General features: G+C 32.2%; 4 protein-coding genes and 2 non-coding genes across 11 annotated transcripts; all 6 read right to left on the reverse strand.

Moving 5' to 3' along the window:
• Positions 1 to 8,781: 8,781 nt before the first annotated feature.
• Positions 8,782 to 14,871, reverse strand: LOC129887142 (peroxisome biogenesis protein 7-like). Of its 5 annotated transcripts, none has more exons than XM_055962107.1 (7): positions 14,198 to 14,871; positions 11,860 to 14,041; positions 11,291 to 11,345; positions 11,061 to 11,140; positions 9,892 to 9,929; positions 9,444 to 9,520; positions 8,782 to 9,339 (listed from the first exon to the last, which is right to left on the reverse strand). In XM_055962107.1, exons 1-2 carry the CDS (start codon positions 14,739 to 14,741, stop codon positions 13,635 to 13,637), a joined length of 951 nt encoding a protein of 316 aa, XP_055818082.1. In that variant the 5' UTR covers positions 14,742 to 14,871; the 3' UTR covers positions 8,782 to 9,339; positions 9,444 to 9,520; positions 9,892 to 9,929; positions 11,061 to 11,140; positions 11,291 to 11,345; positions 11,860 to 13,634. The 5 variants fall into 5 exon arrangements, with proteins under 5 accessions (XP_055818082.1, XP_055818081.1, XP_055818083.1 ...); XM_055962106.1 differs by having other exon boundaries at positions 11,828 to 14,041; XM_055962108.1 differs by having other exon boundaries at positions 9,892 to 9,961; positions 11,828 to 14,041.
• A 3,914-nt stretch (positions 14,872 to 18,785) lies between these two features.
• LOC129887141 (uncharacterized) lies at positions 18,786 to 31,553 on the reverse strand. Of its 2 annotated transcripts, XM_055962104.1 has the most exons (11): positions 31,252 to 31,553; positions 30,621 to 30,668; positions 30,226 to 30,402; positions 29,790 to 29,856; positions 28,365 to 28,429; positions 22,142 to 22,220; positions 21,477 to 21,595; positions 21,318 to 21,397; positions 19,992 to 20,061; positions 19,540 to 19,617; positions 18,786 to 19,421 (listed from the first exon to the last, which is right to left on the reverse strand). In XM_055962104.1, the coding sequence occupies exons 1-11, from the start codon at positions 31,492 to 31,494 to the stop codon at positions 19,356 to 19,358; spliced, it is 1,092 nt and encodes a 363-aa protein (XP_055818079.1). In that variant the 5' UTR covers positions 31,495 to 31,553; the 3' UTR covers positions 18,786 to 19,355. The 2 variants fall into 2 exon arrangements, with proteins under 2 accessions (XP_055818079.1, XP_055818080.1); XM_055962105.1 differs by lacking the exon at positions 30,621 to 30,668.
• LOC129888162 (small nucleolar RNA snoR101) lies at positions 28,777 to 28,838 on the reverse strand. The gene has a single exon (XR_008766585.1). It is a non-coding gene; the product is annotated as a small nucleolar RNA snoR101 (small nucleolar RNA).
• On the reverse strand, positions 29,063 to 29,123 carry LOC129888159 (small nucleolar RNA snoR101). The gene has a single exon (XR_008766584.1). It is a non-coding gene; the product is annotated as a small nucleolar RNA snoR101 (small nucleolar RNA).
• Positions 31,554 to 34,320: 2,767 nt separating the features above from the next.
• On the reverse strand, positions 34,321 to 54,278 carry LOC129887144 (protein phosphatase 2C 70). The gene is made up of 13 exons (XM_055962111.1): positions 53,858 to 54,278; positions 49,208 to 49,397; positions 48,936 to 49,133; positions 48,657 to 48,832; positions 48,375 to 48,533; positions 42,310 to 42,450; positions 42,170 to 42,231; positions 41,648 to 41,783; positions 41,228 to 41,322; positions 39,335 to 39,450; positions 39,125 to 39,254; positions 34,655 to 34,709; positions 34,321 to 34,571 (listed from the first exon to the last, which is right to left on the reverse strand). Exons 1-13 carry the CDS (start codon positions 54,080 to 54,082, stop codon positions 34,410 to 34,412), a joined length of 1,845 nt encoding a protein of 614 aa, XP_055818086.1. The 5' UTR covers positions 54,083 to 54,278; the 3' UTR covers positions 34,321 to 34,409.
• A 66,350-nt stretch (positions 54,279 to 120,628) lies between these two features.
• LOC129887145 (mitogen-activated protein kinase kinase kinase NPK1) lies at positions 120,629 to 129,735 on the reverse strand. The gene is made up of 17 exons (XM_055962112.1): positions 129,243 to 129,735; positions 129,065 to 129,106; positions 128,666 to 128,731; positions 128,480 to 128,590; positions 127,810 to 127,890; positions 127,634 to 127,711; positions 127,464 to 127,546; positions 126,185 to 126,266; positions 126,006 to 126,106; positions 125,786 to 125,825; positions 125,535 to 125,594; positions 125,407 to 125,453; positions 125,083 to 125,305; positions 124,762 to 124,995; positions 124,137 to 124,471; positions 123,988 to 124,049; positions 120,629 to 121,182 (listed from the first exon to the last, which is right to left on the reverse strand). The coding sequence occupies exons 1-17, from the start codon at positions 129,567 to 129,569 to the stop codon at positions 121,088 to 121,090; spliced, it is 2,067 nt and encodes a 688-aa protein (XP_055818087.1). The 5' UTR covers positions 129,570 to 129,735; the 3' UTR covers positions 120,629 to 121,087.
• Between the last annotated feature and the right edge of the window lie 6,800 nt (positions 129,736 to 136,535).

The following is a 136,535-nucleotide window of genomic DNA, read 5'->3' on the forward strand; positions in this document are numbered from 1 at the left end:
ATGTCATTGGCACCAATTAGATAGTAGTGATAGAGGCTTCATAGACTAGATAGTGATGAGTCGATTGAGTATTTCTATCCTTGAGTATTTCTTGTCAAACTATTTTTAAATGACAAATATTTTAGTTGATCTGTCGGCCCATGGCCTTTATTCTTTGAGTTGGATGAGTGATTTGAGTTGCCCGCTAAATTACTCTTTATTTTTAAACTTTCCGCTGAATGAATGAATGAACGGATGTGTGATCAGGCTATGTGGTTCGCTTGGGAGCCAGAAATGATTTCTGAGTGCCGGTTACGTCTAGGGTACCCTCCCGGGGCGTGACACGGTTGTTCTTATATTTTGTGATGGCCTCATCGACTCATATGTATCGTGTCTGTCGATACATTATAACATAAACAGGGGACAGGTTCACTTATAGTAGCAGGGGTATACGCGAGTGTTCAGTTCGGACACCCATCACGGCCTACGGGGTTGGATCGTGACATAAATATAATTTATAATCATCAATAATTCTTGAATATTCATGTCAACAGTCAAAATGATGTCAATAATACAAGGTTCGTATTTGGTCATATTGGTGGTGTACGAAAAACAAAAATTGGGTATAACCGAATAATGTTGTTTGAATTGTGATTTTAATTTTTCCAATTTCTAAACCTTTCAAATTTACTGCTCCATCGAATAATACCCTTCAACCAGAATATGTTTCGAAAATGTTTTCTCCCACAAACAATACTTTATCAGGTAAATATGTTCTAAGCGGTTTACACTGTTCATTAAATAATTAAATTAGAAACTTTTTAAGAAAATAAAAAATTTGAGGACGATAAATTAGTATTAAATCTGCATCCTTTGTTGTAATTGCGAAAACCTACCTAGTGATGGCCAAATAGGTCCTTTGTCCATCTATTTCATAAAGAGAAATGATATATTTTAGGTTGTGGTTGTTTAGATCCTACAATATTAAGAATAGATAGTGAGAAATAAAAGACTTATATTGGTTTTATATTATTATTGACATTATTGATTGGTATTTTAATTAGCTTATGTAACAGAATAATGTTACATAAATACTCTTGTTATATTTTTTCTTGTTCTAATTTCTTTTTTTCATAGAATTTTGTTGGAGTGACTGGCACTCCTACTTGTTGTTTTTAATGTAATATTATTAGATGACATAAAACCTTTACTAACCTCATATAACAATATAAAACTAAGAATTAATTCTAGTTAATAAGATGTTAGTCATGTGTTTGCAATATATTACATTGGATGTTGTTGTAAGAGTTTTATTTATTAATACGAAGATTTGAGTTACAACATTCAAAGTTCTAAAATATTTTGGTAAAAGGTAGATAGTTTTTCTTTCTTTTTATTTTTATATAAATGTTGAACCTTTATTTTTTACGATCTTCAATATTGTTTTAGTGAAAATAAAATCATAAAATTCACAATTAAAATTTTTGAATGTATAAAACAAACAATTTACTAATGTCATGATCCAGAATCGGGTGTGATGGCACTCGCCTAACCCACCAAGATGAGTCAACCTAAGAGTCTAAACAATTCAAAGAAATCGAAAATAAAAGTAGAAATGTAAAGTCTAACATGATATAAATAAAGATAAGCGGAAAGTAGATTCTAAATTACCCAAGACTTGGTGTCACATGTACAAGCTACTATTTCAACAGAAATGAATGAGATACAAGTATATATATGTCTCAGTTCCAAAATAGAACAAAACATAAGATAATGGACGACGAAATTTTGCCGAAGAGGACAAGCTGCTACCTCTCAAACGTCCAGAAGCTCGGACCAGTCAAAGAGTACTATGAGCAGGAGGTGTCGGGCTCAGATCCTACATAAATGTAAAAGCAAGGGGTGAGCACCATTAACACGGTACTCAACAAAATGGAAACTAAATCCTAAGTAAAGCAATGCGGAACACGGAGACTCCTGACATCCCAACCACAATCCTCCACAACTACACACCTGCACTCAGACAACCCAATCTATACAGTTTATATCACAATTGCACTAGAATACTAGATAGTCCACAATAGAAGGAACAAATACATTCTCACCACTATACTCAGGCAAATACATATAATCTCATATCTCAATCATAGGAATAACTGAATGCAAATGCAATGTCAAATATCGTGATGCATGTTTGTCCTACGATACACATCAGTTGATCACCTCAAACCGAAACTCATGAGGGCCTCACATAGACCATGTATCCATCGGAAATGACCTCGGCCAATAGCTGCCGAAAAAGACCTCAGCCGCCGAAAGAAACCTTGGCAAATCATCGCGACCAGTAGACACCTCGGTCCCAATATCCAGTACCTTACTCATATCATTTCTCAATAATCATAGATACAATATATGCACAATTAAAGAGTGAATCAATATAAATATTCACAATGATGTTATATAAACCACAATCACACAATATATCACTGTCCCAAAATCCACAATACTTAGACGATTAATTCCTATTCAAATCCACTATCACCCTTCAACTTATAATTCAATTCAATCCCCTCACAAAGGAAATACAAGGTTCAACATACTTAACAAAAGTTAGAATTCCACTTGTCTTAGCCAAAAAGTCACGAACAATTTAAAATCACCACCTTTCCTCTTCGATGATACTCCAAATCACCACAATCTAATAAAATATAGATTCACAATCACAATGGTGAAAATGATGAAAATATCTTAAACCTCGTCTAAACTCTTTTATGATATCGCTAAAGCGACATGGTATAGCTAAAGCGACATGGCATCACTAAAGTGGACCATCTTTTTGTGATCCGAGCCAACCCCTCTTAAATGGTTTGCCTCGGTAAAGCGACGAGGGTGTCGCTTAAGCGGGCGTCGCTAAAGCGATGGAATATCGCGTAAGCGATCGCCGCTAAAGCGATGGGATCTCGCTTAAGCAATCGCTGCTAAAACGACCCTCCCTCGCTAAAGCAATCGCACCAAAGATCAGCAACTCAAATTCTCAAAACTTCCGAAACAACCCTCGGAATTCGGTCGGAATCCCATATACACAAACCATATATGCAATTCTACTAAATTCGACGTTCCAGACTCAATGGAATTGTTGGAATTTGAATTTGAGGCCTCCTTGTGAGTATTTAAAAATAGTTATTTTTATTTTCAAATTAAAAATGATATTGAAAAAAGTTTTGTTTGGTCATGAATACAAATATAAGTTGTTTTTGAATTTTTAGAAGTCAATTGGAGTGAAAAATGAAAATAACTTTTTGCGATTTTTCAAATTCCAGAATTTTATGGTCAAAAAAAATTAAAAAAATTGTAACGAACCTCATGATCATTTTGAGTTTTATGCGTATTTTTTATATCTGTCCCTTTTCGTAGAGTTTGTATATCATTTATGATATGTAGGGATGAGTGGCATGATTTCTGAAGTAATTAGATGATTATTGAGTGAGTTTTTTAGTTTTGAAAGTTGTAAAGTTTGACCAAAGTCAACATTCTAGGTTAAAGAGCTTGAATTCAAATTTTGATAGTTTCATTAAGTTCAGAGGGTACTTTTTGACTTAGTTAGATAGTTGGTACGGATCCCGAAGTGTTCGGGGGTGATTTGAATTTGGTTGAATTTTTTGAGTTTTAAGGAAGTTAAGGTTGACCATAGTCAAGTTTCGATCAAGACGACTCTGGATTGATAATTTGATGATTTCAACGGGTCCAAAAATGTGATTTTTAATCAGTTTGCATATTTGATTTATTTTTTTGAGATTCCAAATAAATTTTGAAGTTCTATTCGACAATATTGTGAAGTCTGGCGACTGTTGGTTTTTGTTGTTTCTAGTGCATGTACCTTCCTTCTTCACGTTCACAATGTCTGCATTCACGAAGAGTAATTGAGTCGAGGGTCACGATTGCGAAGCGAGAGTTGCGATAGAGAAGAGGGAGAGAGGGTTTGGATCGCATCAGGTTGTTCATGCATTCATATGAGGGGTGTTGCGATCGCGAACGGTCAGGTCCACATCAAGTCTCGCGATCACGAGCTGTCTCTTGAAAGATTCGCGGGGAAGGAATTACCTTGGTAGATTCTAAATCTTCATAACTCGATTTTGGGAGCTTGGGATCATGATTTGGGACGATTCAAAAGGTTTCATTATCTAGATTTCCTCGTAAGGTATGATTCTAACCTTCGAATTACACATTCTACGCTAATCTACTATCACATTACTGATTTAATAAGCATTTTAAATTAAGAGATTTAGGGGGGGGGGGTTACCCCAAAGTGATATATATGTATTTCTTTAATTTGGGGATCGACTAATGATCCATTTTAATTTATTTTTGATGTGTGAGTTCTTTAAGCTATGTGTAAATCAATTTTGGTGCTTTGCTCTTGTTGCATTCCCCTTCACCATCAGTTTTTAGTTATATCTCCATGTCATTTATACTTATTCTGAAGTTCATCTTTGTTATGGACATTCTTATAATTGATGTGATCCTTTTTCATCGTAAATGGTTTCACCAATCATATATACGATCAATTTATATAACAGACTTTAACTAGTTCTTAACTAAAATATAATGTTATTGATATCTTAAAGTTCATACCTACTGTTTTGCCATTTTTATTGAGACAATGGAGTAAATGCCCGCTTACAAGATTTATTACAAAAGTAAAGAAACCTATTACTTTGTCACTATAAATATTTTGTCAGAAACCTATTACATTGTCACTATAAATATTTTGTCCATGAATTTTTGTCTAGTCAGAAACTTGCATTGAAAATTTAGAAAACTTTTAATATTAGAGAAACTAAAATTTTATAATATGAATAAGAAGAGTTTAAATAGAGCAACATGGTTAATAAAAGATTATTTGATTATAAGGCCAAAAGATCATAATCTCAAGATAAAAAGTGAACTAAAATTTTACGTTTTGCAGAATTTTTAATTTTTGAACTAATAATATTAGAATCGTTTATACCGCAATTATATATGACATTATTATTATTTTACGCTATGATAATCAGAGTCTCGGACTACTTATCTCGTATTATGCGACACACATTTGCTCAGGGGCGGAGCTATGATGTGTCGGACATCCTTCGTCGAAAAATTACAATATATATATATATATATATTTGTAAAATCTTATTTTATATTAGTCCGCATTTTTTTTAATTATTGTGACCTGCTTGAAATTAATAAGTAGATAAAAAATGCATAACTTTGACATAAATATGCAGTAGCTTGGTGGCAGATGATCGCAAATTCATGCATCCAAGTTCAAATTTCTGTAGGTACTTTTTTGTGATTTTCTTATTTTTATTTTTAATTAATCTTTAATTTCATTTGAAAAAAATATTTATTAAAAATAGTATAAAATACCATTAAATCGTCGATTTTGTTTACTATCTAAAATTTGAATACCCTTTATGAAATTTTCTGACTATATTAAAATTAAACATATTTTTTTCCAACTTTATCTAGTTTAAATCAAATACATATTTTCTTATTATACAGTGTATATCCTATGTTTAATCCAATGAACCCCAACATACCCATAAAAGTTCTGAAATTTTCATAAATGACATTTATAAGATATTTACTAGTTATAACATGATTTTTTATCTTTTAAGTACTAACAATAAAATACTAACATCTTACAATATTTTTTTAATATAATAAAATAATTTAAAAAAGGATTAGAAATAACAAAATAATAAATATATTAATTATTTATCTTCCTTAAATCACTCAAACCAATTATAAATGAAAAAGATAATTTATAGTAATTGACATCTATTCAGGAAACTATAACTGATTAGATATTTTTAATCCTTAAATCAGTTTACTCAATTTGTTAATTGCTTTTATGAAAGAATTTTTTTTCAATCGTCTTGTTGTCTTATCTCTCGATCATTTTTTCTGATTTTTATTCTTATTATTGGAAGAATTTTTTTTTGATATTGACATATTGACATGGAGAGTAAAGGATTATTGATACTTATACAATATGGTGGCAGATAAAATTGTACAGGTTAGTGCTATAATAATTTTCTTTATGATTATTGTGTTCATTGATAAAAATATATTTAAATAAACAAATCAGTTGTTTGAATTTATTTGTATTAAGAAATTTGATATTAATGTATAATAATGTTCAATTTTATTGATTATGAATATATTAATATTCTTGTATTTAATTTTAATTTTTTTAAAGAATGAATTACAGAATAAGGTAACATCTAGATTAGCGAATGTGATTTTTTTGAAAGAATCGTTCATTGAAATGTTATAATGAATTTGGTATGAAATTGGTACATAGTGTTTTTTTGTAGTTTGTTTACAATGTGTTTTAATTTGATATGAAATTGATATAAAAGTGGTATATTATGTTTATATATAATTTGTTTACAGTTTGTATTAATTTGATTTGAGATTGGTATAAATGTGGTATATTTTTTTATCTTTTTTTATAAGTACAAAAGTCTACACAATTGTATGCAATTGGTATCTAGTTAGAATTGTAGGTGTATTTTATGTGTATAAATTTGATATGTAACTGAATTTCAATTTTATAAAATTAATTGCTAAGCTTTATTCCAAATATTATACACAAATCAAATGACACTAAAACGTTTAGTATACTGCATAGTAACACTGATAAAATAAAAACATAATATATGTTATTTAATGTCAAAAACTAAAGCAAAAAATTTACAGCATTCTAAATCTCAAAAAAAAATTGAAGGAAGATATGAGCGAACCTCTATCTGGCATATGATTTCAAGGATTTTGGTGTAGGATAATTAGTGGTGTCTGGAACCTATTCTTTTGCTATGCGTGGTCCATCAAATTTTCTAGTAACAATACCGATTACTTTTCTCTCACTAATTACGCCCTCACTCAAAAAGTCTTTTTTGCCGGACGACTCGTAGGAGGTCATGAGAAGGACCCTTACTCCGTCCCCCACAGTGTATTACTATCGGCCCTACCAGGCAACATCTACCTACACAAGCTCAATCAGGAGATAGGGAGGATCCAGCCTATCCGAGTTCAACAGCATTGATGTCGTTGTTTATTCGTTTTTCAGGTGACCGTTCTGGAATGAGCAACGACCAATTCCCTATTCAATCGAACCAGAAAATTAGACACCTCACACTCTAAACTCTAACTCACTGATCTTGTATGTTCCATATTGCTAGAGGATTGTGTCGTACCTTGGTATTTTGCATCAATATCAATGTTATTCATGTCAATTTCATACCAAATGTTACATACATTATAACAGTATGCACAATATAAATCTTCAATTTCATATCAAAAAAAAATACACACATTATAATAATATACATCGTATGAAATTTATACCAACTTCATGCTAATTACAAACACAAAGTACACACCAATTTCATAATAAAAATTTTCGATACTGTTTCATACCGATCCATATCAATTTCATAACAAATAATACACACAAGTTTTAACAATTTCATACTAATTTCATATCAATTTCATACCAATTTCATACCAAGTAATACACATATTATAATAATTTCATACTAATTTCGTATCAAATAATACACACATTATAACAATTTCATACTTGCATCTTTTTGCATATTCACATAGTACACCAAAATAAAATTATTTTCATGTCAACACAAAAATCACAGTCAATAAATAAAGTCTATTAATTTCGAGTCAATTTCATATCATTGTATACATAAAAAAGAAATTATTTTTTATAAAAGATAATTTATTAAAAATACCTTAACAACATGTTCGACCTTTTTTGACTTGGGATTTTTTGAATCTTCTTTCAATGTTGAACTGGATCTTTTTTTTGAGGGTTTTGAAGGCTCTCACCTCAAAACACTCTTTGACTTTTTTTGTTTATTTTGATCTATAAAATCGAAATCAGAATCCTAATAATCAGACGAAGAAAATTGCGCCATAAGACTCTTCCGTTTTTTTCTTTTTTGGTTTGAAGAATTTGAGATTTTTTTTAGCATCGACACAATCTTCATGACAAGGATTTGAATTTTCTTTACTGGATTTTAATTCTTCTTTAAAGGAGAGAAATTTTTCTTTACTTGATAGACATTCTTCTTCATCGGTGTTTGAGTTAAAATGTGAAAATTTGGTGGCTCTATCTCCACTAATGTTTTATCCTCGACAACCCTAAGACTTTTTCTAGGTGTAAGAACAATTTTTTGATTCTTATGTTGAAGATTTTATTTTTAAGCGAGAAAGATGGAGTCAGTGTAGATGAAATTTTATTGAATATAGTGAAGATTATTATTAGTAATAGGGAAAGAGAAGAATTACTATTGGTTGTGAGATGTGTGGGGTGGGAGAAATCGTGTGCAATATAAAATCAAATTCCTTAAAGATAGTAATGGATTGTTACAAAAGAAAATCACAACTTTTTTGCTTTCGGCCATGCTTTTTTCTCTTTCTTATTTATTGTGCTAACATTTAATAATTTCTTAATAAATTAAAATTAATTTATTATAGTGATTTGTGATTATTACTCCTATTAATTATTTTCTAATTTAATATATTAAAAAGAAATTAATTTAAACTAATTTTTAAATTAATACAGATGTGTTAAGATTTGTAAATAAAATATTATAAGTAATAAATATTTAAAACTACATTTAAAAGATGTAATATTAACTCTTAAATACATATATGGTGTAATTTTTTCAAAAGAAACTAATACGCTTCAACCGGGACAAAAGGAATATTTATGACGGTTGATAATTTCCATTGAATGAAAACTTCCATCATTTTATAAATTACAAGAACTATAGAATGGAAGCCATCATGACGTTTATGATACTAGAGGTACAAAATAAGAAAGAGGTTGTCAATCAGTTCAACTGAACCTGAAGATCAACTGACACCCAGCCTACCAAACTCCAAAGGGTACTTCAAATCATGTTCCACCTCCCATTTGCTACTTTTATGTCAAAAATGGAGTACAGCAAAGGGAAACAGATGAAGAAATTATCAGTTAAATGTGAAGCATGGTCAGGACAAGTAACAGAACTTGAAGACTCTTCAACTTGATGTTCGTAAAAGGTTGGAAATTTGGGAGGAAGAATTTTTGATTCAGCTGCCACCGTCGGAATACTTGTAGCAGCACCGGCAGAAGAGTACACAGTCTGGTCAACTTGCCTTGACGCATTCAAAACCAACTCATAGTGCAATCACCTCGAGTTGAGGTGGTTGGTAACTTCCAAGGTACTAAATCTTCTGCAGAACACCGTTGACTGGCTCTTGTAAGTATTGCAGAGAAATGAAGATGGCTTCCTGTTTGCGGAACTGGTTTGAAGTACAATTAGTGGACACCTCACTGGTGGGAAAAGAGTTGCTCCGATGTAGAAACTTGAGACAACATACACATACAAAAAAGGCGGAGTAAGTACCTCTGTTAGAATTGTCCTGCTCCTTGATGTGGACATGTATTCAAATATAAATCAAATACTTCCCTCGCACTTTTCCCCTAAACAGTAGAAAATCAAGTCAGTAGCAGCAGCTCATCTGCTTCTATTCCCACTACACACTTATATTTTCTATTACTAGAACTCTAGCAGTTCATATCATGGGATATCAGAATGATTAAACATGGCCTCTTAACTCTATATACATGCTCCAAATTGATCCGAGAGTAAATAAGAGCAAGTGTGACTTAGGAGATAGTCACAGAAACTATGACTTGCCACAAAAAATGTTTCTATTTTCATGAAGAAGTTAAAAGGATATCATTTAGAAATATCTAAACAAAGTAACACCTATATACTTGGTTTCATGATACAGGTTCAAACACTTGAAGACTTGGCAGTCCACATCAAAGAAATTTGCATAAATTAGTACCTTAAAGTTATTGTCTTCTTCTATACACACTTCCAACCCTGCAAGTCCACCAAAAGCAATTAGCAGGTGCCTAAAGATTAAGACAAACCAGGACAAAAGCCAACTACATTAGTAGATGAAACACAAAATATAAGCCCAATGATAACATAAAGTGATAAGGCAGTTACATGAAAAGCATTCAGGAAAGGAAGTAAAGAAAAACATGGTGCAATTATCCATTTCTAGTTGATGTGTTGATATAACATGAGAGCAATATGAATGTTAAAGAAATGAAACATAGCACATAACATAAAGATATATATGAACTGTTAAAGAAATGAATATTGCGCTAACTCAATCCTCGAAGCTAGCTCATGAGATGAAGATATCCCAATGCATATAAGGAGACTACAAGCCGTACCCTCAAGTAATATTGGACACTCTAACACACACAACCCGCCCACCCATGACTGGACCATCTGGAATATGGACCACATAACATAAGATCCCAACATACATTGGGTAAACCGAGAATAGGGATGAATCAGACTCGGATACCATGTTAAAAATATAGACCTTGAACCAATCTCAAATCCAAAAGCTAGCTCATGAGGTGAGAGGAAACCACCACCTGTAACCCTCACACGATCTTGGACACTCTAACAATAACAATTAGCCAGGATTGAAGAAAAGGGTCCTGGTTGCAGAGCTCACTAGGTTTTAAGTTGTTGATTGGTAACCCCAAAAAAAGGGAACATATAAATAGAGAAATAGAAGAGGATAAATTTTAATACAAAAGATTTGGGTTATGACTTAATTTAAGAAACTCAATATGGCAGACCTGTTTGAGTGAGAAAAAAGCCCAAAACCTACATACTGTAGTACTAGATGTCCTCCAGAGAAAATTCAGCATAACGCAAATGGCATTTTAAGAAGTTTTCTCTGCTATCAAGTCCACAAAGTGGAGTTACAGGTTCTCACTTTCTTTCCCTGGAAGTCGTTGCTGTGAAATGGCTTGGCTTTCCACATGATCAAAATGCATTTAAATTAGCATTATTTGATAAAAGATGAAATGGAAGTGCTTTCCAAAATTCATCTTCAGTCTAGGAACATTCTGATTGAACATTGCAGAACAACAACAGGGTGACTACTTGCACACACAAATATCACCAACGACTATTGAAGCATACCTGAATGATGGGAGAATCAAATCTGAGGACTTCATTACAAGACCATGCTCGGAGGTACCAATCAAGTGATCATACCCTCCCTAATCAAACAAGAGATGTTACACATTAACTATTTATGCATTGCTTCTCAAAAAGGGGATGAACACAAAACCCAATTACCTTGTATGCGCAATTCTTGAATATAGAACTGATATTTGGATCATATCGTACTTTATAACCCCAATACGTACCTGCATCCAGCATCCTCCCTAGGTGTTGACGAAGAGACAACCTGATGTGGTATGCCTGAGAATTGAAATGTGGAATTGTGAAAGTTAACAGTCATGTTAAGTAAATAAAACAGTTCCTATGGCAGTATTTTGGGTATGAAACGGTTCTCCAGAAATATTACTATTTGCATTCTTGGTTGGTAACTAAAGTATAATGTAAGCGTGTTCAATAAATATGAGAACTCAAGGATTTTGTAACGCTACAGCACATTGTGTTCGGTTAACTACATACTATATTGAAGTCTACAAACATTGAGAAGTTTGAGAAGGTGCCCTTCCAAATATCACATATCCGTGTTGGAAAAAATGTCCCAATTAAAGAGAGTGAGGAGAAAACATGTCTATACAAAAAATATCAACTATGCAAAAACAGATTTCATTCAATCAGATGACTTAACCAATATCCTAGCCCTAGGTAGTCACAAAAGGGTTAAAATTGGATATTAAAGTAATAATTAATTAAGGCATAACTACTGCTGAGAGGAAAGCAAGACATACAGCTATAAAAGTCATATAATTCTGGTAAAAACCTGCATCCAAGTTTCTCTCTGCTCCCATGGATGCTGTCACCCTTATTCCTGGGTCAATGACTTGATCAACTGCAACAGGCTGCTCAGTACTAGCAATGAAACTGTAGGCCAACTCAAAAAAACCTATAATTATAATAAAATGTACCAGCAATATTTCAATTTCTTGTTTTATCTTTTTTAATACCAGATCAACTCTTGTTTATCAAGACTACCGACATCAGCAAAATGCTTTTGGGATGCAGCACTAGTAGTTTACTCGAAGAGGAAATAAAATTCCAACATGTTACTAATGACAAATAGAACATTTAGTTTTCAAGTGAGAGACCATCTTGTCAGCGAGTACGCAAATAGAGAGGCAGCAACAGCCTTTGAAAAACAAAGAGCAAAGGAAAGAGCAATGAACACTGCATGCAGAGGCCCCAATTCGATCATACAGTGTTCCAACTTCATGATTGAACATCTGGCCATGTGTTCCTTTAAGAATGATAAAGAATATTTACTGAGCTTCACATTCCTTAAAGAGTGATAAAAAATATACACTTAGCTTCACATTAAGCAGGTGACCAAACCACATTGGCGGTCCATGATCCTACTTTTCTAGCAAACTTTAAATTATGAAAAGAAAAAGAGCTTGGGCATGGTAAAATCCTACCTTTTCAAAGCAAATGAAAATCAATAAATGGAAAAATAATAACAATACCTAATTTCATTACAGGTTCTATCTGTTTTCTTTCTCATAACTCATATCTTAATACCGTTTTACCAGTATCTTCAAACTCCTTTCCAGGTCAAGTTGTTCTCCTTCACATCTAAGACCATCTTATCAATATTTCATTAACACAATGATAACAGAGGGAGCATCATGAATTCCCGAAAAACCAATCGCGTTCAAGGAAAAATCCACATACTATGTTTTTTTTTGTTTGTTTCTGGTAACTAACAGCCACATACTATCTTGTACAAGGGATTTCCAGCATCTTTTAGAAATGGTGTGCAATATAGAATTTGAAGAAGAGCATTTGACTTTCATTATTTTTGTTTATTTTTTTAAAATTATAGTCATTGCCAGTTACAGATTATTTCTTTAACACCCGATCTCGAGAATATGAAACAGAAAAATATGAGAGTAGCTCCAATTGTTTCACTGTTGCAAAGTCTGCAAAAGAGATTCTTATTTCATTTTCATACATATTCTTATTAACATGCAACGTGAATCAGGCGATTATTGACAGAAGAAATTACATGAGTCATGATAACAACAGCTACACTACAAGGAAAAAAGTAGCAACCACATGAGCGTTATACAAAGTAAGATAGCATGTTGAAAACTGAGAATGAAGTATATTGCCTTCTTTTCAGCCCCCGATCCACTGCCCCTCATACAATTCTGAATAATATTAAGGAAATTCAGGGAACTGACATTCCAAAAAGCAATACAGAACCCAAAGGGATTGAATATAGTGCATATTTTCTGAAACATCGAAGTTGTTTGGTGCAAATGTTATTTATCAAGGTTTTACCAAAATCTTAAATACAATGAAATTTCAAATTATTTTACAACTTCAACACAAGACATCATGAGAGACTAAAAAAGATATGTTTATAACTTCCTCTCTTAAAATAAAGTACAAAAGTAACTGAAGAAAAAGTTGACTTCCCTTTGTCAAGGATCTGTTGTGTCCATTCCATGTTGCCAAACATAAACAGTTTATCACTTCCTCTCTTAGCATAAAGTACATAAAAGTAATAAGAAGAAAAAGTTTGACTTCCGTTTATCAAGGAGCTCTAGGGTCCATTCCATGTTGCCAAACATAAACAAGTTCATCCCATCCTGTACTAGCCAATAGACCTTCAATGAGAACGCTCATATCAACTCCTACAGCAAACTCTGTGTGATGATCATACCTCCCAATTAGTGCATCTTCCACCATGTAATCCCACATGCAAACTGTCATGTCATATGAACAAGAAACCATTGCACTCGCTCTATGTGGTGAAAACCTCACTTTCCTCACTGCATATCCATGTCCATTAAGCACTGCTATTGGCACTCTAGAATTCCTAACATCCCAAACCTTGATTGACTTATCCACTGACGCAGTTGCAATGATACAATCGTCATACTTATTCCAATCACATGTGAGGATTTCAAACTCGTGTGCAGGCAGAATCATGGTAGAACCTTCACAAATCATGAATTATATGAATTGAAATTACAATGATTCAAATGAATACTCATCCACACAGAAACACAAATTAATCATTTGAATCAAAAACTTAAGTCAAATTAATCATTTTTCTTAGGTATGATCAGCCAAATACATCTATTGAAGCTAACCTGGTTCCCGGACATCCCAGATGCGAGTGGTACAATCCCCAGAAGCAGATGCAAAGATATCAGCATGTCTTGGATTCCAAGCAGCGGAATAGACACAATAAGCATGCTCCTTAAAAGTCCTTACACTAGCATTTCTATCCACTGTCCATAGCTTCACAGTATCATCCCAAGACGCTGATAAGAACGAATCTTTTCTCACCGTATTATAGTCTACCGAGTGAACTTCCCGTGTATGTTCCTTAAAAGAACGGATCGGGTTATTGGTAGGAGGCAAAGAAAGGTCATAGAGTTTCACAGAACCATCGCCGCTTGCCGCGATCACAAGTGAATCGTGAGCTTCCGACCAGCAAACGTCGTAAACTCCATCAGCTGTGTCAAACGCGGCAAGTTCAGATATGGGTCCGTTTGGACTGAGCTGAAGAATGTGAACTCTGCCGTTACCAAGGATGCCGAAATTCTGCGCGGTGGCGACAGCCAATTGGTTTTCGTAAAAGGGACTGAATTTTACTGAGTAACCGTTAAACGGAGTTTTGAATACCGGCATCGTCTTTAGACGGCGGTTGCCGGTGATGTGGTTATTGGGGATTATAACCTTTTCTGATCTCGAATACGATATTATCCCCAAAAGGTCCCTTATGTGTGATAAAATTGGTTCAAAATAGTCTCTTAAATATCAATTGAACATTTTAATTCCTATTTCTACATAATCGAGTCTTTGACCGGCTTTGATCGAGCAACCGCTACACTTCTCGAACGTCATATATATATTAGTGTTTATGAACGTGCTTTACACGTAATTCTCCAACAATTATGATACAAAAAAAAAACATGATGACTAATTCAGAATTTTATCTCCACACCCGACTTGGGACTCTACCTTCAACATTCGACCTCGATGCCTGATACTTGATTTGGGACTTAACTTTTGAACGAAAACTTGACCCCGACTCCCGGTCCAGGATCCAATCCAAAGTCGTCCTAGGACTCGATCCGAGACCCGCTTCTGACCTGAAATTTGATCCCGATATTTGATTCTGACCTGACTCGAAATTTGACCCTGACATCCGACCTCGACACTAATCCGAGACTCGACTTTCGACACCAACTCCCGATCTAGGACCCAATTCAATTTTTGGATCAGGACCCGACTTCCGACTTGAGATTCGACCCTACACCAGACATCCAAACCGATATTTGACCCCACCCGACCCTGACATCCGTCACGAGACCCAAACTCGACTTCCAACTCCTAATCTGGCTCGACTTTCAATCGAGACTCGACCTCGACATCAGACTTTAGACTTGACTTGCGAATCAAGATCCAACCCCGACATTCGATTTCGACTTTCGACCTCGCTAGGATCTGACTCCAACTCTCGATTCAGGACCCAACCATGAGATCCGACTTTCTAACCTGTATCAGAACCCAACACTCGATCTCAACGATTGATTAAGGACCCACTTCGATACTTGACCTGGGACCCGACCTCGACTCCAATACCAAACAAGAAATCTCACCTTGACATCTAACTCGGAAACCAACCTTGACACCCTACCCGGGATCTTACCTCAATTTCTAACTCGAAATTCGACACTCAAATTGAAACCAGACCCTGATTTCATTCGGGATTCAGGAGTTGGGTCTCATTGAATTGTTGATTGAACATGTTTTCCTTTATTGAAAGACCCTATAATAGATAAAATTATCATTTGCTATTTTTCTACAATAGATAAAATTGTCATTTACTATTTTTCTACTAAAGTCACTTTTGGACTTTACCCTTTTTGTACATATTTCTAATCTTGGTCTTTTTTGTTAATAAAAGGGTCACTGGCCCAAGTATAATTTTTTTTAAGAAAAAAGGAAAAAGAAGTCATTTATTATTTACTTTAAATAATTATTATGCAAATATATAGGACTTTGAAAATAATTAAAGTTATAACTATTAAATATTTACTCATTAAAGATATAAAAATCATTTAATATTTAATGAATATTTTGGTCAACCAATATTATAAAATGTGCCGAAATTCTCAAGTTAGAGAGAGAGAGAGAGTGTGTATGATTTTTGAAAATACAGATACTTCATCAATTTTGTGAGCTATTGTAGCTATTATTTACATTTTTTGTGGAGGACTTGAGAGGGGGATAAAGAGGAATGGCAGGAAAACTTGAATTTTCCCCCCTTAAAAACAAAAGAAAAAAATGAGGTAAAATAAGTTTTGAAATTAAGTGGCGTTTGACCAAGAAATTATGAGTATTTTAAAAAGGTAGTTTTTGTTTTCAAACATAAGATGATATTGAAAATTGGAGTTGTTTTTGAATTTTTGTTAGTAAATCATAGTGAAAAGTGAGAACAATTTTTGGTATTTTTCTAATTCTAGAATTTTATGACCAAATCAACTTTGAAAAAAGTAAAAATAAAAAATTATAACGACCCTCATGATCGTTTTGAGTTTTCTGTGATTGTTTTATGTTTGTCATTTTCCATAGCTTTTGTATATCATTTATGATTTGTTGGGATGAGTGACACAATTGTCGAGGTAATCACACGGTTATTGAATGCGTTTTTCAATGTTGAAAGTTGAAAAGTTTGACCAAAGTCAACATACTAAGTTAAGAGCTCAAATTCAAATTTAATAATTTTGTTGGGTCTGTAGAATGATTTTTGACTTAGTTGGATGAATGGTATGAATCCTAATGTGTTTCAGAGTGATTTAAGTCATAGATTGGATGTTTGAGTTTTAATGATGTTAAGGTTGATCACAATCAACTTTCGATCAAGACGACTTTGGATCGGTAATTTGATTATTTCAATAGATATGAAATGTGATTTTTAGTTAGTCTGTATATTTGGTTTGTTGTCATGGGATTCCAAACACATCCTCAAGGTTCATTCGAAAAAATTGTGAAGTTTGGCGACTGTTGGTTTTTGTAGTTCTGGTGCAGGTCTTTCTTTCTTTGGATTCGTGATATACCTTTCGCGTTCAGAAATAGTAACTAAGTCAAGGGTCGAGATCACGGAGTGAGTTGCGATAGAGAAGAGGGAGAGAAGGTTCGGATTGCAGCGAGTTGTTCATCATGTTCACGTGAGGGGTGTTCAATCGCAATTGGTTAGGCTTGCATCAGGTCTCTATCGTGAGTTGTCTCCCGTGTTTGTGAAGAAGGAATTACCTTGGCAAAATGTAAATTCTCATTTTCGATCTTAGACTCATAACTCAATTTTTTTAGCTTGTAGTCACAATTTGGGGTGATTCAAAAGATTTTTTTCAAGTTTTTCTCATAAGGTATGATTCTAACCTTCCAATTACACATTCCCCACTAATCTACTATCAAATTAATGATTTAATAAGTGTTTTGAATTTGGAGATTTTGGGGTAGGAGGTTGCCCCAAAGTAAGATGTATGTATTCTTTGATTTGGAGATCGACTAAAGATTTATTTTAGTTCATTTTTGACGTGTGAGATCTCAATTTGGGTGCTTTGCTCTTGGTGCATTCTCTACCACTATCTGTTGTTGGTCATATCTCTCTCTCATTTTTACTCATTCTGAAATTCTTCTTTGTTAAGGACATACTTATAATTGGCACGGTCCCTTTTCATCCCAAATGGTTTCACCAACCATGTATACGATCAATTTATATAATCGACTTCAACTAGTTCGAAATTAAAATATCATTCGATTACAAGGCCAAGAGATCACAATCTCGAGATAAAAAGTGAGTTAAAATTTTACATTTGCAGAATTTTTAATTTTTGATCTAATAATATTGGAATTGTTTATACCACAATTATGACATTATTTTTATGTTACCCTGTTTGTGGATTTAGCCCCGGACTACTAATTCTGGGATTATGCAACACACATTTGCCATTCTCTAAGGCTTTTCTCCCATAAGTCTTCAAAATGTGAAGATTAAAATTAAAAGTAATTTTTTCCAACTTTATCTAATTTAAATCACGTACATATTTCTTACCATACACTATATCCTATTTTTAATCCAATGAACCCCAACATACCCACAAAAGTTTCCTCTATCTCAATTTAAGTTTTTTAGTTTGAATAAAAAAATAATGATAAAACTTTTGAATCTTGTAATCTCAATTAGTCATGTAAAATTGAGATACTTAGATGCACTATTTTTTGGGACAAACAAAAAACGGAAGGACGACACTTAAATTCAGATAAAAGGAGTTCTTAAGACTAGAGGTGGCAAAATCAGATTCAACCCGCCCAACTCATTTAAGTTTGAATGGATTATTGACCCACCCATTTCAAAAAATTGGATTGACATGTAACTCAACTTGATAGATGAAAATACTGGAAAAAAAATTCTAATTTTGTTACGTTATTTGGGCATAATAAAGAAAGAAAATAAATTTATTAGATAATAAAATATTTTAAAAGAACAAATGAAAAAATTAAAACTTAATAAAAATTTAGTTGAATTGAATCTTGCCCCATTATCTAACCCATTTTGCCCAAATAAATTCAAATTGAGTTAAGTCTTGATCACTTTGTTGTCTAGATCCAGTATGACCCACCCAAATTTAGCCCACCCCTATTTATGACACTTGATAATTCCAGTTGAATCAAAATTCGCATCATTTTATAACTTACAGGAAACTATAGCATGGAACCCACCATGAAGTTTATAATACTAGAGGTACAAAATAAAAAGAGTTATCTAACACCCAGCCTAACAAACTTCAAATCATGTTCCACCTACCACTTGTTACTTGTATGTCAAAAATGCACAGAAAAGGGAAACAGAAGAAGAAACTATCAGTTAAATGTGAAATATGGTCAGGACAAGTAACAGAACTTGAAGACTCTTCAACTTGATGTTCGCAGAAGGTTGGAAATTTGGGAAGGAAGAATTTTTATTCAGCTGCCACTGTCAGAATACTTGTAGCAGCACCGGCAGAAGAGTACATTACAGTCTGGTCAATTTGCCTTGACGCATTCAAAACCAACTCATAGTGCAATCACCTCGAGTCCCCCCCCCCCCCCCAAACCAGGAGGAGCCACCACCAACTGCAATAACTCGTGATTTCCTTGCTTTGAAATATCTTCAATATCTGAGCGTAGAAGACGTCATACAGAAGACTTATCAAGTATCCTGGGTTCTTGAGGTGGTTGGTAACTTCCAAGGTACTAAATCATCTGCAGAACACCGTTGACTGGCTCTTGTAAGTATTGCAGAGAAATGAAGATGGCTTCCTGTTTGGCGGAAAAGGTTTCAAGTACAATTAGACGACACCTCACTGGTGGCAAAAGAGTTGCTCTGATGGAGAAACTTCAGACAACATACACATACAAAAAAAGGAGGAATAAGTACCTCTGTTCGAATTGTCCTGCTTCCTTGATGTGGACATGTATTCAAATATAAATCAAATACCTCCTTCGCACTTTTCCCCTAATCAGTAGAAGGTCAAGTCAGAAGCAGCAGCTCATCTACTTCTACCCCCACTAGACACTTATAATTCTATAACTAGAATTCTAGCAGTTCATGTCATGGAATATCAGAATGGTTAAATATGGCCCCTTAACTGTACATACATGCTACAAGTTGATCCGAGAGTAAATAAGAGGAAGCTTCACTTATGAGATAGTCACAGAAACTACCACTTACCACAGAAAAAATGTTTCTATTTTCACAAAGAAGTTAAAAGGATATCATTTAGAAAAATCTAAACAACGTAACACCTATATACTTGGTTTCATGATACAGGTTCAAACACTTGGAAAGTTGGCGAGTCCACATTAAAGAAATATACATAAATATAGTACCTTTAAGTCATTATCTTCTTCTATACACTCTTCCAACCCCGCAAGTCCACCAAAAGCAATTAGCAGGTGCCTAAAGATTAAGATAAACCAAGACAAAATCCAACTACATTAGTAGATGAAATACAAAATTTAAGCCCAATGATAACATTAAGTGATAAGCCAGAAAAGAATTCAGGAAAGAAAGTAAGAAAACATGGGGCAATTCTGCATTTCTATTTAATGTGTTGATATAACGAGAAAGCAATATGAATGTTAAAGAAATGAAATTGCACATAACACAGATATATATGAACTGTTAAAGAAATGAATATTGTGCCTGACTCAATCCTAAAAGTTATAGCCCATGAGGTGAAGATTGCCCAATGCATACAAGGAGACGACAACAACCCATACCCTCAAGCAACATTAGACACTCTTAACAAAAAACCCGCCCGCCCAAGGCTGGACATCTGGAATATGGACCAACTAAGAACAGGGATCAAATATCATGTTAAAAATATAGACCCTGAACCTATCTCAACTCCAAAAGCTAGCTCATGAGGCGAAAGAAGAAAACATGTAACCCTCACACGATCTTGGACACTCTAACAAGCAACAAGAACAATCAGCCAGGATTGAAGAAAAGGGTCCTGGTTGCAGAGCTCACCAGGTTTTAAGTTGTGAAGAAAACAATCCTTTGTGTACTTGAAAAAATTCTTTTCTTTGTGCAGTTCAAATTTTTTTTTCTTTCCCGAATTATATAGACACGTTTATAAAGAAATTATTTCATGATTTAGTGGTACAACTATCGTATTATTAGCCTCTTGATAAATGACTTTCAATTTTCTTCCATAGAAACTTCAGGTTGCCATCTTCTACTTTACCCTAATCCTTTCTGTTATTGTTAATTTGTTACAAGTAGTTGTGTTATATTATTATGCTCGTATATAATGTATTATTTCTTTAGCTTATTGTTTAGAATGTGTTTTCATGTATCAATATCAACATAATTTTGACTTTTGATATCAATGGCGAAATTTTGTTGCTACATTTAATTTTGCTCCATGATGGTGAGTTATCATGTTCCTCTTTAAGTACACTTTTTATCTTAAAAAATTTACGCTTGTTTTTAAAGTTATATACTTGAATAATATGACATACACACAACAATTTGTTCTTTTTATATACATTTATTATTAATTAATGCAATACACGCGTGCAAAGAACGTACACTTAACTAGTTCGATAAAAGGTGAGATGGAAGTGCTTTCCAAAAATCATCTTCGGTCTAGGAACATTTTGATTATCCATTGAAGAAAATATACACCAACGACTATTGAAGCATACCTGAAGGATGGGAGAGTCAAATCCGAGGACTTCATTACAAGACCATGCTCGGAGGTACCAATCAAGTGATCATACCCTCCCTAATCAAACAAGAGATGTTACGCATGAACTATTTGAGCATTGTTTCTCAAAAAGGGGTTGAACACAAAATCCAAATACCTTGTATGGGCAATTCTTGAATACAGAACTGATATTTGGAGCATATCGCACTTTATAACCCCAATACATCCCTGCATCCTCCTTAGGTGTTGAAGAAGAGACAACCTGATGTGGTATGTCTGAGAATTGAAATGTGGAATTGTGAACTTAAACAGCTAACAGTCATGTCAAGTAAATAAAAACAGTTCCTGTGGCAGTATTTTGGGTATGAGATGGTTCTCTGGAAATATTTTTAATTGCATTCTTGGTTCTAAAGTATCATGTAAGCGAGTTCAATAAATATGACTCAAGGATTTTGAACATTACAACACATTGTGTTGGGGTTAACTACAAACTATATTGAAGTCTACAAACAGAAGGTTTGTGAAGGTGCCCTTTCAAACATCACATATCCATGTTGGAAAAAATATGTCCAAATTAAAGAGAGTGAGGAGAAACCATGTCTGCACAAAAAAAATACCAACAACGCAAAAACAGATTTCATTCAATCAGAGGACTTCATCAATACCTCCTAGCAGTAGGTAGTCACAATAAGGTTAAAATTGAAAACTAAAGTAAAATAAAAAAAAATTTGAGAAGGTTGGTAAAATAATTAATTAAAGCATAACTACTGCTAAAAGGGAAAGCAAGATATACAGATGTACAAGTATAATTCTGGTAAAAACCTGCATCCAAGTTTCTCTCTGCTCCCATAGATACTGTCACCCTTATTCCTGGGTCAATCACTTGATCAACTGTGACAGGCTGCACAGTACTAGCAATGTTAACTGTTGGCCAACACAAACAAATTTATAATTACAATAAAATATACCAGCAATATTTCAATTTCTTGTTCATCTTGTTTTTTAAACAAGATCAATTCTTGTTTATCAAGACTACCGACATCAGCAAAATGCTTTTGGGATGCAGCACTAGTAGTTTACTCAAAGAGGAAATAAAATTCCAATGTGTTATTAATGAAAAATAGAACATTTGGTTTTCAAGTAAGACACCATCTTGTCAGCGAGTACGCCAAATAAGAGGCGGCAACAGCCTTAGTAAAACAAAGGGCAAAGGAAAGAGCAATGAACACAGCATGCAGAGGGCCCAATTCGATCATACAGTATTCCAACCTCATGATTGAACATCTGGTCAAGTGTTCCTCAAAGAGTGATAAAGAATATATACTGAGCTTCACATTCCTTAAAGAGTGATAAAAAATCTACACTTAGCTTCACATTAAGCAGGTGACCAAACCACATTGGCGGTTCATGATCCTACTTTTCTAGCAAACTTTATATTTTGAAAAGAAAAAGAGCTTGGAAAATGATGAAGTTCTACCTTTTGAAAGCAAATGAAATCAACAAATGGAAAAAAGAATAACAATAGCTAATTTCATCACAGGTTCTATCTGTTTTCTTTCTCATAAATCCATATCTTAATACCGTTTTACATGTTCTTCAAACTCCATTCCAGATCAAGTTGTTCTCCTTCATATCGAAGCCCATCTTACCAATATTACATTACACAATGATAACAGAGGGAGCATTATAAATTTCCCGACAAACCAATCGCGTTCGGGAAAAAATCCACATACTATGTTGTATAAGGGATTCCCAGCATCTCGTAGAAATAGCATGTAAAGTAGAATTTGAAGAGAGTATTTGACTTTCATTATTTTTGCTTCCTTTTTTTTTTAATTAGAGTCATTGTCATATATGTTAACACCCAATTTTGGCTCTCTATATTTAATTAATTAAAGCTTCCATATAATAATTCAGAAAATATGAAAATATTTTATTTTTTTTGATAAACTTTCTCATTTCATTCGGCAAATCTATTTCATAAATATTATTTCTTATATAAAAAATAATAATAATAATAAATATGTAAATATTTACTACCTGTTTTATCATTTTGAGAAAACTTATACCAAGTAAATATCATTCTTTAGGGTAAATCATTTTTTTTATTAAATACTTTTTTATATTGTTAAATAAATATTTTTCGTATATTATTCAAAATTAGGAAGCTTAATTAATTAATTAACTAGTTATTAATTCAAACCAATTCTATTTTTTTTAAGAATGACCGATTTGGTCAAATAAGTTAGTCTTGCAAAATATTTAGTTAATTTTGATTATTTAATAAAGAAGTGGTTTATAATTTAAATAGGCTAATTTGAGCAAAAAATTGGCAATCCAAGTCCCCTAAAATTAACCAATCCCTGTATGCTACGGAGAATGCACATGAACTGTGTGTTTCTTCAGTTTAATCATCCCTTCAATTTGATCTAATGACCCTCATAATTTAGCCGTTTTAACTTTTATTTTTGCCTTTATATATGTATATATATATATATATATATATATATATATATATATATTATAATCTATTTATTTATTTATTTTTCTCAACTACGCTCCTCTTTTTCTTTCTTTTTCGCACACCTACACACTCCATTCTTCATCTCCCAGACCCCACGCTCCCTCCTCTTCTCCTCTCCCATCGCCCTTTTTCTCAGAAAAGATGAAGATCTCCCCTTCCCCACCTCTTTCTTCTTTATTCAATTTTCAGAAAATCCACTGAAATTTTCACAAACTTTCGGGTCAAATCAAGCAAAGGTGAGATTAGTGCAATTTTTTCCCCACCTCCTCCCTGTTTTGCCTCAAAAAGGGCTTTGATTTTTTGTTAAAATCTGAATTTTCAAGTCCGGATTTGCCTATAAATAACAAGGTTTTCACCTCAAAAGGACCAGAACAGACAGATCCCAGAGAAAAAATTGACATCTAAGAATCCATTTGAAACATCAAAAATCACTGTCTTTTATTTTTTGCTTTGAATTCAAGTTCGGAAAGGAGTTCGAAGTGAAATTCTTGGCAAAAAGACCCCTAGTTGGCTGCTCAACACAAGGTAAAAATTCTTTTATCGTCTTATTTTCGTCCTCTTTTATTTCGTCTACTATGGTTCTGTGAAAGAATGTATGAATATGGTCGTTTCCATTCTCAAAGTATAAGTGAGTAATCACCTTTGCTTTATTTTACTTCAGTTTCTGGAATTAATTTTAGCAATTTGATTTTTTTTTATTTATCAGTCATCGTATATTAGGATCTATTAAATCAAATGGTAGAAAATTACTTTGTCTTGCTTAAAATCTAGCTATAGTGTTGCTTTGATTCAACCTGAAGTTATTCTTATTTTCTCAGTTGTTAAAGATAACCTCATAACTTGATATCTCCTGTGAGTTCTCACTGATTTAAATCCTGTAATTTGAGCATGCTATATATTTTTTTAGTTTGGTTCCTTTGGCTACATGAAATGTAGTCAAGTACTTCATTTCAAAATTTGCTTGGTTCAATAGCTAATTGTATTTGTCATGTCTACGCCATGTTCTGTTTTCAGCATTAGGTCCTTCATTTATCTTGCCACTGTAGGTTCAGGAGTCTCAAAAATTTGATCGGTATGATTTGGTATAATTATATGTAATGTTATCTCACCTATTCGGAATACAACTTGTCCTCTCTGATCTTGGCTTTCGTTGTTTTATGTTGAATGGTTTGCTGGTTCCTTCTTTATTCGGAATCCCATGAGTCAGTTCTCGTTTTTTTTTCTTGCGATTACTCGAAGCTGTCCAGTTAACTCATGTTATGTTTTAGCTAGTTTTCCCTTAAAGGGGGTTAACATCCTCTCATTACTTAGGTTCTATATTCACCACGAATGCAATTGTTGGTATAGTGGTTTAGACTTTAAAAATCTATCTTATTTAAATCTTAGATAATTTGTCTCAAATAGTTTGTGTTTTTGTATCCTAGTTTTAATCAAGTTGTATTGTTCAGTGACAAGAGTCTTTTGACTCTCTATATGTAATTGAAGGAAATCATGTTCTTTCCGGTCACTGATGCATTTTCTTACATATATAATTGATGATTCCCTGCATCACTCTTATATGTGATCATTTACTGCCTTGTATGTCCTGTGTATGCTATTCCATATTCTCCTAGGCTTACCCGCTTTATTATCGTTTGAATTTATCTAAAGAGCCAATCCCACTAAGTTTTTTTTTACTCCTACTATGATGCGTTGCTATCATTTATGTGTGCCTTCAGCTAGGCGTGTCATCTATTTGCCTTTAAATTGGTCCAATCTCCACCTGTTCATCTTTAAAGTTTAAAATTGCAATAAGATAAGGTATGGTGTTAAGCTCCTCTCTGCTCCTGGTGTGTTTTGCTAAATAATAAGATTTGACATGAATTTCTACACTGTTAAAATAAACTAAGTTCTAAACTTCTTGTGATGCTCATGTTATTATCTTAGTCATGGGTTTACTTGTTTGTTGTCGCTACACTATAAGTTCTGATTTTCGGGTGCGAGCATATGTAATAACTTGAATACGACTATAGCTACTGGTTTTCCTTCTCCTTTGCTGAATGTTGTCAATGAGCTCGCCATAAACTGTCATTTTTAACTCATGACTCAGTGAATACTCCACTTATTTTTAATAGGGATCATTTGGTTATGCAGGGTCTTATCCCATTTATGAGTATATTATTTGATATGATGTTTCGGAATCTAGAATCTAAATGCTAGCCTTACGTATCATTGAGCTACTTTGGAGTTTGTTTAATCATGCCATACTTGTAAATATAGTCTGAGTTGAAAGAATAGTTAGGATGCATCTTGCGTACATTTAAACTCAAGATTGTGCTTTTATTTCAATTCTTATCTTGTTTTTTTTCCGCATGAACCTCTCCATTCTGAGTCCATTTTGGGACTCTTCCTCCTTGCATTCCTTGCTTAGTAATTTTATGAGAGAGTGAATGTGTTAAGTGAGCACAATCTCAGCCTTTGTTGCATTCATAAATTTCTGTTTCTTTCCCTTCGGATACTCACTGGTAGTTACTTTTGTTGTTATTTAATTTGCTGTTATCTAATTGATGGACATTTGCCCAACTTTATCTTAAATATTATGTTGTGATGTTTCACACTATAAATGATAGTATCTTATGTTTAAATTACAGTTAACTTTTAATAGTTATTAATTCTTTATCTCTTTCTTATGTTTCATGTACAACCTGAGGGCTGGAGTTTCCACTTTTAAACTCGTTTTTGGCCCAAAATATTGGGCCAAGAGATATTAGAATCATCACAAAGCTCGGAGTCTTGTAAATTAGGAGTCAACATTCCCTGGCCTTCCTCGTTACTCCTTTGATTATGCTTTCTCTTGATACATTAATTTATTTATATGTTTACATATATGTGAATATTAATACTACTCTCTCCTCTTTATTTGAGACCTTTTTGTATATGGGCCAATATCATTTGTTAATTATTTTTTAATGTGCTAGAAACTAGTTTAAAGGCTAAGAAAAATAGATTTTTTTTTCTTTTATCAAGAATAGATATGGCTTTACACCATATTTTTGCAAGACAACATAATTATAGAATGAATCTCAATAGTTAGGCCATCTTAGATTCTTTTAATAAATTTCCTTATAAAATAATTTGTTATTAACATTTTTGGCCATTTAGATTTTAAAAAATATAATTTATTATTATTTCTATTTTAAAGCCTTAGATGTCTTACTAGTTTCCCTAATATATTATTTCAAGATTTCATATTTATAACAGGTTCAAAATGCAAGGTATATACATATATATGTCATACATACGAGGTATTATTTTATTTTATTTTATTTTTACACTAATTTTTACTATACTTGATGTATTACTTTGTTACACATAACATATTTTTATATATCTACTATCCCTTTTACCAATGCTATTTTCATTTTTCTGTAAACTCTTACACTTTAATACACACATTATTTCACTACATATATATCTATTATCATTTTGTCCCTACACGTAAATATAATAATAAGATCTTATAAGCTTCAAACAACATATATATGCATATTCTATTTTATAGTAAATATATGTGAGACCATAAACTTTACATAATGTTTTAACACTTATATACTGTTTTTTATTTATGAAAACTCCATTTTATCAATTATTTGCTCAAATTATATTTACTATACAATACATATATGGCTATATTTGATGCCCATCTATTGTTTTTTATTTATTTATTTATTTTACATCTTAATTCTAGATAATAAAGGAACAAATTCTCATACCTTTTAAACTCAACTTCTACATATATAGAGTTACTATAAATTTTCACATATTTCAAATACATTTATTTTTAAAATTTTATTCATTTTGTTACAATAAATATTACTATTTAATTTTTCGTGGATATAGTAAACATATATATAACATGCCTTGTATTTCATCCTCTTTCGCAAATTAATAAAACTTTTCCTATCAATATTTTCTAAAGTAAATGAATAAAATATCCCTAATTATTTTTCTAAAACTAAATTTAAGGACTATCTTCGGATAGGCTCTGAGGAATGCTTGACACCTTCCCTCGAGTAACCAAAAACCTTACCTAGAATCTCACTGGTTTCGCAAATCAAAACAGAGTTTACATCTACATTTTTAAAAATGGTTTTCCTAATATTTTCCTTAAAATTAGGTGGCGAATCTAAAAAAAATTTAACATCAAAGGCATAAACGCTTTATGTAGTGAACTATTTCGACCAATTCGAAAATAGGGTGCGACAATATTCAGATTATTTCTTACAGCCAATCTCGAGGATATGAAAAGAAAAAAAGGAGAGTAGCTCCAATTGAAATTACTGTTGTAAAGTCTGCAAAAGAGATATTCTTATCTCATTTGCATACATATGCTTCTTAACATGCAATGTGAATCAAGAAATTATCAACAGAAGAAATTACTTGAGTCATGATAACAACAGCTACACTACAAGGAAAAATGTAGCAACCACATGAGTGTTATACAAAGTAAGACAGCATGTTGAAAAAATGAGAATAAAATACCTTGCTAAGCCCAACGTCAACAAGCGTCCCCCCAGATGTTACATTCCGATCCTTTAGTGTGACACCTAGAAACAGAAAAAGATGTCTCAAGGCGTCACCTACCCATCAAGAATATCAAACTGATATTTAGATCACCGCACAACATGATCAACAAAAGGGATATAACAAGATAACATAAGCATTTGAGCAATTTTGTGAAAAAAGGTTACAAGAAGGATAATTTAATTGACAATGTGAAAATCAGACACACTTGAACATGTAATGTGAGATTTGTATTGTCAAACAGGCCATTACATTTAATTAGCCATCTAGAATTTTGTGTCCATGTAACAGATAGATGCAAAGTCTTTTTAGATCAGGTAAAGATAGGTGCAAAGTTTTTTAGATCAAGTAAAGATAGGTGCAAAGTTATAGCATCACTAACATGAATTTTTCAACAGAACTTACCTGAAGTTCAGCGATCAAGTGTAAGCCATCGTTTGCAGCAAACTTTGCACCATAATCCATAAATTATCTTTTTGAAAACAAACCAGAAACATGTTTGGTTTTGTAAGATTTTGATAGACGAATTTTTGTATTTCAAATCTTATATTTAGGTAACTATAAAACCAAATACTATTATAACCTCAATCCCAAACCAGATAACTATTTTTTGGTCAAAATACATTAACTAATACAATATATAGGTGCAAAGTTATAGCATCAGTGAAGTAAATTCTCAACAGGACCTACCTGAAGTTCAGAGATCAAGTGTAAGCCATCATATGCAACAAACTTTGCACCATCACACCATTTATTGTATATAATAAATATAGATATTTTTGAAGTATAAACCAATGCCATAGAAGGATTTTTAAGTGGCAAGAATCCAAATCCACCAAAAACTCCATCAAATGCCATTGCAATAGACAGAGACAAGTACATGCACACAGACATGCAAACATCATTGTTTACATGTAGCCCAAAGGACAGGCCATCACTTTCATGTATGATCATTTGAATATTCATCTTCGTGTATGATCATACTCTTGCAAAGAGCAGCTAAAAAAAATGAAAAATATACCATCAGACACTTGCTGATTCAATGGTAAAAATTATGTGTGCCAGACCTCCACCATGGAGGATGCTGGGAAATGGAAATCAAGATACTGATATTCTGAGCTTTTATAAGGATAGAAACATTGACATATAAGCTTTATTTTGCAACTCTCTTTTAGAAATGAAGATTTTGAAGTAGTAGCAGGTCAAGGAAAATCGAGGTTGAGATTATAAGCATAATAGTGAAACAAGTTCACTACAGGAAAGTTTAGTAAAAAACAAATCAAATTACAAGTGATTGAGTGCAAGATCCTTTTAGTTTTTTTCCCTGAGTGAGCTAGTGTGCGCCTGGCATGCAAACGATAGGGGTATTCTTTAGGATGCTACCTTCTCGATAGGGAGCCCATTCATGCTTCCGCAAATGATGTGGGGCATCAAGTGGTGGCAATGAACCCTGAAGACAATAGTACATTTGAGATCAGAAATCATGAAATTGATTCAATTTAAGCCTGTTAAGTTCGGATAACTTCGCTGAACGAAATTGCTAACCACATCCATTGTTGGTTACAGTACGAAAATAAATCAAATAACCAAGTCTCTGAGCTAATAATTGAGCACCCGGCTTGTACTGAATTAAATAAATCCAACTACACAATAGCAACCTTTTTTGAGAAGGGTAAATATGTTATGCGGCACTAAAAAGTACCAGAATATGTACAAGTGAGCAAAACACCAGAAAAGAAATGGAATTAGTTTTCATATCCAAGTCAATCAAACTCTTAACAACTGGCATTTCATCATAATTTCAAACAGCTATCCTCACCACATATCTTAAGTTGTTGTGCATGGGGAAAAGACTCTTCCGAAGATATTGAGGTGTCTCCATATACTTCAAGATCCTTAGAAGAAATGCAGCACCACTTTCATCATCATGTGACCCATCCTCCATCATCGGATCTGAACTGTCCACTGAACTACCTATGTTGTCAAATACAACAACCTGTTCAAGAAAAAAAACCTTTAACTCATTTCATCACGCAAAATCCCAATTTATTGATCTCTTTTGACAACTGAAGCTGTTGGAGAGTTTGTATTGTATGCATGTGTTCAGGCATATAATATGATGTCCACATACTGAAAGCAACACCAATCTCAAACCAAAGGTTCACCCAACAAAATCAACACATGATCAAATAAATAACTTGGAAATATGAGCACCTCATCTATCCGAAAAATGGTGGAAGCACGAGCAATCTGTCCAGCCAACTGCCCAAATAATAAAATAAAGATAATATGTAATAAGAAGATGAGTAAGACAATAAAAAATGACCTGGATGATAAACACCTAATCTATGACCCACGGATATGGCCTAGTGGTCACTAAAGTAGGTTGAGAGCTACGAGGTCTCATGCTCAAATCGACAGAGAGATAAAAGCACTAGGTGATCTCTTTCCCATAGAATTAGTCTAGGTGTGCGCAAACTAGCAAACTAGCACCGACTAGTTATTTAAAAAAAAAAGTAATCTATGCATTTATCAGTTCTAACTAGCTGTTTCTTCTCAAACACTATTCCTTCTAATAGCATCTGTGTAACTTGGCATTGGCCAGTCTCAACCCCATATAAAGGAGGTGGGATGCAGCACTAGAACTAGTAAACTGAGCTGAAAATCAATGTGTAGGGACGTGATCATTTTGGCATACGCAACAAAGAGAAATGAAACGGGTCTAAATGAAGTGGAATAGCTAACAAATTAAGATAAATCCCCGTAATAGTAAATGTGTTGGGACAAATTGTACTAGATACAAGCTATATGGAGTGTAATGGATAACGATGATTCTGGAAGTTACCCGTGTTGCGAGTTCGAGTGACTGAGTATTGTCAATGATAGATCCAGGGAGTGCTATGGAAACTGTGGGTTTTTCCTTTAACACACTTTCTTCCTTCACCTCTTTGGATTTCTTCTTCTTCGTCTTCTTCTGCTTCTGCGAATCCCCGTTAGCAAGATGAACAATAGTTTTCTCTTTAATGCTCTCTGTATTCAGGGGTTCGGATTCTGCTTCCCATTCGGCTCTCTTCTTCTTCTTCCCCATTTCTGCACAGGGTTTAGGGTTTTAGCCGAATGGCTGCTATTTATGTATGTAAATTGATTTTTCTTTTTTATTGTTGGGAAAATTACTACTATTTTATTCCCTGAGTTATGACGTTATTCCAATTTTGATCCCTATGTTATTTAGTATATTTAATTAGTCTTAATTATTTGAATCTTAGTCATTAAAGTTAGGTTGTTTTCAAGATATGAATCTTATAATCATTAAGGGCCTGTTTGGAAAGGTACTCTGATAATTGAATTTGATATAATTGGGTGTAATTATATTATCTGGCATGTTTGGTTGGCCATATTTACATGGTCAATAGGTAATTGGGTGTAATTGATAGGGGTAATTACACTCTCCAATTCTCAATGGGAGGTTGTGTATTTGTGTAATTATAAGCTGATTACTTTTAATTTTTTTCCTTTTATTTCTATTTTTATTTTTTTGGTTTTAATTTATTTTTATTTCAATTTTAAATTCTTATTATTTTTATTATTCTAAAAAATGTTAAAATATATTTTTTATCTCAGTCGAGGCTCGTCCATACCCAATCATTTTTTATTATTTATATTTCATTTCATTCTCATTCTCAACATTTACTTCATGTGATTCAATGCAATTTTTCGTATTACCAATTTTTTAATTCTATGTTTATTTTTTTCAGTGGCATAATTTTGTTAATGTTCTAATTTTTAAATTAAAATAGAAGTTATTGTTGAATAAAATTATAGACTTACGTTTTTCTTTTCTCTTAAATCATATTTAGCTATGTTATGTTGAAATTTGACATAAGAGTAGGATTATGTTAAAAAAATATTTTGAATTTCAAACTTATGTTATATTTTCAGTTTCATTTATTTTAGTAGTATTGACTTGATATTTCACATTGCAATTCATTTATCTTTTAATTAGATTTGATAGATTATTTTTTTGTCAAATTAATAATTTTATGACTTATATTTATAACATTATTATTTTTGTCAAACATACATTTCATTATGCTCAAACAAATCTTGTATTTTTAGTTTTTATGACTAATTTAATAAAAATATACTAATTTAACAAATATAAATCAATTATTTTTTATAATATTAGTAAGAACATATGTTTATTAATTAATATATTTTCAAAAGACAATATATCGTAAATACTTAATTTAATATCATTTATTAAAAGCTCTTATTTGTCTAATATGAATTTTAAGTTTAAATAATTAACTTTTATTTTTAAAATTTAATATAACCTTGTAATTACACTTGTGCAACCAAACAATATACTTGTAATTACACTGTAATTATATATTGACAAACAAACAAGTCATTGTAATTACTAGGTTGTGTAATTACTAGTCTCGTAATTACCACCCTAATAATTACACCAATTCCAATTACCAGGTGACTTTCTAATCAGACCCTAAGTATGTTTGTTTTTCTTATTTTAGAATCACTTAATGGGTCCGAATAGGTTCAAATGATTAAAATCTATAACAAAATCTTAATACTATTAAAATGTCTATTTTAAGAATTTCTACAAAGATGACAGTTTACTGTTACTCCATGTACTTTCACCGACCACCCAAAATCACCATTTCAACCACAACTATCACCACCATCAATCACCACCACTTATCATCCTCAACCCAACCACAACCACCACTATTGTCAATCACCAAAATTTATCGTCATCAACACTAACCATCATTCGCAATCATCACCACCAGTCATTATTACATCCATTAATCATTATCGATAATTACCATCATTACTCAACATTATATGTAGCTAACCGCCATCATCATTGACCATCGCCATTAGTTATTACTATTATTTCACTAATAATTATCATCTCTCACCACCAATAACCACAATTAATCACTATTATCAATCACTATACCCTAAGATATTATTCATAACTATTATCATGAATCAATATCATTCAAAATAGATACACACAATCACCATCATTGGTCATTACAACCACCATATTTTATTGTTATAATGTTAGATCAATTGAGTTTTTTCTTTAAATTTTATATTTATTATTTTTCAATCAAAGACAAATTTTATACATTCAGATGTTGAGAAAACAAACAATCTTAGCTATTCAGTATTTAGATCTTAATGCAATATTTTAATATTCATATGTGTATTCAGATTCAGACATTCAAATCTTAATGCACATTTTAATATTCAGATGTGTATTCAAATTCGCATGTCAAAATCTTAACGAAAATAAATGAGACTTAAGGACCAAAACGACACATTTAAATTAATTAAAAATTAAATATACATAGCTGAAATACACACAGACCCAAATTGAAATAATGTCCTAACTCAAGGACCAAAATAGTCATTTTCCATTCAAAATTGTAGACATTGTGAATTATACTTTTCCTACATTAAAAAGTACTCCAATAGGTTTTAAAACACCTATCGAACTCTGTGTTGACGTTTGGCTATGTTTCACTGTGAAAAATAGAAAAATGTTATTTTTGTTTTCAAAGTGAAAATATATTTGAAAATTAAAGTTGTATTTGATTATGAATACAAATTGAACTTTTTTTTTTGACTTTGGAGTGAAAAAAAGTGCTTTTCGGAGTTTAATTCTGCAAAAAGTGAAAGCCAAACACCATACATTTGAACCCGAAACTACTCTTTCAAATTTTACAGAATCTGCAAACTGGCATTTGGATCCAACAATATGCATATTCATCTTTCTATCTGATTGAAATAAATAAGGATCATCCAGTTGATTGTTGAAGTTTAAGAATGTACAGAACTGAGAATTACTCGAATATTAACACAAGGTTAGATCGAAAAAAAATCAGGGAACTGATCTTCAATTTTTTTTCTTTTTTAAAAACCATAATATTATATTTATCACTGTAAAATACTAAAGATATGAAGTCAATCCTATGAATCAAGTTTACAAGAAATAATTCTATTGGTGTTGTCGAAATCTAAGAAAATTATTGACGTGTTGTCTTTTGTGCGCAATGTTCTGGCCTCGCTCAACAAAGAATTTGCTATTTTCTCTGCGGAAATTTCTTCATCTGTTGAGCTTCTCTCCTTTGCCTGCAATTTTGAACATTGGTTAAAAGAAGCTATAAACTTGAGAAGAATATTATATACAAGAACCACTAAAATGTTTTATATACCTGTTGGACTAGTTGGACTGCCTTCTTAACATTAATAACATCCCAGAAGCCATCACTGGAACAACAAAGTTAAAGCATGTTTTAAGCCAAAAGACGTCAAACATAGTACAGAACAGCAGATGACAAGAAAGTAACATATGCTCCTACTCCAATATGGTTTCTAACACTGGGTATACCCAATATTGGGCAAAACTGGATAAAACGGAAACCAAACATAACTGTAGTATCTACTGTAAATGCAAGACTACTACTTGGATTCTGCTATAGGTATCCAATAAGGGTGCAAGTATCTGATATAGGTACGTGTAGTTTCTTTTACTACTCTTTAGAGTGTTTTGAAGAATCTGGAAGAAACGTACTTATCAATGTCCTTTCCCGTTAGACACAAGCATGTCAAGGCAAACCATAAAGGAAAACCTACTTGACAGTTTATTTTTATCTTTAATTCTCAAAAAACAAATCTGATCATCATCCTGTTTTGCTATCATGTGGTGATATGAACTTCAAGAAATCTTATTTTAAAATTGAAAATTGGTGAATGGGGGTTGAGGATTTCAAGGAGAATGTGAAAGCATGGTGGACCTCTTTCAGCATTAATGGCAGGCCGGTTACATTCTGGCTGAAAAATTGAAACTGCTCAAGGGAAAATTGAAGGAGTGGAGTAAAGCTAATAAAAGCAATTGGAAAGAACAAAAGGAGGAACTCCTAAACCAACTTGCCAATTTGGAGGGTATCCAAGAACAAAGGAGTCTTACAGATGATGAATTGCCACTAAAAACCAACTTGGCAATGGATTTTGAGGTGGCGGCTAAAAGGGAAGAGATAGGTTGGAGACAAAGATCAAGAATACAATGGCTGAAGCATGGAGATAAAAATACCACGTATTTTCATAGGATTGCCACAACTCATAAGAGATATAATTTCATCGACAATTTGTCAGTGGATGGTAACAACACAACTGATCCGGCAGAGATCAAGGAGGCCATACATGGCTTTTACCAAAATCTATACAAGAAATTTGAAGAGTGGAGACCAGATTTGCAACTCGACAACCCACAAGGATAACTGAAGAGGAACAAAGTGGGTTACAAAGAGAATTTGAAGAGAAGGAGATACTAGACAGCATCAAGTTATGTGCAATGGAAAAGGCTCCTGGGCCTGATGGCTTCCCAATGTCTTTTTACCTTTCTGGGATTTGTTTACAGAGGATATTATGAATACTATACAGGATTTTCATGCTAATCAGAGGACTGAGAAAAGCTTCAATGCAACTTATGTGGCCCTCATCCCCAAGAAAGCAGGCTTTTGAACTGAAGGACATCAGATCAATAAGTTTGATCACTGGAATTTACAAGGTGATAGCAAAGCTACTTGCTGAAAGATTGAAAAAAGTGATAGACAAATTGGTTAAGAAGAACCAAATGGCATTCATAAAAGGGAGACAGATCATGGATGCTACACTCATTGCAAATGAGTGTATGGACTCTGGAATGAAAGGAGACGAGCCCAGAATTATGTGCAAATTAGACATTGAAAAGGCATATGACCATGTTAACTGGAATTTCTTGTTGAACATTCTTAGACAATTGGGTTTTGGGGAGAGATAGACGGGGTGGATTAATTTTTGCATCAGTACTGTCAGGTTTTCTGTTCTGGTGAATGGTGAACCAATTGTTTTTTTCCCATCTGGAAGGGGTCTCCGACAGGGAGATCCTCTATCTCCTTTTCTTTTTATTCTGGCATTGGAAGGTTTTGATAGTATGATGAGGAGGGCTATTCAAAACAACTGGATTAGAGGTTTCAAAATAGGAGGTGCTACAAGGCAAACTAAAGAGATATGCCACCTACTTTATGCTGATGATACAATTATCTTTTGTGAACCTACTGAAGAACAAATAATTTTCATCAGACTATTACTACTGTTTTTTGAGACCATTTCAGGTTTGAAGATAAATTGGGTGAAGAAGCAGTTTAATCCAATCAAGGAGGTGCCCAACATCCAAATTTTGGCTGACATACTTGGCTGCAACGTGGAACAATTGCTATAGTTTACTTGGGCATGCCACTTGGCAATAAACATAAAGAGGTTGTGATATGGGATGGGATACTAGAGAAGGCAGAAAAGAGATTGACAAGGAATTTTATGGCACCCTAGACCAATTTGAAGGATTGAAAGAGGGAGAAGACACTCTCAGGTGGATGCATCATAACAAAGGTGTTTTCACAGTTAGCTCTGCCTATAAGAATCTGAAGCAGATGGGGACTCAACTCAGATTTTTGCCTTGGAAGCTTATCTGGAAAGTCAAAATTCCATACAAGGTGGACTCAACTCAGATTTTTGCCTTGGAAGCTTGTCTAGAAAGTCAAAATTCCATACAAGGTGGCAGTCTTTAACTGGTTGATAGTAAAAGAGGCAGAACTAATTCAGGAGAATCTTATGAAGAGGGGAATACATGTGTCCAAGATGTTTTTTTTTTGTGAGCAACAGGCACATACAATCAACCATCTGTTTCTTCACTTCAGGGTAGTCGGACAACTTTGGAACTTGTTTACCAGCTTCAGGGGCATAAGTTGGACCATGCCAGAGAGGGCAAGTCAGGCTATAGAAAGCTGGAACAATGAAGGTAGTGGCTGTACAGATAAAAGCAGATGGAGAATTGTCCCAGCAGTGATTTGGTGGACCATATTGAAGGAGAGAAATTTGAGATGTTTTGAGAGAATTAGCAGTCCTTCACATAAGATTAAATGAACTGCATTATCACTTTTTGCTATTGGTGCAGTTCTGAGTATGTAGATGATCTTGTAGCTATTATAGATATTCTAGGATCTTTGTAAGATGAAGTAGGACCTATTTTTTTTATATTTGTTGAGTCTACTCAACTGTATGTAGCTTCATGGTGTAAATTTGGGATCCCAGCCTTTAGTGCTGAAGATTTATATACAATCCTGTTACCTTTGTCACAAAAAAAAAGGGTGGAAGACCCAATATCTATCACTAGGAGGAAAACTCACCCTCATCAATTCAGTTTTAGATTCTCTTCCCACTTATGTTAATGAGGGTGAGTTTCCAGATATGCTTCCAAGGCAAAAATCGGAGTTGTGAAGAAGCTGGACAAAATCAGAAGGAATTTTCTTTGGCATGGTTGCAACGAGAATAAAGGATACAATCTGGTTAAATGGGAAGTCACAATGAAAAATAGGCACTTGGGAGGCTTGGGCATCAAAAATCTAACGAGACGGAATAATAGTCTCTTGATGAAATGGTTGTGGAGATACTGTGAAGAAGATCAGGCTTTATGGAAGGAGATCATCAAGAGTAAATATGGTGAGAGCAACCTATGGCGCAGCAACAATAGCTCTATGCCCTATGGGTGTGGGGCATGGAGAACAATCAGGGATCTTTGGCCAAAGCTAGAAGAAAACATGATCGTAAAAAGTGGATGATGGGGAAAAAACAAGTTTCTGGGGAGATGCTTGGAACAACCAGACACCTCTGAAGAACGATTTTCTTGACCTATTTAGCATATGCAACAACCCTGAGGCAACTGTCAAAGAATGTTGGACTGATCAGGGATGAGATCTATCCTTTAGAAGACTATTGAATGATTGGGAAGTGGAAAGGGTGGCCAATTTGCTACTTAGACTTGAGGATTTCACAGGCACTACCCCAAATCCAGATTCTATGAGATTGAAACACAATAAGGATGGGAATTTCTCTGTTAAGACGGCCTACGAAACAGGTAATGCACAACTAAACAGAAGACAACAATTTTTGTGGAACAATGTTTGGAAAAACATAGCACTAACTAAAGTTAAATGTTTTACTTGGTTGGTAGCAACAAAGGCTTGTCTGACACATGAGGTTTTGAGGAAAAAGGGGAAGATTATAGATTCCAGATGTCAACTCTGTGGTGAAACAAATGGAACAAACAATAACCTTTTTCTACATTGCAAATTCACTACACAATCATGGGCTCTTTTTCTTACACTCACAGAAACGAAATGGACTATGCCTGAGCAGACTACAGACCTACTAAGCTGTTGGATCAGAAGAGGAGGAAGCAAGAGCCAGAAGAGATGGTGGAGAATCATCCCACATTGCATTTGGTGGTCTTAATGGGAAGAGAGAAATAGTAGAAGTTTTGAAGGTAGGTCCAATTCCATTCACACAGTTATATGGAATTGTATTGTATCTTTCTATTTTTGGTGTAAAAAGATAGACATAGATGAGTTAGAACTAGTAGATCTGTTAGGGTCATTGTAAGTAGTTTCCCTCCTCTTTCTCCCCATTTATCTTTTGAAGGTTGCCAACATATCCTTAATGCTGAAGAATACAACATTACCAGTTTAAAAAAAATTAATAAATTTGGTAGAGGGTGGATGGGGAAATGAGAAGGAAAATCAGGATTAAAGGGAGAATGAAACAGCTCTGTAACAATACATGAGATGGCGTCAAATAAGTAGAATTACCTAGCTAACAGTGCAAATCCTTTGCTAGCTTGATGTATGTACACAACTTGACTAATATAAGGTTCTGAACTGAAGCGAACATCTTGCTGTTTAAGAAATTTGTCTCCAAGCATACGAGCAAGGTTTAAACCTAGTTAAGAGCAAGCAAATCAGTTGCTGGTTGAATATACAGGGGATACAAGCACAACAGAAACAAGCGATTCTACTCACCACATAGTCTCGTTTCCCCATCTTTTAAAGGCTCCCCTGTTCCTTGGATACGCAGCCTTTCAGAGTGACTAGTTATTCTGTGATCTTCAGTCATTTTTGTCTGCTTCCCGTCAATACTGACTCAAACAAAAACAGAAAAATGAGTTTAAGCCAAGTTACAATACATATGTCTCTAATTCCCCCCACCTTCCGTGGAATGAGTTGACAAGGTATGGCATCAAGAAAACTTGTAGCACATATAACATATCACTACAGCCTAGTACCTACAAATATGTACTATCAATACTAGTCGGATCATTCATATAATTTCTAGTCATCCGTGAGGTTTATTCGAACCTATTTATTCTAATACTAAATAATCTGTTTTATAAGGTAAAGTTGTGATGCTCTAAAAGTAAAGGTTCTCTAAATTGCACACTATTTCTAAACTAACAATTTCTTCAATAACAATGGTGCTCGCGCCAATTTATTTACATGTCTACTTATACCAATACAGAATTCAGGTAACTATACCCACCAAAACATAGGCAGATGGGGGGAAAAATCAACTAGTTTTATATTATTCTTTTTGACAAGGTAGTTTTATATATATTTCCTAAGTTAACATAAGTGTCATAACAGTAAAAATTCTCATGAGAAGCAGTGGACTCCATGCAAGAAACAACCATTAAATCTTAATCCTAATTAGCTGGTACTGTATGTATAGATTCTTTGGTTTAATTCTGTAGTGTTCTTAGAGTAAGTTCACATCAAGGATTAGTGTTGAACCTACTGAAAAAATGTAGTTTACTGTTCACATAGGGCATGGTGAAACCGTCCTCCCAAACTATTCCTATTTAATCCTATATGCATGTTGTATGCACCTTTTGTAGGATGAGATAATCTAATCTTGTATGATTGCACACCCATTTTCACATCTGCATTTTTGCAACAATCATTTGATGAATATGTCGAGCTTTAGAGGCCCAATATCTACACTGATATTTTGGTCTCACAACAATGAATGATGAAATTTTGCAAACCACATATCCCAATCATAAGGCCAAGTTAGAACTGCAACATATTAACAGATAAATGGTTTATGTTCTCGTAACATTGCAAAATATTAAAGCTCAATCTCAATAACAAAGATACATGTTAATCATACCAATAACATGCTGGGAGTTATTTGCTAGATAAAGAAAAGGTTAAATCCTACCAATTCAAGGCATAAATCTCGAAAATTGGATATCATAGTTTGAAGTTCTAGTCGTCTGAACAGAAGCAATTGAGGAGATAAAACTATGATAACTATAGAAAATAGTACAAATGACTTCCTTAGCATGTAACTAGTACATAGATGGACAATCCACACCTAAGACAGTATTTGCAGAGCTACTTTATCTGCGGACCAGTGTATCATTATTTTTAGTGACAGTGTTCAATTACATCCATCCTCTACTACTTGTGAGGCAACCAATTAGTAAATCTGCACACCAAAGATGGGGGCATGGAGCAGATGACCTCACACTCACATTGAATGTTGAGCTGGGATTCAAATATGCAATCTCCAGGTTGTATTCCTATATCTCAACCACTCAGATTCAGTCCCCCCAACCACACCCCGAGACTAACCAACCAATATATCTTAGCATTGGATTAAGATATCAATAAAAAATTATACTAACCATTAGAAGAACATTACACTATAGATGGATAAATCTGAGGAATTTTCCAACAGAAGGGGTATTTAAATAAAAAGGTTGGCAACAGACCATGCAAAGCAAATAAGATCATTATTAAATACAAGACAAGAATGCAGAAAATCAAAAGCAACCAAATGCCATATTGAAATGCAGCCATGCATTTAATAGTTAGCAAATGAAATTACTGATGGAAGTGTGATTGACGCACTTTACAACACAAGCTGAATCTCCAACGTTTGCACATTGCGCATAAAAATTTCCATCACCATCAGCCCAAACCAGAAGCACTGTTGCAGTACATCCCTGACAGATTTGTTGAAGCAATAAGGAAAATAACTAGAAAATATAACAGCTTTCACTCCTCCAAAGTAAGAGCATGTAACTCTAACAGTGATGTGCAGCATGAACTTAATAATCAAATAATTAAGGCAAGAAACATGAGAACAAGGGATATCTGCACCAGTGCATGGACCTAACAACAAAATCTGTCGCTCAACTCACAACGTTCATATAAATAACTTGATACACACAGAGACACAACTTACATACTTGCAACACACTGAGAGATAAAGCTTTAATCAGGTGAATAAGGCTTATAAGATTTACAAAATAAGTCTAGGTAAAAAACCTCATAATGGTGATCTATACTTGCTTCCGTTTGAGAGAACGCCTCTCTAAGAACATCTGAAGCATCAGATTGAGATAATACCCTCTCCCTTCTATATGAATCTGACAGGATGCTAGCAACCATCTGAGGCATTATTCTGTATAGGCGCAACAAAAAAACACGAAGATAAAATTAGCAAACAGGAGTGAGAAAGAATTTGCGAACTAGCAAAGACCAAACAGCAATGAATTCAGGAAATTCAACTAAAAATTTAATTTTTAAAGTTCATCCCTTAATTTCAATGACTAAAGAAGATGTTCTATCATCCAGAATATAGAATATTTCGCAGGACATTTTCTTCATAATCCAAGAAAATTACAGCCTATATCACTAGCAGAAAAACAAAATTGCTTTGTGACTGGTAAATGAAGAAAATATCATGTATGATCTGTGTCAAGATTAGCTTTTATTTTTAGTGGTGGAGTTTCCTAACATAGTGCCTTTTTTATATAAAGACTACATAACATGGCGATTATAACTTACTTGCTGACAGACACTGCAGCATCTGCTCCTCCGTGTCCGTCGCATATCCCAAACAATCCAAACTACAATGTCAAATATACAAATCTTTTGGTCATTATATTTTGGCCGGAAAAATAATATAAACCTTCCAATTGTAAAACCTTATCCGTCCCCAAAAGAGGCCAATGGTAATAGCAAACATCTTCCATAGGCAGCTTCTTTCCTCCTCGACGTACGGCCATGGCATCTGATGCAATACCAATCCCAAATGGAACCTGATCATTTTGGGATCTAATATGTACCTGGAATTAAAAAAAATCGCATGACAACGAGCACCTATATACACGCCTGCAATCAAACATTAGTTATTTGTCACATTTGTTAACATTTTTTAAGCTACTTACAACCAATTTTCTATTTTGGTTTGCCTGGGAGACATGTATACTTTTCCGAAATGGCATCCATTTAAACAGTTTAATGACTTGAATTAAGCATTTCATGATTAATTCACTACAATACACTAGTTTTTTTTTTAACAGGTAAACTCCAAATACACTAGGTTTCCATCCAAATATTAACAGTAGGTGGCTTGAAGTATCACGGTTGTTCACCAACCCTCTCAAGTCTATACAATAGTAAAAGCAAACTATACGAGAATATTATTCAGCTTCCTACTACTGCCTCCCCATCCAAAAGAACTAAAATGGATTACAAGGGCAAACCCTACCAACTTTGGTCCAGATTTAGGTATTGAATGATTTTTTAGTATTTTTGATAATTGGTATTGAACAAGTTACTTTTTTGATAATAAACAAGTAAATTTTGAGCTGTGTAAGAAGACATCCAAAAACAAAAGCTAGAATCTTAAAATATCAATTGAAGTCAAAAGAGGATGGGTTCACTCTCCAAAATGTCAATAGGTAAATCTTCCTGCAAGATAAAGCACCAGGGCTAGATGGTTTTAATATGGGTTTCTTTATCAAGTGTTGGGAGGTGGTGAAGCAGGACATCCTGGACACTTTTCAAAACTTCTATGATCAGGGAGTGTTTGAGAAGAGTTTTAATGCAACATTCATAGCACTTATTCCTAAGAAGAAAGGTGCCAAGGAGTTGAGGGACTTTAGACCTATAAGTCTGACTGGCAGTATTAACAAGTTGCTCTCTAAAATACTGACTGAGAGACTGAAAGGGGTCATTGGCAAGTTGGTAGATTCTCAGCAAATGTCATTCATTAAAGGGAGACAAATTATGGATGCAGTCTTGATTGCCAATGAAGCTGCCGATTCCAGAGTTAAGCAGAAGAAACCAGACATTCTCTGTAAGCTGGACATAGAGAAAGGTTATGACCATGTTAACTGGAGATACCTCATGAAGGTATTAGAAATGATGGGTTTTGGGCAGAAGTGGCTGAAATGGATGGAGCAATGCATATCAACAGTCATCTTCTCAGTTCTAGTCGATGGTTCTTCTGCAGGATTCTTCCAATCACATAGAGGACTAAGACAAGGTGATCTTCTGTCACCTTTTCTGTTCCTAATTGCTATGGAAGGACTGAATAACATGATCAAGACAGCCAAGTTAAAAGGTTGGATAAAGGGTTTTGAAGTGGCCAGAGAAGGGATTGACAGTTTGGAAGTGACACATCTACAATATGCAGATGAACACTTACCTTTTGTGATGCTGAGGAAGATCAACTGAAGCACTTAAGAGTGATTTTGGATCTGTTTGAAGGGGTCTCTGGTTTGCATATTAACTGGAGAAAGAGTCTAATGTACCCTATTAATGAAGTAGACAACATGAGCTGGTTAGCAACAATCCTTGTGGTGAAGTTGGCACTCTGCGCCAGCTACATACTTGGGATTACCTCTGGGAGCCAAATCTATGTCCATTAGATATATGGAACAGTGTGATTGAGAAGTGTGAAAAAAAAACTAGCCAGGTGGAAAACACAATACTTGTCTATGGGTGGAAGATTGACACTAATCAATTCAGTAATTGATGCTCTTCCAACTTACATGATGTCCATTTTCCTATCCCACCAGGAGTCACCAAGAGGTTGGACAGTATTAGAAGAAAATTTCTGTGGCAGGATGCTAAGGAAAAAAAAAAGGATTTCACTTGGTAAAGTGGAAATTAGTGATAATTGGAAAGAAGAATGGTGGTTTGGGGATTAAGAACCTAAACTTGCAAAGTAAAGCTCTTCGAATGAAATGGTTATGGAAGTATACAAATGCTAACCAACTGTTGTGGGAAAGGGTGATTGGGGCTAAATATATAGCAGAAGACAAATCGATGACCAAAGAGGTGACTACTCCTTATGGGGTCAGCCTTTGGAGGTCAATTAGGAATCTGTGGGATGAAGTGAAGAACTCAAAGGTGAAAGTATAATGGGAGAAAGACCATGTTTTGGAAGGATAACTGGCATGAGAAAGGCAACTTGGAAGAGTTATTTCCTGATGTTTACAGCTTAGTTACATTTCAGCAAGTGTTTATAGCAGATTTATGGACACTACAGGGGTGGAACTTCAACTTCAGAAGACAGCTCAATGACTGGGAGGTTCAGAGAGTAGCTGAATTTCTCAACACAGTGGAGACTTTCAATGGACTTTCAAACATGGGAGGATTTTCAATGGTGGACAGGAAACAATAGAGGAGTATACAAAGTCGATAGAACTTATAAGCTGATGGATCAGACAAACCAACAAATTACTAATTGGCCATGGAAACAAATATGGAAAAGCAGAATACCCATAAAATATCTTGCTTTGTCTAGACGATGTCCAAAGAAGCAGCTCTTACTCAGGACGATGTCATGAAGAGAGGGATAACCTTATGCTCTAGACGTTTTCTTTGTGGGGAGACTTTAGAGACTGTTAACCATTTGTTTCTACACTGCAAGTACACTCAACAATTATGAAGAATCTTTTTGAGTCTGAAAGGCATTTCCTGGACTATGCCTAGGAAAGTTTCTGAGGCTTTAAAGAGTAGGGAGGAAGCAGAGTACTAGCAAAAGACGGAGGCAGATGGAGAATTATCCATGCTGCAATATGGTGGGCAATATGGAAAGAGAGGAACTCTAGGTGTTTTGAGAGCATAGAGAACAACGTGCAGAAAGTGAAGCTCAATTGCATATTGCTATTATGTTTTAGGTGTAATCAATTATATTCAAATGATACTGTCTCTTTAATTGATGTTTTAGACTCAATTTAGCCATAGAGCAGTAAGAATTGGGCCCACCAGTATATAAGGTTTCAGTACAACCCATGTACTGTTTTGTGATATAATACAAAGTTACCTAGTTCAAAAAAAAAAATCTTCCTGCAAAGAAGTTAGTATAAACTTGTTAGGAATCACTCCTTCTCGCTCTATCTTTGACTCAATTGTTTCATTCAGTTGGGCTTTTATTCCCTCATAGGCCATACAATGCAATCAACTTTCTGGAAATACCAAATATTGCTTTTTATCAAAGAACATCTACATATTACAAAACATTTTTTTGGATAAACAGTGATATCCACGCCAGCAATTGCACACACCTCGAGTAACTCAATGGATATCTGCTACCTCTCAGCAATGATAACTATGCCAACCAAGACTTGAGCAAATACAAGAAATTCAACTAGTGTCGCCTCTGCTCGGATTAAAACCTTGGTTCCAAGGCTGTGATTGCACCTCTTTGACCACTAGGATAAGTAGGAGTAAGACATACACAGGCACTACAGGTTTACCAGCGAGATGAGTGAAATTGAGGTGAGACAGATATTGAGGTAACTAAATGTAGACATTTTAGTTTTCTAGGTTCAATGTTCCTAAAGAATGAAAGGATAGAAAAAGATGTTACACATAAGATCAAATTAGGATGCTCGATATGTGTCTCAGGAGTATTGGGTGATTGGAAGAGTACAAATATTGAGGTAACTAAATGTAGACCTTTTAGTTTTCTAGGTTCAATGTTCCTAAAGAATGAAACGAAAAAGATGTTACACATAAGATCAAATTAAGATGCTCGATATGTGTCTCAGGAGTGTTGGGGCTCTAAAGCTCATCATAACCACAGGATGAGTGCTGCAGAGATGCGAATACTCAGATGGATATGCGGTCATACAAGATTAGATAAGATCATAACTGATCACATACATATAAGCTGCAAGCAACACATATAAATGAGAAAATTCATGAGCTGGTTCGGCCACATGTTACGTAGGCCTCTAAATGCACACGTTTTCTTACATGTGAAATCGTGATGATTGAAGGTGTTAAAAGAGGAAGAGTTAGACTTAAAGTCAAATGGAAAGATCAACATATTTAGGTTAATTCTGAATACAGGCAGATCTAGCAAAATCTAGAAAACAATGGAAGTTGAAATCTGTATATGTGATAACTAGAAGACTAGTGCTTAGGAGAAGACTCTTAGGGTGTGTTTGGTACGGAAAATGTTTTCCAATTTTTCTATGTTTGGTTGGCCAAAATGTTTGAAAAACATTATCTATAGGAAAACAAGTTCCTTAAAAATGAGGAAAATGACTTCCCTGTAGGGAAAAACAAGTTGCATAAGTAGTATTCCAAGTTTATTGTCTCCTCTCTACACATCCAATCCCCCCAACCCACACCCATTGATCATACCACCCTCCCGCCACCCCCGAACCCCCACTCCTCATCTCTACCCGCCTCCATAACATTTTGTTAAACAACATATAAATGCTATCATAATATTTTCTTGCTTACTTACCTAACACTAGAAAATACGTAAAAAAGATAATAATAAATAAATAAAAACTCACTTATTTTTCAAGAAATCATTTTATGTGGAAAACATCTTCCTTCATACCAAACCCTAGTATATTAAGGGGCTGTTTCGATTAGCTTTTTAAAAGTGACTTATAAGCTAAAAGCCATAAGTTGGGGAAACTTTTGGCTTTTGGCTTTTTTCTTCTTCTTTTTTTCAGCCTAAAAGAAGTGCTTTTAAGCACTTTTTGTTGTTCCCAAACACTTCTAAAACTAAAAAGTAGCTTAAAAGCCAAAATCCACTTAAAATAAGCCAATCCAAACACCCACTAAATATATAAGCACTAGAGTATATTACAGAACTCCAGTGTTACATAATCTTTAAATACTTAGCATGATATATTTTGGACCCAAACGGAGCATTTATGATATCATTCAAACCGCCTACCCCAGCTAGCTTGGAATTGAGGGATAGTCGTTGTATAGATCAATTTTTTATATTGAAAACCCATTCTAGGACTCATATCTTGCATTTGTATCATGCTAAAAGATTACTTCAATCCCTTCTGAAATCCAACTTTCTTATTCACCTTGTCATGATTGGTATAACTCTCATTTAATCAGCAGAGATCATTTTATCCATGTTCAGTAGAATAAAGAGCAAACTATAATTTCCATGAACAATCTCTAGCTCAATCCTTATATAACCTATAGCAGTTCGAACATTCAACATTCTGTTCAAATGAAAAGAGCTAATTTGGTTTCTTCACGTGAAATAGAACTTAAAGGCTTCATCAACTTCTATCGCCCTCCATACCCTTTTTAGTTGCTCTTTGGGAACCCCGCACCCTACATCACACAAGTTTACCGTCCCCCCTCCCCCCTGAAAATGAACTTCTCAACCCAATACAAAAGCTGTTCGGATCACCATTAATTTGCAAGGAGTAGATTAAGAGCAAGGAGATAGAGGGACAGAGCATGATAGAAATGGTGGATGGATAGCATCAATGAGGGAAGCCATGGTGAGAGCACAAAAATGATGTTTCAAGGAGGCTATATATCTGGCATTTTCTTCTCCTTTCTTTGATAAGTAATTGCATCGACCATAGAATTCAAATGTTGTCATTAGGACACTTTTTTCTTTATGGGGGTCACAGGGAGGATGCTAGAGCACAGGGTGTTCATTAGAGCCATTGAGTTCCCCTTCTTGCTGGTGCTCCTTGACTGTAGGTATCTTTTGTTTTCATAGCAACTCCTTGGTCGTCAATTTTGCAACAAATAAATTCTAATAACTTTTCAAATAGCCAGCATTGAATATATAGTTATAAATTATTAGAAAGCAAATATACTGTCTCGATTAAAGTTGGTGCCTTTATTTAGTGGGGAGGATCACCAAGGAATTGATTGTCTGTTTATTCATTTATTTTGTGGGAGGGGATGAGTCCATCTTCAAATGAAGAACCTTAACATAGTGGTGGCAGCACAAAGCCCATTCACTTACAAATATTCTCGAAGTTGTGCCAAGTGTTATTATGTCTCCATTTGCAAGCTCAACTGGATCGCCCCACTGTCTGCTCCCAGAATGAGGATTATGCACAGCGTTAGAATTTACTAGTGTGCCATTCAAGCTACCCATGTCAACCAGCTCCCACCTCAATTTCTGAAACAATAGAAGTGAAATGTGTCTTCTATTTTATTTTCTTTTGCAAATTAATAACTAAGAAACAATATAACATGAATACCGCAAAGATCCATAAAAATCCATAATTTTCAATGGACATACATTTATATTCCAGTTTATCATTGCATGCTTGCCAGAAACCTCTGAATCAATCACCAAGATATCACTAGGTGTCACTCTTCCAAGAGTAAGTGGAAGCCTAGATGTATCTGTTGACTGCATGGAATGTTGAAGGCCTTGACAGGGTCCTGAGATAACCTCCAGCATGAGGATGCTTCCTGCACTTCTAAAAGAAAAATATGATGACACTATTTACACACGCTTCCAATCAAAAGAGTGTAAGAAACATCAAGCACTTGTCACAGTGATAGAAGAAATTACTTTGATCTTTTGTATCTTTTGGAGCATAATCTCCAAACATCTCATTCTGTATTGCCAAATTCGGTCTGTACTTCACATCTTCTGGTCTGATGTGTTTCTGTTCTTCTGCTAACTGATTAAACACAACTGGACGCTTAAGCGTCTGGCCAATAGAAATATCTTCTGAAGTATCACAAACATCCAGAACAAAACTGTCGCCTGGAAAAAGCAATTGAAGTTATGAAATATACGGAATAAAAAGCCAATGAACAAGAAAGGAAGGCATTATATACTATGTGTTAATTGAGGATTTATGGAGGTCAGCCTTTGTTTATGAACAAGTCCTTGTGTCCAGGGTGAACCATAAGCCCCTTGATTCTGGTGACCGCCTGTATCATGAGCATAACCTCTAGAATATTCATGACCCTGGCTTTCAACTAGATGCAAATCATCTGAAATAAGAGGCCTCTGGATATCTTCACCCTACATAAAATATAAAAAATAGCAATTTCAAAAGAATGAACCAGAAAAGGGGTGGGGAAGGAAGAGTCAGACTTATACTTCACAAACATGAATGATGAAACAACAACTAGGAAGACATTAAGGTAATCACAGAATACGCAGTAGCTCCAGTAGCATCCTTTGAAGGTTATTTCATATCAGACAGAGAGTCAAAAGTAACATACTCTTGCACAGGTACAAGATAGTCCACAACCTACATTGATGGTCCTTTTTGTTTGTTTGTTTGTTTGGGGGATTTAGCAGTTTTGAAAGTACATCCAAATCTTTTGTAAGGACTAAAAGAAATTTTACCGAGATACGGAGTGCCTAAAAAGACCAAAGCATGAGAAGGTTAAGAAAATTATCTATGGGCGTTTATATGTGACAGCAATTTCAAAAGAATGAACTAGAAAGTGGGGGGGGGGGGAGGAAGAGCCAAACTTATACTTTACAAACATTAATGATGAAACAACAACTAGGAAGACATTAAGGTAACCACAGAATACATAGTAGCTCCAGTAAGATCCTTTGAAAGTTATTTCATATCAGACAGAGAGTCAAAAGTAACATACTCTTGCATAGGAACAAGATAGTCCACAACCTACATTGATGCTCTTTGTTGTTTGTTTATTTGGTGGGGTTAGCACTTTAGTAAGTACATCCAAATCTTTTGTAAGGACTAAAAGAACTTTTACCTAGATACGGAGTGCCTAAAAAGACCAAAGCATGAGAAGGTTAAAAAGATTATCTATGCGCGTTTATATGTGACAGCTTTCAGATTCTAGCAAGCCAGGACACTGGAACAGGGCAAGTACTAAGAAGTTGGGCTGGCCAACTAGAATTTTAACAAATTCATAGACAAAAAAAAACAATGGATATATTTTAAAAACAAGAAAAGAACTTGGAAGAGATGGGCTTATTTATTGTTGTTTATTTGTATTAGGCCTAGGAATGGGCACTATTTGGTTAAATTGAAAAAAACGACAGAACCAAAGTCTTCGGTTTCGGTTTAGGTATAAAGAGTAGAAAACTTCAGTAACCAAAAAACCGAAGTTATTTGTTAGTTGTTCCTTAAATTTTAGGCTTAAGTCATTGAGAACCCCTAAAGTTGTCCGTATATTTCACTTAAGACACTTCAACTAGGACTAATACCTACTAAACACTACAATCTTAACAAATTTATACCTATTAAACACAAAATGACAATCAGTCTATCGAATGTAATTCATGTATCTCACATGTTGATGTTACAAAAAACCAACAAATAAAGCGATGAAATGTGTCATAAAGGCTCAAAATAATAATAAAAATAAAATTTTAATTTAATAAATAAAAAATAATTTAGCCGTTATCTAAAAGAATGATCAATCAAAAAAAAATTCATTTTCTAACCCCGCTCCTCCCCCCCCCCCCCCCCCCCGCCTCCACCCTCCCCAGCTAAACCACCTAACCCTTTTCCCCCTTTTTTTCTTCATACCCCCTCATCATCGTCCCCCACATTCCTATTTGGAACTCACTTTTTTACCTTCTTGTAACAATAAATCATAAAAAAAAAAATCGACAAGAGGGAATTGCTCGATGGTAAGCACCACTTCCAACCCTAAGGTTGTGAGTTCGAGTCACCAAGAGAGCAAAAAAGGTGGGAGCTCCTAGGGAGGGGTAAACAAAAAAAATCATAAAAAAAAAATCTTTCTTCCAGATTCAAGTGTTAAATAGAAATCATGAACAAAAAATATTATTTCTTTTAGTACCAAATCACATAAACGGAGGGGGCGCTGATAAGGTGGTCCGGTGCTGGAAGAAGAAGAAGAATGTTGATTCATGAATCTTTTTCTTTTGAAAGGAATGAAAATAACTAAAATAGCAAAGAACAAAAAAACGAGTGCAGGAGAAAAGATTTAGAGAGATTTTTGGAAGGTAAACATGGGGCCAAGAAGACGATGACCAGAGGGGGGTGAGGGTTGCTTGTTCTTTTTTAATTAAGAAATCATTCTTTTCAAAAAATGAATAAAAAATTATTTCAGTTATTTACTTAGTGCCAGGTGTCGATAAAAGAAAAAAAATTGCAAGCTTTTTCAAGCAAATAAATAATATTATTTGAGATTCTTTCACGCGCCCAACAGAAGTGAGAAATGCGTATTTTACCACATCAGCATTTTGTTTGTGATAGGTACTACTCCTAGTTGAGGTGTCTAAGTGAATTATGCAAATAACTTTAAGGGAGCGCCGATGAATTAAGCCTAAATTTTAAATCTGCATCGTTAGTCCATTAAATTAGCCTCCATTAGAGCACAGTCAGAAGCGCACCATCTCAATCAAGAACCAAAGATCTTCACGCTTCATTTGTCACATGACCCATTTTATGCAACAAGAATTCACCTCATCTCAGCTCGCAACTTGTTTGATAAAACTCCCCACCAAAGCATTTACTCCCTCCATTTCAATTTATTTACCTAATTTCCTTTTTAATCTGTTTCAAAAAAAATGACTTGTACCCTTTTTAGCAACTCTTTAATTTCAACTTTCCACGTGGTATTTTTAAAACCACATGATTAAAAAGTATTTTGGTACATTTTGACATGTCTTTAATTTAAGACGACAAGATTCAAAAGTCTCGTTTATTTTTCTTAAACTCCGTGTTAAGTCAAAATAGGCCAAACAAATTGAAACGGATGGAGTATAAATTTAATTTCAGTCAAGTTGGACTTGGGCGAATAGCAAGACTAGAAACATAAAAAGGTTTTACCTGTTTCAAGGTCTTCTTATTTTATTTTGAAAAACCCCAACTGGAAATGTTCAAACCGAGATAACCGATTAGAAAATCAAACCAAACCGAATTAATTTTAGTTCAATTTCCATTCAAAATTTTACAAACCGAAAATTGAACCGAACTATTCAAACTGAATCGACCGACCGAACGCCACCCCTAATTAGGCTTGTGTCATACAGAATCTTATTCTGGTTAGAGACAATCATGTCTATGGAAATATGAGCCTGAGGTTTAGAGAACTCCAAATTTGCCTTAGAAGGATAAATTATTTAGTAGATGAAATTGACATGAAGAAGTGAAATGGCTATAGAGGCTTCATTCAGCTGACCCCAACTAAACTGGAGTTGAGGCTTGATTAGTAATAAATATAGATAATACAATCAGTAGATGATATCTAGGTTGCCATCTAGATAGCAGATATCATCTGCACTTGGGTCTTACTCATTAAAAAAAATATAGTCCATCTGTTCCTTTTTAATCTATTCCAAAAAGATGGCATACTTTTCCTTTTGAAAAGAATGACACATTTCTATATTTGAAAACTGTTAAATGTAAACTTCTCATTTCACCCTAATGAACAATGCTCCTATAGTCAGAAAAACATCATAGCATGTCTACAACCACAAGTTCTACAGGTACTTTTGCTATGGGCCAAAAGTTTTCTTTCTACCTTAAAATCTGCACCATATCAAATCCTATTGTATAGAATGAAACCAAGGAAGTAGAGTACTAGATACCTAGATGACTAGCTAAATATATTATCACTCATGCTACACAGACCTGTTATTCCCTTCATATGCAATGACTGATGAAGTAGGAAATAGCTATTTGTAATAATTTTAGAAGTTCATATGGTTCCTCCAAAAGCCTCAACTGTACCTCAACAGATAAATACCATGTCAAATACCATATTACGGACCATAAAACAGAATTTTGAACTGGAAGTACTCGACTAAATACCAAGTGACATCTCATGGGGGGTTAAGCGAAAATCACCTCTTAGAACCTCCTAGATAACCAACCATATAACGTGACATGACAATGTAGATAGCTCTTCAAGAAAACCAAAGAAGTTCCACTCCCCTGGAACTTTAATTGCTCGGTCATTGTGGGATCACATTGACGTTCAGTTCCTAATAGGGCAAAATAAACTTTTCCAAGTCTCACAGTTTCTTCTAAGTCCAATCTTGCTCTCCTACACCATGTGAAAAATATAGTATCCCTAAATATGTATTGGAACCAGGCTGGGCTTTCCACATTCAATTCAGAAAATGCACTAAACTAGGCAACAATACCAGCTTCTGAAACCAAGAAAGTTTCAAATTTGCATCCCCAAATACAACCGCGCAGAACCAAACATCATGATCTATCAATAACACCTCATCATCTCATTAGAACTATAACCAATCACCCAACTATAGCTCAATTACATACAAAGACGGCTCAGTTATATTAATCCTCTGTAACTATTTGGCCCACAAGAACTATAAACCCTAGCAAATTAAATCCAAAGCAAGAAAAGTAGCAATCTTGTTTACATCTCACCATATTAGGAACCAAAAAGTAATTCGGGTCAGGCATAAACAAGAATCAAAAAAACACCTATAACCAAATTACATAATATAAACAAAAACCCCAACAACCCAATTGCAGAAACTGGAAAAAAACTGACCTTGATTGTGTTCTTATTTCGGAAGACAGAGTTGGAGGATACACGAGAAGAGTAAAAGAAACGCCATGGCTTATACTTGCAGGCGATTATGATTAAAAATAGGATCAAAAGGAGCATAACAATAATAATAAGGATGCCTTCTTTTGATAAGAGAATGTTGCTGCTGGTGGTAAGAGTTGTCATGGTGATGCTGCTATCATCAGCACCTGGCATCGCCTTCACCATCGGTGAACCGTGTGATGTATGATGATGAGAGAGAACACAATTCAACAATCTAATCTCACTCTATTTCTACCAAATCCAACAAACCCCTTTCTCTCTCTCTCTCTCTCTCGCGCGCGCGCCCAACCGAGAACCTCGCTTTGAAATGGTCGCATTTACTACACCCCTTTGTTTTCTCCATCCATCCAAGAACCCCGCACCCCCATTTTATTCCTAATATAAATAAAATACTTTATGAGTTTCTGTACTAACTATAGTACATAGGGGTGGGCATAAAATACCGAAAACCGAATTACCGAACCGAATCGATTATTTCGGTATTTCGGTATTCGGTATTCGGTATTTCGGTCCGGTATTCGGTACCTAAATGTTAAATTTCGGTATTTCGGTTTCGGTTTCGGTATTTTATAATTTTCCCGTTCGGTATTCGGTATTTACCGAATACCGAATTTATTTCTATTGGCAATTGGGCCTCCTATAATTATTTCTGTTGGGCCCATTCGTATAATTTAACTATATCTAACCTACCCTAAGTCCCAGCCCAACTATGTAACATACCCTAAGTCCCTAACAGCCCATTAGCCCAATTAACTTATCCATTTCAGCATTCAATATTATCTCTATACTGCCCAACGCCCCAACCCTAATCTTCACTCTTCACTCATCACTCTTCACTTCTGAGTTCACCATCACCACCGCCCTTTAGCTTCACGCACGCCGCCTTCAGCCCTTCACGCACGCCGCCTTCAGCCCTTCACGCCACCATCAGCTTCATGTTCTCCATCAAATATCAAATCTTTTGGAAAAATTTGTATGGAATTAGTGAAATAGAAGTTCCAGGTAAGAGATTCATGTTGATTGATGTCTCTTATTATCCTGAAAATCTGAAAATCTGAAGTGAGTGGAACTGTAGACAAGAACTGTATGGAGGGTTCGACATACAGCTGAGTCAACATGTTTAGTCTGCAGGTGTTGTAGTTTGTTGTTGCTGCTGGTTGTAGTGTGTGTAGTTTGTTGTTGCCTGTTGGTTGCTGCAGGTGTTGTTGCTGCTGGTTGTAGTGTAGGGAGCTGCTGCAGCCTGCAGGTGTTGTTGCTGCTGGTTGTAGTGTGTGTAGGGAGCTGCTTGAGTGTGTTGCAGCTTATTGTTGCTGCTGGTTGGCTTATTGTTGCTACTTGGTGTTGTAGTGTGTGTAGGGAGCTGCAGTTTGTTGGAATTGTTGATGCTGAAGAAGGTGCAACTTGTTGGAGATATGTTGCTGCTGAAGAGGTGCTGGAGAATAGCCATGTAGTGCTCTAACAACTTCAGATTGGTTGTTGTTAACTTAATCTGACTTTGCTGCTGACTGCTGTTGGTTGTTGCTTGTTGTTGGCTCCAAGTAAATTGCATCCTCCAAGTTGCAAAACCATTTTGAGTGCATTAATTTGGTGGTAGTCTCTGCTGTTGTTGTGTGATGTTTCTGCATAAGATGCAAAAATTTGGGTATTACCGAATACCGTACCGAACCGAATTTTTATTTACCGATTACCGAATTACCGAACCGAAGTTTGAAAGTTTGGTATTTGGTATATACTTTGAATTACCGATTACCGAATTATCGAATCTAAATTTTGAAAATACCGAACCGAATACCGAACGCCCACCCCTAATAGTACATATACGCTTTGAGTTTCACATATGAAAAAATTATTCATATAGAATGTTTTTTTGGAAGAAAAAATTACTGTATGAAAAAAGTAGATGCATATACTAATCTATTGTGCATGACACTGTTTCTTTCTTAATTAGATGTCTCAATTTTAAATTTAGATAAGAAAATAAATTTTATATAAAATGAATAAAATAAAAATAAATATATGTATATTTTATTATAGCTTGCAGTAGAAAAGAGTGATTTTGAGGTTATACATACATAGACCTGTCAATTGTCAACGATCTAAATCTGATAATGGACCTTAGTTGGTAGATTGGATTTGCCTCAATTATATTTCTTTACTTAATTATCTCACTTTTTTTTTTGTCTTAATCGTAAAATGGAGTTTTTTGTTAATGATTAATTGATCCTTATTTACGCAATAAATTATCTTTTACCTAATTCCAATTTCATTAAATATTCTTTTCACATGAATCATAATGATTCAATAAATAACGAGTGTATAGTAGGTATTATGTGTTATTAGGGGCAAGGGCTACATACAAGTTAAATGATCCAAAAACAAATTTGATATTCGGGGATGCGTAAGGTCAGAAATCAACAAAAAAAAAAGCATGAATCGACATAAATGATAATTTTTATTATTATAATATATAATTGAGATTTAACTTTCAAGTGCAAATCTTTAATGTATTTACACGAGAATATATATATAATCAACGGCAAGACTAAAAAGCGTTATTGTCAGTACATCATACATTAAAATAATTAAAACAGTTTAAATAAGTTTAAAATAAATCAGAGAAGGCGGAACACACATTTTTTTAAGCTCGTAAGCATAAGATGTCAAGAAAATAATTCAAGCTAGATATAAGGACTCATTTGTTTTTATTAAGATTTTGACGTATGAATCTGAATGATTAAGATGTTGTCACGTACGGGGAGGGTACCCTAGACGTGATCGGCACTCAAAAATTATTGCTGGACCCCCAAGCGAACCGTTAGCCTGATCACTGGTCCAATCATACAACGGAAGACTCAAAAGTAAGAAAAAACATCTCATAGAGGGTAACACGATTAATAACACAAAGAATAAAGGTCAAATGCCAACAATCAAATCCAAATCTATGTCGTAAGAATAGTCAAAGAGTAACTAGTCAAGATATAATGACATCAAATCAAACCATCAATGTCTAGTCTATGAAACATCTACCTCTGCTATCTAGATGGGGCTCATGACAAGTTCATGGCTACTTCAATGAAAGAAAAGTACTATCTCAACAGAATGAAAAGTAAGTGTGGAATCCTCTAAAAATAGGTAGGACTCAACAAAGTTGATGACAAATGTAATCCTCAACGAAGCGCTCGTTGATGATCTCTAATACCTGTCTCTGCATCATTAAAAGATGCATGCCCAAATAGACATCAATACATGAAATATATGAGTATATAAAACGGTAGGAAAATAGTAACCATCTAGATAGAATAAGCTCAATAGGAATCAGGAACTCAATCAGGATAGCACAAGTCTAAAGTAAATATGATTTAGACATGAACATCTTATGCCAATCAAACCAATCATTTAGGGGTCGGTTGGTATGATGGATAAAAAGGGTTAATCCTAGGACAATTTTTATGCATCCTTTAATTCCTCGTTCGGTTGCAAAGGATGGATAACTCATCAAATAATTAACAATTAACACTAAGATAAGTTATTCTTTACAGAGATGGAATAGTAATCACAGGATAACTTATCCTGGGATAAGGTATATTAAATAACTAAAACACCCCCTTAAACTCTCTATTATACACCATTTTTTACATTAATGTATATTAACACAATTTTTAAAAATATTTATAATAACATTCACAAACTTAATTAATCGTTGTTTTTATGATAATATATTTTTCTATTAAAAAATTATATTTTATAAATAAAATTTCTATTTATGAATATTTTATAAGTTGAATTTATTTGTCTAATTTTTACGTTTATTTATATTTGGATTTCTCTTAAAATATTCACTTCACTACTAAATTATATATTTTAATTAAATAGTTTATTACTCACTTAAAAATTATATTTTATATATCAATTAAAATATAAATAACTTTAAAATCTAGATACTTTTAATAATAAAATTTATTTTACTTTAATAAACTTAAAATGGAAGTTTTATTTTTAAACTAAATAAGATGAAAGTTTTATTTTAAAGCTAAATAAGATGAAAGTTTTATTTTTAAGCTAAATAAGATGAAAGTTTTATTTTTAAGCTAAATAAGATGAAAGTTTTATTTTTAAGCTAAATAAGATGAAAGCTTTATTTTTAAGCTAAATAAGATGAAATTTTATTTTTAAATTAAATAAGTTGGAAATTTTATTTAAAGCTAAAAAAGATGATAGTTTAATTTTAAAAATGCACGGCACAATCATGGAAATGCATACAAAAAAAATATTTTAGTTAAATAAGATGAAAATTTTATTTTTAAGAATGAATAACTAAAATCTTGCTAAGCAAATTTTAAAAAATAAATAAGGTGGAGGGTATTTTTGTAAATAAACAACTTATTCTTAGATTTATTCAATGAATATAATTTTGAATATGTCAAACCAAACAAGCAATAAAAATTACTTTCAACGTAATTATTCTCATCATAACTTATCACAGCATAACTTATTTCATCATAACTAATCTCATCATAACTTGTATCCCAACCAAACGACCCCTTAGAGTACTATCAAGACCCATTTGAGAGTTTCTCTTATCCAACAACCGTCATCTATGAGCCGGTGAGGTACAACGAGCTGACGTTGTTGTCACGTCCATCCAATACTTTGCTAGGGTAATTAGGATGAATCAACCAATCAAGGATCCACAATCAACCAGTCAAGTCCACTTTAGGGACAATAAGGGAATTCATCTGATTTACGGTACAATCCTTACCTACGTTGGCTACTTAATTATTGAATTCGAGTTGTTAGTTACTCTCATCCAATTCGGTGCTCGATACTCCTCCCAAAACTCAATGCTCATAAAATTCTATCCAATCAGTTCAATCTAATCATTCGACAAGTCTCATTTGGACTCTTATCAATTCATCCATTATATCACAATCAAACCTCTCAACCAATCATACTATTCAATCAATCTCAATCACATCTTTCAAGAGTAGTTTAGATATGCATTTATGACAACATGTAATTTTGTTCAATCATTTGGGTTCAATTTGTGAAAATACGAAAGACCTTCAAGTTTTATTAAGGCTACATTCATGTTCAATCCCATTCACAGTTCATGGTTCTAAATTCAACCATTACATAGGGACATTCAAATATTAGTAAATTTCTAGTAAGGGTTCATGTAGAAAAAGGTCAAATCATTTGTTACAAGTATTCCATGAATAAATAATTATTCATGAAATACCCAATTCAACTCAATTCCACACGTCAACTAATTAGGGCACATGGATGAACTCAAATCCATGTTTTAGTTAGCCTTACACACCTGGAATGTAGATTGGGCAATCAAATTGCGAAGGATTTGCTTGAATCTCTGGAACCCTGGTCTCTTCTTCTCTCCTTAATCCTAGCTCTTAAGTTAATTTTGCATAAAAAGACTTAGAAATGCGTTTAGAAACTATTTTAAGGTCGAAAATGACCTACGGAAGTCGAGATTAAGTATAAGAGGGATGAAGAAAAGTTCAAAATGTCCATCACTTAAAATTGAAAATAACACATAAATCGTATTTAATGAATTTGTTTTATGAACAATTGATGAAACTGAGCTATGTTGGGGCAGGTCTGCTATGCGGACCTGTCGCACACTCTTCCAGTTAAGTAATTTTTCCCCGAAAAATTATTTTTTGATCCGATTAGCCTAAAATTCAATCGAGACCACTTTCTCACATGATTCTTTCCTCTGATCGATATTCCAGCCTCAGATTGGACAAGAAAGTTAGGGATGATACATTATGCGAGTGCGCTATCCTCTAGAGGTATTTTGATATTTTTTGGAGTATAACAAATTTTATCTCAAGATCTGAACACCTAATGATTAAGACTGTTTGTTTCCAACATCTGAATATACATAATTTATTTATACGTACATAATAAAAATTACAATTCAGATAAAAATTAATTAAATATTAAAAAAATCATTATTTGATTAAAAATTAAAAATGGAACACTTATCCTTGTTAGTGATGGTGGAGATAGTTTGTAGTGGTAGTGGTGATGATAATAGTTGTTAGTGACAAGTAATAATGGTGGTGATAGTTGTAATTGTGGTGATTTGTAATGGTGTTGGTGGATGTAATGGTGAAATTGGTTGATGTTAGTAGTTGGTGGTGACTGGATAATGTGTGGTGGTTGATGATGTTTATGGGGTAGTTGGCGGTGGTGCTAGTTAGCGACACGCCCCTCGCTAAAGCGAGGCTTGCACCAGATCTCAGCTATACAGATTTCTTTCATTTCTCAAACTCCCGAATAGACTCTCGAGATTCGATCGGAATTTCGTACACACAAACCATATATGCAATCCCACTAATTTTGATGTTCCGAATTCAATAGAACCATCAGAAATTGATTTCGAAGTCTCCTTGACCCAAAAGTTAAAAAGTCGCACCTAATTCAACTTTATGCCTCAAAAGACTAAAATATCCTCGGAGCTTTCAAAAAATATACAGGAACTCTCTCTAGACCTAAAATCACCTTTCGAATCCAACGGAATCATTAGAATTCAATTTCAAATATCCGATCCCTGGACATTGACCAAAGTCATCCTTTTGGTCAAAAACTCAAAAATTTCCAACTCAACACCTCAAAATCCATGATATAACCCCAAATTTGATTCTGTCAAATTTTCTAGACCAATTTTAATATTTCAGAACTGATGGAATCAACAGAATTTAGTTCCGAGACCCGAAACTCTAGATGACCTCAAATATCACTTTTTAGTTATTTAAACATCTTAAACTCAAAGTTTATCAAAAATCTCGACTCTTCAAGAAAAACCAAAAAATGGACACCGAATATCGATCAAATATGAGTTGGAAAACTATCGAGAGGAGTAAAATGGTTATTTTTCAAAATTTACCAAAAATGACCTTCGTGGTCATTACATCATCCACCACTAAAAAGCATGTTCGTCCTCGAACTTAAGTAAAATAAAGTACCTAAAACCTCAAAAAGCTATGGATATCGGGCCCGCATAAGTTGATCGTCGGACACCAAGTCAGAACGAAGTGCTCTTTCTCTATGAAGTTTTGTATCGTCCTCCGACTCCCAAGCCCCTGTCTGATTGAGCAGTGCTTCCATTATACTTTCACTGAAGCATTCTCCTTGGTCCTAGATTGCGGATATGTCTATCAAGAATGGATATAAGCTCCTCCTCAAAAGTTAAATCTCGACCCAACTCTACCGTGTCAAGAGGATAACACATGAGACTCGTCCGGAACATACTTCCAAAGCATGGAAACGTGAAACACAGGATGCACCGCCGATAAGCTAGGTGGCAAGGACAATCTATAAGGTACTTCTCCCACTCGCCCCAAAATCTCAAATGGGCTAATGAACCCAGGACTAAGCTTGCCCTTCTTTCTGAACCACATCACACCCTTTATGGGCGACTCTCGAAGCCAAACATGGTCACCTTCCATGAACTCCAATGGTCGAACTCTCTTTTTGCATAGCTCTTTTGCCTGCTCTGGGTTGTCAAGAGCCTACCCTGAGTCATCCAAACCCGCTCCATCGCATCTCTAAGCAAATCTGTGTCTAAAGAGTCCATCTTAGCTGAATCGAACCACCCAATATGAGATCGACACCACCTACCATACAATGCCTCAAATGGGGCAATCTTAATGCTAGAGTGACAACTGTTGTTGTAGGTGTTATGCCCTATTTTTACCGAAATTAGATAAAACACAACTTATAGACTCTAAAAGGATTAATTGTTGTATAGAGTCGTCACCTAATTTATTAAGAAAAATAAGGAAACCTATTTGATGCATGACAAGTATGACTCACATTTCAATCTGCGAAAAACCAGTTTAGATTTTAGGTAAAGGTTTACATTATTCCGAAGGGAATATGTTAGACATCCTTTAGAATCCACAAAATGTGGTACCCAGTTAGACTTAATTTATCAAAAAAGAAGGGGATAAAATTATTATTTGCAAGTATAACACACACATATATAAAGAAATACGTATTAAAATTGTATAAAAATATATGTATAGAAGAGTATGTATCAAGTAAGTAATATATATTATTGTCAAGTATGTGTATAAAAATATGAAAAAGATGATATAAATGTATATAAAAAAAAGTAGTTTTGTATGCAATGTTAAAAGAATTGCTCTTTATTAATATGAAGAAAAAAAAAGGGAACTCTTTTACCATATAAAAAAAATCTTTTGTAATGTGTTAAAAGAAAAATATTTCTTTTATAGAAGAAAAAAAGTATTCTCAAATAACATTTTTAACTTACAATATCAATGAGAGGATAAATTATGAAAATATTTTAAAGAAAAAAGATTATTTAATATTGTCTAAAAATGTGAATTAACTGATTAAATAGTTGAATCAATTAAATTTCTTTATGTAAGTATTTACGGCCTAATTTTGTCTAACGTTAATAATATACACAATAGTAAATTAAAAATAACATTCAAACTTCATTAAATTCGAATAACTTCCTCGGGAAGCAACTCTGCGCCGAGCATCTGTAAAGACACTTAGTAGATGTATTAGTAAGGTATAAATAATAATAATAATAATAATAATAATAATAATAATAATAAAAATAAAATCCGTCTTATAAATATGAGAGGCATTGAAAATCGACGATAATTTCTTTATCGGCCAAACTTTTAATTTGTAAAGAAGAACAACTTAAATAAGATGTTTAAATTAGTCCCAAGCAACAGAAAACAACAACGAGAATGACAACAGTAAAACAAGAGGCAAACAAATTGATAATGCAATAAGAGAAATATATAGATATTCAAAGTCAGTTATAACTAAAGCAACACAAAATTATAAATTAACAACATTCCAAAACAAACCATAAGATATGTTCACTGGAAAATACTACCCATCAATATTCATCATTAAGGAAAAAAAATGAACAAAACCAACCCATCAAATATACTCAGTAGAAAATACTACCTATCAATCATCATTAAGGAATTAAAAAATGAAAAAAGTCAACCCATCAAAGAAACAAACTACACGTAAAAACAAAAGAAAATTGATAACTAAAACTAACATATAATATGACAGGAGTATTAAATAACTAAAGCAAACACACAATAACCTATAATGGAAGAGATGAATGTTGACACCCAATTTTGACCCTCCACAATGCAAATTAGCTATCGAATTTTTTTGAATTTCAAATATTTTTTAAATAATTAGCTTTTATAAAAACAAAGATATTTTTATGTTATTCTTAACTATTTTTATTTTTTTTTATAAATTTTAGTATAATATACATATTTTTATAAACTATATCTTTGATTACTATTTATGTAGTTATTCAAAAATCACCTCAAAAAAGATTTTATTTTTTAACTAAATACAATGTTAGTTAGGTTAGTTTAATTATAGTTTGCATTTTTGAAAATTTTAGTTTTTTCAAAAAAAAAAATAAAAATTCCCCACATCGAAAATTGTATGAAAATTTGAAGTTTTTTGGAGCATATATAAATGTTCATATTCTTATTAAGAAGAGAGAAGGAGTGGGAGGCTTTTTAGCCACCTCAAAGTTAGAAATTTTTGTAACTTGACTAGAATTTTGGACTCTTGTCCCCAGCCTAAAAGTTGTGAAAATTTCTAGCTTTCAATCTATATTTTTCTTCAAGAAAAATAGGAGATTGAAGTTGAAATTTAGGCTAAAAAAAGTGTTCTTATAACATCGAACCCACGAAGGTTCGAGTCTAAATTCTTAATCTTTTTTTTTGTAGATTGGAGTTTCATCAAGCTCTTGGGTGGTGGTGAAGTTGTCTTCAGCTCATCGTCTTCAGTTTTTCTACCCAGAAAGAGGTAAAATCTTTTCTCAACTTTATTTTATTTAATTATTTCATGTTTTATATTTAGTTAATTCGTAGTCTTGTTTTTTTAGTTAGCATGTATTAAGAATAATTAGATTAATGATAAAAAAAAATTATAGTTAGCATGTGTTAGAATTAATTAGTTATCATGTGTTAGGATTATTTAATGAAAGATCTTAGTTTTGTTCATTATTTTTTCAAATAGTTTTCTTTGACAATATAGATTTTCATGTTTTTAATTTCTTCTTTTAATATGATTTAGATAACAAAAATATGCTTAAAGTTATTATTCAATTAAAACTTTCATGACCTAATTGATTTAATTCTTTTTTAAAAATTTGAGCTAATATAGCGTATATATTAAATCCGTATTCTTTAGTTACTTGAATATATTTCTTCTTTCCTTTCCTTTGTTTACATATATGCATGTTGTTAGTCACTTCTAGGATGCTCATCAATTTGATAACTTAAAATATCATGATATGTTCATTGGTTTAGCTTAAATTAGTAAATGCTTATGTAATTTTATTTTGGTGCATGTGATATCAATTCGAGTCCATCTTTGGACCCATCATTGCATATCGTTCAGTTTTGAGTCTTCTATCATTTTGTTTGAATTGCTGAAAAGTTAATAAATGAAAAAAAGGTAATATTCATGATTTATATATTGATATTGGGTTGTATACACGGAATATAGGTGGAAAATAGTGTCGTATACACTGATATAAAGTGTCTATATAGTCTGATATATAACAGATACATGGAACAAACAAGTGGTATACTGTGTGTATACAGTTTGATTTATAAAAATAAGGTTGTATACACTGTATACAGTGTATATACATTCTGATATATAGTATGTATACTGCTGCGATATACAGTGGAATTGTGCTTAAAGCACAAAATGCAGATGACCAATAGCTTAGTCCAGGCGTACAGAAACCAAGTGTCGGATATTATTTTCATGTGTTATTTATTATTTATTTATATTAATTCGGGTTGTAATAATTTATTCACTTATGTTATTTATGCTTACTTAGATATTAATTTTAATTTGTTTTAACTTAATTAGAAATGATAAACCAATTCATGTTAATTTTTACTATTTGGATGATTTTCTACCTTTACTTAAGTATTTCATAAATTATTATATGTGTTTAAATTTCGAATATTAAATTGTCATTGCATGCATAATATGTTTTTCGCCACTGGCATTTTATTTTCTTACTTAAATGACGGTTATGCGGGTCGCAACCGTTGAATTCAAAACATTCCTAGTGGGTACCTTGGCGAAATGAGTTGGCCACTGGATGGTCAACGGTCGCTAACTTTCCCTAGCCTGAGTTGTCTATTTGGGTCACCAGTACACTTCAAAATATAGTCTAATCATCGGTACACTTCAAAATATAGCCTACTCTTAGTCAACCTAGTGTAGAGCAAAGCCAAATCCCAGATTTAGCGCATTGACCTAAGATGACCCAATATCCAAGGCGTATTGGGTCCATTAGAAAGACCACCTTAAATCCAAAGCGGCCCCCGGCCTAAATAGACGATCATACCTATATGTTTAAATTTGAAGGTTGTATGGATCGTTTGACAAACTATTTTCCCTCGGGGTTGGGGATTTATTTTAGTAGCTTAGTCTACTCAAAGATGGATCTTCAGAAGCTGCTACTTCATCCAAAAGGCGTTGGCGTTCAAAGATGTTAAGAATTCAAGAATGAAAGATTTTCCGCGAGGCCTTAGTTTAGGATTGTACCCTGCGTGGGACTGATTATTTGTGACACCATTTTCCTATTATGTATCCCCATTCAGTTTATTCATAAAACTTGTATAAATATGGTTTTGGAGGCAATGGAATGTTTCAAATGACGTTATACATCCTTTAAATTGTTAGGCTTGTCCTTGGCGCAAGAAGGTCACATATCTGTTCAGGATGCGCAATAACTGCTTATGCGCTATATGCTATAACTGTTTTTGTGAATATGCTGCTTCATTTGGAGACATGCTAGTGCACTCTTTTAGAATTTTTTGTGGAGCCTCATAGGCATAAATATCGAGTCACTATCGATAGTGCATCCATATACTCCATGAGTCTTTAGTTTTTCAACAAAATTCGAACTTTACTTTCAAATCATAAACCTTGCTCTCTCATCTCCAAAAAAAGGTTGATTTTTCATTAAAAAAAATTAAGTTGGTCGAACTACGTAGGACCTGAATTCTTCTTTGTGAGATCTATAGGCAGCCTTTCAAGGCTCGGTCCTGTCTTTGAAGATTTTAGTTTTTCCTCATTCTTTCAAAGAAATTGAGAACTTCTTTTGCATCTAAGAAGAATGAGGGTACAAAAGTTGAAGCACAAGAAATCCGTGATTCAACACAAGTCAACATTTCTCACATATCGATCCTAAAATTAAAATGGGTCAATTTCGATCCATTTAGTCTTTCTTCACCCATGGATTAGTTTGTCTTCAAATAAAGCAAATTTTATATGTTTAGTTTTTTGTGTGAAACTTTGCATTAATTATTACAAACAAGGACTAATATTTTGGCTTTTGAGTTATTCTTCTTTTTTAGAGAGAGACTGATTTGTGTCAAAAATCAATCTGCTTACTTCTCAAAGATCCACGGTTCAACAAAGTTGATTCTTTTTTCTTTTGTAGATGCTGTTATCAAAGGACATCATGCGATAAATGATTGGATCACAATTTTGAGAGGTCAACACCCTCTTCGTAACTAAGAAGCTTTCTTTGTACGCAGGAGACGACATTATTTCAAGAGAGGGAATCACATCAATTCCAAATCTACTACAACATTCAACCACAAACTTTAACCCTAATCTTTTTCAATTCTTTAATCTAAGAAAAATCATAACCCTTTCTCATATAGATCTTGCAGGGACAAAGAGGTTATGAGAAATAATGATAACCTTAAATTTTACAAGACACCAATACATAGCCTTAAAGCTAAATCGGGGGAGTCTTTGACTATGAAGCCTTACTCCTATATCTTATTACTTATTTTTTTATAATGGCCCCGCTTTCACACTTTTCTCATATCTTTGTAGAAAAACCATCCCCGATAATAGTCGGGAAAAGTTATAACAATGTATGATTTTCGTAAATAGTTGGAAGAATTCAAGTCATAAGAGATAATCACCAAAAAGAACACAACAAGTGATTCCTGCAGGAAATTGGAAGAACACACCAATGTATAATCTTTGAGGAATATCTGAAAAACAATACAACGATAGGTGTCCTCACCGATGGTTGAAAGGACACGAAATGTGTTGGTGCAAATAGGCAAAAAACACTCTCCAACTGAAGATGTCAACGAGTACTAGACTTACGAGATGTCACTTTAAGTTTGTCTAAATTTTTAAATTATTTTATATATCATATCTGCAAGAACTACGCACACCTGATTCTCATCTCAGTGAGATACGTAGGCAGCCCTTTTTGGGTTTGGTATTTCTTTTTTTTTCAATATATATATATATAATAATAATAATAATAAAGACAAGAAACTAAAAACTCTCAAAAGTGACCCAACATCTGTAACTAAGACTAGATAGAGAAAAACAATCACTAAACATTAACAAATGATTAAAACAAAGCAAATATAAAACTGGGTCATCGAAAATGCTAACCAATTTTGTCGGAGAGAGGGAACAAAGACAATACTGTAGTTGTTGTCCATCGGAGCTCAGAGCTTGCTGCTTCAAAGTGATGCTTCATTGTTTCTCCGTTCGTCGTCGTTCACCGGAGCTTGAGCTTTCTGGTTGCTCATAGCTAGAGATCGAAGCTCGCAGCTTCGCAATGGTCCTCCGGTGACTGCCTTGTTTGGGTCCGTTCGGGTTGGTTTTCATCGCCAGTGATGAGAGAAAACAAGAATAAGGAGAAAGGGTCTTGATCTTTGAGACATGGTAGCTAGTGGGGTTGTTGTCTGAAGTAGAAAATGAGTTTTTTTTAGGTCAGTTTGGTTGCTTTGGATGGTGATGAAGTTGTTTGGAGAAGAAGGATGAAAATGGGTGTGGGGTGGTGGCGGCTTGTTTTCAAGGAAGAAGAGAATGCGATAGAAAATATTTTTAGGGTTTGGAAATTGCTATATAGGTGTATGAAATTGTAGTGTATAAGTGTTATACTTTTGTTGTAGTTGTTGATGGGTGTTTTTTTAAGGAAGAATAAGAAAGGAGAGAGAGAGAGAGAGAAAGAGAGAGAGTTTAAAAATGGTGATTTGTGTGGAAAATTTTGTGTGATTAGTGGGATAGATAAAATTATGGGAAAAATTTGTGTGATTAGTGGGAAAAGTATAATTGTGGGAAAATTTTAATATTTATCTGTATTTTAATGTATTCCTACACTGTGCTAAAAATACTAAAATGAATATGAACAAATATAACAAATGACATGTAAAAATGCAAATTAACGAACTGTTATAAAATATATCTATAATTGAAACTATATAAAATAAACTGATAAAAATCTTAAACTAAGGATAATTATAGATAAAATTAATTTAAAATTGTAAAAATGCATTTTTGAACTATTTAACAAATAAAATACTTAAAAGTATGAATTTTGAGAATATCAGGCCAAAATTTGGTGTCAACTATTCCGACTTTCTATATCTGCGGACTCTTCTAAAAGTATAATTAATGTAAAAATAATATGTATCGATATATACCACAAAAAAGTAAAAACAATATAAAATGTAATTGATATTTTGGAAGATATATTATGTTGTAAAGAATAAATTACAGTGCTATGTTGTGTACGTTTGTTGATGACTGTAAAAATAGTGTGACTATTAAAATTTACAATGACAATAAATGGATAAGAATTCTATTATTTATGAAACTAAGAAAAGTACATCCCTAAATTATTAAAAGGGAAAAGATGAGAATAAATTTATGAAAATTCTAAAATAAGGATACTTATTAATAATTCAAAAAAGTGAAAATGTGTAAAAATAATAATTTGTGTTTTTAAATGATCAATAAGTTTGAAAACGTTAATTTTGAGCATACATAGCCGAAATTGGGTGTCAACAGTAGGCAAACTATGTTACGAGCAAATGTTGATCTCACCTAGCATCAAAATCAATAACACATGCTTGAAGCATATCTTCCAACACCTGAATCGTACACTCGGACTGGCCATCAGTCTTTGGATTAAAAGTTGTACTCATATCATGCCTAGTACCCAAGCCATGCTATAATGCCTTCCAAAAATGTGAAGTAAACACTAAACACCGATATGATGCAATGGATACCGAGACACCATGAAGCCGAACGATTTGACTGTTATACAATTGGGCTACCTTATCCATTGTGTACTTCACCTTAACTGGAATGAAATGGGCAAACTTAGCCAGTCTGTCAACAACCACCCATATAGAATCATAACCACCACAATGGGAGCTAAACCCACAACAAAGTCCATGGTGATCCTCTCCCGCTTCCAAGTAGGAATGTGCATCCCTTTACTCATACCTCTGGGCCACTAGTGCTCACACTTAACCTGTTGGAAAGTCAAACATTGGACACAAACTCAGTAATGTCCTTCTTCATCCCACACAACCAATAGTATTGGCTAAGATCATGATACATCTTCGCCGCACCAGGGTGAATAGAATATCTAGAACAATGAACCTCCTCTATAATCAATCTGATCAAATCACCCCCATTGGGCATAGAAATCCTACACTCAATTCTCAAAACACCATCTTAATCAAGCTTAGCTTCCTTGGTTTCTCCCCTCATCACTTTATCTCGAATGAGATATAATTTCTCATCATCCCACTATCGCTCCCGAATCTATTCAACTAGTGAAGAGCAGGCCTCAATGAAAGCAATGAAGCTTCCACTCTCCTCGGATACCCGCAATCGGAGAAAACTATTGGCTAATCTCTTAACATCTCTAGCCAAGGGACTTATGTCAACACTAATCGCTGCAAGACTCCTCATACTAGGAGCCTTTCTTCTCAAAGAATCGGCCACCACATTGGCCTTCCCGGGATGATACAAGATAGTCATGTCATAGTACTTCAGTAGCTCAAGCCATCTACATTGTCTCAAGTTCAGATCTATCTAAATGAAGATGTATTGAAGAGTCTGGTGATCAACGAACATCTCACATTGCACACCATACAAGTAATGACGCCATAGCTTTAACACGAGTACTATCGCTAGTAACTCTAAGTCATGGATAGGGTAGTTTTTCTTACGAGCCTTCATTTGTCTAGACGCATAGGCAACTACTTTCCCTTTCTGCATCAAAACTCTCCCTAAGCCAACCACAAAAGGATCACAATATACGGTGAAGTACACACCCTCTTTGGGCAAGGTCAAAATAGGAGCTGAAGTCAATAGTGTCATGAGCTTTTGAAAGCTTGCCTCACACTCATTAGACCAATAAAAATCTATTACCTTCTTAGTCATCCTAGTCAAAGGAGACACAATAGTAGATAATCCTTGCACGAAGTGTCAGTAATACCCAGCCAAACCCACAAAACTTCGAATTTCAGTAGGGGAAGTAAGCCTGGTGCTGCCTCTAACTATCTCGATCTTGGCCGAATCCACCCTAATATTCTCCTTGGACACCATGTGTCCTAGAAATGTCACAGAATCAAGCCAAAACTTACATTTAGAGAACTTTACATACAACTTCTTTTCCCTCAATTTCAAAGCACTGATGTAACGACCCGTTAAATCATTTTGAGCTAAAACTATTTTGACACTTCCCATAAAATCTTAAATAAAAATTTTAACTATCCGTTTAACTATGATTATTTAGTTGAATGGTATTCTTTTAAATAATTAATCTATGTGGTGATTTAAATTTTTATAATTTATTTCTTATGAAAGACAAGAATTTTTTTAAAATTAAAAAAAAATGTGTCATACCCATTACTCCTTAAAGTCCATATATCTAGGTTAGATAAAATAGGAATAGTTATTTTATAACTTGTACTTGAGGAAAAAAAAATACAAAGATGAAAACGGCTAGCTGCAGAGTGTAGATCAGAGAATTTTTCTTGGTGTGCTTCAGGTAAGGATCTGTATATACTTTTTTATATATAAGAAAGAAGGACATTATTGTTAAGATGTAGGGTGAAAGATTGAAAAAAGAAAAGGAATAAAAGAAAGAATATAGTGGTCATTTTGGTGTTGAACGAAAGAAGAAAAAATGAAAAATTGAAGTGAAATTTGCTGGCATCACATGGGTAGTATACTTGGGAATTGGGAGTAGTATATTATGGATAGCTATGGCAATTATTGGGCAATGATTATGGCCAATTTTGGGTGGACTTTTGTATAATATGGAAGAGTTTACTTTAAGTTACTCCTGAAATTTATTTTTGGAGTGCACTCTGATTTTGTAACCAGTTAGTTCCGCCCTAAATTATTTTTTTTAAGTATCATATTTCGATTCAAGTTTTGACATATTGATTTATGTAATTAAATAGTAGGTGTATTGTATTACGTGAATATTATTAGAATCATGTTGTTTGGAGAATTGAGACTTAACCCTAGGCTTGAAATTTAGTAAACACGGGACTTGGTATATTAATTGGCATCAAGATTAGGAACTTGATTATAGATTTTGATGATCGTTTGAGGTCTAGGCTAGATGTGTAGTAATATGGATGTTTATAGATTCATTTACTTATGAATAATACATATTTGGTAGATTGAAAACGTTCTGAAGCTTTGCGAAAAGAAAAGCCAAAATTTTGAGGATTTGTGATACGTGTTCCGCATTCGAGGTATGTTAAAACTTTCAGATTTTGTAGAAGGATATTTTTCTAATTAAAGATTAAAAATTAAAATATATAACGGGTAAGGGAGAAAGATTGGGATCTCATACCAATGGTGTGACGGGCATTGGTACGAGTACCGGTGTTATAAAGGGAAAGTTTATTATTATAGAATGAAGGATTGTAATTTGAGAATGCCAAAGCATATGGGCATTTGCTGATGTATTATTGATTGATTTCTTGTGTGTGATTGTGCTTCTTATTTGAACTTGTATAATTGTGATAGCTAAGGTGATTATATGTCATACTGATATTTGATTTATTGAGATGCATCATCATTCCCTATGTTGTTGAAATTATGTTGTGCACATGCGTTGATATGAGATTGAGTATGAGTAAAGGTTTGACACATGGAAATCATTTGTGAGAGAGCATTTTATGATTATAAGTTGGGCATGTGGAGATCGTCTGTGCTGGGGATAGTTTAATTTTATGATAGTGCGTTGAGATCGTCCGCACAGACACATGGAGATCATCCGTATCGGTATATGGACCTCGCGAGTCCCTCATGGGTTACAAACTCTCGAAGTATATTCCGAGAAGTATTATGTATATAATATTGTGAGGTTACTTGGTATTTGAGGCATATCATCTCATAGTGTTGCATTGCATCTCATTATCTTCTTCATTTTTACTTGATTATGCGTTAAATATTTTGTGACATTTGATTATCCCTATTTTGGTGAGACTTTTTGATAAGTATAATGTAAAATTATAAAATTTGAGAATGAATTTTATATACTTTTGTCACTACTTCTTCGTTGTCGGACAATGAGACATACTAGATACATGTGAATTCGTACTCATACTACACTTTTTGCCTCTTTTGTGGTGCAGATTCAATTCAAAATACGAGCGCCTCTCATGTAGCTTTTTGAGTCCGAACTTGGGTTATCTTGGAGCTGTGGTGAGTTGTTTGGCTGTTCCGCAGCCCACACCTCCCTCTATCTTTTATTTATTCTGTTATTTTAGTATTTAGACAGGATATTTATTATGTCTAAACTGGTCATTTTAGTTTCATATTTGAATTCTATTTTAGAAGCTCTTGTAATTATGACACCAAATTTTGGGTGATATTTTAGCTTTCCGTATTTCATACTTATGACAGACTTAGTGTGTTGGGATATTCCACTTTTCGCTTGTCTCCTTACCTTATTTATTCTATTGAATTAATAAAATATTTGGATTGGCTTACCAATCGGTCAAAAATATAGGTACCATCACGACTTGTGAATTTGGGTCGTGACAACCGACCTCAAATGAAAAACATGGTCCTTCTCTGTCTTGGAGTACCCAAGATATCATCAATGAAAACAATCACAAAGGAGTCCAAATATATCTTAAACACCCCGTTCATCAACTTCATAATGCTACTAGGAACTCATAATGCCCATAACAGGCGCGAAAAGTTGTTTTTAGAATATCGAATGGCTTAATCCTCAGCTGATGGTACCCGGACCTCAAGTAAATCTTAGAGAACAAGGCCGCTAGCTGAAGCTGATCAAACAAGTCATCAATACGAGGAAGGGGATATTTGCTCTTGACCGTCACCTTGTTCCTCATAGAGTCATTATTTTTCTTCACAAGCAGAATCGGTGCACCCCAAGGTGACACACTAAGGAGAATAAACTCCTTACTCAACAGATCCTGCAACTGGCCCTTTAATTCCTTTAACTCCGTCGGAGCCATGCGATAAAGTGCAATAGAAATAGGCTTAGTGTTTGGCTCTAAGTCAATGACGAAATCAGTATCCCTATCCGGAGAAACTCTCAAAAGATTAGTAAGGAACACATCGGCGAACTTTTTAACCACGGGAATAGACTTCATAAGAGGTGACTCAACACTAATATCCCAAATAAAAGCCAAATAGGACATACACCCTCTATCAATCAACTAATGAGCACGTATATAGGAGATGACCTTACTAGGATAAGAAACACTAGTGCCCTTCAACTCGATCCTTGGAACACCAGGTATTGCTAAAGTCATAGTCTTAGCATAACAATCAAGAATAGCACGATAATGAGAAAGCCAATACATTCCCAATATCACATCTAAGTATACCATCTCCAGTATAATCATGTCTACCCAAGTATCATATTTGGCTAAAGAAACAAGACAGGATCGATACACTCGATCCACCACTAAGGGCTCACCCACAAGTGTAAAAACATGAACAGGCATGGGCATGCGATCACAAGTCAAATTAAATCCAGATGCAAAATAGGTAGACACACAGAAGAATATAGATCCAAGATCAAATAACACAGATGCAGGTCGATGCCAAACCGGGACGATACCTGTAATAACCGCGAGATAGTCATATATCCCAGATACATGCGAATCACACTAGATATGCGCTAGATACATTTATTTGTATGTATTTGGTGTGATTCACATGTATACGAGATACCAGATACATAAGAGAGTAGCGAGCGAAATGGGAGGGAGTCGAATGAGATTTGACTATGTATTCCAGATGTATGTGAATCTACTTGGATACAGTGTATTTAGAACAAATTACACATAATGTTGACCTCATGTATCTCGAGATACATGTATTTGAATGTATCTGGAGGCACCAAAATCTCGTAAAATTCGTAATATTACAAACTAGAGTGTATCTGAATAATTAGGTTCTAAACTAATATGATTTCTATAAGTTTCTCTTTTTCTTATGCTGGAAACAGTCAAGCCCATACAAAATGAGAAGACCATAAACATTTGATTTGGGTTCACCTGAAATTAGCCTGGACGTCACATACATAAGTGTCTCTTTTGGGCTTCAAAATGAAATTTTTTTGGACCAGAAGTAAACCAATCAAACTGGGAATTGATATGTACATACAATTTCAGATAGAATTGGTATGTTTTTAATCAAATATTTACTTAGCAAAATGAAGCTTAAAAGAATTGACATTTGATAGCTATTTGTGTATTCAGCCGCACAAAAATAAGGGAGTGAATATTATTTTTTCTGATAGTGCCTAAAATAGGGGAAAGAAATATTTTTTTTGGTAATATCATTGAAAAACGGAGCAACATTAATAGAGAAGGGGTTTCGATGCATTGGGGAGCAACATTAATCAACTCATACAACTCAATCTTCTATGAGTTGTATCCCAATTTTTTTTATGTTCATGGTATACATAGATATTGATACATATATCAATTTTGGCTCAAGCAAATATATACAAATTTGTTAGGTGAATACAAATCAATGTATGCCAATGTAAAATTATAAAGATACTAATGCAAATAAATCTATACCAATTTATTAGATGAATATAGATGTATACCAATTTATTAGGTGAATATAAACCAATGGATACGAATTTCAGCTCAAGCAAAGGTATATAAATTTGTTAGGTTACTACAAACCAATGTATATCAATTAGAATTATAAAAATACTAATGCAAATATGTATATCAATTAGAATTATAAAAATACTAATGCAAATAAATATACAATAATTTATTACAATGTAGTGCTGATTCTTAAATCGAAACGATGTTTAATAGTCATTTTATGTTTACTTCTTAAAACATGATAGGTCAAATATATGTGTTAGTCAGTAGATGATGCCATTTTTCAATTAGACATTCAATCAAAAACAAGAATCAAAGATGTTTTGTTTTAGAGTGGTGTGTCTATACCAAGTATTTTGTTTTTGCACCATGTAAAACCATACAAATGAAAATTATTGAAAAGGGACACTCTATAAAAACCACACATATTACTGAAGACATAGAACAAATAAATTGAAGTTTCATGATACACACGTTCGGAATTTAATAAATTTTGCCTGATATTTAAGAAGAGAAGGATCAAGAAAAAAACATTATTCATCCATCTTCTAAGTTAGGGAACAATTAATTATATATATAAAAAATAATTGTATAATTATTGGAACATTATTGCAGTATAATATATTTGGTAGTTATTTGATAATATTTGGTAGCATATTTGTAAGGAAATAATTAGTTTCCTTATTTCAATATTGTATCACATATATATTTTCCCTTGGAGGAATGAATCAAAGGAAGTCAGATTGTTAAGTTCTTTTCATGGTATCAGAGCCTCTACGATCTTGGTAGTGAATCAAAGAGCTTCCGCTGTCGGCGGACGGCTATTACCCAGATATGCCACCCGTCTAGCCCATGGTTATGTTAACAAAAGTAGGATCAATGTTATATGTATGAATCTCATATGCAAGGGAAGAAAATTCAGTCAGACAGGTCACTGTGCATCTTTTCGGTGACTATTTTCTTATTTCAGTAGGGTCGTGCCATCAAGCCGACCCTATCCATATAATTTCTTGGGTTGTTTTGTGTCAACCCTATATCCCTCATTGTTTGTGTAGCATCGTGCCATTTTTTCAGTGACTACTTTCTCATATCCAATTTGCGTAGCAGCGTGCCATTTTTTCGGTGACTATTTCTTATTTCAGTAGGGTCGTGCCATTAAGCTGATCCTATCCATATAATTTCTGTTTCAGTAGGGTCGTGCCATCAAGTCGACCCTATCCATATAATTTCTATTTCAGTAGGGTCGTGCCATCAAGCCGATCCTATCTATATAATTTCTGTTTCAGTAGGGTCGTGCCATCAAGCTGACCCTATCCATATAATTTTTGTTTCAGTAGGGTCGTGCCATCAAGCTGACCCTATCCATATAATTTCTATTTTCTAGTAAGGTCATCCCATCAAAGTTTTTTTTTCTTTTCATTATAAATTTTCATGGCTGGTGACAACGTACCTCCTCCACCACCACCCAAAATTGAGTCTAATTCTCCTTATATTCTCGGCCCTCAAGACCGATCCGGGGACTATATCACGCCTACTCATTTCAAGGGCGATAATTTTGATGAATGGACAGCCGACATACAAACGGCGTTAGAGGCACGACGTAAATTTGAGTTCTTGGGTGGCTTGTCCGCTTACTCGCCGTTCACTGACAGGTTGGCTAGTATTTCTAGGTCAATCTCCCATCTCTTGGAAGACAAAGAAGCAGCACACAGTTTCTAGATCTTCTGCAGAGGCTGAATATAGGTCCATGGTTGCGGTCACTTGTGAGTTGAAGTGGCTGAAAGGTCTGTTGTTGAGTTTAGGTATACAACATCCCAAGGTGATCAAATTATTTTGTGATAGTCAGTTCGCTTTGCACATTGCAAAAAATCCAGTTTTTCATGAACGAACAAAACACATTGAGGTAGATTGTCACTTTGTTCGTGATGCAATTAATGAAGGTTTGAACTCTCCGTCCCGTGTTTCAACATCTTCACAATTGGCAGACATACAATCAAAGCTCTCGGCAAAACTCAATTTGACTTCTTGCTTTCCAAGTTGGGCATTTTTGATTCCCATGCTCCAACTTGAGGGGGGGTATTGCAGTATAATATATTTGATAGTTATTTGATAATTTTTGATAGCATATTTGTAAGAAAATAATTATTTCCTATATTCTACTAAATATATTCAGCCATGGACCTATATTCAGTTTCTTAATATAGTACATTTATGTAAATTTTCCTTAAATTATAATATAACATGGTTGACAGCCCAAATTAGCAAAGTCCTATGTTTCTTCATTGATATGTATCCAAATATGTCGATTTCATCGTACAAATTCACAAGTCACACAAACATGATATTATTCTCATTGTCTCTTTACTTTTACTAGATATAGTACCCTTATTCCTTTAATTGATTAAACTATACATAGTGTAAAATATTGTCTAGTTGTATTTAGCAAAACAAAAAAACTATATATATTCGAGATCCATTAATCTGACTATTTCAAAAATAGGCAGGGCATATGATTCATTAATTTAAGGAAAAAAACGCTCTCTACGTTATCCCTCTTAAATGAATTTTGTGGCACTTCTATAATAAGTGGAAATAGAATGATGCTTAATTAAATTAAAAGGCTATATTGAAAGTCCCAATAAATAGGATTAGAGTTAGACCATCAATGAAGAATTTTAGAGTTGATTGACTATATAAATTTTTATTTTATTGCTAAGAATTTAATTATAAATGTTGAGAGTAAAATAAAATATTTTTGACGGATCGAAATTAACAAGCTACCATGTATATATAAATATAAGATATTTTTAAAATATAACAAGATAGCAAAGTCCTATGTTTCATCATTGATATGTATCCAAATATGTCAATTTCCTCGTACAAATTCACAAGCCACAAACTAGGGTGGACGTTAGGTTTTTCGATTCGGTTTTGCTAAAATTTGATTTGATTTTTTGGTGTTCGATTTTGAAAAAGTGTGCATCATATTTTAAACCAAACTAGATTAGTTTGGTTCGATTTTTTCAACGTCGGTTCGATTTATTTCAGTGTTTTCAAAAGGATTTTTCGGTGTAAAAAATTCTTGTGTTGATTTATTATTCTGTAGTTTTCTTCTTGCATGATTCCTAAAAGGATCAACAGGGAAAAAAAGAACAACAGCAAGAAAATGTTAAGTAAGAAATCAACAAGGAAACAAAAGAAATCAAGAATTACCACCTTAGCTGCAAAAAGAAATCAACATCTTAGCTACACCAAACTACTTACTAGTGACCGAAGAGCCATTGTGTGTTATTAAGTTTAGTATCAAGAATTACCAAGAAATCAACAGAGAAAAAAAATAGAATTACGAATAAAAATTAAAATATTTTGAATCAAAAATATATAAGTAATATAATTTAAAACATTATTTTAAATTTATTTAATAAAACTTCAATTTTTCGGTGCACCATGATTTCATGACCCTTACACCGAATTGAAGAACCAAAGTTTTAGAAAAAAACGGACACCAAACCAAAAAATAAAAAACCGATACCAAAACCGAATTAGATCGATTCGATTCGATTTATCGATTTTTCTGTATTTACGCTCACCCCTCCCACAAACATGATATTATTCTCATTGTCTCTTACTTTCACTAGATATAGTACCCTTATTCCTTCAATTGATTAAACTATACATAGTTTAAAATATTGTCTAGTTTTATTTAGCAAAACAGAAATTTATAAAGCTGTAGACACTCTAATTTTTAAAAAGGCGGGACTCATCGGTGCCCCCCTAAAGTTGGCACCAACTTTCACTTAGACACCTCGACTAAGTTTTGTTTATTTTAGACACCTCAAGTAAGACCCGGATGTGTCATTTTGACACTTTGTACTGACTTGGCACATTGCGTGTGCTACACCTATTTTAAGCGCGTGAAGAACGTTTTTTTCCTTAAAAATATTTTTTTTTAATTTTTTTTTTGTTGTTCTTCTTCTTCATTTCTGCCATCAACTCTATAGTTGCTACCTAACCCTCCTTTTTATACCCATTTTCATCAACACCATATCTGTCATTTCTCCGATTTCAACACCATAAATTTCCAATGGAGTTAGAACGCATATATATTTAGCGTGCTTCTAGTAGCTACATTTGAAATTTTAAAGAATCTCGTAGTGTGACATAAATACAAGGGGAGCTGTAACTGAGAAGAAATTTCTTTAAACTCATCCTTTTCTTTTTAATAGATTTTTGTGAGAATTATGTGGTTAGGAGTTGAGTACATGGCATCTGCTTATATAGATAATTTAGAAAAGAAAAAAATAAAAGAAGTTTGTATCCATTATTATAGACAAGTGCTGATGCATTGGAATTTTTCACCTGCTGGCTTAAACTTTTGGATTCTTTTTTTGTTGTGGGTTCTTTAAGGTTTGAATTCTTTAACAATTTTAAAGAAAATAATTTTAGATTTGTATTAGTCTTGACGGAAAAAATGGAGGTTCGTCGAATTTTTTTGACCCAATTTGATTTATATTTTTGGATTAAATTCCCTTCTACAGCTGGATATCATCACTCTTGCCATTATAGATCCATTTCTTTTCCTATGGATAGCGTTGGGTGGGTGTGGGGGAGAAGAAGATCTGGTGGGGTGGGGGAGGGGTTGGGTGGCTAGGGTTGGAGAAGACGATGGAGGGGTGTGTGGTGTTGGAGAGACCACTGATAGGGTGTGGATGTGGGGGTTAATAGAAGTTGTTAATTTTTCTTTTTTAAAAAAATATTATTTGGATAAAAAAAATGTCACGTGTCATCAAGTTATTGGTCATTTTTTTCTATTCAAAAGTCATTATTTGATGATTATTTTTGATATATATATATATATGACACGTGTCTTTATTTAATTCGCTACTTTTGACACGTCAGGCGAGTGCATTACACACACTTTATATATTTTGGTGATTGTCAAAAAAATGTCAAAATGACACATTGGGGCCTTACTTTAGATGTCTAAAATAAACAAAGCTTAGTTAAGGTGTCTAAGTGAAAATTGATGCCTACTTTAGGGGACCACCAATGAATTCCGCCTTTTAAAAATGAAAAGATTATATATTTAATATTCGAGATCCAACTAATCCAACCATTTCATATTTGCACAGCATGTAATTCATTAATAAGGAAAAAAATGCTCTCTATTAAGACTTCTGTGGCACTTCTATAGTAAGTGGAAATAGAATGATGCTTAATTAAAGGCTATATTGAAAGTCCCACTATTTATCGAAGATTAGAGTTGGGCCATAAATGAGGGGAATTTTAGTAAGTTTTAGCGTATCGATATAAAATCTCGATTCGTACTTATAAATTTAAAATTTTGAATTCGCAATACTCATGCCGGAACACTCTCCTTCCCATCATTCATGAGTAGCATCTAAGATTGAATGAAAATGACAGACATGGAGATTGGATCCAAGTACCATGAATATATGATCTATCTGTAAAGTGTAACCTAGGACCTTTGATGTTAACTTGCTAAGTATATTCTAAATTACATATACTCTATAATTTTAATAATTTAATTTCCTCCCTTCGTTCATGGGCTCGATGCCATCAAACTTTATATTATTCTCACATCAAAACTTTTTCCTTAGGACATCATGCCCTAAACTCTACAAATAAATTAAAAAAGGAAAAATTACCAACAGTAGAAAGGTGAGGGTTAGGCACTAACATGCATGGTGGTCAAAAAGATGCCCATTATTGATTATTTTAATAAGTCCATGAACTGGATTCTCTTTTTACAATAAATAATAGGACTTTGGGAAAAATATCAACATGTCAAAATATTTAATATTACAAACAAGGACAAGGGGGAATGACGCATACTCAGCAAATTAAAATATTCTTGTCCACTTTTCAGCAAAAATGTAATGAAATTAAAGATGGAATGGATTCTGATGCACATGAAGTTTGTTTGATGTTGATTTAATAACTACATTGTCAATCACTCACTCCCCAATTTATCTTTTTTTCACTAAACAACAATCCAACAAAGTTTATAACAAAAAATTAATAACCCTAACGTGTATCAACATGAATTGTCGTGCAGTGATTAGACTGCTTCATCCTTAATTAGAGGTCTCAGATTCGAACTTGGATATGAAAAAAATTCTGTTGGAGCGTCACCCTTGAATGAGCCATATAATACGCGATTCAAATTTAGTTGAGGGTCCAATGCAAACTCCAAACATCGAGTTGAGAAAAAAAAACAAATCCTAACGTGTGCTTCGTATGAAGAAAAAGTTGAAAGATAGTCGTCCTTAATGCAGTGCTCTTCAAAATCGTATAAGAAATTTTCACCTCTATGGCTTCTTGGTTTGATGTTTTTTCAAATTCATTGGATCTTCTTATATTTTTTTAATTTTTTTTTTTTGCGTTTGAAAATGGAAAAATTACTAGGAATTTTTTTTTTAATAAATAATTATTGATTTTAGCGATACTTTTTATTTATTAACATTTATAGCAATATTATGATATATCTACTATGTATTAAAAGTGAATTATGCATGCAATATAAATGTATTATAAGTGTTTTAAAATATATTATACTTGTTTGGTAAGAAATTGACACAATGTATTATAAGTGTATTAAAGTATGTGATAAATATATTATCCATGAATAAAACTTGTATTATATGAGTTTTACAAAAATTATTCTCACTAATATGTATTATAATTGTATTATAATTGTTCAGTGAAAAAAATATTATTGCTATAAATGATAAATATTTTCTTAATGTAGTACATTTATGTAAATTTTCCTTTGAAAATCCGATCCCCTTTCTCCCACTTCGCCCGAGATCTATTTAGTCACATTTTCATGTTTCAATTGAACAATGAGATACTTTAAATGTATTTTTAACACTTTATTATATTTCCAAAGATTATGATTATTTTTAAAGTTTTTCAATGTTTGGTTGGTCAAATTATTTTGAAATATATTTTCTCTAGGAAAATAATTTTTTTTAAAATAGAAAATGACTTCTTTAGTGCAAATAGGAAAAAACAGTTCCATAAGTTATATTTTACCTTGATTTTCTCCTCCTCAATCTCCAACCATCCAACGTTCTACCCCAACACCCCGTCACTCTGACCCTTTGCACCCCCCCCCCCCCCTTTCATATTTCATCTCATTAGTGATTGCCTAGATTATATCTAAATGCTTTTGGGACAATATTTTTGATTTACTTGTCAAATACAAAAATATAAATAAGAAAATCACTTATTATTGAGGAAAATATTTTTCCTTCGTACCAAACACACTTCTATTTCTTTTTCTTTCGAATTTTAGCCAGTATAATTTGTATAGTTACTGTATACATTAAACAATGATTCTGCATTTATTATACATTAGTTATACATTGAATATACACCGGGGAAAATTGTGTATACAGTATACAACTATTTCAACAGCTACGAAAAAAAAAAAGAAAAAAAAAGAGGAAAAACCAATGGAATTAAAGAAAGAAAAAACAGAATGTGGTGATGTGCTTTGCAATATAATTATTCAATAATTAAATAAATTAGTTTAATACCTTGCTTTATTAGCTCTTAATTAAGTGGGCTGACCTAATATCTTTATGCCTTGCTAGTGAAGAAAAGTTTTTGTTGTACTTGTAAGAAAAGTATGCTCGTTTAGAGTCACCAAAGGTTATTAAGTTTATTTATTTATTTTTAAGCTTTCATTGTTTATAACTTTTGGACCACCATGCTCTTTTTCATACTCATCATCCTCATCCAAATAAAATTAGGTCCTCTTACATGTAGTTTACGTACACATAAAATTCAACTTAGTAAAAGATAAGGCTAAAACAAGAGCGTAGTCGTTGCGCGACAATTATTGTGTCTTAACGCATCTCTTTTCTTGCTCGTTAGCGCTCTCTATTCCTATTATTTATATTATAGTCATAAAGGAACTAAATGTATTATGTGATTTAATGAATTGAATATATATATTAATTGTCCATAGCTAAGTGAGAGAAATTTATGTTCTTACACATACATCGTGCATCTAAACATTCTTTGCAAATAAGTTTTTGTTGAAAGGTGTGACCAGCTATCTCATCTTTGCTAATAAGTTTTTTTTGTTGAAGGGTGTGACAATAGATCTCATCTAAAAGCTCACGCGCTTAATTCGTATTTTGATCATGGGCCAAATATGTATGTGATTTTTTTTTTGTTGATAATAATATGAGGACCTTTGCTTACTCTAATATCATGGTGAAGTGTATGACAATCTTATCTAGCTAAGCATTTAAGCTGTTAGGTTGAGTTAGAATCTGAAGTTTATGGGTCCAAAATTCTAATTCTTTTAAGTTACTGAATTCTACATTAATAATCTGTATATATTCAATGAATTTCTTACTAAAAATTCAGAGTTTGAACCATAGTTACTGCATTCACCCGAACCCGTAATCAACACACTGGCTCCACCCTAAAAAAACACACACTTTTATTTATTTACTTAAAAAACTTTCATAACCCTTTCAAGCACCTTAATTTCACTCTAATAATGTTTTTCATTTGAAATAGTTCATTGTATGATATCTAATAAATATTCTTGTTTATATATGGTAAGAAAAAAATATAGATTAAACTTCTTAATCTGTCATAAGGATCCTAATCTGAATAGCATGACAAGACTTCTAATCTAGACAATTAAATATATAATCCAGTGAAAATTGTTTAAATTATAAGACATGCAGATGATAATTAGTAGCAGATACTTAAAAGGTCAGTACCATTTTATGACGATTGAATTAAACATTTCCATTTTTAAGTGCTACCTAAAAAAACAATACAATAGTACATAGTAATGCTTTTCATAATCATGCAAGCAAACTAAGCACATTATTTGGTTTCCACTTCATATTACTATATAATCAAGCCTTTTCAGGTAAAAACTTTGTGGCTATTTTTCTAATTCTAAAATTAAAGACAAAAATAGAGACGTAAGACTTATACTTCCTTTTAAATATCATTTGTCATAACTTTATAATATGGATTTCTAATCCTTCTCCTTTAAGGTTTCGTAAGAACACCTGATATACGTCATTTTCAATAAGAAGGTTCCTAATACAAATATAATTAATTATGTATATATTAGGAAGCCTTCATTTAATCATTTTTGGTATGTTTAAGAATACATGATGTCATGAACTTGTGGATAACTTAAGACAGATAATGTACATATATATAGTTCATAATTAAAATTACGTAGCAATATATCCAACCTACATAAATATTATTCCACATTACATGAAAGTGAGTGATGTTGAGTGTATATTTTGACATAAAATAATTATCTTTTGTAGAATATAGATTGGGATCCAAATGGAAATTATTTTCCCTCACGCATTAAAATATTAATTGCAAAAAAAAAAAGGACAATCACATCAATTTGCACTAATACGACAATACATGTACATATATTCCAAGAGTTCGTTTGGATTACCTATGAAAAATAGTTGATAAATATTTTGAAGTGTGGAAAATTACTTTTGGTGTTGAAATTGATTTTATCAATATGAAGTTATTAATTGTTGAAGTGTGTGATATACTTATCTAAAAACATAAGTTGTTAGAGCAGAATACATTTTTATTTATTTAATTATATTCTCAACTCATTTTCTTACGTGAGAGTTTGTTTTATTTTTAATGAATTAAATACATGAAAAATATTTTTGATTAATTAATGGTGATAGTGTAATTGAATCCCAGAATATTTGCCTGCTCTAATATCAGATTGAAGTCTGTCAAAAAAACCATCCCAAAACGTAATTCGAAAGAGAGAGCACAACTTTATTTATATCGTTATATTGGTTTTCAACTATTATGTGTTTGGATTGAAATATCGAAACTTCTAGTAGTAAATAGTTGACGTAGTTGACAAACCTCTAAAACATCGATTTTAACACATCAAAAAAGTAAAATTGTAAAACATAAAGGTTCAACCATTAAATTTAAAATCTAATATTGATATTCAGCAATATTCTCATACTTTATTTGTGGAATCATACATAAGTTCTTATGATTGATGTTCACCAATAATTTTAATATTTTGGGGAAAGCAAAAGGGAAAAGGCTCAAATATGCTATCGAACTTTGTGAAAAGGCTCATTTATGTCATCCGTTAAGAGTTTGGTTCATCTATGCCACTGTCGTTTGAGAAAAGGTCCATCTACGTTGTTATTTTTTTAACTCTGATTTTGCAAAACCACCTAAATTATTTTTAACACTTTTCTATTGGAATTTTGGATCAAATATTTTTTTTTGCTTCTTCTTCTTCAAGAACACATGAAGAACACCAAAAATCCAAATTTTCAATTTCTTCAGTTTTTCACGAAATCACCTCAAATTTCAATAGTAACATCCTTCCGAGCTACATATCAAAACTCAATATCTTTTAAGCTCAAATTCAACCTAACCCAACAAGACACATTTAAAATTTCTTCAAAGTTTTAAACTTTAACCTCTTTTATTAGTAGAATTTTCTCCACAAATCTAAATCACTTGAAATTTTGAACATAGACATAATGAACTTTAAAATAGTATTTTTTTTGGCTCTACGTTCAAAATTTCAAATAATTTGGAAGTATGATGAAAATTCCACCATTAAAGGAGGTTAACGTTTTGAAATTTTGAAGAAATTTTAAGTGTGTCTTTTGGATTAGGTTGAATTCAAGCTTAAAAGATATTGAGTTTTGATATCTAGTTCGAAGGGATGCTACTATTGAAATTTGAGGTGATTTCGTGAAAAATTGAAGAAGTTGGAAATTTGAATTTTTGGTGTTCTTTATGTGTTCTTGGAAAAAAAGAAGCAAAAAAATATATTTGATTCAAAATTCCAATAGAAAAGTGTTAAAAGTTGTTTAGGTGGTTTTGCACAACTAAAGTTAAAAAATAATGGCATAGATGAGCCTTTTTCAAATGACAATGACATAAATGAGCCAAAATTTTAACTTAATATCATAAATAAATCTTTTCTTAAAATTTGATGACATATTTGAACTTTTTTCCTAAATAAAATATGAAAATGTGTGGAGAGAATAGCTTTTTCTGACCAAAGTTAGAGACATAGGTACATAAAAGGTTAGTCATAACAGCTAGCAGAATTTGTGATCATAAGAGATTCTTGAAATTAACACTACAAGGACCAAGTGTGTTGAGTTATGCCAGCTGCAAAATGCCTTTTTCTATTTTCTTAGACCTCTATCTTTTTTTTTAAAACTAACACCACCTTACTTAGATTTCCAAACATGGCAAATTATATACCAACACAACAAAAAGATTTTACTTAAAAGACAGATCTAAAATTTTGAGTTTATGAGTTCTACATATTAGAAAAAAGAAAGTTATCTTATTTTTAATAAATTACATAAACATATTAAATATGTTTTTAAAATTTAAATATAAAATTTACATAAAAGCTATTAGATTTTGTCAAATTCCCATTCGGAATACTAGCTCCGCCCGCACTGTTGAGAAATAAGCCCTCAAATTATGACATGGGGAAGTCCTTTTTTTAAAAAAAAAAAAACTTTTGTATATTTTAATAAATCTAGTGAAATAAGCCCTCAAATTGGAGGGTTGCTTTTTCCAAAATTATTAGTTTAGGGTAGGTCAGCACTGTTGTAACGTCTACTCACACCACATGGCAAGGAGCTTAGAATCAAAAGTTAATGAAAATATTCAGTAGCACCAACAAAGTTTACTATTGAAATCGTTTGATATGAAATATAATATATAATAATTTTAGAATAAAATATATAATTATTTTATTTTATATTTAGTTAGAGGTATTAGATAATTTTTAAATTATTTATTTTTTTATTTATATTTTAGTAATAAAATAAGTTATTCAATATACTAATGAAATAATATATTTTAAAATAAATAATTTTAAAATAACTTATTTCCAATCAAATGACACAAAGCTAAAAAAAGAGGATGGGGAATTAAGTTAAAATAGTTAGTAAATCTATATATATATCAATTAAAAAATAAATAGTAAATTTATGTGACTATTGGTGTATTGAAAAAACTAGAAGAATAGTTATTTTTCCTCTCAATGATGGTACGTAGGCAAACATGTAGCCGACAAATTTAAAAGCTAAGCCTTAGTGGAAGATGAATTCATTGTGCTAACTTTCCATGGGTTTCTTATTAAATTGTAAATTAGTGACCACACAACATACATGTACATATGTGTGTGTTAAATTGGTTACTATAAAATATATATTACTCTCTTTTGTTCCACTTACTTTAATATTATTTCCTTGTTATTAGTTTATTAAAAAATATGTTTCTATAATTTCTTTGAAAAAACTTATATATCTATACGTATATTATAAATTGGTTAAGACGATAATTTCAATTTATTTTAAAATAACTTTATACTCAATGAAAAAACTTCTATCAGGAAGCACTTCGCTTTTAATCAATATTGTTGGGTAATGTCAACAAAACACAAGCATTTGGGGAATCCATAATTTTTACCATATATATTAGAAGTAAAAAAGTATAATTTTTTATAATATAAATAGAAATTTGTTTCGTAGATAACATTTGACCCCAAAAAGGACCCCCAAATCAGTTGATGTGTGTGTCCAATTTGCGGAATGAATCTAAGAAATAATATCTCTAGTCTTCTATCACTAAAAATGGTAATGATATATTAGTGTAATTAATTCAGTTAAAAATTTTAATAGTATATTAGACATGACATATTTAAAATCACAAGATTAAAGTATATTTTGATATATTTAATATATTTTTAATTTAAAATTACGAAATTCAAAAGTTTTCTTTACTTCTTAAAATTCCGTATCAAATTAAAATCATACAAACAAATTGACAGTACTCCCTCCTTGCATTTTTACTTTCCAATAGTACCTATACACACTCCATAATGAGCAATAAATGGAATGTCAATATTACTTTATCACCTTTTGAATATAATAAATTCAATATTTTAGAAAAATGCATTGAAGAAATGATTATATATCATTAATAATAAGGATAAATTAGGAACTAAGAAAGGAGTTGCTTGGTATGGGGGATGAGACAATCAAAGTTATATCATGAGATTAGTTATCCCACTATATATATGAGATAACTTATTCAATCTACAAATAGTGAGATAAATAATTTTGAAACTAACTAATACCATAACTGAATGCATGACAAAATAATCATATATTCTATACCGAAATTACTATTCCTTATCCCTCATAGCAATCGATCCCTGAGTGATCATATATTATTCTTGATTTTCTAAACTAGACTAGTAAAAGTGAACACATATTTAGATTGTTAACATCAATAGGATCTTTTACTCCTTTCATCTCATATTAATTGTTCATTTTTTTTACACGTCTTTTAAAAAATCATAAATAAAAGAGATGTTTTTATTAATTTATCCTTTGACTAATGCACACTATAATTATATGCCTTATCCATTAATACCAAAATTAACAATGAAGATTTTTTTCTGAAAGTTGGAACTTTGTCATATTTATACTTTTAAAGGAAATTAATTTTAAGGGTAAAATAAATAAAAAATAATTAATTCTATTTTAATTTATAAGTTGATAAATAATTTAAGATAATTACTTTTTTTAATAATATAAATAATTAAGATGAAACGAAAAGACTATGACATCATGGTGGGAAAATCTTTTTATTAATTCAATCTACCAAATTAATCGACCGTACAATTAGGTAACGAGAATCACTAAAATAAACATTGCCTGATTAGCCGACAGCAACAACGGCAAACACCATTGAGTATGTTGTCAATTCAATGTCCATTTGGATTCTTCAATTAATTACGGTATGATTTTCTCTTCGTTTATTTTTATTTATCCACTTTAAAATTTATATATTTTTAAATAATAATAATTAATTGATATTTAATATTAAATCATAAAAAATGACTTAAAAAATAAATAATTAATGTTAATTATAATAATAATAATAATTACTTCTTCTGTTACAATTTATTTGACCTACCAATTTTTTTTGGTCCATTTAACAAAAGATGATCATTTTCTTCTTAACAATTCTTTAATTTCAACTTTCTATGTGATATGTTTAAGATCACAGTTAAGGATATTTGGTATATTTAACATATTTTTAATTTTAGACCACAACATTTAAAAGTCTTTTTTACTTTCTTAAACTCTGTAATAAGTAAAAATAGGCTAAACAAACTAAGCGGAAGGAGTATTTTTTATATGTTAAAAATGACAGTAAAAGTAAAAATCTATTTCCAAAAAAGTGGACAAATAAAACTGAACGGATGGAGTATATACGTGGGAAAAAAGGTTTTTTTGTTTAGGTAGTTTTGGAGTAGCATTTTATTAAAACCAGGCAAAGTGGCTAAAGAAATGCCAAACCATGTCCTTTAATTATTGTGCAGATGAATGTGGTGAACGAAAAAGTTTACAAGTAAAGATTTGTTTCTTTTAATAAGAGGCCGTTTGAATTGACTTATAAGCTGTTTTCAACTTTTTTTTTAGTATTTGGCTGATCAATTTAAAGTAATTTTATTCTTAAAATAAGCCCCAATAAATAGTTGAGTTTATTTAGATGAACTTATTTTGAACAGTTTATAAGTTGAAAACAGTTTATAAGTCAAAAAAAAAGTTGGCCTTCACCTATTTTTTTTTTAACTTATAAGCAGTTTTCAACTTATAAACTGCTTAAAAATAAGTCAATCCAAACGGGCTATAAATCTGGCATATATATATTTCCAAAAGTACCAAAAATTTGAATGCTTGCAATTGACAAATTAACGCCTAAATTTAGGCATGTAATATTGCGCTTGAAGAAAAAGGAGACATGTGCGAATGATAAAATTTAGTTGGACTAGATCTAGAAATGATTAAATTTACGATTTTCATTATAAAAAGAAAGGAAAACTTAAGCAAATAAAATAAATATATATTAGTTAATTAATTAATATAGCTATAATTTAGCTAATTTATAATTTGTTATCAATATTTAGCGTTAATTACATTTTGAGTTTGTATAATTCACACGTTTGTATAATTTAAAATTTGTATAATATAATTTGTATAACTATTTAAAGTTTATATGTTTGTGTTTGTATAAATTTGTATTTTGAGTTTATACAAAAATAACTCAATTATCCATGGCTTATACAAACGAATCAGCTTAAACAATAGCTACAACCCGTAAATATGCAAACTATAGCTAAGGGGTCTAATTAAGTTTATTATAGTGATTATTTGCAAATTTTTCCTAAAAAGAAAAGAAAAATAGTCTGATATAATCTTTGACTTTACAATTTAAAACTAATATATCACTCATTAAAAAAGTGACTGACAATGGAAAACATATTTACGGTTAAACTTTAGAGTCTAAATATATATTGTAAGTATACATAAGTTTTATATTATTATATCTGATTTATCTATTGTAAAAGATAATATATTTTATTCTCAAGATCTTACATTTTATATTTTAAGAAGATTTATCTATAGGTGTCATTTAGATGATCTATTTAGTTACGAGTGACAAAATCAAATTCAATCCGTCCAATTTATTTAAAATTCGCTCATTTATTAGATTAACTTATTTCAATCCAATTCATTAAAAGTTGAGTTGATATATAGTCCAAATTGACTCAAGATAAATCTTGTAAAATTACTTTTAATTTTTTTTTAAAAATATGTTTTATATAGCAATAATCTCTCTATTCCATATTAACTGAATTTCTAGATTTTTTTTTATTTTTCAAAATAGTCTAATTGTTCAAAGTTCAAGAAAAATATTTGAATATTTTTCCATGTTTACCCTTTGCATTAATGAAGTTTTGTAATTTTCTAGGAGTTAAATTACACTACTTACAAAGTTATATTATAATAAGAGACTATTTGTATTTATGATCTCACATTTAATCATCGTTATGAGGCTGATTAAACAAAAGGTATAGAGGAAAATATGATTCAAATTTTGTTTTTGAATGTTTTTCTTAATATGTGTGCATTACCTTAAAAATTCAGTTAATATGTAATAGAAGGAGTTATAAATAAGGAAATAATTTTATTAGATACTAAAATATCGTAAACGAACAAATAAAATAAGTAAAACTTAGTAAAAATTGAATTGTCTTGATCCGTTCTATAACCCCTTACTCAACCCGTTTTGACCCAATCCATTTCGACCTAAGTAAATTTAAATAGAATTGGGTCTTGACCCGTTTATTGTCTTGACCTATTATGACCAGCCTAAATTTGATCCAACCCTCATAATTACCACCCCTATATCTAATGAGTAAAATATTATTTACGCGTGATATATAAAATTAAAACTCTAAAGTTTAACATCGGAAACAAAGAAGAACTAAAGCTCTTCGACTAAGCAGCAAAATGTAGGTACATTTATTACGATAGTGTGCGATGCGATGGTTGTAATTTTTTTATCTTGAAAAATTAATAAATAAAAAAAATATTTTTTAATATATAAAAAAATCTTTGTTTGCCCGTCTCTGGATGTGTTTACTTCTGCTGGCATGGTTGTACTTTTATTTTTGGCCTTAGAACGTTTTGAACGTAATGAATAAAAGTTGATTATTTTTTTATTGATGATTTTTCTAAATTTATATAACTTTGCTATCTTATGGAATTTGAACGTTTTCACTTACATTACTTTACTTCTTTTATTTATTTACGTATAAAAACTTTTGTCCCAAGATACTCATTGAGTATTCAATACTTATACATATCATGGTTCCAGATAATTACATCGCTAAGAAGGGACTTGTTATTCATATTTTCTATTGGTGAGCCCACATTCTTGCTCGTAGACTCTATACTTTCTTTATTTATTTTATTGCGTTTTCAAATTGTATCTCGAATTAGTTATTTTTATTTTATAAGGACTCCATATATAAATATTGTATCATGGGTACTACTTAAAGTGATTTCTTAGTTTGTTGGGGCACACTGCTAAGTTTAGTTGTTAGATAAAATATTTACATCATTTATATTATTTTTATTTTCCTAATTTGAATTGTTTTAATTTTTTTACATGCGTAATTTGATTAGATAATAATAATGGGGCACCTGTGTGAACTATTATATGCATAAAGTGCTTTCGATGTGATTTCGTAGCATCAAAGGTTTATTGTGTTAAGATCGTAGTGTTCAAGATATTATATATAGTTTTAGATATGTCAGATAAATTAGAAAATATTAAATAATTATAATTTTTTTTAGGATTAATAAACTATGCTAGAAATTTTATTCAAAATCTAGAAAAAATAGCAAGGCCGTTATACTCAAAGACAGAAAGTAAATGGCAAAAACATTTCAGTACAGAATATATTAGATTAGTATAAAAAAAATTAAAATTTAAAATATCCCTGATTTAAATATACCCTTAGAAACAAATTATTTAATTATAGAAACACATGAAAGTTTTGTAGGATGGGGAGCGATATTAAAAGTTAGACCAAATAAATATTGCAACAAAAATGAAGAAAAAATTGTGCCTACCAAAATGAAAAATATAAGGAAAAAAGAAATATAAATAGTATAGATGCAGAAATATTAGTAGTAGTATATGGATTAAATAATTTTAGACTATACATTCCGAACTCTATATTATAAAAGCAAACAGAGGAGCTTGGGGTTAGTCGGTCATTTGACCGATTTACCCCTCTCCTTTAATTCCTTCTATTTATATACTTAATATTTTTTGTATTAATTTATTTGTCTTGCTTTTTCTTTATATTATGGTGCGTATTTAAAAAATATATAAAAAATGGTAATATAATATGTTATTTAAAAATTACGTAATTACGTTAAAAGTATTATATATCACAATAACTAACAACTTAAAATATTTGAAAAACATATTAAAATTTTGATTAATTCTCAAATTTCATACGTGCCACATTAATTGTGACAGAGGGAGTAACATATATTATTGAAAAATTATGTTTTGATTAACTTTCGAAATTTCAACCGTGCCACATAAATTGGGACAGGAAAATAATATATATTATTTAAAAATTACGTTAATGGTATTATACATCACAATAATTAATTAACAACTTAAAAATATTTTTTTAAAAAACATATTAAATTTGATTAACTCTCAAATTTTCACAAATGCCATGTGCACGGGAGAGGAGAATATATATTATTTAAAAATTATGTTAATTAAGAGCATTATAAATGACAATAATTAACAACTTAAAATATTTAAAAAGCATATGAAAATTTGGTTGACTCTCAGAGTTTCACATGTGCCACATAAATTGCGATAAAGTGAGTAACATATATTATTTAAAAATTATATTAAAAGTATTATAATGTTTAAAAATTATATAAAAATTTGATTAACTCTCCTAATTATATTCGTGTGCACATAAAATGAAATAAGTAAAATAATATATATTGGATCTCTGATTGCACATGCTTTTATATATAGTATATATATAATTTTGAAAGAGAAAAATATTTGATATATGTGACTTTGTCACTTCTGCACTGTATAATAGCACACAATATATAAACTAAAGAAAACGTTTTTCTTTAAATCAACCAAAAGTCCAATTACACGGTTTGACTCGTATGACGTAAATAACCTTTTTAAATATTTTGTTAGATTTAAATGGTTTGTTGGCTTTCTGCTGTCGTCTGCAACTCTATTTCATAATTTTATCATTTAGAGCCCGTTTGGATAAATCTTTTTTAGCTTATTGTGATATTTGATTATCAACTTAAAATGTTAAATTTAAGTCATAAAGTTCTTAAAGTCACCCAAAAATAAAAAGTTGGAAATCTTAACTTTTTTTTGGAGGGCTTAAAGCCATTTTCTTTGATCATGGAAATTACTTTTATATCCCTTATATTTTATTTTAATTTCTAAAGTACCCTCTTTAGCCCTAAAATTCACATTTGCCAAACACATCAACAACTTATTTTCAGCATAAGCACTTTTATCCAAACATTCAACTGCTTATTTATAAAAATAACTTTCAGTACTTAAAAATTCTAAAAACACTTCATACATAAAAGTTAATTTTTTAAAAAATCCATTCAAACGGGCTCTTAATTCCTTGGCTTCAATCATGCAAAGTGAAGAGGATATTTTTGTCAATAATGCACAAATGCGTGGAGAAAAGAATGATATATATACACACATATATTCAATGTCGGAGTGAAAATTTTCAATAAAGAAATTTAAAATATGAAGAAATTAAAAAAAATTCAATATATATTATATATATATACATGAAAATAATTTTAATTATATATGAATAATTTTTTCGACAAAGAAAATTCCAATAAAGCCCCTCAGTTTTACCTGATTCCGCCTCTGTTGACACTTCACTTCCCAGAAATTTCAAAGTGGCTGGCTTGGGGGAGGTGATGTTCAATAATATATGGACATGAAACATAGAATTTGACTCTCAATAAGTATGAAACATACATGGAGGAATTATTGGACTTCTTCTTTATTCTATTTATTTTGTTTCGAAAATGTAAAGTCAAATTTGGTGAAGGGATGCTGTCCTTTTCAAAAAATATATGGGAGAATCCTTTCTTATTTTCTGTCTATTTGTAGCCTTCTTAAGGATATATTCAAAAATTACAAATTAATTTTGTTTTTATTTTGGGAGCAAAATGATAAAATCGACGTGTCCTTGTTATAATTACTTATTTATATGCGCGCACTTCAAAACATTCTCACCAATTATATTTTAAAATTATTTTTCAAGAACTAAAGTTATACATTAATTAATTTGAATATTATGATAAAACACTTATATTATTATTATTATTAAATATGTAAATTTAAAATAGACAAATAAAAATAACAGAAAAAGTATGTAACACAAGAATGGAAATACTACATTGGAATAATTTCATTCCTTTGAACGTTTTTATTCTTTGTTTTTTTCCTTGTTGTTTTTGACATCACCGTATAATAGTAATCCAGTAGGATTTTTGTGGGCTGAAGGGGAGTCTTTCGGGTAATTGATAAAATTGATGTGATGTTTGTTATCTGTATGTCATGAGTATAAATTATGAAAATAATCTTTTATAAATATACAAGATAATTTAGCATATAATAAATTTTTGTGGATCGGTCCTTTTTTTGGTGCAATATGCTGTCCTTTTTTTTTGTGAGTGTGTGCGTGATGGAATAAATTAGATTTTTTTCATTTTTAATCAGATGTTGAGGATAAAAGAGTTCTAATAAAAAACCTTTTCCCTTTGGTGGATTTTATATAATAGAAAATTTAAATTAGTCGAGATTCAAAATAAATACTACACCAAAAAAATAAATATAGTTGTACAGTTCAAGTGGTGCAAAAAAGCACATACCCCGCACCCCCAAAATCCCCGCCCCCCCCCCCCCTCTCCCCTGTGTGTGGAACTTTTTTGAGCACTACAAATGCACACCGACCCCTTCACTTATCCTTCATTCAATCTTCTATCTTCTCCTCCTCTCCTTTACTTCTTTCCTCTCCTTCATAATATCAACACAACCCAAAAAAATACTCACAACTCTATATAACTATTTCAAGATTCTTGATTTTTATCCCTCACCATGTCAACTATAGTATATCAAGACATTTTGCAATCATGTTTTGATTCCCAAATCATTGAAACAACTACCCTTAAGCTCAAAATCCCTTCTTCTATAGAATTTGGAAGAGAAAACAACATAGAGAATGTCAAAGAAAAGTGCAATTATCAAGTTACAAAAAAGTCCTCTACTAAAACAACAACAACAACAAATCTTGATTTGGGTGGTTGGAGTTCTCTTCAAAATCTCTCCAACATTTCTAAAGAAAGTGGTATATATGTCCACCCTTTATCCAAAAAATGTTCATATGCATCAAGGCTCAGTGAAAAAAGCCTTCAATTATGTACTGAAAGTCTTGGTAGTGAAACAGGGACTGATATTATTGACACCAATATTTTCTCATTCTCTTCTTCATACTCAAGAATTGAAAAATCAACATCAGCAACATCACCACCACCACCAACAAATGATGACCATATGATGACTACTACTACGACGACTCCTCATCAATCTGAGTCGTCGTCGTCATCTTCATCAAGAAACTGCAAGGTAAATAAAAGAAGTAATAGTAATAAGAAATTTCCACCACCATTGACAACAATAAGGGGTTTGAATTCAGTACAATTTAAGCCCCATCGCGAAGATGGTAGATTAATAATCAAAGCTATTGAAGCCCCACTTACACATAATTATCTTCAAGCTGAAAGAAGCAATGGACGACTTAGGCTCTGTTTTTTCAAAAATGAATTCTCTGATACTTCCAGTTTCGACAAAAATGAAGAATTAGATGAAATTGAAGACGACATCATTGAAAATGACATTGAAGATGATGATGAAGAAGAAGAAATTGAAGAAGATACAGAGGAGGAGGAAGAAGAAGAAGAGGAGAGTGACATGTACAATCTGAAATGGGATATAGATGGAAATAAATTTGATGTTGAGGGTGAAGTGGGAAAAGATAAATGTCAGAGGCTAAGCAGGTGCAAAGAAAGTGGAAAAGGGAGCAAAGTTTTTTGTGATTGGAGGAAGCCTTTATGGGTGGCTACTTCCTAATTATTTTCATGTTTTATTTTGAATCACTTAATTTTAGTTTTTTTTTTGTGTTGACATTTCCATATATTTCATATGGTTTTGTTTTCTTTTCTCTTTAGAGTACCAACCTTTTTTATTTTTTTTTCTAATTAAATTTCTAAATGTTTCTGCCAAAGAGGACCATTCATTAATGGGTCTGACTGTAAAAAACATTTTCTTGGGCTGAATTTTGTGTCTATTTTTTTTATTAGTGGAATTCTCTATTCCCTTAGAAAAACTTCATTACTTTGACTATTCTCATTGACCTGAGGTAAAATAGGGAATTTTAAAAATTATTATTAATATAATATTTAAATTGGCGAAAAATTTAACCACAGGAATATTCATAGCCCAAAAAAAAAGAAAGAAAATTCAAAGTGACTATTCACTTATCCTATCATAGGACTTGTGGCACACTCAAATATAGATCTCATAGATTTATACTTCCTTCATTTATTTTAATAAATAAAAAATATTGTCACCTTAATATTCAAGACAATAATTAATGTGTTTTTCTAATTATCCCTATACTTATATTTTTTTTAAGAGTGTTTAATTTCAAGAGACATTTATTTAATAGTAATAGTTTAATAAATTACTTTTTCTGTCTCATATTAGATAGACACTTTCTATTTTATACGGTGATTAAAAAAATCATTAATAAATTGATTAACTTTACTATTATACCCTTTGTTCATATTAATTAGCTTCTTGAAAAAAGAAATTTTGAGTTTTCAAAATTTGTTTAAACTTCTAAAGGTCATATTAATTATAGAAGTAAAATAATTTTTTTTTATTAATTCTATTTTAATTTAGTAAGTAATTAAATGATATGAAATAAATATTTATAGTCCATTTAATATGACGAGGGAGTATATATTATAATTTATATTTATTAATTTTTCAACTGATTTGCTAAGATGATTCTTATGTCAGCACCAGATAGATTAATCAATGATGTTTTTTTTCCAAAGGGAGGGAATGACTTGTAAGCTTGTGGTTGGCAGTTATTATGGTTATTAAACATAGCCTCTCAAAAGTTTCACAAACTCCTATAAAGTCACTTGTTTTCCTAATAAAGTAAAAAAGAAAAAATTGGGAGTAACAAATGGTAGGCTGTACAATTGTGAAGGGCACAACAAGAATGATGACATTAGATTGCTTAATTTAGAAGTGGCCTTAAAAGATTTTGGTCATTAGATGCACATGCCCCCACTTCACTACTCATTTTGGTACATCATATGTAGACTCCATGGGGACTTTGGTAAAATGTATTAAATAAATAATGTACATTTATTAAAAAAAATTACTTATAACTTTTGCCATTTGTTATTTATTTTGTTCTTGTAAACTTGAAAATATTAATTTTCTCTATTAACTGTTATATTTTCTTCTACTATCATTTGAATTTGATGCACTTAAATTTATGATTTTTCGAAAATAGTCTCTTTTTCTTTATGAGATAGTAGTAAAGTGTGACTTATGAGTACACTCTATCTTCTCTAGACTCGTTCTAGTGAGATTTCACTAGGTATATTGTTGTTATATTATTTAATTCCTTATTTGGTAAGACTTTCATTATTTTACATATAATTAATATATACATTCGTTACATAGTTTGTTTATTATTATATGGTGTATAATTTAATACAAAGCAAAATTATGATACTCTCTTTAGTCCATATAAAGTGAATTGCTAGGGTACGATACACCTCTTAAGAAAAATATTCAAGGACATAAATCGAAAGCTACGTTCCACTATTACCCTTACTATTATTCCTAAATAATTCTATTAGAAAGTGTAAAGTAGTTAAGAAGCTTATTAAATGAAGGACAAATATCAAAAAAATCTCAATAATTTTTTTGAACATTGAATAATTCACTTATTCTTAATTATAAAAAAAAATCTCACTTAATATAAACTAGAGGGAGTTTTAGTAAAGATAGAGTTGTCTTTAATATATCAACTAAATAGTTGATAAGAAATAACCTCAGCATAAGCAATACCAACATTATTAATACCAATATTAATAATGCTGCATCCTATTCACTACTATTCTTACGGACTCTACCAAACAATTCCAACTTAGATTTTTTTTTGATGGTTTAATCATACCCTCTCAAGAAATTAAAGAATCAAAGTATTCTGATCAAGGTCGAAAATCTAAACATTGCAAAATCAATACACTTTCTTCTGAAGAATTTTTCTTTCTTTGACAATAGAGGACGGAAAGAGGATAACAAAAATTTACTGACATTCATTTAATTCATTTTTTTTGGAAAGATTTAATATTAGGTTGAATTATTTTCTCGAATGGTCATCCTCCTTACAATTTTTTTTCTCTAAAATCAGTCACTTCAACTAATTGCTATCATTTCAAAATATCCAACTTAACTATGGATTATTCTACGAAAGTCATTAAATTAACTTTTATGACTTTAATATTGTCTAATTTAGAAGTATTCCTACAACCCCCCACCCCCCACCCACCATCCTCTAAACCAATATTTGTTACTTTAAAATCACTGAACTTATGGTTGGTCACTCACAAAATAAATAGGTTATTAATAAAAGATGATTAAAACATTTAAAGATATAATCTAGTGGTTAAAAAAGTGAGTTTGAAAATCATGAGGATTTAGGTTAAATTTCAGCTGAGTAAAAAAACATTATGTAATTTTTTTCTCATGATTTGGCGAATAAAAAATTACTAAATAGTAATGGTAATCGATGAAAAAGTAGCAGGTAAAGACAAATTTAAAATTTGAAGTTTATGAGTCCGTGGAGTGATCTTAAATTAATATATAATAATCATTGAGTTCACAATTAATAAATATTTTAATACATATATAATGTATGAGCAAAAACTATTACTATTGAATTTGTGTGGATCCATAACTGACATTCTGAATCCGCTACTAGTAGCAGATACTCATGAAATTAATCGAATAGTGTTACTTTCTTCTTTTATGTTGGAAATAGAATAATGATAGTGTAAAAGTCAGTAAATGGATGCATAAATTGGGGAAATTTAGCCACCATTTAGTGTGTTACATAATATTGCCCCAAATCCATCCATCCACCAAACATGACAAAATGAATGTTGGGTAATGTCAAATCCTACATAAAGAATAACATGTCTCATGTGATCTCAATTTTCAAGTGTGCTCTAAATTTCATGCATTAGTTTTTTTAATATTCATGAATGCGACAACTAAAAGCGAAGGTCAAAGATTTTGAATGATTTTTGTTTACATATTAGTCACTATTTAAATTTTGTTATTATAGGAATATCAATACGTCTATGCGTTGATAGTAATATCAATAAAAACAACTATAAAATATATTTTTTATAATAAATTAATACTAATCTAAATTTAATTTAATTTATGTTACTTTTTTAATAGTCAATTACTAAAAAATAATAATATTTGACTTTATCTCACAGAAAGAAAAAAGATTAATTTTAAAAAATATCAACTTAAGATTTAATGTTAATTAATTCTAAATTGTTCAATTAAAAGACGATATGTGTCCATATTAATCAGATTTTATGTTATTTTTGGCCTTTCACATGTTTTCAAGAGAGTGAACACCTAAAAGAATGTTAATTTCATTTTAAAGTAGTTCAGGGGATAATATGATCTCCGAAAAGAAAAAAAAGTGTAATTAAAAATATGATTAATATAGTTACAGAGATAATTATGCCTTTTCCCAATTAATTACGTAGTAAATTCAACAATGTTAAGAAATGTGCTGCCATAAGTAACTTTTGCTTATTCTCATACTCACCTATATGTCTTTTTTGAATTTTAGAAAAAGTTGCACAAAATTGTACAAGTATTGAAATTATCTTAAATACTAAAAATGTACATTTCTTCGGAAAGTTATGTACTGAAAAGAAATAAAGGGAAGGAAATAGTTTTCTTACATTTATTGTCTGAAAGGTGAAAATAAATAAATAAAGTAAGATCTTTTTGCAGAACGTCAATTCTTGTCCAAAATCTTTTATAATTATCAAAACTTTCTTGCTTAACATAAAAATTCAAAAGCAAAGAAAAAATAATAATCAGACTATTTCCTTTAATTCTTTTCCTAACAATCAAAAGAAAGTGGTGCAAAATCTATGTTTTTATAGGTGAAGCTAGAATTTCAATTTTATAGATTTTTAAATTTATCATGAACGTTTTTAAATGATGATAACTGGATTCTAAATTTAATATTTGATGAATTTACTAAGATAAATACATTTTGAGGCAAAATCTATTGGGTTCGATCAAATCCGCACGCAGGCTACTAGCTCCGCCCTTAGTTACATAGATTCGATCGAACTCAATAACTTTAATTCAAATTCTACATTTTTTCTTAAAAATTAAGGGTTATGTTTCTTCATGATTGAAGAAACTAATTTACTTTATACGGAAAATATTGTTCAAAAAATGTGAAAGAATAATAATTTTTTTGAGGGGTCCCAAAATAGCAAAATAACAATAATAAACCTAGCTACAATATATAATTGTACGGACAAAATGTGAATTTAGAGTAAACATACTTTAGTGATAGAGACAAGCTATCAAACATAAAAAGATTCTATGGGGAAAAAAAGTGGAACTTTTAATCACGACTTTTTCAAAGTTGTAGCAGGAAAAAAAAATATTTTTTGTTAAATAATAAGTAAAAGACACAAGTGAATGCCGCCCCATACACCTTATTTTCAAGAAATCAAAACTTATAGGTATGGAGGTAACATGACAGACCAAACATATTTGTCACATCATCATCATCAAAATTTGACCTAGCTACCTAGCATAATTTCTTTGAAATAAGTAATTTAATGTTGACCCTAATTCCTAACCCTACTCATTTTAGTAGTAGTTACCTAACTTCACACTTGGAGTTCAACTTCTCGTGTTCACTTTTTTGGAAATTTGTTGCGGCAAAACTTTAGGAGAAAGGTTGTTTGTTTGATTATTTTCTTTGAAAAAATATTTGCAAGGATATATGGAAAGAATTATAAATTAATGCTAGGAAGTATGGAAGCATGTTTAGAGTTAATAAGCTTAGAAATGATTTTACTAGTAACGTTGCATAAATTAATAGGTCTGAGGTCAAAAAATACTGAGAATATTCCACCTAGGTAGAATGACTAAGAAGCATGAATATAGAATCCATTAAGAAAATTCATGTGCTCAAAACCCATAAATATTGAAACTTAAAAGAATTTAATAGAATTGGAGACTTAATTCAATGTTATCATTGATTGGTAAGGGAGCATGGTCAAATCTTGATCTTGCAGATTATTAACACTAGTAAAATAAGAATAATTTGTCCACTCAACATTAAGAAATCAAGACTATTGGAGATGTTAAAAGTTCTATCACCTTAATTTTTTTTAGCACAACCCATTGTTGAAGATAAGGAAAGCTAAAGATATGTAACAGGTTGAACAACGTGGTACAATCAACATGTACAACTCTTAACTATTATAGAGTTAGAGTCACACTAGGATTGGACTACTAAAAGTCGACTAGGCTGCTATGACTTGTACTAACTGAAGTCGACTATGATAAGTTATATGTATAGTAGTAGTAGTCAATTACTACTCTTGTAAATTGTGTATTTGTATTTGTAGTAGAACTCTTAAGTGTAGAAAGCCTTGGACTCTATAACTACTGGCAGGCTTTTTTCTCGTTCTTCACTCTAGCCCTGAAGTACTCTGTGAGCCCTTTTTGAAAAAAAAGTCATTTTTTTTTTAAAAATAATTGTTATTTAATTATCATGCAAATATGTAGGACTTTGAAGTTAATTAAAGTTATAACTATTAAATATTTACACTTTAACTATAAAAGTCGTTTAATATTTAATGGATATTTTGGTCGATCAATATTATTAAATATGTGGAAATTCCCTACTCATAGTTGTAATCAGGGGCGGACCTACATGCAGCTTAGGGGGTTCATCCGAATTTCCTTCGTCGAAAAATTACACCATATGTATAGAATCAATTTGTTGGTTTATGAGTATATATTTAATAATGAACCCCCTGAGCACAAGCCAAAGATTTGGTCTAGCGGTAAAGAGATTTATGAAATTGCAAATTTTGGAGCTAACTGTATTATATGTGTTTAATTATTTTACATAAATATTTTAGAGCACAACATAAAATGAATTACACTTTACAATAATTGTTTTTCTATTTTTATAAAATTAAGTAAAAGTTATAACTTTTTTTGAGTTTTCATATTTAAAATTAAAAAAAATTAATCTCTCATACTCATTTTAAGTCAAACATTTAATTTTTATTTGATTAAGGAATAATATGATTATAAGTAAGATTAAATAAATAGGATTAAATTTTGAAAGTATTCTCTTATCCTTCTACTACAGATTAGAGACCACAACTTTCATTAAGAATTAAGAAAGTTCTCATTATTAAACTTTTATTTAATTATTTATCTTATTTTAATATATTTTTTTGGATAATATAATCTTTTGTGTTCCTTATTTAGTTTCAAAAATTGAATAATGTATATATACAACAATGACGGCGACATAACCCATAATTAAAATTTTAAAAATACATTTTCTCATATTGATTTTAATATTATGTCAAACGCGTACTTTCTCTATTTTATTGTTAGTGTTGAACTAAAGTTGAATTTTATCTAGTTGCTTATATTTGATCCGCCCGTTCATATATGATCCGATCCGACCCGCTTATTTGTAGATACTATTAGCGTGCTTACTTATTTTTTTGAACCCCCTCGATGAAAATTCTGGTTCCGTCACTGGTTGTAATAGATTTTATGTTAAGCTTCTAGTATTAATAGGATAATATGTATCCTACAATAAACTTAGTTCTAATAGAAATATGTTTTGTTTAGTCCTAGTACAAAATTACATTTATATCATTAGTAATTTTTTAGATGGATGAAATTTTAACTTAATAAATAAGTAAATCATTTTTAGTGGATATTTTGGCGATCAACATTTATATTCGTGCTTTTATAATATATATATATATATCAAGTAGGTCAATAACAACTCATTAGCATAACTGAATAAGTCATATCAGTTCCAAATAGATCAATCACAGAAACACAAGGAGCATATACACAACTTCATGATGATAGATAAGATGCAATGTAATGTGATGTCATAGAGAATAATACATGTCTTTCCTAATGATCCATATCCTCTGTATAACAGATCGGAACCCATGGGGGTCGCACAAGAACCATGTATCCCCCACAGACATATGGCCCAATCCCATCTCTCTCATAGATAACTTCGCCATGGATGCGTGGTCCGATCCCTATTTTCTCTCAATAGATGATTTCGCTACAGATGTGTGGCTCGATACTTATTATTTCTCATCCTCACAATTCATCATTACAACATAGCATAACCTTGATTCAAACAAACATGTACAAATACTCAATGAAAGGAATATAATGAAAAGAATGCAATGAGAGGAAAAACATATTCACGATCAACATCAATAAGTACATCATTCACTTCAATATAAGTCATCAATCTGTATTTCACACTATCAATAGTATATCACCATCAACAATTACATCATTCACATCATTACAAGTCATCAAGTCTCCATTCCATTATCCTTTTTATCACAATTAGGATTAATCGGTGAGCAAGTATATCAAAGTTAATTCCCATAATTAACAATAAGCAAATGACAAATTCATCAGTTTCATCTTCACATTTAGGCCATCATAGCATTTCATTAAGTTCAAGTAGAAGTTCACGTTTCCGTTCAACATCATAGCACATGTAGTCCTTTTATTACCCAGATCTTTTATTAGGCACAATTCACATGTTTATCATCCCACACCTTATTCTCATATCACCCCAACACATATACGAAAGTGAGTTCAAGTAATATATAAGATTTACAGGATTTTAGAAGTTCACTTGCCTTAATTAATATGCAGTTAATAAAGTATTTGAGCCTTTTCCTTTTGAATCGAATCTGAAACACCACAATCTATCCAAATAGTGATTCACAATCAAAATACAAAACCAATGACACTAAAATCATGAAATTTGGACAAAAGGATCAAAATGACTCAAAAATTCGATTCTGAAAATGGGATCTAAATTTGGAAATTTTTGCATAAACTCAAAGCACTTGAAAATCAATGGTGAAGACCATTTCGAAAACAGGGTTGATATCAGTTCATAAATTCAAATTTTACAAAATTCTATGTTCTTGATGAAAACCCTCATTTCTTTAATTCAAAATCCCCAATTTGATATTAAAATCAAGGAATAATCATTGGGTTAAGAAGGATACAAGTTAAAATAACTTATCCTACTGAAGAAGAGAATTGATATGATCCTTGAGAAGATGAACTTTGATGAATATTCATGTCTCCCACTGTTTTAGAGAGGCAAATCAAGTAGCAGATAGATTGGCCAAATTTGCCTCCCATAACGATCTAGGGATGCATTTTGACACTTTTCACTCTTTGCCTAAGGATGCTAAAGGGCCTATCAATTGGATAAATGTCAAATGCCTAGTATTAGAATTAGATATGATAAGGCTAAATTTTTTGTTAGTTAAATAATTGTCTTTAGAGTAGGATCCTTTGTAATTTAATCTTACTCTGCTTTTGTTATTGATTTGAATGGTTATATATCCAGTCAACTGATTATTGTATTCCGAGGTCAAGCAAAGCTCTCCTTTATAACTTTTTGTGGGAATATAATATCTCTACCCTCTGGTAGTTTAACAAAAATAAAATGAAATTGAAAACCATGGTTTTTTAATTAAAATATAAAGGGCATCAACCATCAAATAACATGTATTTTCTCCTAATTGGAGGGTAATAACATACCAATTTTACTTACCTAGCAAGTTGCCATTTAAAGCGTTGTACCAAAGTAAAGAGATAAGAAAAGAAGCAGCATAAATAATGGAGGACCAATAACATGAGGAATATTGGCTGGCAAAATGTGGCAGAGCTAGATTGAGTATCTTATCAACTTTTAAGATCCCAACATATATGGCAAAAAAAGCAAGGTACGTACATGTGATTGCTGATTCTAATCAAATGTACCACTGACCGTACTATATATCTATCTATCATCAATCTTTGGGACCAATTAATATATTACCTTCTCCTGTTATAACCTAAATTATTGTAACCCTACGTGACTTGTAAAAATCTCACAAGTACATATAAATTCTCATCATATACTAACCAATAAAACATATCAACCTGAAGTTTATTTTCTTAAAAAATAATCGTGTCAAATCAAATTATGTCACATTAATTGGGATGGAGAGCGCATTTACCAAAGTTCTCATTAAAAAACGCATGGTGAGTGACATATTTTCGTTGAAACAGTGAGAAGCTTGCTAATTTTTCTATGTGAAAACACTAATATTTTTTTTCTCACTGATTCAATCAAAATATCTCTGAAATAATCACTGAACATTTTTCAATAAAATATTTCAATAAAAAAGTAGTAATTTTCAGTAGTGTAAAAAAAATACACATGTAGTAGTCAATATAAAAATGAGAAAAAAAATTGTTTATTCAGAATCTGAATATATTTCTTAATATTCTCCATTATTCCTCACAATTTTCTTCACACGATAAAATAACTAGCTATATTTTATCATCATTTATAATAGTAGGAAACCTATTCAACAGGAAGAAATTAAACTATTTCCTATTTTCCTTTTTACAAATAATTTTAGCTTGCTACTCCAATTTCGAATTACTCTTTCAATATAAACAATTCCGATGTACAAAGTACAAACAACTGCATAGCTTACCTTGAGAAATTATTAAGCCAGATTTCTAAAGAACCTGTAACTAAATATTTATTTCCAACTTGCTCTTCTAATTGAATTTTGAATTATTATTTTTTTTTGTCAATTTGCATTTTCGAAAAAATAAAAATTGAAGCAGTTTTTTGTCCAGGCAGCAGCCTCATTTAATTTGGAAAAAGGTTAAAACAGCAAGTTGGACTGTCAGAATGGAATGGAAGGACAATATAATGTGCAAAATTTTGTGGTGTTTTCCAAGGAATATCTGCATTGGCTCCCTCATCCTCATCTCATGATTTTACCCAAATAACAATCACTTAATGTAAATAAATAAATATTTACTCAAATAGTTTTCTCTTAAAAAATAAAATAAGCAAATATATATATATATATATATATATATATGACTTATATACGTAATATAATTTTTTGGTGAAAGATTTCAAATGAACTCTCCCATTCTTTTCTCTTTGATTTTCACGTTTCAGCCTTTTTCACCAAGCAAAAGATAATATAAAATAGAGATAATTTTAAATATATATATGATGAAACTATAAAATAAATAAATAAATAATATTCTTTCCATTCATACTACTTGATTCTTGTTGACTTGATGGTTGACACACTCCTTAAGAAAATTTTAATTAAAGGTATATTTCACAAAATTAGTTTTATTAATGATGTTTTAGCGGCAATTGAATTAATGTCATTTGCAACGAGAGTTGCAAAGGTCTTTTGTGACATTTATATAAAATATTGGTTATAAAAAATAATATTCATGATTGCCGCTAAATATAATATAGTGGCAATTATATTATTGTCGTTAGAATATTGCTGCAAAATTCGTTATTTGTTGTAGTGCTTCTACCTCAGAAGTAGATAGGTTGTTTTCGACAGACCATCAACTCAAGAAAATAGTCCAAAACAGTAAATCAAGAACAAGAATTACAAACTATAAAAGAAATAGTAGATAGCAACAGAACAAAAATTACAACAAAACAATACAATGAGGTACAACAAACAACAAATAGTAACAAAAATCGAAGAATAAGAAACTACAGGAGTAATACTAATATGAGCGGACTAGCAAGGCAACATGTACACTGTCACTTACTAACATTCTACCCTAATCTTGTTTTCCACGCCCTTCTATCTAAGGTCATGTGCTTAATAAAATGAAACTGCATAGCCAAACTCTCCAGTCTACATCTATCTCTCCTGAAATCATCCATAGTTAACCCCAACACCTCCGCATTGGAGCATTCGTGCTTCTCCTCTTCACATGTACGAACTATCTCAATCTCCCTTCTCGCATTTTATCCTTTATTATATTCTTGATTTACTTAACTAAAATGAAGTATTTATTTTTAATATAAAGATCAAATAAAATAAAATAAAATAAATAGAGTAAAAATAATAGGGTAACTAAGATAAGTAGGTAGTGATAAATTAAAATTAGGTAGAATTTTGTACAAGAGGAAGGCAACGGGTAGTCGTGGAGTTACAGAATCCACACAGTACACCTGATCATTTTGGAGATATATACTAACCACTTACGTACTTCCTTGGAATTATCCCTAAAGTTACACTACATTTTTTGCTTCCTGCAAATTGGAAAATATAAAGCTGCAAATGAATCTCTCTATAATTAAATTGGTGGCCCAGCACATTAAAGATCAATAAAAGAAATTTATTGATGTTATTCTTATCCTACGAATCAAACGATCCCATAGGTTCAAAATAGACACTAGCAAAAAACGTGTGTACATTAGGGTTTAATGATCCCATGGTCCCTGCAACATTTACATATGAAGGAAATAAATAGGAAAAAGAAGTAGAAAGTGACTCAATTTATTTCTAACTTATCAATATGGGTTGTGGTCAGCGGCGGATCTATCTTCATCCGAGAGGGTGTCACGTTACTTCGTGGTTTCAATTGAAAATTTGTATATACATATATATATTTGTATATATATTTATAAGGAAAGTATAAATATTAAACGTGACACCCTTAGAAATAATGAGTTTTGTGGTTCCAGTAGTTAAAGCTCAGGTTTACCACCATAGGGATGCAAGTTCGAGCCTCGCTGTGGGGTGTATTTTCTTTAAAAAAGATTAACCATGCAAGACATCGTTAGCGAAGTTATTGTAAAAAGAATGGTGAATAAGTAGATTAGAACCTAGACCTCTTGAATGTAAAATCTTAATTAAACCAATTTTTGGTATAGGTTACTGTTCAAAGTAGCGTGACACCTAGAGATTCAAAATCCTAGATTCGCCTCTGGTTGTGGTGCAGAGGTGGGGCTGTTTCATCTTTAACTAGAGGTGTTGGGTTCGACCCCTAAGTATGAAAAAAATCATGTTGGGAGCGCCATCTCCGAATGAACCCTGCAATGCGTAATTTAAAATTTGCTGGATTTCAATGTGGACTGCAAACAACAGATGATAAACAAAAATAAAAAATATTTCTAACTTCCTTGCGTCCGATCTTGTTTTACTTTTCTGATTTTGGTAAATAAGCAAATGCCTTCGATTTTGATTGTATTAGCTCTGACCTTGTTCCAATTTACTTCCCACCCACCAACCAAACATACACACGCACTAAAAATAATTTAATTTTGAAAGTTAGAATTTGGCTAAATTTATAAGATAGTTAAATTGGTCTATAAATCACTTTTTGGCTTATTTAGGCGTTTGGTAAACAACCAAACTCTATAAATTGGTTGTTCTTACTTATCATTTTTTAAATTATAAAAACTTTTAATTTGATCAAGATATTTATTATTTTATCATTAATATATTTTTAAATTCTCAAAATATATTTTCAAAAATTAAATCCCTAACAAATTCCTTACGTTTCATATCCGTCGTTCATCATTTCACTAATAATAACATATTCAATATAACCGCACAAGTGAAGTTTGAAAATGGTAGAATGTATGTAAACCTTATCTTTATTTTGGAAGGTAGAAAGATTATTTTCGATAGACCCTCGGCTCAAGAAAAAACATATAAAAATAGTTCAGGAAAAAAATAACAAAAGTGAAAAAACATTATTCATTCTTTCTCTACAGTGATATTTTTAAATTTATAATTTCTCATAAAAAATCAAGGATATGTTTGTCATTTTACTAAAGCAATAGCTAATCAATAGTTTTTTAATCAAATACATCAACGGCTATTTGTCATTTCTATTTTGTACACCCATTTGGAAAAACATTAACTAGATGATAATTGACTAAATTATCCTTATTTATTACTCTCTCTATTGAATACTTTTTTCTTTTGCACCATATTAAAAATAAAAACAAACAACTAATTATATCTCGATTTTTTAAAATGATAAATATTATGAATCATATATTTCTAATAAAAATGATAAATATTTAGAGATGGTGGGAGCAACAATTTCAATACGTTTACTCAAATACATGGATCATAAGAGTCTTTTATTCAAAAAAATATCTAAATACACAACTTATTTTATCATATTCTTTAAAATTTTCTACCATTTGAAAAAATTACAAAAATCTCTATTATCTCCTATTCTCGGATACATCACTTTAAGCGATGTATCGATCGGATACATCACTTTACATGATGTATCGGGACGTTGAGTGATGTATCCAAAATCCAGATGTGATGAATGTATTCGAAACCGAGACGTGATGTATCAGGACATTTTGGGATGTATTCGGATTTTACTAAATTTAAGGGGGTTTTATAATTTCAAAAAGAATAGAAATATATAGAATGTAATTATTTTTTATAGATATTTTATTTTGGTAAATTTTGGTATTTTTTTAAAGGCTCCACACTGAAGCAAAATTAAAAAATATTACACCTACATACACCTACACGTGCAGAAGCTCAATCCCTCTCCACGAATAAAATATAATTAACTCTTTATATTATGAAATTTGTGTAATCCTTTTTAAAAAAAATTATTTAGAAGTAGTCGCACATTTTATATGAGTTGTTAATGACCCATTTATGGATTGTCGTATTATATTGTAGTTATGACAATGAATGAAAATAACAAATACTTCAAGGTTAGTGATGAAAAATAGAAAGGAAACCCCCTTTATTCTTTGCATTTCTTAGTGATAACATTAGTAATTGAATATTATTCCCTTTCAACTCAAATCACCTTACATTTTTCAAGAGGAAAAAGCACGAAGACAGAATTAAAGATTTAAACTTTATTACTAAAAATAAAATTACTCACAATTGTTTGATTATTTTTTTTGTTTAGATTATATTATTTATATTTATCTTATATCTTATAAGGTGTAAACTAAAATAACTAGATTCAATCAATCGGCTTATATAATATAGTATAGATCCACCCTCGTATTAGCCCCACCCCCTCGCACCATTCTTTTTAAATTGGCTATAATCGCACATCTAAATTCTCAAATTGTGACCTAAAGCTCTGGAACATAGTATACGCTTAGAATTGGTGATGTAGATAATGTGGTATTTATTGAAATTGGAGTAATCGTATCCTAACTTGAAAGAATTTTCGCAGAATCAGAATCAGATTGAATTGAAAGTAAGGACGATCAAATACTCCGTTCTTTTGAAGCATTATTTTTTTAATTAGTCCATTTTATAAGTAATGATATTTTTCTATTTTTATAAATGATTTGATTTTATCTTTTTATAACTATACAATTATTAAGATATATTTAAGAGCATAAATTCTTTTATTAGTCCATTTTAAAAATCATGATATTTTTCTATTTTTATAAGCGATTTGATTTATCTTTTTATAACTATATAATTATTATGATATATTGATAATCACAATTATTTTAAAAAAATCATTTTTATCATACATTTTATGAGGAGGTAAACGATATCGACGTATGACATATACAATATTCGTTATTTCCCTAACACATCGAACTTGTGGATTTCCTTCATAATCAAGCAGACATTTTGGTGACTCTCTCAAAAAAGAAATTACGTATATATATATTTTCCACAAGCTTATGTGTTCAGCACACAACTAGCTAATCTAAGACTTATCCAATAGACCACAAAAGGCCTCAATTATTATTCTAATAATGATAAGAAGTTAACAACTTCTAAAAAGAGACATCAATTGTTCACCAAGAAATTTAAAGTGAGTCCACAATATATATGATACTTACTAACTAAGCAACACAAAAAAGACGTACATACACCTAAATTGAATGAAGAATATATATATATATGTGGTCGGTGATAATTTACAAAAGCTTTGATCATAATCGTTTTCTCTTTACCTAAAAGAAGAAATCTCAAAAAAGCAAATTACACTAAGACATGTTGTTCGATAAAATATAATCCTTTTGCCCCTCCCACCACCATCCTTTTTTCATAACTTTCTCAAGTGTTTTTAGTCCATTAAAGAGCTTGAAGATGACGTAATACATAATATTAGTCAAAAATAAATGAAAAGGGACATATATAGATGTATGCCATCTGAGTTGCAATGGCCAATGAAGCACAGTTTGATTAATGATTGTAACTTAATTAACAGTGTTCATATTTTGTGTCTCATATATATTCTTCCAAACAACAATAATTATTCTTTAGGATTAATAAGAGTAATAAAACATATTGCTTGAATATTATTTTATAATCGTGTTCATTGTTGTAACGACCTGTCCCCGTCATTAAGAATAGGTCAATGGGGAAGGATTTTGGGCCAGAAAACTTCGGGCAGTAACTTTAGAAAAATTTAGCCTAGGCCAGACTTGAACGAATTCTGAGTCAGGTGAGGTCTAGGGTGATCATGTGAATGGTGGGGGATCGAATCTCTAATTTGAGTGGGTAAACTGATAGCCAAGATGATGTGGAGCATTTACGGCTTTGCGGAATCACATTCGGGCGAGTAAACCTCCCGAAATTGAATTTGGCGTGAAGGGTATATTTTAGTACGTCTTTGGGAGGGGGGGTGTTACGAAATGGTGGCTTGGAGCTCAAACTATGAGCTCACTGTTTTCGCATATCCCGCCAGAGATGGACAGTGGCGACTTAAGTCGGGGAAAACCCCAGAAACGGTCTTTTACTGCAAAAACAGTTTCTAAAATGACAGGAGGCGACCTAGGACGATTTTCATCAATTTTCCATGAAATTCCACGTTTGAGGTAAAGATTTTACTCCCTAAACTCATCCTTTGATTCCTAGAACCTAGAAGCTGTGGTTGGTAATCATTGGGGGAGGGTTTGAACTGAAACTAAGGGTGGGGAATAGCTCTAGGGTGAGGTTAGGATCATGGGTTTTGACCTTGGGTAAGAATTGGGTTATAATTCTTATGAATTAGGCTATTTTATTGATCCTTGTGTATATGTGACTTATTTTTAGACCAAGAACTAGCAAAAAGAACCCGGAAAGGGAAAGCTCTTGTATCTTAAAGTGGTCGAAGATCAAATTAGAGGTAGGTGATGGTTTGTGTCCCGTATATGTTTCATATACTTGTTAAATTGCTTCATGATATGCATATGTGTATATGAGTAGGGAAATATACTAGATTATATGTGAAATGATCACTTGCTGGCCTGTAGTGTGATGAACCTGTTCTTGGTGGTAAAATATTGAATATTAAATATAATTGTGGCTGGTTGCATGATTGGGATCAGGTGTCACGTTCCGACACATATTTGGATCAGGTGTCACGTTTCGACACATATTTGGACCGGATGTCACATTCCAACACAAACCTTGGATCGGGTATCACATTCCGACATAAAGTTGAATGTTTTTAGGTCCCATGAGAGGACCCTTTTGTGAAGTTATAATACGTTGAGTTATTGAACTATGATCTTGCTGAATATTGTTGGAGATAAGATTGAGTAACTTATTCTGTATATGTGTGCTTGTTATGTTGAGTTTACTTGTCTATGATTCGCTTACTGGCTAACCGCCTGATCCTACCAGTACACTGTTGTTTTTGTGTACTGATACTACACTTGCTCTGCCTTTTTTTTAGTACATGGCATACTCAGCCGGCTGCAGAGAGACCTCGTTTAGAAGAGTGAGACTTATTCGAGTTCAAGGGTAAGCTATTTATTTCATGTTGCCATGGACTCTCCTTTGTTTTAGTCCTTTTTCCAGGACTAAGACTTCAAACAATGTTTTGGTTGTATGATTACATTTTGAGAGTGCTTCCCTTTCCTTATATTGATATTTTGTTAGAGTTTTGGTACGGACGACTTTCAGTTCTTAGGATGTTTCCGCACTTCAGTTTGTTGTTTAGATTGTTTGCTGAGTTTTGGGGACTCAGTATTATTTCTTGATTTATTCCTTCTTCCGCAAATCTTTAACTGTTTACCTCTTCAGTCTTGATAAATTGGGCTGTAAAAAATTGATTCTCTCACTGAAGGGTTAGTGTGGGTGTCAGTCAAGGCGGGTTGAGATCGTGACAATTGTATAGAAACTTTGGTTCTAACCTAAGTTATTTTGTATCCTTAATTTTGTTCTACGTTCCTTTAATGGTCAATATTTATTTGCCTCCATACTTCCCCTTTCACCAGGATCTCTTCATCAATTCATAGTTATATTTTTCATAAAATCGAAATCCTCAAACTAACTTGCTTGGAGAACCTAGATAAGCCGGTTGATACAAACCTTGAAGATTGGTGATATCATTGTGAAAAAACTGTCATCTAACATTGTGGTTAATAAAAAGGACGATGAACATAACAGAAATCTTAAGTTTAAAAAATGAAAAGAAAAAGACGTCTTGTTGAGAAGTTGGTTAACTGGAACCATGACTGAAGAGTTAATGTTCCTAATTATTAGTTGCACTTCGACCACATGAATTTGGGAGAGTCTTGACAAATTATCAATGATAAGAAATTTCAATTGAAGTAACAAATTCAAAGTATCGAGATGAGATTAAAATCTGTTGATAAATACATAAAATAATTTGTGATAATTTCACCGCTATATGCAAACCGTCAGACAAAAATAGCAAGGTTATAATTTTTGCTAAAAAGGTCTTGAAAATAAATACAAAATCTTGAATATTGTTACGATTAGTTATATTGATAAGATTGAGATTGTAGAGAATCCCCGGCATCATAAAATTTCAGGGATTTTCTTTATTTAAAGTAGGAGTTAATCAAAATAGAGAAGGTCTGATTATATAATAAAGTCATTGTTATTTTTTTCAGACAAGAAGAGAAATATAAAAAATTATAATTTTACACTCATATTATTTATAGTCTTCTTCAGAGATATAATTTAAGTATAAAAAAAGTGTCTTTTTTTTGATCGCTTAAATTTTTAGATGAGTGCATGATTTCAGAGGAGATAAGAGATTTTGAATTTGACTCTCACAGTTACACATTATCAAAAAAAAAAATATTCGCATAAATGTTCAAAACAAAAAGTACTAATTATACACGAACATTTACATGTCTATTGATTACGTCTCTCAGCTTTAATTCATAGGGGAAGAGAATTAAGCCCACACATAAAATATGTCAAAATATAATCAAATAAATTGATATGAATAATTTTTCTAACTACTTAAATATTTATTTGAGATAATCACACAGTTCAAACAATTTGAATTTCATCACTTGGAAAAACCATAAAGGTTCCTATCAAAGTTGTAAACATATAATAAATTAGGCTACAAATGGCAATATTCAAGATTGATTTTTTTAGGCTAACTACCCAACATTAATGGCATCACCATTAAAAAGTCAAAACTTTGTCATGAAAAGCACACATTTTACATTCTAAAGACACCAATAGTCACACTCCACCCAACCTTTTAGTGCATATATTAAATCTTTAACTTCCAAAAAGAAGATGATGTATGCACAATGTCTTATTCATAACTTGTCTTTTGGATAATAATACTTATTATTTGTTTCTGAGAGTTTTGCCTCTATAGCCCCCACCACCCCAAAGGCCCAAACCATGTGTGAGTGTGACCCCCCCACACCCTTTGTCTGGATGCCACATAGATTCAACACATGTGATTATTAGGTCTCTATACATTTCATATTCTTGATTTTTCCGCACCGAATGTGTAAGTCCTTCGTTAAATTTGGATCGCGCACTATAAAGCTCATTTAAAGATAACACTCCCAACAAAACTTTTTTCATATTCAGAATTTGAATTTGAGACCTCTAATTAAAGGCGGAGCTATACCACCACTAGACTACAACCACACAATCCATGTATTTTGGTAATAATTTATTATCATACATAGTTATTTCTAGCAATTAGCTTTACATCATAAAGTGGTTGGTCAATGAAATAATTACAAAAATGACGATCAAACTCATGCCTCTTAAACATGTAAAAGTAAGTAAACGAAAAAAAATTCAAAATATACATGCCCTCTAAAACATGTAGAATTATGTCTTTAAAACGAAAAAAGGATTAAATATAGTGTAGAAAATACGTGAACTGAGTGTACAAAAAATTCAAGAGACTGAAGAACAAAATATATTTATAAATTATATTTTTTTATCACTGATGATATGAACATATATGTTACATTGATATATTGTTTACATTTTTAGCGTGTAAAGAATATTAATATTAACTTAAGATACCAACATGGATTGTGGTGCAGTGGTGGGACTGTTTTACTCTTACCCAGAGGTCTCGGTTTGAACCCTAGGTATGAAAAAAAATCCAGTTGAAAGCGCCACCTCCAAATGGTCATGTAGTGTGCGATCCGAATTTAATCGAGGCTCCACGAATTTCAGACACCGAGTGAAAAATTAAAAAAATATTAACTTAAAATGAACTATTTACATTCAAACTTAGAAATTGGTGATTGGCTTTGATTGTTACATAAGTACTAATAGAAAGAAAATCTTAAATTTATACATGTTAAAAAAAATGTTAAACAATTAACGAAGGCATATCTGCTCAATTCGCATACTTTAAGGATATATTTGGATTTTTTTTTTCCAGTTATTTATCAGTTAATTAGGTTAACTGATTAATTAAAGTCGTATTTGGACTAACTATTGAAAAGTAAAGTCATGTATGAGCTAAATTATAAGTATTAACAAAGGATATATCTCTTTAATTTTGAATTATTTAGGGATATGCATATTTAACATTTTTACCCTATTAAATAAATAAAAATATGTTTTTAATAGTTTAAACTTTGTATAATACAACATGATAAAGAGAAAGCAGAAGAGGTAACGAATTATACTAGTCTCATTGCCCATCACTCATTTGGTGTACTTAGGCTCATAAAAAGAATCTGACGGTACAAAAATATTTAGCAATAACTAAGTTATTATCATTGTATTTACAGTCGTTAAAATCTTTAACGACATTTATATAAAGTGTTGGACATAAATATTTATATATATTATTGCCGTTAAATATAATATAGCAATAATTATATTATTATCAATAAATCCTTTATTAGTGTGGTGAAGGCACAATTAAGTAAATTTAAAAAACGTATAATTTTTAATAATTTAAACTTTTAATGAGATCATCATATAATACAATAATATCATATTATTATAACATTAGTAAATGAACCTCAAGTCTTCATCATCAATTGATTGTTCCCTTAATAAATTAAATCTTCTAAATAATTGGTTTCATAATTTCCAATCATCATGTAACAATATGAGAAACAATTATAACAATATTAAACCAATGAATTTGTGTCCACTAGCTAGCTAGTATGTATACTTATCCAATATTAGGTTTCAACTTTCTTGGAACCACACAGCACGTTTTCTTTTTGGGGGTACCTTTGTCATATTTTGTCAAGTAGGGACAAAAGAGAAGGATAGGTTTTGAAATATTGAATTTTTAAAAAATTAAAGTTAAGCAATAATACCATTTGTTGATGAAAAGGGTGTGAAAGAAAAATAGAAGAAAATCAAATAACACCTCATAATAACTTAAAATTACACCATCAAGGATTATGATGAAATGGATAAAACTTCTATATTCAGATTATGATGAAATGGATAAAACTTCTATATTCTTAATTAGAGATTTTGATTTGAACGCTGAAATTTAAAAAAAAAAAAAAAGTAGGGATTACACAAATCTCATAGTGTTAAGAGCTAATTACATTATATCCGTCCCTACTTTTTTAAAATTATAAAGATCCCTTAAATTTGGTAAAATTCGGATATATCCCAAAACGTCCTGATACATCGTGTCTCGGTTTCGGATATATCCCTCAACGTTCCAATACATCACGTCTCAGTTCCAGATGCATCACTCAATGTCCCTGATACATCCCGTACATCCCGATATATCGCGTAAAGTGGTGTATTCGATCGATACATCGCGTAAAGTGATATATCTGAGAATAGGAAAGAGTAGGGATTTTTGTAATTTTTTCAAATAATAGAAAATTTTAGAGAATATGATAAAATAAGTCGTGTATTTGGATAATTTTTCAAAAAAGGTAATCCTAATAGAGAGGACTTTCCCATCTAATGAATTTAACGGATTGTAAATTCAAATTAATTCAGAATCCAAAATATGTATTGAATATCAAATGAAAAACCCAATAAATGAATGATTAATGAACAACATCTCATGTGAATTTTTTTTAAAAAAAAATACAAATTTGAATAATAGTATTTGCAACTTCACAATATCAAGGTTTCAATCCTATCAATGACCTCTCTACTATTGACTACCAACGTTTACATCAAAAAATAAAAAGAAAGATAGAAAAATTATCACCTAAAGTAGAAATAACAATATCTTAAGAATGTGACATAGAATAGTAACTCTTCCACTCAGGGGCAACGTAGAGTTGAATTAAATCTTGAAAAATTATATTGTAAATAGTTAGGATAAAGGGATACGGGGAAAATGATATTTTTAAAATTTTCATGTTTGATTGATCAATTATTATTTTTTTGGAAAAATTAGGAAATTCAGTTCTTTAAAAATGAGAAAATGACTTTTGTAGTAGAAGCAAAGAAAAAAAATTCCACAAGTAGGATTACACATTGATTGTGTTTGTCTCACCTGACACATCTCATCTTCCATTAAAAAATATATTTTTCTTTGTACCAAACACTCCCAAAATAAGTATTTTATTATTATTATTATTATTGATAAATTATTGAATGCCATCTACCTAAAAAAAAGTTTAGTATCGTAACAAAAGGGGTTCAAAAATGATATGTACTCATAGGTTATTATAGCTAGGTTTGATATCAAATGTGACATTTTAGTATTTTTTGAATTTCCTTACTATTTCCCCTTGTGAACTTTCAAGATGATGATTTCTTATGATCTCTTTAAGATATTTTTCCTGACCTCCCAAATCTAGGTCTTTCCTAATTTTATTTTTTATTTTATTTTTTTTAAAAAAAAGGTTCTTTATATTTGCAAAAGAGTTGAAAGACATGTCCATCTCAAAAATCTTGTGTGTACTTTAATCATTATTTTTTTCTCCTCAATCTTTCACAAAATCTAATCCTCAGCTACTTCATTCAAACAAAGCTATGCAACTCCATAGAAAGACTCAACTTTTTTGTGCATAAATGTACCACAATCTTAAAGCTAAAGAAAAGATGTTGAATAAATAAAATTGACTCAACAACCAAATCTCTTTCTTTTGCTGAATCAAATAAGTATATATTACTATGTTAGATTTTTTGTCTGGAAACATATTGATTATTGGTTCTTGATTCATCATTTTGACATAGGAAAATATTTGCCATGACATGTTTGTGTCCCTTGGTGAATGGGACACAAACATGGGTTGGTACGAATTCATCATATGTACATCTAAATCATTTTTCCTGCTCAAGCTCTATGCTTTCTTTGACTAAAATAAAGATATTTACTATTTTGCCGGCAAACATTCCAATATTTGAAATATTCCAGCTAATTTAGGAATAAGGTGGTTTTGGTACGCTCAATAAGATGGATATTTCAAGATTAAATTTTAATTAAAATTTTAGATATCTCATTTTATTCTATCCGACTTGGTATTATTTTATTCCATCAGTTCTCGAATTATAATTCCAAAACTATATAAATAGTCAAAATTTTCTAAATTAATATTGTCGGGATCATGAAATATATTATTATTTTGTAGAAGTATTATTTAATCGATAAATTTATATTTATTAATTTAAAGAGTGTTTTCGAGATTCAATAAAAATCTAAAGGAATTTAAATTAATCCACTTGTGAAAACAACATTCATGAACTTGAGGTCATGATGATTAATGATCTCGATTACCGCAATAAAATAGATGTCAATAGCATGTTGAGTTATCCAGGTGAAAATTATACATGTCTAGAGGTTTCGAGCTTAGAAGAAATTGTGGATATCATGGGAGAAAACAATGTTGATGATGAAGTCAAAGACGATACAATACTTTTGGAACCAGCTACGCGTAAGAAAACACTTATCACGTCTAAAGAATTATCAATTTATAATATTAATAGGTCCATATATTTATATAGGGTCTTTCGAAAATATATTATCTTATTAAAATCAATAATTTTTACTGAATCAAGTCAAAATCGGAGAAAATATTAATTTAGAAAGATTCTGCTGTGACTGTCCGCTAACCTAACAATAAGTTATCTATGTATGTATTGCTAAGCAAATACGACTAATTTTAAATGTGAGTACGAAAGTCAACACATCTAATTTTTAATTTGAATTCAAATGTTGAATTTTTTTTTTTTTTAAATGATATGAAATTCACATATTCAGAGTCTTCCAAAAATACAATAAAAAAGAAATTTTAGGAAGTTCTCGAAAACTCATACATAAAGAAAAATCGTTGCACTTGACAAATGTTAATTCGAGATTGATTTCTCGTATGGTCCCTCCCATAAGTATAATTCAACAAGTTGTCATACCTGTAATAAGTATACTTTATCATTCTGCTGGACTTTAATACCTTCAACATCTTGATCTTAACAATATTCTATAAAGGTTATTACTGATTTTACTTTCTTCAGGACTTTGTACAATGGTCTTTTATTATTCTGTTGCTTGTATAACATCAGAAACTGCTATCCAAAATGCATTTCTCTGTCATAGAAGATCTGACTTAATCAAGATGTTCATGATGATGTTTACTACAAGGTGAAAAAGTCCTTGGTTGCATTCCAGTAAGATGTGAAGTTTCATATGCTTTCACATTCATTAAGTTTAGTTTACGAGCATCTCGTGTAGTCAAGACAATAATACTAATACTATCAATATAGGACTTAGAGATACAAAATGTGTTCACTCAACAGCAGGATTCTAATTTGTAGCCTGTAGATTGTAAGAGGGTAAAATACATTAATAGATCACATTTTACAAATAGTTCAACAGGTGAGAACTCTAACTTTTCTCTCTGTTTTAGTATTGGCAAATACCATGAGATAACAGCTTGTGTATGTGAAAAAAAGCCTGCAGCTTTCTTTTTCTTACGATGCATGCCCCTCTAGGAGAATGATCAAAATGTACACAACAAATTATTGATATTTTATCATAAGATTTGGAGATATATTCCTGCAGTAACAGCTCGCTCAACCTGACAAACACTGATAATCCTGAAGTAACAGCTCATTTTGTCATTGATGAGAACCTCTAATCCTCCAAGAAAACCACGCATTCGTCTACCTGGCCAAGACATCTAAGTCTATATTCTGTGATTGCAGGATCATTAATTATATCCTTCAAGCTGACTTTAATTTAGAGACACGGGTACATACATTTATCTCCCAGGAGATGCAAACCTTGATTTACTTCTACATCGATTTAAAACTGGATCCATTGGCGGTGATAAGTTGACTGCCTGACGCATAATCTCTGCAGTATAAAGTGTTTCAGCATCATAAATATTGTATTAATCAATCAAGCAAGAGATAACTCATAAACGCCTTTAACAATAGCAACATAAATAGAGTTGAGACTTCCAGGAAATACTAATGCAAGATTGGAAAGAATTTGACCATCAAATTATTGTCCTCAGTATAAGCAATTGCAGAAAAATTGTTTAAATCCATCACTTAATACAAGACAAGTACAGGGACAACAAGTGAAACAAGATGATACTCTCTTTAAGAATAATAGCCTTGTCTTACACCCTTGATCTTAATTGACCTGGGTTCAACTATCAGAAAGTTAAATTGAAAACAATTGAATGGATTATCATATTGAGTTTGGTAAGAACAACTTAAAGTTATAGTATGAGATGTAAAAAAGTAAATTAGTTAGTTGAACAGATGTCCCATCAAAATTTGAAATAATATAGTGGCAAGTTTAAATTAGGTTAAGTTTGGGCAAATTTTGTCATTGTAGAAAAGAATTCATATTTCACAAGCAACTAAGGTGGTCCAATAAAAGGGCATATAGGAGGAGTTGTGAAACACTGATGAAAAGGCACTTATCAATCACATAAGTACAAGTTACAGATAGCTCCTAACAATCCTTTCCAAATCAGTATAGACCGGCAGCAGAAACTTTTGGGTAAGACACAAATGAAAGAAGCTCAGATGACTGCCATAACTCCGAATCACCTATAACAGCCCTTAATCAAATCACTGTGTAGAAAGTACATGGTAAAATACCATGACAAGAAACAGGTTGAACAAAACGGTGGCTCAGAGCCATTAACATCATTCCTCATGACACTGAGCCTTGTAGGATCTTTCAAGTTGATCATGCAAACTTAATGGAGTTGAGTTTTGGATAAATAACTCAGATTAGCACCATACAGCAAGGCTCCAAAAATAAGTTCGCCCTTGAAAATTCTGTTTCTTTTTATTAGTCAAAGAATTTCATTCAATAAACACCAAGTCTGTCAAAAAATATGCATAAGATCTGTACGTGAATCTTGAGTCACCCACTTGTTTCCACCAAGTTTGACAAACTATCCATAAAAATGGGATACTTTTCTCACCCCAAAAATACATTTGCAACTAAAAAGATCTCTAAATTTTTTTTATATCTTTCTCATTATAATGAAATGGTCTCATATTCTTATAGTTTCATATACTCCAAAATAGAATAGAGATCATTTCATTATGATGAGAAAGAAGTAAAAAGAATAAGAGACCCTTTTGATTCCATTATCAACTTTTCCCCATATCATTTTCTTAATAATGTAGTACTATCCTTTTGATTTGGGAAAAACACCCATACACAAGCAATGTACCAACTACTTTCTTCATATTTATTCTTAATGTACCAACTACTTTCTTCATATTTATTCTTAATGTAGAACATAATGGTAGTCCTGTACCAAATCTAGACAGGCTTTACAAAGACTGTCCTTCATACTCCTGTAAACGCTCAAGTCTTCCATTTTTTCACAACTTTTCCAATTAGAACCAAGCTCATTCAACATAACATATATTATATAAAGATACATATTATCAAAAGCTATGTTGCCCGGACTCAGGTGTGGGTATCTGATACAGGTGCGGATCTTGAGATAAGTTTCTGCATCAAATAAATTTTAGGATTTGGGGGTATGGATCTAAGTACAGATACGAGTGTGGGAACAATATATATGACAATTAATTATTTAAGATTGTTGAAAAATAACTTGTAATCTGATTAACAAGGTGATCTGAATCCATTATTGTTAACTAAGTTAAATGAGAAATGATTCTTACATAATTATAAATTGATAAAAGAGTAGTATTTCTTTTTATCTTAGGATTTGATATATGGTAGGAGTATGGATACATGTGTTAAGATACAACAAAAACATATATTACAACATATATAAGTTCATATTTTGACAAAATAATTAAAGTTAGTATAATTAAATTCTTAGCGAACACTTAATATTCTATTCATAATTATCTTGTATATAGCAAGGTGGTGCAGTACTTTATGTGAATATGTATATGACATAAACCCAAAATCAAACCAACTACGCAATCAACAAATAACATAGGTGTGGTCAAAGTACCCAAATAAGGTAGACCAAATCTAGTGGAGGTCCCACACTCACACCCACACCCATGTCGGATCAGCAAGGGTCCAAGTAACATAGATCAGAAGTATGTTTGTAGGGAATATTGACCACTATGGCTGTTATTGATTCAATCAGAAACTTTTTACAAATTGTGAAACAATAGGCAACTAGCAATAGTACTGAACACGATGTCCTAGCTAATACTACTACATTAAGCAATTAAAGAGTTAGAAATCTGAAAGACTAATGTTTAGCACACAAACCATGGCTTAGAAAAAGAAATAAGAAATTAACAAATACATGCGCTCCTAGCATTGTTATCTCCAATCCTTTTCTTATAAGTATCTCTGATCCAAATTAGATCTCCGATTTTTCTTTTCCTTTATCCTATTTACTTAGTCTGACTTCACTCATTCACCTTTTCCTTTTCTACTCTATTTTACTCTAATTTGATGGTCCATTCAACCTTTTAGTTTCTAAAATTATACGATAGTCAATAATGTATTCTATATTGAGATGTGTGAAGCAATAAAGCAAAAAAGAACAAGGCCAAAAACAAGCCGAAATGGTGGAAAACTTCAACAGATATGGACTGCTGTCCATATTATCAAACAATTGTCAAGCAATACTCGTCAAAATTAATTTAGTTATAAATCTTATCCAAAAAACGAAGGATCAAAACTTGCCTCGTTTCCTTTGCAACTCTTCATCAAGCTCTTCTTTCCACTTTCTTTGCCTCTCAGAGAAGCTTGCAACAATAGCAATTATTCAGTCTCCAATATACAATGAAACTGAAATTAGTCAGGAAGGAAGAATAACACAATGCATCATCTACCTTGAATTGACGGCGTCACGTTGAGATCCAAGAGGACCTTTCCATTCATTGTTCCTTGGTGATTGAAGTTCCTGAATAGCTTCATTACCTAAGCCACCAATATTTGATATTCTCTTGGAATGAGTAACTGGGCTGTGAGAATAAGCACCTTCAGTGGCAGTAGAAAGTCTTCTGCTAAGAAAACGCTTTGGGGACCGGCTTTTTGGTGGTAAGTTTACATTACTTGGAAAATTTTCCTTGTTTCCAATGCCAGCAGGACTCGGGGTGCTGGAAACATTCAAGGAATTGTAGAATTCTTCATATAGTGGCGATTGCAGCTTCTTCAAATCCATTGCCTACATCAGTTTACGAATGAATAGAGATTAGAGTAATCATTTGATACATTAATTTGCCCACAAACTTCAAGATAATTGTGATAGTGTTATGGTTGGTAGCAGTGTAAGAAATTGCATGTAATGACCAATGGAGATAAGACTATAGAGAGGAATAAGATTAAAGTTTCAAGTCATGATAATGAATTGACCAATAGAGATAAGACTATAGAGAGGAATAAGATTAAAGCTTCAAGTCATGATAATGAATTGTTGGTGATACTGTATGAAATTTTACACTGACAAACAGCTACCTTTTCATCAAGGAATGCTCTAATTTTAGACTCTGTCAATTCATCGTCATCCTCGGCTGCAGATTGCCCACCTGAAAATGCGAAAGCATCCTCCTTGTATGACATGATGGGGCTATTTGTAGGCTTAATAGTTGCTTGACCAAAATCAAGGTTTGCTTGACTTTTCGTTAACTCGGGACTTTCATCGAATTTGCATGGCCAATCATTATCAGGTTCCGACATAGGGTTAAAACTCTACATTCAAGAACAAACGAAGATGTACATTTAGTCTTCTCATTCACAACACCACATTCTGTACAGATTGACAGAAGGAGACTGCACCTTATAATTAGCATGGGAATGCAAATCTGAACTGCATTTCACAGATGCACAAAACATAAAATCATCATTATCCATCTGGCAAATGTCATCGTCTGAATTCCCTAGTTTCCAAAGTGACTCGTTCCCTAATGAATTTTCAGGATATACAGTGGAGCACCTCACAGTGCTCACGTCGCAAACATCTTTCAAACCATTGCAGGTAGCTCTTATATCAGGATTGGTTCTGCAGCATCATAGATCCTTAGCTTTTTTTACACAGATTGAAGTCATGGTAGACAAAAAGGAATCTTCAGATATCCAAACATAGGAAAAGTAAATGCTTACGAGGTTCTAACATCCATCCTTTGTACTGTCATGTTTTCGGGGTTTCCCTGTTGATTGATTTATTAGCTTTGTTTTAACAGAAGTATGATGAGGATTACTCAACGGTGAAAATGTTTAAACAAACTAACCAAAAAGGAAGAGCGAAGAAAAGGGCGTGCTTCCTGATGTTCCCCCGTAACAAATGGATGCTGCACACAGTTAGAAAAAAACAAATGTTCCATCAGTGACGCGTTTTTTAATGTTGCGTACTGTTGCTAAAACCTATAGGCTTTGCACAAGGCAATATTATACATACTAAAACATTATGCCTCTGTCACCAAACTCAAATAATGTTTAACCCCACAAACATTCAGAAGTGAAGGACCAATTTCATGAATACCTGTAGCAAATTTGATGCAGAAGCCCTCAGGTGTGGTTCCCTGCCAGAACATTATGTCAAAAAGGAGGAATAAGGATGTGAAGGAAGATACATGATAAAACCGATATGCTGCATTCGCTAGTAATTTCCCGAGAGAGGAAATGCATAAACTTAAAAATAGGGTATAATGGTTGGGTGTAAGCAGGGGGAGGGGGAAATCAAGCAGAAAATCTAGACATACTTCTGCAAGCATTTTAATAGAAAGTCCTTTGCTTCAGCAGAAAGATGCTCTGGGATGGGAGGATGGGATTTAGTTGTCCCTATATGAAAGAGAGCAGCAACCTGAAATAGAAATGTCAGGCACGAGGACACCTATTTTACAATGTAATTACTAAAAAATTAAATGAAACACAAGCTTACCTCCTGATACTGCTGGCTCCAAGGAGGTTTTCCAGTAGCCATTTCAATGATAGTACATCCGACACTCCATATGTCAGCAGAGCTATCATTTTTAGTAAAACACAATTATTGTTGTGTCAAAATTCGGAAAATGTACGGATGAGTAGAAGGGAAAAGCAATCAAACACCCAATCAGAAGGAAAGGCATTGTTTCCGGAGACAAAATGCCTCTCCAGATACTAGGACATTTCATCAGTAAAAGAGGCATTTAAATTTGTACTATAAACTTGAAGCTTGTCAAGTTTAAGTTACAAGGTTGAGTAAACATTTCATAATGGCACAGAGGATGATTAATTGGTTGAAGGATCTCAAAGTTTCTATCCAATGTTGTAAAGAGATTCATGCATGCCATATGTTTTTAGCAAAATTTCCATCCAATTTGGGAAAATAAACATTGATGCTATTAACAATATAAGAGGATGGGTGAAGTTTAACTGATTATTGTTGGTGATAATCTATGTGCTATATTTGACTTCTTCTACAAATTTGCATGTGCACCATTTACTTTGATCAATAGTAATTTTTTCAACATCATTTTGACAAAATCAGACTGCATTTAAATCATTAATACTAACTAGTCAAGGAAAAATTGATCAAACGTGTCTCTATTATTATTTTTGTAGGAACAGCTGAACAGATGATTCAACAATCCAATCCTGTGAGTAACATTTAAATCCCACTTAAGATCTCTACTCTGAAACTACTAGACACAATACCAACCATATGTCATATTTATTGAAACATGAGGGTGATGCTTTGTGGTAAATTAAGTAATCAATTGTTAATGTATAGATATGGCGCTTGGCCTATATTAACCCCAAAAGTTAGCTCAGGAGGGGAGCATTGCCCAAGTTCATATAAGCAGACTACCAATTCATTCCCCATCTGATGTGGGACTCTAACGCACTCAAACACATCCTTCACTTTCAGGCCCAACAGGAGTGTGGTCTGGGGCCTAGGCGTGGACCGGGAGCCCAAATGGGGATGAACAAGGCTCTAATACCATATGGCACTAGGATTTAACTCAACCCCAAAAGCTAGTTCAAGAGGGGAGGATTGCCCAAGTCCACATAAGCAGACCACCGGTCCATTCCTAGACCAATGTGGGACTCTAACAATTTAAAATATTATATGCCATATACGATCAGAAAAACACGTCTTCTATTAATAGTTACAGCTGGTCCTCTCAACAGTCCATACATGACAGCTTGGATATTTTTTATGAAATAGTTCTACTCACAAGCTATGGCCAGTCTGCAGAATAACTTCAGGAGCCATCCAGTATGGAGTACCCTTCATTGACTTGGCACCAGTCATAGTAGCCTGAAGCAGTGCCAAGAGTCAGCTATAAAAATACCAAACAGCAAGACCAAAATAAGAAGAACACAAAGATGCCAAAGAAGTCCATACCAATTCAACAACCTTCTTGGATGCACCAAAATCAGCAAGTTTAATGCAACCTTTATTATCGACAAGTATGTTTGCTCCCTAAAGGGAAAAGATACCTCATCAAACTCAGAGAGTTGTGGGGAGGGTGAGCATGAAAACAAGCTAATCTCATAATAATAGTTGAAGAAAAGAATTACCTTAATATCTCTGTGCATAATTCCATTCTTATGCAAGTATTCCAGACCCAATAACAATTGTTTGGTGTACATTCTTATAACCTAGTATGCCATCAAAAGAAATAATGAGATGAACCAGAAGATTACGAACCACTATCTGTGATGATAAGCAATAACAATTGCAGTTACAGTAGGTTAATATCTCTGTGCATAATTCCATTCTTATGCAAGTATTCCAGACCCAATAACAATTGTTTGGTGTACATTCTTATAACCTAGTATGCCATCAAAAGAAATAATGAGATGAACCAGAAGATTTGGAACCACTATCTGTGATGATAAGCAAATTTCAGGTTGCAGTTACAGTAGGTTAAGTCCATTGTGACAAACTAGAAGTGTTGGCTATGGGAAGAACTCTAGAAAGGTTATACATTGGGCGATCATGGTATCCCAGTTGCCTGGCTACTTGCAACTTGTTGCCCAAGGTCCGATACCCACCTTGTAATCTCCTTCCCCCTTTGTATAATCCTAAGAAGTTTTTTTTTTTTTAAAAAAAAGGTTATTCATTCCGATTTGAACTAGTTACAACCAAATGGAATCAGTGTTTCTTGAAAATATAGCCAGAAAAACAAATCTACCAGTATGTAACCATTTGTAATTCAAATAATAGACATAAGCAGCCAACACTTACAGATTCAGGGAAGGATCCAAATTTTCCCAAAAGTGACGAGATTGAGCCACCAGGAACAAATTCCAACAATATATTTAGTGATCCCACCTCTCTTGCAGTTCCCAAGTATCTCTGAGAAACAAAAGCATAATCAAGAACTTTATACACAACCTTATGCAATTCAATAGACAATAGAACTGCACTCACCACTATGTTAGGATGGGAGAGATTCTTCAATAGATTCACTTCTTCCTCGAGCTCTCTAACATGAGCCTGTGAATTACAAATACAGATCAGCTAATTTCTCAAACTCTGCACCCTTATCAGATCTTCTGGGAACAAAAAAAATTGGAACTTTGGCGTAGAACTAAACGAAGGAGGTTAAAACTATTTAAATATAACTACTCTGTATGAACATGATAGACAATCTTGGTTCTTTAGTAATCAAATTAATCATAATAAACAACTACTGCTGCTACTAAATCCCAAATTAGCTGGAGTCATTTATATGAATCATGTATATCCATCACTCTATTCAGACCCATTTCACACTACCACTGTCGAAGTAATTTATTTATCTTATAGGCAAATTGATCATAAATTTACTTGAGCTCGCTCTCTTGAAGCACCATTCATCGCAATAGAAACCTGCAATTGAAGTAAATCAAACAAAAGCTATTTAAAATACAATAACCAGAACTCACAAATCTCTTGAAATTTAAAAAAAAAAATGGACAAAAACATTGTGAAGATTTTTAAACAACAGAAGCAGCAAGAAATTCACCTCCTTTATAGCGAGAAGCTCTCCAGAATCAACATTCAAGCCCATATAAACCCTACCAAAAGCACCACATCCAATCATTTCACCTTTCCTCCAGCGGATTGGCGGAGTATCATCTTTCCGAGCCGCCTTCACCGGTGAAGGCTCAGCTTTACAAATCGACGGAAGAGAAGGAACTTGAGACTTGGAGAAGATTCCAATACTCGATTTACGTATGCTGGAACCGATTTTCTCAACGAAACCTCCAAATGCACTTCCGGCACCGGTTTCCGAGTCGCCGGAAGGCTTGAAAACCAGAGATCGGCGAACGGAGCCGATGAAATCCTGCATCTTGGGGAGCAAAAGAGAGGGAGAATTGTGGGTTAGGTTTCAGTGATTCGCATTTGATCGTTGGGAGAGTGAGAAGTAATGGGGGGGATTTGTTTTCAAAAATAAAATAAAGTTTTTTTTTGAATTTGGGCCACTGTTCTTGGAGTTTCTGGTTGTGTGTGTCCAACTCTTGTTATTTAAGTTTACGATTTTACCCCAACTAACGGCATTATTATTTGGTCGAAATTTAAATGCTTTGACCAATTAACAATTTTTTTCTTTTTTCTATTTCTTTTATACAGTATTCATTTTTTATGTGGCAAATTTAAAAACCTGATTAAATGAAATTGGAATTGGATTATTAGTGGTCCTTTGGCCATGAAATCAAATATAGTTTATTTTATTTTAAAAAAAAATTAGAGTTGGAATTGTGTTTGATCGTATTTTATACAAAAAATATCGATTTTGTCATATATCTTCTCTTTTCATTTCTAAACAACCAGTTATAGAAGATGAGACAATTCACATCATTATTCACATTTTCCTACGAATATCACCATACTGCAGAATTTGTATTGTAACTTCACTTAACATGTCTTAGAATCGTTGTGGTCTAAGTCTGGTCTCCCTTTTCCTTCTCAATTCAACTGTTTGTTACATACCATGTAAGTCATCCCAATTGTTAGCGTGTGAATTCAAAATGTGACCTTACTATCAATGAGAGAATAGAACAAAGAATTTTGTTACTGATAGAATTAAGTATGCACGATAAGAAATCAAAGATCAATTTTTTTTAAATGTCCTATAGCCTCTCGAAGATATGTACAGATGTCATCGTATCGATCTGTGAGACACTAACTAGACACTTGCTTTTGTACTCATTATACTAATGAATCTAACGCTCTAATATTAAATTGTGACGATCCAAAAATATGAGATTGTGATGACACCTACTTCGACTCGACCACGGTAGATAAGCCAACTCTCATACACGAAAAGAAAATAAATAAAAACAAAAAGTAAAGTAAGAAAACATTGAATAACTCCAAATCATACTTCAAACTCTCTTAATATATAAAAATGAGTATACATTGCAAAAATTTTCAAAACCTCAGTATCATGTCCATAAGAGTTTATAATAAAAGGAAAACTAAGTAAGATATGATTTATCTTTGTCCAAAGCATCAAAAAATAGTAGAAGGAGATAAAGAGGGAAACATGTAAGCCTCTTAAGGTTGGAGCTCACCCCAAAATTGAAATTAACTGACCACAAACGAAAATTAGGGACTGCCTTGGCGACTCGTGCTAGGAACTACACCAGAAAAGACAGAATATTTAGGTGAGTGCAAATCACTAATACTCAATAGACATTATAGACCAATCAAAACAATTATTGTATAGTATAAAAAATACTAAAAAAAAATAGTATAATTTACATAAATCTCATAGTGTTAAGAGTTAATTACATTATTCACTACTCTTTTTCAAATTACAAAAATCTCTTAAAATTTATGAGTTTAGAATTATTGGAGAGGGGATAAGATATTCAGATACATAGGGTAGGGATGTATCAGAGAGGGGAGGGATGTATCTAAGAGAGGGATAGGGATGTATTAGCGAGAGGGAGTGATGTATCCAAGAGGGGATTTTTTGAATTTTTTTAAAATGGTAATTTTTTTTAGAGATTATGATAAAATAAGATGTGTATTTAAGTAATTTTTCTAAAAACTTAACCCTACACGCAGAAAAGTCCCAGCAATTCAATAATACAGTCAACAAAGAATACTTCAAAGCAACTATATAAGAATAAATATGGTGCAATGCTATTATATGCGATGAAATGCAATGATCAGGAGCGGAGCTATAGTAGAATAGAGGGGTTCAGACGAACCTAGTATCTTTTACATAGACAGTTTGTATTAGAAAATCCAGTAAGTGTACATATTGTTTAACCTACGAACCCACATGCAAAAACAGATGGATGGTTCAATGGAGGAAGTTTGGCCTCCATATTCCTTCTCAATTCAACTACTTGTTACATACCATATAATATCATACCTAGTTGTTAGTGTGCAAATTTAAGACGTGGCCTTACCATTAATGAGAGAATTGAACAAAGAGATTTAGTTACCAATAGCCTATCGAAGATAGATACAGTTGTTATCGCATCGATCTGTGAGACTCTAACTAGGCACTTGCTTGTGTGCTCGTCATACTAGTGAATCTAATGCTCTGATTTCAAATTATCATGATCCAACAATATGAGATTATGATGACACCTACCTAGACTCGATCAAGATAGATAAGTCAATAAATGACAAAAAAAAAAAAACAGAAAGTAAAATAAGAAAATATTGAATAACTTCAACTTATACTTCAAACTCTATTAATATATAAAAATGAATATACACCACATAAATTCTCAAAATCTCAGTATCACGTGCATAAGACTTTATAATATAAGAAAAACTAAGTAAGATATGATTTATCATTGTCCAAAGCATAAAAAAATAGTAGAAGAAGATACATGGGAAGCATGTGAACCTCTAAAGATTGGAGCTCACCCAAAAATCGAAAGTAGTTGACCACAAACGAAAATCAGGGACTGCCTTGGCGACTCATGCTACAATCTGCACCAAAAAAGAGATAGAATATGTAGAGCGAGTGCAATCACTAATACTCAAGAAATTATAGATTGACCGAGCATAAACAATTACTATATCAAATAAAGAATACGAAAAAATTAATCTTGCACGCAAAAGAGTCCTAACCTAACATTTCAATAGTACAATCAATAAGGAATAATTCAAAGCAAATAAGGATAAATTTGGTGCAATGTTATGTTATGCAATGAAAATACAATAATGACTAATGCCTACCAATTTACACCACATGCCAAACATGCTAGAAAGCAAAAATCATGAAGGACGCGCAAGCTCCACATATCTCTAGCCTAAAACTTTTTCCTACCAGCGACAATCATCCTCTCGAAAACATTCAAGACTTGAATTAGTATTTCTTTTAAGAAAATTTTTTCTTTCCACAATATCATTCTTGTGATCCATGATAATGACTGCATATTTATGATCATAACGATATGATGAATATAGATGCAATAAATATAAACACAATGTATTTCTCAACTCGAACGCACACGCTACAAACCTCAACATTAGGAAAATTTTAAATCGTACTTGAAGGCCACAATTTTTTGTCAATCCATTACCTTTCATATTGTGCCCATTACAGAAAATTAATCTCTTATATGAGAGAAAAAATCTGAAACAACCAAAAACATAATGTAGAAGGCACTACTCTTAATTCTCGAGCCATTCATCGACATAAGGCCTATATCGGGGATCACAACATCTCAATCTCTATTAGAAACCCAATATTTACCCACACATAACATGTTTTACACAATAAGTTTTCATCCAAACTAAGTTTAAAGAAGAGTAAGTCATAACTTACCTCGAAGTTGAAACGCAACCCACAGTCTTCACAAAATAGTCTTTCCTTTGTGAATGACCTCAGAATGCTCCCAATCTATCGAAAACAAACTCTACACATGAATATGAGTTCATTAATACTCATATATTAGAATAAAAGTCGGGTTAAACTTGGGTCAAAAAGTTGACCCTTGAAATCCGTCGATGAAACGAAAAATTCTTTCAAAATAATTCTACATATAAGATAAGGAACTCAAATATATAATTTCATAAAAAACTCTCAAATTGGATTTCAAAACATAAATTTACACTCTCTTATGTTTTTAAAGAAAAAATATCAAAAATTTATTTCTTATACGTGGTAATTTTGATAAAATAAATGACAAACATTGGGGAATCATCAAAAGGAAGGTTAAAAACTTACCCTTTTCGAAATTGAGCAAAAAATTATCTTAATCTGAGTTTTAGAACTAAAAAAACCGTGAAAAGAATAAAATTATAAATTTATATCTATAAAAATTAAAGTCTTATCGCGGGTCGGATCAGATCCGACTTGACACGTTCCTCTCAAGACCCTTATCGATGTCTTTGCTGATGCACCAGCCACCAACACTAATAATTTTTTTAAAAAAATCAAATTTAATCAAATATCTGAAATCATCCAGAACCTTCTGACACAAATCAAGTATGTAAATCAATTTTAAAAGTCATTATGGATCTGTTGGAATCGTCAAATCATCATTTAAGGATCGTTTTCACCAAATGTTGATCAAATTCAACTCAAACTTATTACTTAAAAACTACGCTCCAAACCTAGCGGAACCATCGAAATTCGAAAACAGACTTTCTAACTCAAATATTGACTTTGCTCAAACTTCTCAAATTTCAAACCTTCAAAATAGAAATATCTCACCCAATACTCATTTGATTACCCCGGAATTGTGCCACCCATTCTTGCAAGTCATGATCAACATAATGAAGCAAGGAGAAGGTTCAAACAGAAAAAATTAATTAAAAAAAAAACCTCGACCATGCAGATCGTTACAATGTATCATCATGTATTTTTCTGTATCCCAAATGAATAGTCTGTACATATTGAAAACAACCTATATTTTTCTATCGTGGAATACAACGTGACACAAGAGCAAATGAATACACATGATACAACTATATCAATTTATATTTTTATATTTATATATTGCAAATTAATACAAGTGATACAAGAGCACTTATATTTTATCGAATACAATATGTATCAATCTATATTTCTGTATCACGAATAAATATAAGTGATATAACCATATATCAACTTGTATATATCAAATATAACCTATATGTGTTTATACATATATCATACTATACTAATTGATACAACCCATATTTAATATCTAAACCAAACTTGGCTTTCTCTCTTCCAATCTCCATGACCTTTTACCTTTTGTTATAAATGATAAGTATCCAAATTACAACTATACATTTCTAAGAGTCCAGAACCTATTTAAGCTGCAAAGAGATAAAAGTGATACAAATAGGCCACATTTTAAAAATGTAATTAAAATAGGTTTAGTGTAGAATTTTATTCCATTTTATAAAAAAAATTTAACAGCAGCCGTTAACTATGGACGTCTAAATTTTAGTGTAAAACTGAACTTTTTCTTACACTTTATAAGTGTAATTTTTTTACACTTTATAAAGTGTAACTATTTCTTATACTTTCTAAATGAAATTTCACTCTACTGATAACTTTAACAAAAACATTTTACTTTCCTTTTTCACACTCTATTCAACCCTATAAATGGTCCCCAATCCGAAAGGATCGACCCCACATCAAAAAATTAAAGGTTCTTTTTGAAAATTCTCAAAAAATCAGAGGTCTGCAACACAATCTAAAAAATGAAATAAATCTGTGTGACATCGGGGTCCCCAGTAAATGCCGAAACGACATTCTCTATGTAACACCCCAGTTTTTTTTTTAGAAGAAAAACATGTTTTTTTTTCGATATGTTTGGCTGATCTGACTTTGAGAGGCCATAACCCTATCAAAATTTGAAAATTTGGAAAAACTCCTAAAATGAAAGTTGTAGATAATTGAAATACTTTTCCAACCATAGGTTGTGGGCTTATATAGGATATCAGAATAAAAAGTTATGGGCAGTATAAGATAGAAGGGTTAAGATGGGCGGAAAATTCGGCCCAACCCGATTCCAAGTCGGGTCAGGCCCATATTTCTTACCTTGTAAGGGATAATTTCGACCTTGTTTATTCCATTTCAGACCAGAAACTTCAAGAACATCATATATATATAGAGAGAGAACTTCTAGGCTAAGAAGCCATTTTCGACCCAAATCCGAGTCCCAAATTCCGAAGCTCGTGAAGAGAAAAACGTTGCACGTTGCGTTGTCTTCACTTTGAGCTAAAAATCATAGAAGAAGGAGTGTATTAAAGTGGTTGACTTATACTTAAAGGTAAGATTGAGGTTTTTTTTTACTTGTTAACAAGCTTGTTTAGAGAATTAACGGATTAAAACGGAGGAAGAAGTGTTATAAACTTGTTTGTTGCTTTATTGAGACTTATGGATTAGGGGCTGTTTTGGTTGGATTAAATGGGTGGAATTAGTTAAGTTATGAAGTAGAATGATTGTTTATATTGTTCACTTTGGTTGGGACTGCTGTTAATAATGATAGTATAACTCATTGTGTAAAGCTTAGTTTTGAGTGATTCAAGATGTTTTGGAAAGCTATTTCATAGGGCTATAACTTTTATTTAGGATCCAAAATCCAGTTTTGCTTTTATTGACTCGAAAAAGGGTGATGAAGTACAGGAGAGGTGCTGCCCAGATTTTGGTTTAAAAAAATCCTACATGGACTACTGTGGGTATTTTGAACATATCTTGTTGTACATAATTTATGTAGGGGTGATTCGAAGTTGTATATGACCCTAAGACATATATCTATAACTTTCTTTGAGGACACAAAGCCTATTTCGCCCATTTACCCCTTCGAAACTGAGCAGCAATACAAGGCAGTAGTGTTGCCCAGAATTTCCGTTTTGATACTTTGGGTTGATTTTCAGTGATTTTATGTTTAGTTTCGATATGCTGAAACTTTTAAACTTAAGTAGATATTTGATTATGTGTTTAAGGTGTATATGCTCTTATACAAGCTAAGAGGAACTGTTTGACGAAGTGGATTTGGTTGGTCTATGGCATAGAGAAATTGAACTCGTCGAGTGGTAGTAGAACTTATTGTGTGCTAAAACGCCAAGGTTCGTGTATAAACTTAAATTTAGAATATTTTATTTTTCTGAAATTTGAAGTATTTTATTGGGTTATTTCCTTACTCCTTGTTTTGTATTTTGGTATGACTACTATATCAAGTATTGCAAAACTTTCGCTAATTCGCCCACTTGTACGAATTGCTTGATCATTTTGCATTCTTGTTGGGAATTTGTCCTTCTTGTTACAGTGACTTATCATCGATATTGACATGCCTTTCAATTCAGATGTGGCCCATCTTGACTTCGAATTTACATTTCGTCT

Source organism: Solanum dulcamara, chromosome 4, assembly GCF_947179165.1.
Source record: "Solanum dulcamara chromosome 4, daSolDulc1.2, whole genome shotgun sequence".
NCBI classification, from domain to species: Eukaryota; Viridiplantae; Streptophyta; class Magnoliopsida; order Solanales; family Solanaceae; genus Solanum; species Solanum dulcamara.

Excerpts from the sequence above, each read along its gene's own strand:
- LOC129887144 (XM_055962111.1), bottom strand. The coding sequence starts at position 54,082 with ATGGTGAAGGCGATGCCAGGTGCTGATGATAGCAGCATCACCATGACA. Across the intron at positions 48,833-48,935 it reads AAAAGATACAAAAGATCAAA|GAAGCATCCTCATGCTGGAG; the intron begins GTAATTTCTTCT and ends TTAGAAGTGCAG. Across the intron at positions 39,255-39,334 it reads TGGGGAAACGAGACTATGTG|GTTTAAACCTTGCTCGTATG; the intron begins GTGAGTAGAATC and ends GCTCTTAACTAG.
- LOC129887142 (XM_055962107.1), bottom strand. The coding sequence starts at position 14,741 with ATGCCGGTATTCAAAACTCCGTTTAACGGTTACTCAGTAAAATTCAGT. Across the intron at positions 14,042-14,197 it reads CTGGGATGTCCGGGAACCAG|GTTCTACCATGATTCTGCCT; the intron begins GTTAGCTTCAAT and ends TGATTTGTGAAG.
- LOC129887141 (XM_055962104.1), bottom strand. The coding sequence starts at position 31,494 with ATGGGGAAGAAGAAGAAGAGAGCCGAATGGGAAGCAGAATCCGAACCC. Across the intron at positions 28,430-29,789 it reads ATGGGCTCCCTATCGAGAAG|GTGTCACACTAAAGGATCGG; the intron begins GTAGCATCCTAA and ends TTCTGTTTCTAG. Across the intron at positions 21,596-22,141 it reads AGAGAGAAACTTGGATGCAG|ACATACCACATCAGGTTGTC; the intron begins GTTTTTACCAGA and ends TTCAATTCTCAG.
- LOC129887145 (XM_055962112.1), bottom strand. The coding sequence starts at position 129,569 with ATGCAGGATTTCATCGGCTCCGTTCGCCGATCTCTGGTTTTCAAGCCT. Across the intron at positions 127,891-128,479 it reads TTGGATCCTTCCCTGAATCT|GTTATAAGAATGTACACCAA; the intron begins GTAAGTGTTGGC and ends ATGGCATACTAG. Across the intron at positions 125,454-125,534 it reads TTCTTCGCTCTTCCTTTTTG|GGAAACCCCGAAAACATGAC; the intron begins GTTAGTTTGTTT and ends ATCAATCAACAG.